General features: G+C 42.1%; 3 protein-coding genes and 5 long non-coding RNA genes across 15 annotated transcripts; 1 reads left to right on the top strand and 7 right to left on the bottom strand.

Moving 5' to 3' along the window:
* Positions 1–6,054: 6,054 nt before the first annotated feature.
* Positions 6,055–9,576, bottom strand: LOC147376513 (uncharacterized). The gene is made up of 2 exons (XR_015161674.1): positions 8,181–9,576; positions 6,055–7,443 (listed from the first exon to the last, which is right to left on the bottom strand). It is a non-coding gene; the product is annotated as an uncharacterized LOC147376513 (long non-coding RNA).
* An 8,448-nt stretch (positions 9,577–18,024) lies between these two features.
* Positions 18,025–19,544, bottom strand: LOC147376512 (uncharacterized). The gene is made up of 2 exons (XR_015161673.1): positions 19,408–19,544; positions 18,025–18,679 (listed from the first exon to the last, which is right to left on the bottom strand). It is a non-coding gene; the product is annotated as an uncharacterized LOC147376512 (long non-coding RNA).
* Positions 19,545–27,834: 8,290 nt separating this feature from the next.
* LOC147376511 (uncharacterized) lies at positions 27,835–29,535 on the bottom strand. 2 transcript variants are annotated; one of them, XR_015161671.1, is made up of 2 exons: positions 29,386–29,535; positions 27,835–28,461 (listed from the first exon to the last, which is right to left on the bottom strand). It is a non-coding gene; the product is annotated as an uncharacterized LOC147376511 (long non-coding RNA). The 2 variants fall into 2 exon arrangements; XR_015161672.1 differs by having other exon boundaries at positions 29,311–29,433.
* Positions 29,536–39,304: 9,769 nt separating this feature from the next.
* LOC147376510 (uncharacterized) lies at positions 39,305–41,132 on the bottom strand. 3 transcript variants are annotated; one of them, XM_086394518.1, is made up of 3 exons: positions 40,981–41,027; positions 40,651–40,690; positions 39,305–39,963 (listed from the first exon to the last, which is right to left on the bottom strand). In XM_086394518.1, the coding sequence occupies exon 3, from the start codon at positions 39,942–39,944 to the stop codon at positions 39,624–39,626; it is 321 nt and encodes a 106-aa protein (XP_086250644.1). In that variant the 5' UTR covers positions 39,945–39,963; positions 40,651–40,690; positions 40,981–41,027; the 3' UTR covers positions 39,305–39,623. The 3 variants fall into 3 exon arrangements, with proteins under 3 accessions (XP_086250644.1, XP_086250645.1, XP_086250642.1); XM_086394519.1 differs by having other exon boundaries at positions 40,597–40,690; positions 40,981–41,001; XM_086394516.1 differs by lacking the exon at positions 40,651–40,690 and having other exon boundaries at positions 40,981–41,132.
* Positions 41,133–59,942: 18,810 nt separating this feature from the next.
* LOC147376509 (uncharacterized) lies at positions 59,943–61,741 on the bottom strand. Of its 3 annotated transcripts, none has more exons than XM_086394515.1 (2): positions 61,695–61,741; positions 59,943–60,688 (listed from the first exon to the last, which is right to left on the bottom strand). In XM_086394515.1, the coding sequence occupies exon 2, from the start codon at positions 60,635–60,637 to the stop codon at positions 60,248–60,250; it is 390 nt and encodes a 129-aa protein (XP_086250641.1). In that variant the 5' UTR covers positions 60,638–60,688; positions 61,695–61,741; the 3' UTR covers positions 59,943–60,247. The 3 variants fall into 3 exon arrangements, with proteins under 3 accessions (XP_086250641.1, XP_086250639.1, XP_086250640.1); XM_086394513.1 differs by having other exon boundaries at positions 59,943–60,655; XM_086394514.1 differs by having other exon boundaries at positions 59,943–60,650.
* A 2,528-nt stretch (positions 61,742–64,269) lies between these two features.
* Positions 64,270–87,915, top strand: LOC147376508 (uncharacterized). Its single transcript, XR_015161670.1, has 3 exons — positions 64,270–64,383; positions 77,605–77,703; positions 87,380–87,915. It is a non-coding gene; the product is annotated as an uncharacterized LOC147376508 (long non-coding RNA).
* On the bottom strand, positions 77,027–109,780 carry SPRR4 (small proline rich protein 4). Of its 3 annotated transcripts, none has more exons than XM_086394512.1 (2): positions 109,721–109,780; positions 77,027–77,709 (listed from the first exon to the last, which is right to left on the bottom strand). In XM_086394512.1, the coding sequence occupies exon 2, from the start codon at positions 77,687–77,689 to the stop codon at positions 77,462–77,464; it is 228 nt and encodes a 75-aa protein (XP_086250638.1). In that variant the 5' UTR covers positions 77,690–77,709; positions 109,721–109,780; the 3' UTR covers positions 77,027–77,461. The 3 variants fall into 3 exon arrangements, with proteins under 3 accessions (XP_086250638.1, XP_086250636.1, XP_086250637.1); XM_086394510.1 differs by lacking the exon at positions 109,721–109,780 and adding an exon at positions 85,866–86,248; XM_086394511.1 differs by lacking the exon at positions 109,721–109,780 and adding an exon at positions 79,264–80,569.
* Positions 109,781–111,043: 1,263 nt separating this feature from the next.
* On the bottom strand, positions 111,044–113,302 carry LOC147376506 (uncharacterized). Its single transcript, XR_015161669.1, has 2 exons — positions 113,165–113,302; positions 111,044–111,884 (listed from the first exon to the last, which is right to left on the bottom strand). It is a non-coding gene; the product is annotated as an uncharacterized LOC147376506 (long non-coding RNA).
* Positions 113,303–144,179: the final 30,877 nt, after the last annotated feature.

Here is a 144,179-nt window from a genome sequence, read left to right as displayed (position 1 = left end):
ATCTATGACAAAAGAGGCAAGAGTATACAATGGAGAAAACACAGTCTCATCAATGACTGTTGTTGTAAAATTGGACAGTTATATGTAAAAGAATGAAATTAGAACACTCCCTAACACCATACACAAAAATAAACTAAAAATGGATCCAGTTTAGATCAGTCACTCAGTTGTGTCTGACTCTTTGCGACGCCCTAAACCACAGCACTCCAGGCCTCACTGTCCATTACCAAAACCAGAGTCCATCCAAACCCATGTCCATTGAGTCAGTGATGCCATCTAACCATCTTCTCTGTCAACCCCTTCTCCTCCTCCCTCAAACTTTCCCAGCATTAGGGTCTTTTCAAATGAGTCAGCACTTCACATCAGGTGGCCAAAATATTGGAGTTTCAGCTACAGCACCAGTCCTTCCAATGAACACCAGGACTGATCTCCTTTAGGAAGGACTGGTTGGATCTCCTTGCAATCCAAGGGACTCTCAAGAGTCTTCTCCAGCACCACAGTTTAAAAGCATCAATTCTTCAGCACTCAGCTTTCTTTATAGTCCAACTCTCACATCCATACATGACCACTGGAAAAACCATAGCCTTGGCTAGATGGACCTTTGTTGACAAAGTAATGTCTCTGCTTTTTAATAAGCTGTCTAGGTTGGTCATAACTTTCCTTCCAGGAAGTAAGTGTCTTTTAACTTCATGGCTGCAATCACCATCTGCAGTGATTTTGGAGCCCAGAAAAATAAAGTCAGCCACTGTTTCCACTGTTTCCTGATCCATTTGCCATGGACTGATGGGACCGGATGCCATGATCTTTGTTTTCTGAATGTTGAGCTTTAAGCCAACTTTTTCACTATCCTCTTTCACTTTCATCAAGAGGCTCTTTAGTTCTTTTTCACTTTCTGCCATAAGGGTGGTGTCATCTGCATATCTGAGATTATTGATATTTCTCCCAGCAATCTTGATTCCAGCTTGTGCTTCCTCCAGCCAGCATTTCTCATGATGTACTCTGCATGGAAGTTAAATAAGCAGGGTGACAATATGCAGCCTTAACGTACTCCTTTTCCTATTTGGAACCAGTCTGTTGTTCCATGTCCAGTTGTAACTGTTGCTTCCTGACCTGCATATAGATTTCTCAAGAGGCAGGTCAGGTGGTCTGGTATTCCCATCTCTTTCAGAATTTTCCACAGTTGATTGTGATCCACACAGTCAAAGGCTTTGGCATAGTTAGTAAAGCAGAAATGGATGTTTTTCTGGAACTCTCTTGCTTTTTTGATGATCCAGCAGATATTGGCAGTTTGATCTCTGGTTCTTCTGCTTTTTCTAAACCCAGCTTGAACATCTGGAAGTTCACAGTTCCTGTATTGCTGAAGCCTGGCTTGGAGAATTTTGAGCATCACTTTACTAGCGTGTGAGATGAGTGCAATTGTGCGGTAATTTGAGCATTTTTTGGCATTGCCTTTCTTTGGGATTGGAATAAAATCTCACCTTTTCCAGTCCTGTGGCCACTGCTGAGTTTTCCAAAATTTGTGGCATATTGAGAGCAGCACTTTCACAGCATCATCTTTCAGGATTTGAAATAGCTCAACTGGAATTCCATAACCTCCACTAGCTTTGTTCGTAGTGATGCTTCCTAAGGCCCGCTTGACTTCACATTCCAGGATGTCTGGCTCTAGGTGAGTGAGCACACCATTGTTATTATCAGGGTAGTGAAGATCTTTTTTGTACATGGAATAAATGGAATTAATTCCATTTTGTAAATGGATTAAAAGCCTACATATAAGACCAGACACTATAAAACTCTTAGAGGAAAATACAGGAAGAACACACTTTGGCATAAAGTACAGCAAGATCTCTTTTGAACCACCTCCTAGAGTAACAAAAATAAAAACAAAAATAAACAAATGAGAATTCATTAAACTTAAAAGTTTTTGCACTACAAAGGAAACCACAACAAGAGAATCTTCAGATTGCAAGAAAATATTTTTAAATAAAGCAACTGACAAGAGAATAATCTCCAAAATATATGCAAACAGCTCATATAGGTTGATATAAAAAAAAAAAAAACAAGCAACCCAATCAAAAAAATGGGTAGAAAACATAAATAGACATTTCTCCAAAGACATATAGATGGCCAAGAGGAACATGGATACATGCTCAACATTACTAATTATTAGCGAAAAGAAGATTAAAACTACAACGAGGTATTATCTCACACTGGTAAGGATGGTCATCATCAAAAAGAGCTACAAACAATAAATGCTGGATGGGTGTGGAGAAAAAGGAATCCGCATGCACTGTTGTGGTTTCCCTGATGGCTTAGATGGTAAAAAGCCTGCCTACAGTGCACAAAACCCAGGTGTGATCCCTGTCTAGGGAAGATCGTCTGGAGAAGGGAATGGCAACCCACCTCAGCTGGTAGGAATGTTAACTGATGCAGCCAATATGGAGAATGGTATGGAGGTTCCTTAGAAAACTAAACATAGAGTTACTATATGACCCAGAAAGCACACTACTGGGCATATTCCCTGAGAAATCAATAATGGTCATTGCTTCACTATTTACAATAGCCAGGACCTGGATACAGCCTAAATGTTCATCAGTGAGTGAATGGATAAAGAAGACATGGTACATATAAACAATGGAATACTCAGTTCAGTTTAGTCACTGTCGTCACTGACTCTTTGTGACCCCATTGACTGCATGCAGCATGCCACTCTTCCCTGTCCATCAACTCCTGGAGCTTGTTCAAATTCATGTCCATAGAGTCAGTGACGCCATCCAACCATCTCATTCTCTGTTATCACCTTCTCCTCCTGCCTTTGTCTTTCCCAGCATCGACTCCATGGACTGCAGCACACCAGGCTTCCCTGTCCATCAACTCCCAGAGCTTGCTCAAACTCAAACTCATTCCATTGAGTCAGTGATGCCATCCAACCATCTCATCCTCTGTTGTCGCTTTCTCTTCTTGCCTTCAATCTTTCCCAGCATCAGGGTCTTTTCCAATGAGTCAGTTCTACGCATCAGGTGGCCAAAATACTGGAGTTTTAGCTTCAGCATCAGTGCTTCCAAGGAATATTCAGGATTGATTTCCTTTAGGATAGACTGGTTTGATCTCCTTATAGTCCAAGGGACTCTTAAGTTTCTTCTCCAACACCACAGTTCAAAAGTATCAATTCTTTGGTGCTCAGCTTACTTTATCAGCCAACTCTCACATCCATACATAACTGCTGGAAAAACCATATCCTTGACTAGATGGACCTTTGTAGGCAAAATAATGTCTCTGCTTTTTAATATGCTGTTTAGGTTGGTCATAGCTTTTCTTCCAAGGAGCAAGCGTCTTTCAATTTCATGGCTGCAGTCACCAACTGCAGTGATTTTAGAGCTCCCCCCCCCCCCCCAAATAAAGTCTCTTACTGTTTCCCTTGTTTCCCCATCCATTTACCATGAAATGATGGGACTTGATGCCATGATCTTCGTTTTCTGAAAGTTGAGTTTTAAGCCAGATTTTTCACTCTCCTCTCTCACTTTCTTCAAGAGGCTCTTTTGTTCCTTTTCATTTTCTGCCATGAGGATGGTGTCATCTGCATATCTGAGGTCATTGATATTTCTCACGGCAATTTTGATTCCAGCTTATGCTTCATCCAGCCTGGCATTTCGCATGATGTATTCTGCATAGAAGTTAAATAAGCAATATACAGCCTTGACATACTCCTTTCCCAATTTGGAACCAGTCTGTTTTTCCATGTCAGGTTCTAACTGTTGCTTTTTGACCTACATACAGATATTACTCACCTATAAAAATGATTGAAATTAAGTCATTTGTAGAGACATGGATGGATCTAGAGTCTATCATAGAGAGTGAAGTCAGAAAGAGAGAAACTGATGTCATATATTAGTGCATATATGTGGAATCTAGAGAAGTGGAACAGATGAACTTACTTGCAGCACAGAAATAGAGATGCAGACATAGAGAAAGGACATGTGGATACAGAGTGGGCTGGTAAGAGGGGGTGGGATGATTTCGGAGATTAAGATTGACATACATACACTACCTTGTGTGAAATAGCTAGTGGGAACCTGCCAGCTAACCCAGGAGCTCAGCTCACTGCTCTGTTGTGACCAGTACAGGTGAAATGAGGTGGAGGGTGAGGAGAGGAAAATCCAAGAGTGAGGGGAAATAGGTATATATATAACTGATTCACTTCATTTTATAGAAGATACTAATACAGTGTTGTAAAACAACCCAATAAAAAATAAAATAAAATAAATGGATAATCAACAAAGACCTACTGTATAGAACATGGAATTCTGCTCAATAATCATATAACATCCTAAATAGGAAAAGAATTTGAATAAGAATCGATACATGTACATGTAGAACTGAATGACTTTGCTGTACGCCTTAGAATAACACATTGTTAACCAACGATACTCCAATACACAACAAAAGTTAAATTAAAGAATAGGTTGGTTAAGAACATATCCTTTTTCATAGCTTACTTGACTAGTAAGCTAAACATTAGAAAAAAGTTGCCTAGATACAGTGACTTTGTAAATCTAAAAAAACATTGTAAACCTCAATGTTCTTCAAGTTCAGTTCAGTTCAGTTAGTCACTCAGTCGTGTCCGACTCTCTGCGACCCCATGAATCACAGCACGCCAGGCCTCCCTGTCCATCACCAACTCCCGGAGTTCACTCAGACTCACGTCCATCGAGTCAGTGATGACATCCAGCCATCTCATCCTCTGTCATCCCCTTCTCCTCCTGCCCCCAATTCCTCCCAGCATCAGAGTCTTTTCCAATAAGTCAGCTCTTCGCATGAGGTGGCCAAAATACTGGACTTTCAGCTTTAGCATCATTCCTTCCAAAGAACACCCAGGGCTGATCTCCTTCAGAATGGACTGGTTGGATCTCCTTGCAGTCCAAGAGACTCTCAAGAGTCTTCTCCAACACCACAGTTCAAAAGCATCAATTCTTGGTGTCAAAACAGAGAAGTAATTTCAGACATGAAAAAACATTTAAGGCTCTGAGGTTAATGAGTTGTTGGAGTAAGAAGACCAAGTAGTACACATGGAGAGGTGGCAAAACTTTACGTGGTAAGGATCCTTTAAATTTCCATCCTTCTGCACTACCCATGTTTTCAGAGCTGCTATAATTTCATGCAGAATATGCCACTACATTCCAAAAGTCCTTGATCTGCAGTATCACATTAAACACAAGGTTACATTAGAAGAGAAAAAGAACAACGAGAAAGTGAAGGGGCAATGGAGCCTAAGAATCTTGGTTGCTGTGCTAGTTATGTCCGTGTCACTTCCCTGCTGCAGCAAGCATGGTGGTGAGGCGATGATGGTGATGGTGGTGATGATGGAGACAATGATGATGTGCTGTCTTCCCAGTGCCATTTCTGTGCCCCAACATGTGCAAATTAAAGTACACACAATCATGTAATTTTTATGCCTCAGATATTTTGCAGTTAACACTGTTTTCCCCATTTCAGTAAAGGGACTTTATTCTGAGGAGTTAAATAATTGTTTACTCAAATTAGTCAAGCAATAATTAACATGATTCTAAGTTATATAGAAATAATCTTTTTTAAAAAGAGCTTTCTTTCTGTTTTAAACAGTGTACTTATTAATTTATTTTGGCAATGCTGGGTCTTCACTGCTACATGGGCTTTTCTCCAGCTACCATGAGTCAGGGCTTCTATCTGGTTGTGGTGTGCAGACTTCACGCTGAACTGACTTCTCTTGTGGAGCACAGGCTCTAGGGCACTTGGACTTCAGTAGTTGCAGCATGTGGGCTCCGTAGTTGGGGTTTCTGGGCTCTAGAGCACAGGCTCAATAGTTGTGTCACATGGGCTTAGTTGCTCCACGGAATGTGGGATCTTCCCATACCAGGGAATGAACCCATGTCTCTTGCATTGGCAGGCTGATTCGTTACCACTGACGCATTAGGGAAGATCAGAAGGGATCTCTGATATTACTCAAAATTCAGACAACGTTGATTGTGGGAGCTGTAACTTTAAGATCAACGTAGGATAACAATAAACCCAAACACAATATGCTATTGCTATGTGCTTTTAATGGGGAAAAATTTTTTTTTTACCATCACAAAAGAGAATTGTAGTTTATTCAGAAAGTGGAGATCAAGTAACAATTGTCTAGTTGGTAGAAACCCCTGCTCAGGTGACAGACAGTCACAGAAGACAGAGAGAATCTTCTGATGGTGCCCGGGAGGAGAGCTGCTGCTCTTTCCTCTGAAGCACTGTGTTTTCTCAGCTGTCTTCCCAGAGGCAAGTGGTGTAGCAGCCTCAGGAAGGAAACCTCTGGCTGTCAGGAGTCCCCACAGGCATATTGCTGGCTGAAAGATGCAGAAGCTTCTTCTGTATTCATGACTTGCTTTGAAGAGAAGATGAAGGTGGAGCTGTGGAGCCGAATGAGTCAACTGCAAATATGGTGGTGAGAAAAGGGGTGGTGGTGATGGTGGTGATGATGGAGACAATGATGACCTGCTGTCTTCCAAGTGCTATGTATGAGTCTGGCATGTGCCACCTGAATTATACACATTCATTGAATATTGATTCCTCAGAAGTTTGAAATGAAAATACAATTTTCCCTACATTTTACTAAAAGGACTGAAAACCTGAAGAGGCAAATATTTTGTTCCTCAAATCATCAAGTGATAATTAAGGAAATAACATGGAATTGAAATTATGTAAAAGTATTCTTTGGTAAGACTCAAAATTTAGCAATGCTGGTTGTGCAAGCTTGAACCTTGGCATCAAAGGATAGAAACAAAACTTGATGATGGTATAGTATTACTAAAAACAATTTTGAAAGAAAGGAAACATTTTTGACATCACACAAAGGAACTGTAGTTTATTTGAGAAGAGGAGGATAAGCAACAGTTGACCAGCTGGTAGAAACCCCTGCCCAGGTGACAGACAGACCCAAGGGAGGGAGAGAATCCTCCCATGGTGCCCGGGAGAAAAGCTGCTGCTCTTCCATCTGAAGCTCTGGGATGTTTTCTCAGCTGTCTTCCCAGAGGAGAGCAGAACAGCAGCCTCAGGAAGGAAACCTCTGGCAGTCAGGAATCACCACAGGCATACTGCCGGCTGAAGGGTGGAGAAGCTTCTTCTGTATCCTTTATAGGCTTTAAAGAGAAGATGAAGGTGGAGCTGTGGAGCTAGGTGAGTCAGCTGTCCTCATCCTTTCCTGATCCGGATGAAAGCTGATGCTGTTACTTGCACTTGGGTGGGCACTTCTCTTGGCATTGTTGGGGAGGTGGCACAGGAGGGCATTTCTGCTGGCACTTTGGAGGTGGGCAAGGCTCAGGACACTTTGGAGGTGGGCAAGGCTCAGGGCACTTGGGAGGGCACACTACTGGAGGTGGCTGGCAGGGCTGCTTGCACTGCTGCTGCTGATAAGACATCTTTCTGGAGTCTTAGAATCTGAAAGAAATTATATACAGTGTTCACAAGAAGGGACTGCTACAGGGAGAAAAGCCTGAGCTCGTGTAATAATATCAGATCGAATGTCTCCAGTCTCTAAGAATGTGGTTTGATCTCTTGAATCCCTTTCAATGAACTTCTGGCCTCTCTCTCCCTCTTCAACAAATTGTATTATTGGTTCAGAGAAAATTTCTTTTAACATACAACTTTTCAAAAAAAATTTTTTCAGAAAACCAATCAATGTTGTCCTACTCTTTATTTTTCTGAAAACAGCATCTTCCATAAGGCCATCATAAGTTCCAAAATCCTGGGTAAGCTCACAAGTGATTCTCGTCATCATTATCTCTCATGAGGTCCCAGAAGTATTTTGTACATTTGTACATTTGTATAGAGCAAATGGCCACCAGAAAGGATACAAGGGCCCCACACCTTCAAAGATAAATGCCTCTGAAATAACAGCAGAAGGACAGAAGAAAGAAACAGAAAGAGGAAAAGTGCTCCGTTCTTTACCTCTTCTTGTCACAGATTTTGTTTTAATCTCTTCCTTAAAGGAATTCAAACTCTGTACCAGAAACTTAATAAATACTGTATATCACTGTGTTCAAATTCCAAGCTCCCATCCATTAAGGAGCACTAAGTCATGACAATAACTTTGGACACACCAAATTTGCTATAGCCAGAATTAATTCATAAGTAGAGAGCCCAAGAATAAAGCTGAACTGAAGACTCAGACTCACCAGGTTCTCCAAAAGCTATCCGGACTTGAGTAGCAGGAGGATGGCAGTGATGCAGCAGAGGGCCTTTTTATAGGGACTTGCTGCCCCACCCAGGAGGGAGCAGAGCTGCCAAAACAGGCCCGGTTCAGTCATTTCCCAACCAAAATGCAAATCCATCCATAAGTGGCTTGACAGGGACTCCAGAAAGAGGAAATGTCCTGCTCCAGGATCTCCTCACTGGATTATCTCCCCATGACTCACAGCATCCCTGTCTTATGCTCTCATTTCAAGCATTTATGGCAGTGGGAGGATTTGTGAGAGTTCTTTAACTTGGAGTCAAAGGCTTCCTTTCTTGATTGGAGAAGACTCCTCTTTGATGCCTTTCACCTTCAATGAATTATCAAAGTGCCTGCCTTGTTCCACTTGAACTGGTTGCCATTTTGTTGTACATCCTGGGTTGAAAAGAGCCTGGCTATCTAGTGACACCTTTCTCTTTACCTCAGGTCCTTCTTATAATGCTTTCCCCTTTGATCCATGACCTCCTAATCTGTCTCCTTTCTTTTTCTAAAATGGACCGAGGGCAGGTTGCAGATCATCTCTCCAGCCTTCCCATCATAATACTTAGATATGTTCAGTAAAGTGGTGACCTCTAGGAGCCTCCTTTCACTGCTTTTCTCCCTCAGATAAAAGACATCAAGCTGATTCTTGCAGCCTTTAGAAATCTGTTTCACCTTGGGTCACAGGGAATTCACTAAGAGTTTAGCATCATCTACTGTAATTCAGGTGTTGAGCAGCTCAGACTCTAGACCAACAACAGAAAGCAAGCTTTTTGCACATAACTACCCACATAACCCACCACCTACTCCTACATGATTTCTCCCAACTGTTCTCTTTGTACTACTTCACTCTGTTAAATAAAAGCTCAGAGCATTGTTCAAATTTTCTGATGTCTTTCCCCTTTGAAATATTGAAAGGCCCAATCTGGTAAGTAATGCCATAAAGCAACTATTTTTTTATTGAAAGTTGAAATCACTATGAGCAATTCAGTCATTGAAGTTAATTGCCATTCATATAAAATTCTCAATCAATAATAAGAATTTCACTGTAATATAAACCAATTTTTAGGATTACCCTACTGGTTACATGGAATATATGTTAAATAAACCTCTTTCCTGGTCACTTTCTTCACATAATTTGTCAGTGTGCTGGAAGGAAGCATGGATGATTTAGGAGTCATCTTGACTGGCACAGGGTGCCCAGATAATTGGTCAAATTCCATGTATTTCTCTAAGGATGTTTTTGAATGTGATGGGCTTCCCTGGTGGCTCACTGGTGAAGTCAGCCTAACAAGCAGGAGATGCCAGTTGTATCACTGGATCAGGAAAATCCCCTGGATAAGGAAATGGCAACCCACTCAAGTATTCTTGCCTGGAGAATCCCACAGAGAGAGGGCTACATTCTGTGGCGTCACAAAGAGTCGCACACAACTTAGCGACAGACTTTCACCTTTCACTATATAAATCAGTGGTCTGGGTAAAGGAGGTTTCCCTCTATAAGGTGGGTAGTCCTTCATGCACTGAAGGCCTGAACAGAGCAAAAGTCTAAGCCTTTCTTGGGTAACAGATAATCCTCTTGCCTGATGGCCTTCCACGGGTTTTCAGTTTCACAGATTTTGAATTTTCCAGCCTTTATAATCTCTCTTTCTCTCTTTTTCCTGTTTCTCTCTGTGTCTGTCACTCTCTCATATAAAAAATATATAACATGTATTATATTATAATTTGAAAATTTCATCTGCCATTTCATGTACATCATTTCCTATGTTCAATCAAATTAAAAATTCAAGACGTTTGTGTAAAGCGATTAAAGTAAAAATATAAATATTACATGACACATGTGAACTGTAAATATGACAAATAGAATGAATTTTTAGAGAATAACTGAAGTTCAAGAGAGAATGCCCTAGCATGTTCCCCAGCCCTGGCATAATATTTCATTATGCCTTTTAGAGATTTAGCTCTCAATAATTCATCTACAGTTCCTCTGTTCAGCTGGAGCTGAACTATCCTCTTTTCTGTAATGTCCTCTTGGGCACTGAAGATTTTCATAATAGGCTGTGGCTGGTGAGGAATCATGTCTGGTTTAGGAGAAAAGTTACAACGCTGGCTTTATATTACTGTAGAATGTGGGAACACAGTTAATGGAATCTGGATGTCCCATTTCACCAGACCCCTACAATCCCCTAGAATGCTGTATCGTGCTGAAGATTACTTTACTAGGAAATAAATCATTTTTATTCCAATAGTAAATATCAGGTTTAAATTTCATAAAAAAAAATGAATGTAAGATTCCATTTAAGACTCACACCGCCACATACAAGTGATTGAGAGTAGGTTTGGGAAGGGAGGAGGATCAGAAAACTAAAAGTCTGAAAAGTTAAATACATGCTTAGAGTTTATCTGATGAGTTTGTTTTCTTCTACTCTATCCCAGCATGTTTTAGATCTTTAAAAGAGAGTAGTTTTGAAAGTTTTTAATGTTTATTCTCTGTCTTCTCCTTCAATCCTTCAGAACTCTCATCCTGCCATATTACTCTTCACTTCCTAATGTATCAATATATCTCCTAACTGTCCAATTTAGTACACTGATGTGTTGGCAATGCATTTAGTAATAGTCTTTGCATATCTTTCTTATTTCTTCCTGCAATCAGTGTGAATAATTGACCTACTAACTTGTCTTGACCAAATAATCAGGAAACTTTTCAAGAATGCAGTTAACCCTGTGTACGAGACGGCAAAAGAGACACTGATGTATAGAACAGTCTTATGGACTCTGTGGGAGAGGGAGAGGGTGGGAAGATTTGGGAGAATGGCATTGAAACATGTAAAACATCATGTATGAAACAAGTTGCCAGTCCAGGTTCAATGCACGATACTGGATGCTTGGGGCTAGTGCACTGGGACGACCCAAAGGGATGGTATGGGGAGGGAGGAGGGAGGAGGGTTCAGGATGGGGAACACATGTATACCTGTGGCGGATTCATTTTAATATTTGACAAAACTAATACAATTTTGTAAAGTTTAAAAATAAAATAAAATTGTAGTTGGAAAAAAAAATAAAATGCATTACCTTCAAAAAATAAAAAAAAAAAAAAAAAAAAAGAAGAGAAGAATGAAGAGGAAGAGAAAGAGGAAATGCCTGAAAGTTTTGAAACAGTCACCAGGTATGCATGTTCCAGAAGTCAGGACATAAAATTTTCCTCTAGCTCAGCAGCATCTCCACTGACTACTGTATATTTTTTAAATATTATAATAAAGAGAAGTCAAGTTGGTAGAATAAGAGGTTGTGAAATTTGTCCTTCCTCATATGTATGTATATATATATATATATATATAAAGTATACATCTAGAAATGGAATAATTCTCAACAGAATACTTGGTGAACAATAGTGGAGGACTTTGGACACCTAAAAGGACAAGAAAAATCCACTGATAATCATGCAAAATGAAAAATATAAAACAGAAATGAGGAATCAAAACAGGGACTAGCAACCCTGACATGAAGCTGAAGATGGAGGGGAAAAGCCCATCACAGTGGGGAAATCAGCTGGGACAGAAATGGGCCTTCAGGGGATCAAAGCAGAGGACGGTCTGTGAAAGGCAAAACTAAGAACTGCATGCATGGTCTGTGCCACAGCCCTGCTCACCCTAGCCTGAATCATGTGTTTCCTGTTGCAGAGGGATTGGGTGCTGGAACATGGGGTTTGGAGTGAAGACTCAGGGAGGGAACAGTTGTTCTGAAAAGACAGCCTGAAGGGACAGGAATAAGGAGCTCTACAGCTGGGAAAGTTTGCAGATAAAGCCTGGGACACCATAGAAGCTAGGTGTCTTTGTTGAGTGGTGTGAAGGGGTAGGGCAGCCATCATAACCCCTTTCCCACCTGCCAACTTCTTTGGCCTTCAGAGGCACTGGGAGTGGCTCCCATTGAGTCATCTTGCCCATCTCTCAAGCCAAGGCCTCTTCTACATAAGTAGACTCAGTGGTCCTGAGGATTGCCCATCTTAAAACCACATTTGGAATTAGCTCTGAGAGCCTTTGCGCTGCCAGGGGCAGAATGCTAAAGTGTGGGATTAAGAGTGGATCCTGGGAGAGGATCACTGTTGGCTTCACAGATACAACAGAGAGGACAGGAATGAGAGGCTCTGAGGCTGGGAATGCCAACTGGAGGAAGTGTGTTCTGCCTAGGAAATGAGGCACCATTGTTAAGTCGCATGCAAAGGGTAGGGGCACTACAGCCCCCACAGTACATACCAGCCCCTGCCTCTCTGGGCACTGGGAGGGCATCCCTCCAGGGCAAGTGTGCCCCCATCTGTTGCAACTGCCTGCTGGTCTACATCACCACAGGCAATTTGTGCACACTCCCATTGTGGCCGCTGGTCTGAGTAAGTGTGTGCCACTCAGACACTATTTTCACTCTCTCTCATCTGGGTGGGGAACAGATGTCTGAGGGTGGCACACACACACACACACACACACAGATCAGATCAGATCAGATGAGTTGCTCAGTCGTGTCCGACTCTTTGCGACCTCATGAATCACAGCACGCCAGGCCTCTCTGTCCATCACCAACTCCCAGAGTTCACTCAGACTCACGTCCATCGAGTCAGTGATGCCATCCAGCCATCTCATCCTCTGTCGTCCCCTTCTCCTCTTGCCCCCAATCCCTCCCAGCATCAGAGTCTTTTCCAATGAGTCAACTCTTCGCATGAGGTGGCCAAAGTACTGGAGTTTCAGCTTTAGCATCATTCCTTCCAAAGAACACCCAGGGCTGATCTCCTTCAGAATGAACTGGTTGGATCTCCTTGCAGTCCAAGGGACTCTCAAGAGTCTTCTCCAACACCAAGTTCAAAAGCATCAATTCTTTGGCACTCAGCCTTCTTCACAGTCCAACTCTCACATCCATACATGACCACAGGAAAAACCATAGCCTTGACTAGACGGACCTTTGTTGGCAAAGTAATGTCTTTGCTTTTGAATATGCTACCTAGGTTGGTCATAACTTTCCTTCCAAGGAATAAGCGTCGTTCAATTTCATGGCTGTAGTCACTATCTGCAGTAAAGTCTAACACTGTTTCCACTGTTTCCCCATCTATTTCCCATGAAGTGGTGGGACCAGATGCCATGATCTTCATTTTCTGAATGTTGAGCTTTAAGCCAACTTTTTCACTCTCCACTTTCACCTTCATCAAGAGGCTTTTGAGTTCCTCTTCACTTTCTGCCATAAGGGTGGTGTCATCTGCATATCTGAGGTTATTGATATTTCTCCCGGCAATCTTGATTCCAGCTTGCGTTTCTTCCAGTCCAGCATTTCTCCTTATGTACTCTGCATAGAAGTTAAATAAACAGGGTAACAATATACAGCCTTGACGAACTCCTTTTCCTGTTTGGAACTAGTCTGTTGTTCCATGTCCAGTTCTAACTGTTGCTTCCTGACCTGCATACAAATTTCTCAAGAGGCAGGTCAGGTGGTCTGGTATTCCCATCTCTTTCAGAATTTTCCACAGTTTATTGTGATCCACACAGTCAAAGGCTTTGGCATAGCCAAGAAAGCAGAAATAGATGTTTTTCTGGAACTCTATCTTGCTTTTTCTATGATCCAGCGGATGTTTGCAATTTGATCTCTGGTTCCTCTGCCTTTTCTAAAACCAGCTTGAACATCAGGAAGTTCACGGTTCACATATTGCTGAAGCCTGGCTTGGAGAATTTTGAGCATTACTTTACTAGCGTGTGAGATGAGTGCAATTGTGTGGTAGTTTGAGCATTCTTTGGCATTGCCTTTCTTTGGGAGTGGAATGAAAACTGACCTTTTCCAGTCCTGTGGCCACTGCTGAGTTTTCCAAATGTGCTGGCATATTGAGTGCAGCACTTTCACAGCATCATCTTTCAGGATTTGGAATAGCTCAACTGGAATTCCATCACCTCCACTAGCTTTGTTCGTAGTGATGCTTTCTAAGGCCCACTTGACTTCACATTCCAGGATGTCTGGCTCTAGGTGAGTGATCACCCCATCATGATTATCTGGGTCGTGAAGATCTTTTTTGTACAGTTCTTCTGTGTATTCTTGCCATCTCTTCTTAATATCTTCTGCTTCTGTTTGGTCCATACCATTTCTGTCTTTTATTGAGCTCATCTTTGCATGAAATGTTCCTTTGTTATCTCTGATTTTCTTGAAGAGATCCCTAGTCTTTCCTATTCTGTTATTTTCCTCTATTTCTTTGCATTGATCGCTTAAGAAGGCTTTCTTATCTCTTCTTGCTATTCTTTGGAACTCTGAATTCAGATGTTTATATCTTTCCTTTTCTCTTTTGCTTTTCGCTTCTCTTCTTTTCACAGCTATTTGTAAGGCCTCCCCAGACAGCCATTTTGCTTTTTTGCATTTCTTTTCTATTGGAATGGTCTTGATCCCTGTCTCCTGTACAATGTCACGAACCTCAGTCCATAGTTCATCATGCACTCTATCTATCAGATCTAAGCCCTTAAATCTATTTCTCACTTCCACTGTATAATCATAAGGGATTTGATTTAGGTCATACCTGAATGGTCTAGTGGTTTTCCCTACTTTCTTCAATTTAAGTCTGAATTTGGCAATAAGGAGTTCATGGTCTGAGCCACAGTCAGCTCCCTGTCTTGTTTTTGCTGACTGTATATAGCTTCTCCATCTTTGGCTGCAAAGAATATAATCAATCTGATTTCTGTGTTGACCATCTGGTGATGTCCATGTATACAGCCTTCTCTTGTGTTGTTGGAAGAGGGTGTTTTTTATGACCAGTGCATTTTCTTGGAAAACTCTATTAGATTTTTAAGAATTGATACATGTATATGTAGAACTGAATGACTTTGCTGTATGCCTGAGATTAACACGTTGTTAACCAACAATACTCCAATATACAAAAAAAGTTAAAATAAAGAATAGTTTGGTTAAGAATATATCCTTTTGCACAGCTTACTTGACTAGTAAGCTAAACATTAGAAAAAAGTTGCCTAGCTATAGTGACTTTGTAAATCTAAATAAACATTTTAAACCTCAATGTTCTTCAAGGTTGGTGTCAAAACAGAGAAGTAATTTCAGACGTGAAAAAACATTTAAGGCTCTGAGGTTAATGAGTTGTTGGAGTAAGAAGACCAAGTAGTACACATGGAGAGGTGGCAAAACTTTACGTGGTAAGGATCCTTTAAATTTCCATCCTTCTGCACTACCCATGTTTTCAGAGCTGCTATAATTTCATGCAGAATATGCCACTACATTCCAAAAGTCCTTGATCTGCAGTATCACATTAAACACAAGGTTACATTAGAAGAGAAAAAGAACAACGAGAAAGTGAAGGGGCAATGGAGCCTAAGAATCTTCTTGGTTGCTGTGCTAGTTATGTCCGTGTCACTTCCCTGCTGCAGCAAGCATGGTGGTGAGGCGATGATGGTGATGGTGGTGATGATGGAGACAATGATGATGTGCTGTCTTCCCAGTGCCATTCTGTGCCCCAACATGTGCAAATTAAAGTACACACAATCATGTAATTTTTATGCCTCAGATATTTTGCAGTTAACACTGTTTTCCCCATTTCAGTAAAGGGACTTTATTCTGAGGAGTTAAATAATTGTTTACTCAAATTAGTCAAGCAATAATTAACATGATTCTAAGTTATATAGAAATAATCTTTTTTAAAAAGAGCCTTCTTTCTGTTTTAAACAGTGTATTTATTAATTTAATTTGGCAATGCTGGGTCTTCATTGCTACATGGGCTTTTCTCCAGCTACCATGAGGCAGGGCTTCTATCTGGTTGTGGTGTGTGGACTTCAAGCTGAACTGACTTCTCTTGTGGCGCACAGGCTCTAGGGTGCTTCCACTTCAGCAGTTGCAGCATGTGGGCTCCATAGTTGGGGTTTCTGGGCTCTAGAGCACAGGCTCAATAGTTGTGTCACATGGGCTTAGTTGCTCCACGGAACGTGGGATCTTCCTGGATCAGGGATCGAACCCATGTCTCCTGCATTGGCAGGCTGATTCTTTACCACTGACCCATCACGGAAGATCAGAAAGAATCTCTGATATTACTCAAAATTCAGACAGCATCGATTGTGGGAGCTGTAACTTTAGGATCAAAGAAGGATAACAATAAACCAAAACACAATATGCTATGGCTGTAAGTGCTTTTAATAGGGAAAAAAAAATTTTTTTTTACCATCACAAAAGAGAATTGTAGTTTATTCAGAAAGTGGAGAACAAGTAACGATTGTCTAGTTGGTAGAAACCCCTGCTCAGGTGACAGACAGTCACAGAAGATGGAGAGAATCTTCTGATGGTGCCCGGGAGGAGAGCTGCTGCTCTTCCCTCTGAAGCACTGTGTTTTCTCAGCTGTCTTCCCAGAGGCAAGTGGTGTAGCAGCCTCAGGAAGGAAACCTCTGGCTGTCAGGAGTCCCCACAGGCATATTGCTGGCTGAAAGATGCAGAAGCTTCTTCTGTATTCATGACTTGCTTTGAAGAGAAGATGAAGGTGGAGCTGTGGAGCCAAATGAGTCAACTGCAAATATGGTGATGAGAACAGGGGTGGTGGTGATGGTGTTGATGATGGAGACAATGATGACCTGCTGTCTTCCAAGTGCTATGTATGAGTCTGGCATGTGCCACCTGAATTATACAGATTCATTGAATATTGATTCCTCAGAAGTTTGAAATGAAAATACAATTTTCCCTACATTTTACTAAAGGGACTGAAAACCAGGAGAGGCAAATATTTCATTCCTGAAGCCACCAAGTGATAATTAAGGAAATAACATGGAATTAAAATTATGTAGAAGTATTCCCTGCTTATTTAACTTATATGCAGAGTACATCATGAGAAACGCTGGACTGGAAGAAACACAAGCTGGAATCAAGATTGCTGGGAGAAATATCAATAACCTCAGATATGCAGATGACACCACCCTTATGGCAGAAAGTGAAGAGGAACTAAAAAGCCTCTTGATGAAAGTGAAAGTGGAGAATGAAAAAGTTGGCTTAAAGCTCAACATTCAGAAAACGAAGATCATGGCATCTGGTCCCATCACTTCATGGGAAATAGATGGGGAAACAATGGAAACAGTGTCAGACTTTATTTTTCTGGGCTACAAAATCACTGCAGATGGTGACTACGGCCATGAAATTAAAAGACGCTTACTCCTTGGAAGGAAAGTTATGACCAACCTAGATAGCATATTAAAAAGTGGAGACATTACTTTGTCAACAAAGGCCTGTCTAGTCAAGGCTATGGTTTTTCCTATGGTCATGTATGGATATGAGAGTTGGACTGTGAAGAAGGCTGAGCACCGAAGAATTGATGCTTTTAAACTATGGTGTTGGAGAAGACTCTTGAGAGTCCCTTGGACTGCAAGGAGATCCAACCAGTCCATTCTGAAGGAGATCAGCCCTGGGATTTCTTTAGAGGGAATGATGCTAAAGCTGAAACTCCAGTACTTTGGCCACCTCATGTGAAGAGTTGACTCTTTGGAAAAGACTCTGATGCTGGGAGGGATTGGGGGCAGGAGGAGAAGGGGACAACAGAGACTGAGATGGTGGGATGGCATCACCGACTCGATGGATGTGAGTCTGAGTGAACTCCGGGAGTTGGTGATGGACAGGGAGGCCTGGAGTGCTGTGATTCATGAGGTCGCAAAGAGTCGGACACAACTGAGCGACTGAACTGAACTGATTCTTTTATAAGACTCAAAATTTAGACAGCGCTGCTCGTGAGAGCTTGAACCTTGGCATCAAAGGATAGAAACAAAACTTGAAGATGGTATAGTATTATTAAAAACAATTTTGAAAGAAAGGAAACATTTTTGACATCACACAAAGGAACTGTAGTTTATTTGAGATGAGGAGGATAAGCAACAGTTGACCAGCTGGTAGAAATCCCTGCCCAGGTGATAGACAGACCCAAGAGAGGGAGAGAATCCTCTGATGGTGCCTGGAAGAAAAGTTGCTGCTGTTCCATGTGAAGCTCTGGGATGCTTTCTCAGCTGTCCTTCCAGAGGACAGCAGAACAGCAGCTTCAGGAAGGAAACCTCTGGCTGTCAGGAATCACCATAGGCATACTGCTGGCTCAAGGGCGGAGAAGCTTCTTCTGTATCCACGGTAGGCTTTAAAGAGAAGATGAAGGTGGAGCTGTGGAGCTAGGTGAGTCAGTTGTCCTCATCCTCTCCTGATCCAGATAAAGGCTGATGCTGTTACTTGTACTTGGGTGGGCACTTCTGCTGGCATTGTTGGGGAGGTGGCACAGGAGGGCATTTCTGCTGGCACTTTGGAGGTGGGCAAGGCTCAGGGCACTTTGGAGGTGGACAAGGCTCAGGACACTTTGGAGGTGGGCAAGGCTCAGGACACTTTGGAGGTGGGCAGGGCTCAGGGCACTTGGGAGGGCACACTACTGGAGGTGGCTGGCAGGGCTGCTTGCACTGCTGCTGCTGATAAGACATCTTTCTGGAGTATTAGAATCTGAAAGAAATTACACGACAGTGTTCACAAGGAACTGCTACAAGGAGAAAATCTGAGCTTATGTAATACCATCAGATAGAATCTCTCTAGTCTCTAACGTGCTTAATGTCTTCTACTCTTTTTAACAAATTTCTGACTTCTCCCTCATTAAGAGAGTTTTTAATTAGTCAGAAGAAAACCTTCTCTCATACAATTATTACAAAATTTGTTTTTTGTTTGAAAGAACCAAGCAATATTTTTAATTGTTACTTTGATTTTATGAAAATAGCATCTTTAAGAAAACCCATCATAAGTTCTGAAATTCTGTGTAAGCTCACAAGCAACTTCCATCATCATTATCTCTCATGAAGTCCAAACTGGATGACTTGTGTACAGAGCAAAGGTTCACCAAGAAGGATACAAGGGTTCTCCACCTTCTAAGATAAATGCTTCTCTACCAGAGCAGAGGGATACCCAAAAATACAGAAAACGGAAAAGTACTTTTGTCCTTACCTCTTCATGTCAAAAACTTCATATTTATTTTATTTTTCAATAAGATAATTCAAACATTGTACCAGAAACTTAATAAATACAATATATCATTGGGCTTAAATTTCAAGTTCCTATCAACCATCAACAGAGTAGCATTAAACACAATTATAACTTTGGACACAGCATATTTGCTCTCTGCAGCATAAATTCAACATTGGGAGCCCCAGAACAAAGTAGAACCGAAGGATCAGACTCACCAGTTCTCCAAAATCAATCGGAACTTGAGTAGCAGGAGGATGGTGGTGGTGCAGCAGAGGGTCTTTTTATAGGGCTTGCTGCCCCTCCCAGGGGAGGTGGAGCTGCCAAAACTGGCCTGGTTCAGTCATTTCCCAAGCAAAATGCAAATCCATCCATAAGTGGCTTGACAGGGACTCTGAAAAGAGGAAACATCCTGCTCCAGGATGGAACATAATCTCCTACTGGATTATGTTCTCATGACTCAGAGTCTCTGCCTTAGCTCTCAGGGATTTTCAGCAGTGGGAGGATTTGGCAGGTTCTCCAACTTGTACTCAAAGGCTCCCCTTCTTGTTTGAGGAAGATGGCTCTTTTCTATCTTTCGCCTTCTTTGAGTTATAAAACTTCCTATGTTGTTCCACTTGAACTGGTTGCCATTTTGCAGTACATACTGAGTTGAAAAGGGCCTGGCTACCTGGCGACAGCCTTCTTTTTACCGCAGGTTCTTCTTATAATGGTTTCCTCCTTGATCCATGGCCTGCTAATCTAAGTCTCCTTTCTTCTTGTCCTGTTTGGACTTCATGAGAGATAATGATGATGGGGATTGCTTGTGAGCTTACACAGAATTTCAGAACTTATATGGGTTTTCTTAAAGATGCTATTTTCGTAAAATCAAAGTAACAACTCAAAAGATTGCTTGGTTCTTTCAAACAAAAAACAAATTTTGGAATAATTGTAGTGCCTCGAAGACCTGAATAGAACAAGACTCACCCTCTCCTGGTAAGAGATAATTCCCCTGCCTGTTGGCCTTCAGCAGGGTTTTGGCTTGGTAGAGTTTGAATTTTCCAGCTCAGTAGCCTTCCCGTCATGATACTTAGTGTTCAGTGAAGTGGTGACCTCTAGAATCTTCCTTTCACTGCCATGATCCATAAAAAGCAGGACATCAAGCAAATTCCTCTGACCTTTATAAATCTGTTTTACCTTGGATCACAGGGAATTCAATACGAGTGTAACATCACCTATAGTAATTCAGATGTTCCAGCAGCTTAGACCCTAGACCTACAACTGAAAGCAAAGCTTTTTGCTCATAACTGCCCAACTTGACATACCACCTGCTCCTACATAATTTCTCCCAAGTGGCCCCTCTTTATTTCTTCCACTTTTGAATAAGGTTTAGAGAAGTGTTCAAAATTTCTAGCTTCTTGCCCCTATGAAATGATTGGAAAACCTAGTCTAGAAAGCAATGCCATTCAAACATCTAATTATATATGAAAGTTGAAATCACTTTATTAATAATTCATTCAGTATAGCTAATTGCCATTCATTCATAACATCTTAATCATTAATAATAATTTTATTATACTTTCAATTCATTTAAAAATCCATCTTAAAATGTTAAAAGATTTTCCATAACAGTCACAGTGGAATATAAGTCAAATGATCCTATTTCTTTCTCTGCTTTCTTCATTAAATTTGTCAGTGTGCTGGAAGGTTTGATAGTTCATTTATGAGTGAATTTGACTGGCACAGGGTGCCCAGATACTTGGTTAAACACTATCCTGTGTGTTTCTCTAAGGCTGTTTGTGGATGAGCTAAGAGGAGCCTGGCAGGCTATAGTCCACAGTGTCACAGAGTTGGACACAACTGGAGTGACTTAGCAGGCACATGCGATGTTTAAATAAGTGGCCTGAATAAAAGAGGTTGCCTTCTATAAGGTGGGTAGTTCTCAACAGTGCATTGAAGACCTGAATAGAACAAGACTCACCCTCTCCTGGTAAGAGATAATTCACCTGCCTGTTGACCTTCAGCAGGGTTTTTGGCTCGGTAGAGTTTGAATTTTCCAGCTTTAGTTATTTCTCTCTTTTTCTCTGTCTCTCTGTGTGTCTCTCACTCTTTTTTTATAAAATATGTATACAATATATGCACTGTAATATACAATTTCATGTACATGATTTTCTGGGGCCGATTAAATTAGAAATTCAAAAAGTTAGTATAAATTGAAGTTAAACTATTAATATTATGTGATACATGTGATCTGTAATTTTGGCAAATATAATGAGCCTTTAGGGAATAACTAACTTTCAGTGAACAATACCCTAGTATGTTTTCCAACCCTGACCAAAGATTTTGTTTCTGCCTTTCACAGATTTATCCCTCAATGATGCTTCCACAGTTCCCTGTTCTTTCCCGGAGCTGAACAGTCCTCTTTTCTGTGCTGTTCCCTTGGGCACTCAGGCTTTTTACGGTGAGCCTTGGCTTTTGAGGGTTCCTGTCTAGTTTAGAAATAAGTTATAATGCTGGGTTTATGTTACTGTAGAATGTAGAAACACATTTTTAATGAACTCAGGATGTCCCCTGTATTCCTCACTCTTACGCTTCCTTAGACTGCTATGAAGTGCTTAAAATTCTTTATCAGGAAATAAATATTTGTATTCCAATTAAACTTCAGGTTTAAATTGTGTGAAACAATAATAAATGTAAGATACTGTGTAAGACTCACACCATCACATATAAATGATTGAAAGCAGGTTTGTGAGGGGAGAGAGAATCAGAGCACTAAAGATCTGAAATCTAGGGTAATTATGAACTTAGGGCTGATCTGATACTTTGCTTTCTTCTACTCTTTCCCAAGATGTTTTGGGCTTCTAAGAGACAATAATTTTAAAATTATGTTAATGTTTATTTTCTGTCTTCTCCTTCAATTGTCCAGACACCTCAGCTTGCTGTATTACACTTTGCTCCCCAATGTATACCTCTTAACTCTCCAACATTGATATGCTGACATGTTGTCAATACATTTACTGAATAGTCCTTTAATATCTTTTCAAATTCTTCCTGTGGTCAGGAGGGCTGACTAATTGTTGCCATTTAAACATCTAAAGTAATATTGGTAGATCTCCCTTCCTTGTCTTGGCCAAATCATCAGGATGCTTTTCAAGAATGTGGTTAATAGGAGAATGAGGAAGAAGAGGAAGTGGAGATACGTGAAACCTGTGACAGAGTCACCAGCTATGCTCCAGCAAATAAAGGATTACTGAATCAACCCATCATCACATCCGTTAAACAGGTTAGGTTCCCTGAACTGTCACTGTTCCTGTCAATAAGGAACAGCTTTTGACCAAGATTACCACTGAGCATGATCATCCAGGAACAGAGCCATCACTATAGCACCTTCAGGATTAGTGTCTACAAGCAGTGTCATCACCAAATGGTTCATGTAAACTATTGAAGTTGCTACTGTGTACTAAGTACCTGAGTGCAGTCAGAATACACGTTTTATACTCAATAATGGGGACCCAGAAAGTTAAGAGGAACTAAAAAGCCTCTTGATGAAAGTGAAAGTGGAGAGTGAAAAAGTTGGTTTAAAGCTCAACATTCAGAAAACTAAGAACATGGCATCTGGTCCCATCACTTCATGGCAAATAGATGGGGAAACAGTGGAAACAGTGTCAGACTTTATTTTGGGGGGCTCCAAAATCACTGCAGATGGTGACTGCAGCCATGAAATTAAAAGATGCTTACTCCTTGGAAGGAAAGTTATGACCAACCTAGATAGCATATTCAAAAGCAGAGACATTACTTTGCCAACAAAAGTCTGTCTAGTCAAGGCTATAGTTTTTCCAGTGGTCATGTATGGATGTGAGAGTTGGACTGTGAAGAAGGCTGAGCACCAAAGAATTGATGCTTTTAAACTATGGTGTTGGAGAAGACTCTTGAGAGTCCCTTGGACTGCAAGGGGATCCAACCAGTCCATTCTGAAGGAGATCAGCCCTGGATTTCTTTGGAAGGAATCATGCTAAAGCTGAAACTCCGGTACTTTGGCCACCTCATGCGAAGAGTTGACTCACTGGAAAAGACTCTGATGCTGGGAGGGATTGGGGAAGGAGGAGAAGGGGACGACAGAGGATGAGATGGCTGAATGACATCACTGACTCGATGGATGTGAGTCTGAGTGAACTCTGGGAGTTGGTGATGGACAGGGAGGCCTGGTGTGCTTGGATTCATGGGGTCGCAAAGAGTCGGACATGACTGAGCGACTGAACTGAACTGAACTGAACTGATATAGTAAGATGAGACAGTAGTAGCCACACTTTGATGTCATTTCCCCTGAGTATGCCATAAGGACTTTCATAGCCTCTCTCATCTCAGGGTGGGGCCAATCCTCAGGGTAATTTGATCCACCGTGATAAGCCTACTGCTTTAATCCCATCAAAAAAGCATGCTCTTATCTATTCTGTTTATTGGTTTACCATTTATAGCAAAAAAAAAAGGTGATAATAGTACCCTACATTTCATCAGGCAACCTACTGCTACATTTTGTCCATTATAACTCAAGATTTTTCCTCCATTCAGTCTTCAAGGTTTATAGTTACAAATTGATTCACCACATGAATACTGTGGATTCATATGCCACATTATTATGTAGCTCTGTAGGGAGTGTTTCCTAGATTCCATCTGTTAGCTAGTTAGAATAGGAAAAAGGAGTCCAGAATGGCAGTGCCTAAAAATAAAGAAGGGAAAAGCCAGTGAAAATAGAACAAAGGAAGGCCTGTGGACCAGAGTGAGAACCTCAGGTAAAACAGACAGCCCTCCTGGCTAGCCCAATTTACATAGGGGAGGAGAAAAACCATATAAATAGAGGAGCCAAAGTTGAGCCTGGGGGCTGTCTTCTCTTCACGTCATTTGGGTTAGCCAGCCCTCAACCTGGAGGATATATTTTCCTTTGCTTGCCAAATAAAACTGAGCTGTAAGTACTTATTTAACATATATGCAGAGTGCATCATGAGAAACACTGGGCTGGAGGAAGCACAAGCTGGAATCAAGATTGACAGGAGAAATATCAATAACCTCAGATATGCAGATGACACCACCCTTATGGCAGAAAGTGAAGAAGAACTAAAGAGCCTCTTGATGAAAGTGAAAGAGGAGAGTGAAAAAGCTGGCTTAAAACTCAACATTCAGAAAAATGAAGATCATGGCATCTGGTCCCATTGCTTCATGGCAAATAGATGGGGAAACAATGGAAACAGTGACAGACTTTATTTTCTTGGTCTCCAAAATCACTGCAGATGGTGAGTGCAGCCATGAAATTAAAAGATGCTTGCTCCTTGGAAGAAAAGCTATGACCAACCTAGACAGCATATTAAAAAGCAGAGACATTATTTTACCGACAAAGGTCCATCTAGTCAAAGCTATGGTTTTCCAATAGTCATGTATGGATGTGAGAGTTGGACCATAAGGAAAGCTGAGCACTGAAGAATTGATGCTTTTAAATTGTGGTACTAGAGAAGACTCTTAAGAGTCCTTTGGACTGTAAGGAGATCATACCAGTCAATCCCACAGGAAGTCAGTCTTGAATATTCATTGGAAGGACTGATGCTGAAGCTGAAGTTCCAATATTTTGGCCACCTGATGCAAAGAAGTGACTCATTGGAAAAAACCCCTGATGCTGGGAAAGATTGAAGGCAGGAAAAGGGGGCAACAGAGGATGAGCTGGTTGGATGGCATCACTGACTCGATGGACATGAGTTTGAGCAAGTTCTGGGAGTTGGTGATGGACAGGGAAGCCTGGTGTGCTGCAGTCCATGGGGTCACAAAGAATCAGACATGACTGAGCAACTAAACTTACTGAACTGAACAATCCAAATGAAGTGCCCCTAATATTTGGAACTTACTTACAAAGCTTCTGGCCTATGAAAATTGAAATCCAATTGGCCAGTGTTCAAATAGCATGGTCTAAGTTTGAATTTTATGAAAAAACTGTGAGATGACTTAGCAAACAAGGTGGCATGCCAAGATCAGCACACTTCCAAAGGTCTTCAAAGCACCAGAAGCAGGAAACACAAAGGAGACAGTCTGAGATTGCCTTGCAGCCTCTCTAATGTATTGAATATGTAACAAGAATATAGGTCAGAATAAACCACAGCAAGATCTTTTTGTCGTCCAACTCTTAGAATAAAGAAAATAAGAAACAAAAATAAATTGAATCTAATAAAACTTAAAAGTTTTTGCACAGCGAAGGGAAAAATCTCAATAGAGAACTACCTTATGACCCAGCAATCCCACTCCTGGGCATGTACCCAGAGAAAACCATAATTCAAAAAGATACATACAACACAGTCTTCATTGCAGCACTATTTACAAAAGCCAGGACACAGGAACAACCTAAATGTCCATCAACAGAGGAGTGAATAGAGAAATTGGTGTACAAAAATGCAGTGGAATATTACTAAGTCATTAAAAAGAATGAAATAACACCATTTGAAGCATGGATGGACATAGAACCTGTAACACTGTGTGAAGGAAGTCAGACAGAGAAAGAGAAATATTGTATGATATCACTGTATGTGTTGAATCTAAAAAGAAATTATACAAATGAACTTATGAACAAAACAGAAACAGACTCACAGATTTAGATAATGAACTTTTGGTTACCAGGTGGGTTGGGTAGGGCACAGGTAAAATTAGGGGTTTGAGACTGACATGTACAAACTGCTATATTTAAAATAGAGAACCCCTAAGGGCCCACTGAATAGGGTAGGTCTGCTCAATATTATGTAACAACCTTAATGGGAAAAGAATTTGATAAAGGATACATATATATGTATAACTGATTCACTCTGCTGTCCACCTGAAACTACAATATTGCTAATCAACTGTACTCCAATATAAAATAAAATGTTAAAAAAAATAAGATCTATGCTTAAAGAACATATCTGCTTTCACAATGACTTCACTAGTAAGTTAAGCACTTGGCAAACAAACTGCATAGGAACAGAGACTTTGTAAATTTAAACAAATATTATTAACCTTAATGTTCTTCAAAGGTGGGGTCAAAACAATCTGGAAAGTAAATCCAGAAGTGAAAAAAATAAAAACCCTGGGATTGATGTGTTGTTGGAGAAAGAAGAGCAGGGGCTATACATGGAGAGGAGGCAACACTTTGCCTGGTAAGGACTCTTTAGTTTCCCTTTCTTCTGTACTACCCATGTTTTAATAACTACTATATTTTTTAAAATAAAGTTATTCTCTTTTTAAAAAATTCTATTTATTTATTCACTTATTTTTTGGCTGTACTGGGTCCTCATTAGAACAAGCAGGCTTTCTCTGGTTCCAGCCAACAGGGGTCACTCTCTTTTGGGGTGCACAGGCTTCTCATTCCAGCTTTCTTGTTCAGGAGCACAGGCTCTAGAGTAGAGTGGGCAGGTTTCGTAGCTGTGGCACACTGTCAGGAAGTATTTAACAGGAGGCTTCCTGTGTGCTGTTTTGGATCTGTCCAGAATCCTCTGTTCCTTATTAATTCCTGAATACAGGAATTAAGAGGAGAGGCAAGCCTCTCCAGGGGCTGAGGGATCAAGGCATTTCCTTCGTTAGTTTTTCAATACGGAGATAAGCACCCTCTTCCTTCTTGTGGACCATACGGTAAAAGTGATTGTTTACAACTCTCTCTCTCTTTAATATGGATCGCCTATGTTTTGTAAGTCTGGCATTTTAATCTTTATCTTTGCTGAGAATAACTACAGCATATATGCCCACACCATGTTGATTAAAACATCTTTGCTCCATCAGAGCTTGGGTCCCCATGTCTTTCTTTCTTTCTTTCTCTCTATCTCTCTATTTCTGGCTGATTTCCTAGAACGCGAAAGCTGGCTCAGTAACCCAAGAAATATTAGCCTGTCTCATTCTTTCACTTTCTCATTGTCGACTCCGGACCACCAGGTTCCGGTCCATGAAAGGACCTCAACAGCACACAAGCTTAGTTGTCCCCCAGCACGTGGAATCTTCCCAGAGCAGGGAATGAATTCGTGTTCCCTGCATTGGCACAGGTGATTCTTAACCATTGGACCACCAGGAAGTCCAAGAACTGCTATACTTATGTGGAACATCCCACTAATTTCCAAAAAACACTTCATCAGCAATATCACATTAAACCCAAGGTCAAATTAGAAGAATAATGGGATAACAGAATGGGAAAGAGTAATGAAACCTAAGAATCTCCTTGCTTGCTATACTAGTTATGTCTGAGCCACTTTCCTGTGGAGCAAACGTGGTGGTGGTGGTGGTGGTGGTGCTTGTGGTGATGAGGGAGACAATGGTGAACTGCCTCACCCAAAAAAGTGGCATTTTTGTGACTGGCTTGTGCCAACTAAACTAAACAATTCATTTAATTTTATGCCTCAGACAAGTTTGCAATGTAAATAAGATTTTCCCTACATTTTAGCAAAGGGACTGTAAACCTAAGAAGTTAAAAGATTTGATTATAAAATCAATCAAGTAATAACTAAGAAAATAATATGTATTGAAATTATATAGAAATGATTGTTAACAGCATGGCAAGATTCAGATAACACTGATTGTGAGAGCCTAAAACTTGGCATCAAAGAAGGGTGTAAACAAACCAAGATGATGATATGATACTGTTAAAAGCAGGCTTTAAAAGAAAGAAAACATTTTTATGCCACACAAAGAAATTGTAGTTTACTCAGGAAGTGGAGGATAAGTAACAATTGCCCAGCTGATAGAAACCCGTCCCCAGGTGACAGACACAGAATACAGGGAGACAGTCCCATGATGGTGCCCAGGAGGAGAGCTGTTGCTCTTCCCTCTGAAGTGCTGTGATGCTTTCTCAGTTGTCCTCCCAGAGGAAAGTGGCGCAGCAGCCTCAGGAAGGCAATATCTCTGGCTGTGAGGAGTCATCACAGGCATATTGCCAGCTGAAGGGTGGAGAAGCTTCTTCTGTATCCATGATAGGCTTTAAAGAGAAGATGAAGGTGGAGCTGTGGAGCTAGGTGAGTCAACTGTCCTCATCCTTTCCTGATCCAGATAAAAGCTGATGCTTCTACTTGCTTTTGGGTGGGCACTTCTGCTGGCATTGTTGGGAAGGTGGCACAGGAGGGCATTTCTGCTGGCACTTTGGAGGTGGGCAAGGCTCAGGGCACTTTGGAGGTGGGCAGGGCTCAGGGCACTTTGGAGGTGGGCAAGGCTCAGGGCACTTGGGAGGGCACACTACTGGAGGTGGCTGGCAGGGCTGCTTGCACTGCTGCTGCTGATAAGACATCTTTCTGGAATCTTAGAATCTGAAAGAAATTACATAACAGGGTTCACAACAAGGAACTCCTACAGAGGGACATGGCAAAAATTGTGTAATACCATCAGACAGAACCTCTCCAATCTCCAATGCCCTTTAAACTCTTCAACTTCTTTTAACAAATTTCTGGCTACTCCCTCCTTAGAAAATTGCTTCATTAGCCCAGAGAAAGTCTTCACTTTATCATACAATGTTTTAAAAAAATAGTTTTGTTTAAAACACACGTGATGTTTTGTTTTGTTTTATTTTGTTTTCAGGAAAACAGCATCACAAGTTCTAAAATCCTGGGCAAGCTCACAAGCAATTCTTATCTTTATTATCTCTCATGAGGTCCCAACAGGATAACTTATGTACAGCACAAAGGGTCATCAGGAGGGACACAGGACCTCATACCTTTTAAGATAAATGCTTCTGAAATTACAGCAGAAGGACACCAGGAAGATGCAAAAACAGAAAAAATACTTTTTTGTTTCCCTTTTCATGTCAAAGATTTCCTATTAATTTATAGTTCAATAGGGTAATTCAAAGTATGTACCAGAAACTTAATAAATACAGTATACCACTGTGCCCAAATTCCCATCCAATGAAAGTGAAATTCGCTCAGTAGTGTCTGACTTTTTGTGACCCCATGAACTGTAGCCTGCCAGGTTCCTCTGTCTATGGAATTCTCCAGGCAAGAATGCTGGAGTGCTGTTCCCTTCTCCAGGGGATCTTCCTGACCCAGGGATGGAACCCAGGTCTCTCACATCGCAGGCAGATTCTTTGCCATCCGAGCCACCAGGGAAAGCCTCCCATCCAATAAGTACCATTAAACACTTGATCATAACTTTGGACCCACCGAATTTGCTGCCTCCAGCATAAATTCAATATTCTGGAGCCCAAGAACAAACTTGAACTGAAGAATCAGACTCACCAGTTTCTCCAAAGTCTATCAAGACTTGAGTAGCAGGAGGATGGCACTGGTACAACAGAGGGCCTTTTTATCTGGGCTTGCTGCCCCACCAAGGGGAGGTGGAGCTGCCAAAACTGGTCCAGTCATTTCCCAACCAAAATGCAAATCCATCCATAACTGGCTTGACAGGGACTCTGAAAAGAGGAAATGTCCTGCTCCAGGATCTCCTCACTGGATTAGGTTCTCATGACTCAAAAAGGCCCTGCCTTAGTTCTCAGTTTCAGGGGTTTATGATAGAGGGAAGATTTGGAGAGTTCTCTAATTTGTACTCAAAAGCTCCCTTTCTTGATTGGGGAATATGACCCTTTTCTATCTTTCACTGTCCATGAATTATAAAATTTCCTGTCTTGTTCCAGTTGAACTGGTCACCATTTTGCTGTACATACTAGGTTGCAAAGCACCTGGCTACCTGGTGACACTTTTCTCTTTACCTCCAGCCCTTCTTATAATGCTTTCTCCCCTGATCAACAGCCTGCTAATCTAAGTCTCCTTTCTTCTTCTAAAATGGACGGAGGGCAGGTTGCAGATCATCTCACTAGCCATCCCATCATAACACTTAGATCTGCTCAGTAAAATGGTGACCTCTAGGATCATCCTTTCACTGTTTTTCTCCTTGGAATAAAGGACATCAAGCAGGTTCCAGTGACCTTAATAATTCTGTTTCAACTCTGTCCACAGGGAATTCACTAGGAGCTTAGTATCACCTACCATAATTCAGATGTTCTGGCACTTCGGACCCTAGGCCTGTAACCGAAAGTAAGCTATTTGCTCATAATTCCCAACATGATATACTATCTTCTTCTACAGAATGTCTCCCAACTGACATTTTAAATTCTTCCACTTTTGAAGAAAGCTCAGAAAACAGTTCAAATTTTCTGGCTTCCTACCCCTTTGAAATTATTGGGAAACTTAATCTAATAAGCAATGTGATTCAAACAAGTAATTTTATATGAAAGTTAAAATACTTTATTAATAGTTTAGTCATTAACACAAGCTGCCATTCATACACGACTCCTCAATTATTAATACTAATTTTACCTACTTTTAACCCACTTTTTAGATTTTCCATATTGGTCAAAGTGGAATATATGTCAAATAAACTTATAAATATTTCCTGCTCTACTTTCTTCACACAGTTTGTCAGTATGCTGGACACTACATTTGGTGGTTAATATGGGCTGACTTGACTGGCACAGGGTGCCCAGATATTTGATCAAACGTTATTCTGGGTATTTCTCTAAAGATGTTTTGCATGAGATTAATACTTAAATCAGTGGTTGAGTAAAGGAGGTTGCCCTCTATAAAGTGGGTAGTCTTCATTTCATCCATTGAAAGCCTGAATAGAAAAGGCTGTCGTCCTCCAGGTAAGAACAAATACCTCTGCCTGATGGCCTTCCACTAGGGTTTTGGTTCTGCAGATTTTGAATTTGCCAACCTTCATAATCTCTCTCTCTCTTTCTCATTTTTATCTCTGTGTTTCTTACTATATTGTAGTATATAATTTGAACATTTTACCTGCCTGTTTATGTGTATGATTGCCTACATCCAATTAAAACTTCAAAAAGTTAGTATAAAGTGAATTTAAAGCAAAAGATATTGATAATACATAACACATGTGATGTGTAATTATGACAAATATAATGAGCATTTAGAAGATAACTAAAGTTCTGGAAACAATGACCTAGTACATTTTCCAACCTTGGCAAAAGATTTCATTTCTGCCTTTTCAGAGATTTTTGTTATTTAGTCACTAAGTTGTGTCCAACTCTTTGTGGCCCCATGGACTATAGTCCTCCAGGTTCCTCTGTCCATGGGATTTCCCAGGCAAGAACACTGGAGTGGATTGCCATTTCCTTCAGACATTTAGCTTTCAACAATTCTATAGTTTCTCTGTTCTTTCCTTTTTATGTATTGTCCCATTAGACACGGAAGTTTTTCATTATAACCCATGGCTGGTTAGGCACCCTGTCTGTTCTAGGAATAAAGTTACAATGCTGGCTTTCTGTTGCTATGAAAGTGTGAAAGTGTTAGTCGTCCAGTCACGTATGACTCTTTTGCAACCCCATGGACTGTAGCCCACAGAGCTTTTCTGTCCATTGAATTCTCCAGACAAGGAGACTGGAGTGGGTAGCCATTCCCTCCATACATAGTTCTTCAGGCACTCTGTCCATCAGATCTAATCCCTTGAATCTTTTTGTCACTTCCACTGTATAATCATAAGGGATTTGATTTAGGTCAGGTTTGTAACATTGTACAGGAGGCAGTAACCAAGACCATTCCCAAGAAAAAGTAATGCAGAAATGCAGAATGGTTGTCTGAGGAGGGCTTACAAATAGCTGAGAAGAGGGAAGTGAAAGGCAAAGAAAAAAAGGAAAGACATATCCATTTGAATGCAGAGTTCCAAGGGATAGCAAGGAGAGATAAGAAAGCCTTTCTCAGTGATCAATGCAAAGAAATAGAGGAAAACAATAGAATGGGAAAGACTAGAGATCTCTTCAAGAAAATTAGAGATACCAAGGGAACATTTCATGCAAAGATGAGCACAATAAAGGACAGAAATGGTACGGACCTAATAGAAGCAGAAGATATTAAGAAGAGGTGGCAGGAACACACAGAAGAGCTATACAAAAAAAAATCTTCATGACCCAGATAACCACAATGGTGTGATCACTCACTTAGAGCCAGACAACATGGAATGTGAAGTGAAGTAGGCCTTAGGAAGCATCACTACAAACACAGCTAGTGGAGATGATGGAATTCCAGTTGAGCTATTTTTTCAAATCCTGAAAGATGATGCTGTGAAAGTGCTCCACTCACTATGCCAGCAAATTTGAAAAACTCATAGGACTGGAAAATGTCAGCTTTCATTCCAATCCCAAAGAAAGACAATGCCAGAGAATGTTCAAACTACCATACAATTGCACTCATCTCACATGCTAGCAACATAATTCTCAAAATTCTCCAAGCCAGGCTTCAACAGTACATGAACCATGAAATTCCAGATGTTCAAGCTGGATTTAGAAAAGGCAGAGGAACCAAAGATCAAATTGCCAATATCCGTTGGATCATCAAAAAAGCAAAAGAGTTCCAAAAAAAAATCTACTTCTGCTTTATTGAATACACCAAAGACTTTGACTGTGTGAATCACAACAAAATGTGGAAAATTCTTCAAGAGATGGGAATACCAGACCACCTTATCTGACTCCTGAGAAATCTGTATGCAGGTCAAGAAGCAACAGTTAGAACTGGACATGGAACAACAGACTGGTTCCAAACAGGAAAAGGAGTACGTCAAGGTTGTATATTGTCACCCTGCTTATTTAACTTATATGCAGAGTATATCATATGAAATGCCTGGCTGGATGAAGCACAAGCTGGAATCAAAATTGCTGGGAGAAATATCAATGACCTCAGGTACACAGATGACATCACCCTTACGGCAGAAAGCAAAGAAGAGATAAAGAGCCTCTTGATGAAGGTGAAAGAGAAGAGTGAAGATGTTGGCTTAAAACTCAACATTCAAAAAATGAAGATCATGGCATCTGGTCCATCACTTCATGGAAAATAGATGGGGAAACAATGGAAACAGTAATAAACTTTATTTTTGGTGGCTCCAAAATCACTGCAGATGGTGACTGCAGCCATGAAATTAAAAGATGCTTGCTCCTTGGAAGAAAAGCTATGACCAACCTAGAGAGCATATTAAAGTGCAGAAACATTACTTTGTCAACAAAGGTCCATCTAGTCAAAGCTATGGTCTTTCCAGTAGTCATGTATGGATGTGAGAGTTGGACTATAAAGAAAGCTGAGCGCTGAAGAATTGAATCTTTTGACCTGTGGTGTTGGAGAAGACTCTTTCGAGTCCACTGACTCACTGTAAAAGACCCTGGTGCTGGGAAAGATTGAAGGGAGAAGGGGACAACAGAGGATGAGATGGCTGGATGGAAGCACCGACTCAATGGACATGAGTTTGAGCAAGCTCCGTGAGCTTGTGATGGACAGGGAAGCCTGGCTTGCTTCAGTCCATGTGGTCACAAATAGTCAGACACAACTGAATGACTGAACCGAGTCATTTCCTTCTCCAGGGGGCCTTCCTGACCCAGGGATTAAACTGGATTTTTCAGACAGTTTCTTCACCATTTGAGCCACCACGGAAGTCCATGTTACTGTATAATGTGGAAACACATTTCTAATGAAATCAGGATAATCCATCTCTTGTCACCCCATCATTTCCTTAGACTACTGTCATGTACTTAAAATTCTTTCATCAGGAAATAAATCTTTTTATTCCATAATGAAATATCAGATTTAAATTTCACGAAACCAGAAATAAATGTAAGATACTATTTAAGACTCACATTGTCACATATAAGTGGTTGAGAGTAGGTGTGGGAGGGAAGAAAGGATGAGCGAACCAAAGTTCTGAAATCCAGTTGGCATAGAAGTCTAGGTGGCATAGAAACTTAGGACTGATCTGATATATTTGCCTTCTTCTACTCTTTCCAAACATGTTTTAGGTCTCTAAAGACAGTTATTTAAAAAAAAATTATTTTAATGTTTATTCTCTATCTTTTCCTTCAACCTTACAGACCCCTTTTACACTTTTTCCAGACCCATATTACACTTTGCTCCCCAATGTACACCTCTTAACTATCCAACTTGGTGCATTGACATGTTGTCTATGCATTAATGAATAGAACTTTCCTATCTTTTTTAAGTGCTGACTGCTGCTGCTGCTAAGTCACTTCAGTCATGTCCGACTCTGTGCGACCCCATGGACTGCAGCCTACCAGGCTCCTCCATCCATGGGATTTTCCAGGCAAGAGTACTGGAGTGGGGTGCCATTGCCTTCTCCATAAGTGTTGACTAATTGTTGCCAATTAAATGTTTAACGTGATGTTCCTAGATATTCTTTCCTTGTCTTGATCAGGAATTTTTCAAGGATGTGGTTTGGTAAATGGAAAAGGAGGAAGAATAGGAGAATGAGGAGGAAGAGGAAGTGGAGATACTTGAAATCTGTGACAGAGTCACCAGCTATGCTCCAGCAAATAAAGTATCACTGAATCAACCCATCATCACATCAGTTAGACAGTTCCCTGAACTGTCATTCCTCCTGTCAGTAGGGAAGAGATTTTGATCATGATTACCACTGGCCAGGACCACCCAGGGAGACAGTCATCACTATAGCACCTTCAGGATTGGTGTCTATAAGCAGTATCATCACCAGATGGTTCGTGTAAACTATTACAGTTGCCACTATATATATATTATCTGAATGCAGTTAGAATACATGTTTTGTACTCAATATATGGGGACCCATCTAGTAGGATTAGACAGTAGTAGTCACACCTACCTGTGATTTCATCTGAGTATGCCTAAGTATGCCCACCAGGACTTCCCTGGTGGCTCAGACGGTAAAGCGTCTTGCTTACAATGCAGGAGACCTGGGTTCGATCCCTGGGTCAGGAAGATCCTCTGGAGAAGGAAATGGCAACCCACTCCAGTACTCTTGCCTGTAAAATCCCATGGACAGAGGAGCATGGTGGGCTACAATCCACAGGGTCGCAAAGAGTCGGACACGACTGAGCGACTTCACTTTCACTTTCATGCCCTAAGGACTTCCATAGGCTCTCTCATCTCAGTGCTCCAATCCTCAGGGTAATTTGATTCACCACAATATGCCTACTTATTTAATCTCATCAAAACCCCATCTTTAAAAAAACTCTGTTTCTTAGTTTTCCATCCATGACAAAAAAGGGTGATAATTGTATGACTGTATTTTTTTCAGCCAACCAACTGCTGCATTTTGTCATTTAAAACTCCTTTCTTCCATTCAATCATCAGGGTTTATAGTTACATAGTGACCTGCCTGCAGGGAGTCATACGCTACATTGTTAGGTTGCCCTGTAGGGAGTATTTCCCAGAAATTCCATCCCAAATAATATTTTTAGAGTATATGTATCCTGGAAGATGAGTTAAAATTTACTATCCTTTTATTACAGTTCTGCTCAGTCATTAACCATTGGTACAGTTCCTCATCATATTGTAGAATCAGAAGGTCTTCCAGATGATGCCACTCAGATTTTAAAAATTCTGTTTAACCTTATAAGATTCCGAAAGCAGGAGTGGTCTCAGTCAACATACAGCTTCACCTTCTTTGGTATCTGATTGTTGTTGCTGTTTAGTCAGCAAGTCGTGTCTGATTTTGCAACCCCATGGACTGTAGCATGTCAGTCTCCTCTGTCCTCCACTATCTCCCAGAGTTTGATCAAACTCATGTCCATTGAGTTGGTAATGCTATCTAACCGTCTCATCCTCTGCTACCCCATTCTCTTTTTGCCTTCAATCTTTCCTAGCATCAGGATCTTTTCCAATGAGTCAGTTCTTCAAGTGGCAAAAGTTCAGCTTCAGCAACAGTCCTTCCAATGTATAGTCAGGGTTTATTTCCTTAGGATTGACTGGTTTAATCTCCTTGCAGTTCAAGGGACTCTCAAGAGTCTTCTCTAGTACCACAATTCAAAAGCATCAATTATTTGGTGCTCAGCCTTTCTTATGGTCCAACTCTGACATCATATATGACTCTGGAAAAACCATAGCTTTGACTACCTGGAGAATCTAGTGTAATTGGGCTAAGAAACAATGTTATTTTTTGCTTTGAGCTGCATTAAAGGAACCCAGGTAATGTTGAGTTTCCCTCTATGCACAATCCATTTATTCATTCTTTTGTCCTCAGCTACTGTATCTTCTTCTCTCCATTTGTCGCTGATTTGAACCTAAACTTTTCCAACTTTGGAATGAGCATTAGGTCTAGCCACTCTGCTGGTCCAGACTTCAAAGAGAAATACCAGTCTAGCAATACCTTCCCCTCTGTCCATTCTCATTTATACAGAGGACTAGTGCAAACATTACACAATGCAGCTGCATTCACTCTAAAGCCAAATTTTGCCAAATGGGTAAAGGCACAATTCATCTAAGACATTGGACCAAATGTTTCTTCTGGGATAAATAGAATCTGTGGGCAATCAGGCCTGAAGCATGCTGCTGCTTCCAGAAAATGTTACAGACCCCTGTATACTCCAAATTGGGCCTTGGATATCATTATAAACGAAGTGTCCCTAATTCTCTGAACTCATTCATAAAGCTTCAGACCTAATGGAAAGTGAAATCCAAATGGCCATTGTTCAAGTAGCATGGGCCGCAGTGGAATTTTATGAATAGTTAGTGAGATGACTCAGCAAACAAAGTAGCACGCCAAAATCATCACCCTTCCAAAACTTTTGGAGGCATCAGGAGAAGGAAACACAAAAAAGACAGTTCAAGATCACCTTGTAACCTCTGGAATGTATATGTATCAAGAATATGTGACAGAATAAATCACGGCAAGGTCTTTTTCATCTCGCATCTTAGAGTAATAAAATAAAAACAAAAATAAACATATGGGATATACTTAAAAGCCTTTGCTCAGCAAAGGAAACCATAAACAAAATGAAAAGACAACTCTCAGAATGGGAGGAAATATTTGCAAATGAGGCAACCAACATGGCATTAATTTCCAAAACATACAAACAGCTCATAGAACTCAGTATCAAAATAGTAAACAGCCTAATCAAAAATTGGGTGGAAGATCTGAATAGATATTTCTCAAAAAAAAAAAAAAAAAAGACATACAAATGGCCAAAGAGCACATGAAAAGATGCTCAATATCACTAATACTTAAAGAAATACAGATCAAAGCTACAATGACACAAAGCTACAAAATCTATCATCTCACACTGGTCAAATCAGCCATCATAAGAAAATCTACGAACAATAAATACTGGACAGGGTGTAGAGAGAAGGGAACCCTCTTGCACTGTTTGTGGGAAAGTAAATTGGTACAGCCACTATGGAGAATAGTATAGAGGTTCCTTAAAAAAAAACTAGAAATGGAAACACGATATGACTCAGCAGTCCCATTCCTTGTGCATATACTTGGAAAAAACTGTAAATTGAAAAGATGCATGCATGCCAAAGTTCATTGCAGCACCATTTACTATAGCCAAGGCATAGAAGCAATATAAATGTCCATCAACAGAGGAATGGATAAAGATGTGGTACATAAATGCATTGGAATATTACTCAGCATAAAAAGAATGAAATAATGTCATTTGCAACAACATGAATGGACCTAGAGATTTTCAAACTGAGTGAAGGAAGTCTGACAAAAAAAAAAAAAAAAAAGGACAAATATCATATGATACTGTTTATATGTGGAATCTGAAAAAAGGGTACAAATGAACTTGTTTACAAAACAGAAGTAAAAAACAAACTTATGGTTACCTGGGAGTAAGGAGCGGGGAGAATTAAATTGGGAGATTGGAATAAACATATACACATTACTTTAAAAATATATATATTTTTAAGTGGAGGATAATTGCTTTACTATGTTATATTGGTTTCTGCTGAATCAGTCATAAGTATACACGTATCCCCTCCCTCTTGAGCCTCCCTGCCACCACCCACCCTCCGTCCTATCCCTCTAGGCTGTCACAGAGCACCAGGCTGAGCACCCTGTGTTGTACACCAGCTCCCCCTTGGTTACCTATCTTACACACTGTAATGTACAGATGTCAGTGCTACCCGCTCAGTTAGTCCCACCCTCTCCTTTCCCTGTTGTGTCCCTAAGTCCGTTCTATATATGAAATAGATAACTGAAAAGGACCTACTGTATAGCACAAGGAAATCTACTCAGTCCTCTCCGTAATGGTCTATATGGGAAAAGAATCTAGAAAAAGAGTGTACACACACACACACACACACACACACATCAGTTATATGATTCACTTTGCTGTATACCTGAAAAAAACACAAGATTGCAAATCAACTATACTCCAATAAAAATTTAAAAACAGAATATGAGTCAGAAAGCCTTTACAGAGTGTATCAAAATAGAAGAATCACTTCAAGAAACTAGAACCCCTCTGATCATTACTGTTATTTATAGTTAGAAGGGGGCAGACAAAGAAGGACTTGAGTAGAAGGGTTAATCACACGAGGCCCATGTGTCAGATCATATGAGCATGTAGCTGCTTATAATCAAATGCCTCCTTGTGTGGGTAAAGTAAAAACTAGTGAAGAAAACCAGAATATCAGGTTCAAGAATGTAGGAATGATGTTTTTGAAAATTTTTTATTTTTACTTTACAGAACAATTACTTTAGAATGTTGTAATGGTTTTTGCCATACACCAACATGAATCCACATTAGGTATACATATGTCCCCTCCCTCCTGAACCCTTCTCTCACTACCCCACCCCCACCAACCCCACCCCTCTAGGTTGTCAGAGAGCACTGGCTTTGAGTTCCCTGCATCATGCATTGAACTCCCACTGGCTATCTATTTTACATATGATAATGCATATGTTTCAATGCTATTCTTTCACACCATCCCACCCTCTCCTTCCCCCACTGTGAAAGACAAATATCATATATTAACACATATGTATGGAATCTAGAATAGTACTGATGATCCTACTTGAAAGACAGCAAAGGAGACACATTTAGGAGTGATGTTTTTTGGAATAAACTGGAGTCTTGGAGGGAGTGCACATGGGCTTGGAGGTGGCTTGGAACAAGCAGAACTCAGTCCACTGCCAGAGAAGAAATCTGCTCCAGGTATGGCTGCCTGAATGACAGGCTCTGATTTCTATTACACTGTAGCTATTGCCATCCCAAGGATGCCCCCTAAATGTAATCACACACACACACACACCTATAGAAGCCCAGGGTACCAGAATTAGACAGATGTTATCTATACCAACTCCTCTCTAACTGCAAGTCCTATTCATTATGGGACAGCAAAGAATGGGGCACAGTCAGCCAATGACACCAACATCCAGGAGTGTGCTTAAAGGTGTTTTAATAGAGGTAGAAAGGGAAAGAGGTATTTCTTCAAATCCAGCTTCTCCCCTCCGATGAACCCCAAGCAACTGAGAACCAGTAAAGCTGCTAAGGCCTTCTGCAGAACGCAGAGCTCAGAGGACCGTTCAGAGTAAGGAAAACCTCATAGCACATATTTTTAGGATGCAAACAAGAGAGGCTGTGACTCAGGGAGAGAAAATACTCATTGCAAGATCTACACAATGAAGACAGAGAAACAAAAGGGAGAAAGGTGTTCAAGATCCGGAGGTTGGTTCCTCAAGGGCATAGCAGTGGACCACGTTACTCCTGGTTGACCTTCTGCTGGTTTGGACCTGGAATGACCACTGAGGGGTATGCCTCAGGCACCTTGGTATTTCCAGGCTGAGGGACGTTGGTGTAGACTGGCTCCGGATCTCTGATGGGACATGGCTCCGGAAGTGTGGAATAGCCTTGCTCGGGAATCTTGATGTCCGGTTGTGGAACCTTTGGAAGGCATGGCTCCTCAATTATGGGAACAAATGGTTCCTGAGGTGGAGGTGGAGGCTGGCAGGGCTGTTTCACCTGCTGCTGCTCAGGCCCAGGGGGTGGGGTGAAAGGCTGTTTCTGCTGATATGAACTCATGCTTTAAAGAAGGCTGGACCTAGAGACAGAAAAGCAGACTTAGTAGTTTAGTAAAACAAGGAGGAAGCCAAGTCTAATGACAAATATCTTAATTTCATGCCCCTTAAGAAACAAAAGCTTCTCTTCTCTTTATTTTTGTTTCCTTGAATTTGAGAATCAAAGGAAACTGAGGATTCCTGTACACTTTCAAGAGGAAAAGTTTAAAGGTGGTTTATTTTGATCCCATGGGAGTGGAGCCTTTCTCTTTGCTTCCTTTCTTCCTGTTCTTTTCCGAAAACCTACATTAGCCACATAACATAACTTCAGGTTCCTGTGATTGATTGAAGCCCTCAGTTTACAATCAATTGAAAAAGTGGTAAAGTTCAAAATCTGGTGTCTACCCTCTCGTATCCCTCACATAGAGTGCCTCAGTTCTCATAGGAAAATCCGTAAGCCCACACAATTCTGTCTATGAGCTTCTGTTCACATTGTCTTCTTGGTGTTTGTTTCTGGAAGTCTTTCCATTCTGTTGTTGCTTGTCCATACACGCTCACCCCTCATGGCTCTCCTCCCGGATCCCGTCATCTTTCTCATTCTGACTCAGCACAATACCTGCCTCATCCTCTCTATTCTATGTGCAGTATTTTTTTTGTAAATTACTCCTATGTATTACATTCTCTGATGGATCATAGGTTCAAGGAGTAAAGAAAAGTGTTATCTTTTGTACATCCAAAGTGCCAATGCAGTGCCTCTCGATTTTGCAGAGTCTAAAAATTAATAAAAGAGAATATTAAAATGTCACTAAAATTGCCCTGAACATGAGCTGCAGTCTATATCCTCCTGCCAACTGAACAGATGGTCAACAGAAACTATTCCCCTTTTCTGACCCCAAATTCCACAGCTGTAATCTAAGTGAGAAGTCAGAAAGATCTATAGTCACCTTAAACATAAATTACTTTGCATTTAAAATAAATATATCACATCATGGCAAAGAGATTTTAATCAAAATACAATATCATTGGGCAAATATTAAGAAAATCCATGTGAAGAGTCTCACCTGATGTGAAGAAACGTTTGAGTTGTCTGGTCTCCTGGGTCTGGTGAGAAATCTCTGGCCAGCTGGCATTTTATATAGAATATGAGCCTTGCCTTAAGGAAGTGGGATTTGGGGGTGCTAAACTGTCTTCATTCCAGCTTTAGTGGTGAAAATCTCTGGCTTAACATTTTGTGGGGCACTCATTGTTTGACGGTGATGTCACTTTGTTTGACGGGTCTGTTCTCACTGTCTACCATTTGTAGTGTGGTTGCTATGGGAAACAGGGTTCTTGGGTGGTGATAAGTTAAATCAGAGTGAAACTCCAGGCTCCTGGGACCAGAAATAACCATACCTGTTTAACAGGACCCTAATATTTAGTTCAGATTAATTTTGTTGAACATTTTAATTTCCTGAGTGAATGTGGAGATGAACAATAGGCATTACTGTGTCTCCTGGGAGGCCATGGGAATGGTAGTAATAAGTGAAGCATCTGATATTCCATCTCTTAGTAAATCCAAACCTGGGAAAGGAAAGGAAAAGTTAAAATGTCTGCTTTGGAAATGCTTCCCTCTAAAGGGCCTTAAGATGCCACTTTGACCATGTTGTGCATGTCACTGGGGATGGACAGTTAAGACTGGATCTGTCCAGCATGTTGGAAAAGCCCTAAGACTCTACTTCTCATGGGATCTGTGTTTTTGTGGGCAACAAAGAATAAGAAAGTCTGATTCTTTGAGTTCATGAACCAGCCACATCCTCTGATCAGGATAAGGTGAAACAGAGGTCACTAACCCAGGGTTGACCTCAATGCACAATCTCTTACTAGGTGTGGCCCTTAGGAAATTCAAACATTCTTAAAATTCAGGTATGTGGATGGCTCCTCCCTTCCCACTGCTTTACCTCTCTTATCTCACATTAACCTGAGTCCAAGGCACAGCACCACTGCTGCTGCTAAGTCGCTTCAGTCAGGTCCGACTCTGTGCGACCCCATAGACGGCGGCCCACCAGGCTCCACCGTCCCTGGGATTCTCCAGGCAAGAACACTGGAGTGGGTTGCCATTTCCTTCTCCAGTGCATGAAAATGAAAAGTGAAAGTGAAGTCGCTAAGTCGTGTCTGACTCTTAGCGACCCCATGGACTGCAGCCTTCCAGGCTCCTCCACCCCTGGGATTTTCCAGGCAAGAGTACTGGAGTGGGGTGCCATTGCCTTCTCCGAAAGAAGTTGAGCAAGTTAAAGTTGAAGCCACCACTGGGATCTCCTTTATTTAGTTCTCCAAAGCTCTAATTACACTTTAGCCTCATCCATTGTCTGGAAGATGCTCAGTCAATGTGCAATTATTGTTTTCCTTGATAGATGCATATGTTCATAGAAGAGAGGGAGGAAGGAAAGATTGAAGGAAAGAGGGAGAGAAGAAGGGAGTGAAAGAAGAAAGGGAGAAATGAAGGAAGAAGGAAGGAAGGGGAGAGAGAGAGAAAGAGAAGAAAGCATTATTTTAGAAAGATATACATGAAGTGCTTGCGTGCATGCTAAATTGCTTCACCTGTGTCTGACTCTTTGAGACCCTATGGACTGTAGCATGCCAGGCTCCGCTGTCCATGGGGATTCTCTTGGCAAGAATATTGGAATGGGTTGCCATTCCCTCCTCCAGGGGATCTTCCTGACCCAGAGATCGAAACTGCATCTCTTGCATCTCTTGCATTGGCAGGCAGGTTCTTTACCACTAGTACTGCCTGGGAATCCCATGAACTGCTTGAACAACCATAATAAGGTGACTTCTTAGAAATGATTCACTATCTTATGACAGGCTTAGCAGTATGAGTTGAAAAGGTGCGGGTTCGTCATGCTCTTGCCCTGCTTCCTTCCCCACCCGTGTCCTTCCCTCTCAGCTACTGTCTGACCAGCATGACCCTCTAAGGTGGTGCCAGTGTCACTGTCACATCTAAGCTCTAGTGTCTGGTGTCACTTCAGGTCTCCTCTCAGGATTGTCCATGTCCCTCCCTTTCCTAAAACCACCTCTCAGAGCCCTTGACATAGGAATCTTTGCCCAGATCTTGCTGCTCTCCCTGGGATTCTTATTTCCAGAGAAACTGCTTTCTGCTCCTCTGCATGAATCTGGGTCTTCCTCATGTCCTAAACTGATTATTGACTTTGGTTCTAGAAGAAATTCCTTTTTCATTTCCTGACTCCCTTCCCTGGTGGACTCTCTTTTGCTCTGTCCTAATCCATGCCTTTTCACCTTAACAAAAGCCTCTCTGGCATCAGCCACCAGCCCTTCTAATTTGCCCACACTATTGTTTCTGTTTGGACAAGCATGTTCACTGGCTTGGTGTTGACGCGCTTTCTATCCTTCAGAGAAGTTTGGTTTCTTCACCAGTGCTATATACATTAAGGAAACTGACCCCTATAGAGTCACATTGTTAAGGGAAACACACAGTAATTGGCCAAAGACAACCCAGAAATTAATCCCATCACCATAAGACCCAAGACTTTGAGCCACGTGGCAGAGCAATCCTCCTGGGTTTCCTTACCCTCCTTCTTTCCCCCTGGGTGCCCCCCTCCCAGTAACATCTCTTGCTTTGTCTCCCCAATATCATCTCTGGTGTTTCTCCTCACAAGAGCCCACTTTCAGGCCCTGGAAGGGGTCCCCTTTCTTGCAACAGCATTGCTTCTGATGGTGATGCACTTAAATGTGCATTACTTTTTTTAAACACCATCCTTGTAGAGAAGGGGGACAAAAAGAAGCAAATGTAGAAAAAACTTATTGAAAATGTGTTCATTTCTCATTTTCCCAGTACCCCTCGACTCCTCCACCTCCAGAGGTACCTTGATCTTTTCCACTGGACCACTTTCCAGGGGCAGAAGGCTGCAACCCCTTCCATATCAATGGCCTGTGTCTTGCTTGGGACCTTTATATGCGTGGTTTGGGGCACTTTAAACACTCTCCAAATCTTCTGGTCTTGCCTTTTCCCAGCCACGATTGTATGAAATTCCCACACGTTCCCTCGGGTGATGTCTTTCCTTTCTTGATCCTAGGTTCCAGAAGGCCACAACATGAAATGTCTGTGGGCATTTTTAATGCATTTGTAGAAATGCAGGCTGGAATAGTTAATGCTTCACAGCCACGCCTTACCACTGGAAAGCATGAGTTGATAGACAACGCTTCCCCCTTTCATTCCCAGAGAAAACCCTTCTGAAACACATTTTTTGTCATATTTAATATGCATAACTAAATATGAGTTTGGACATGTGCAAGCACCTGTAACATCATCTCTACAGAAAGGAACATATCCAACACTTCCAATGTGTTCCCTACTCACCATTTTGAAGTGTGTTCCCCACTCACAGTATTTTGTGGTGAGAAATTTATGTATTCTCTTAAATTTTAAGTACACTATTATAAGTAGAGTTATTATGTTGGAGAACTGATCTCTAGACTTTAATCATATAGCATAACTGAAACTTGATATCCATTGAATAACAATGCTCCATTTGCCCTAGTACTTCGCTCATAGAAAACACCATTATACTCTCTGCTTCTGAGTCTATTTTAAATGCCTTCTATAAATGGAAACATACAGTATTGTCTTCATGTAACTGGCTTATTTCACTTAGCGTAATGTTCTCCAGGTTCATCCATGTTGTTGAGAATGGCAAGATTACTTTCATTTTAAAGGGCAACTATTCTCCCATTTTGTTTAGGTCCGTATTTTCTCTATTAATCTGCTAATGGACAATTGTATTGTTTCCATATCTTGGCTACTATAAATAGTGCTAACAAGAACATGGGTGTGTAGCTACCTCCTGGAGATGATGATCTAAATTCTTTTGGATCAGTTCAGTTCAGTCACTCAGTTGTGTCCGACTCTTTGCAGTCCCATGGAATGAAGCATGCCAGGCTTCCCTGTCCTTCACTAACTCCCAGAGCTTGCTCAAACTCATGTCCATAGAGTTGGTGATGCCATCCAACCAACTCATCTTCTCTTATCCTCTTCTCTTCCTGCCTTCAATCTTTCCCAGCATCAGGGTCTTTACCAATGAGTCAGTTCTTCGCATTAGGTGGCCAATGTACTGGAGCTTCAGCTTCAGCATCAGTCCTTCCAATGAATAGTCAGGACTGATTTCCTTTAGGATGGACTGGTTTGATCTCCTTGAAGTCCATAGGACTCTCAAGAGTCTCCTCCAACAGCACAGTTCCAAAACATCAACTCTTTGGTGCTCAGCTTTCCTTATCATCCAAATTTCACACAATACATGACAATTGGAAAAAGCATAGCCTTCACTAGATGGACCTTAGTTGGCAAAGTAATGTCTCTGCTTTTTAATAGGCTGTCTAGGTTGGCCATAGCTTTTCTTCCAAGGAGCAATTGTCTTTTAATTTCATGGCTGCAGTTACCATCTGCAGTGATTTTGATGCCCAAGAGAAAAAAGCCTATCACTATTTCCATTGTTTCCCCATCTATTTGCCATGAAATGGTGGGATCAGATGCCATGCTTTTAGTTTTATGAATGTTGAGTATTATGCCAACTTTTTCACTCTCCTCTTTCACTTTCATCAAGAGGCTCTTTAGTTCCTCTTTGCTTTCTATAATAAGGGTGGTGTCATCTGTGTATCTGAGGTTATTGATATTTCTCCCTGCAATCTTGATTCCAGCGTGTGCTTCATCTAGCCTGGCATTTCACATGATGTACTCTGCATATAAGTTAAATAAGCAGGGTGACAATATACAACCTTGATGTACTCCTTTTCCAATATGGAGCTAGTCTGTTGTTCCATGTCCAGTTCTAAAAGTTGCTTCTTGACCTGCATACAGATTTCTCAGGAGGCAGGTGAGGTGGTCTGGTACTCCCATCTCTTTAAGAATTTTCCACAGTTTGTTGTGATTCACACAGTCAAAGGCTTTGGTGTAGTCAGTAAAGCAGAAGTAGATGTTTTTTATTTTTGGAACTCTCTTGCTTTCTTGACGATCCAGTGGATGTTGGCAATTTGATCTCTGGTTCCTTTGCCCTTTATAAATCCAGCTTGAACATCTGGGAGTTCATGGCTCATATACTGTTGAAGCCTGGCTTGGAGAATTTTGAATATTACTTTGCTAGTGTGTGAGATGAATGCAAATGTGTAGTAGTTTGAACATTCTTTGGAATTGCCTTTCTTTGGGATTGGAACAAAAACTGATCTTTTCCAGTCCTGTGGCCACTGCTGAATTTTCCAAATTTCCTGGCATATTGAGTGCAGCACTTTCACAGCATCATGTTTTAGGATTTGAAGTAGCTCAACTGGAATTCTATAACCTCCACTAGCTTTGTTAGTAGTGATGCTTCCTAAGGCTTACTTGATTTCACAATCCAGGATATCTGGCTCTAGGTGAGTGATCACACCATCGTGGTTATCTGGATCATGAAGATCTTTTTTGTGTAGTTCTTCTGTGTATTCTTGCCACCTCTTCTTAATATCTTCTGCTTCTGTTAGGTCCATACCATTTCTCTCCTTTATTGTGTCCATCTTTGCATGAAATGTTCCCTTGGTATCTCTAATTTTCTTGAAAAGATCTCTAGTCTTTCCCATTCTATTGTTTTCCTCTATTTCTTTGCATTGATCACTGAGGAAGGATTTCTTATCTCTATTTGCTATTCCTTGGAACTCTACATTCAGATTGGTGTATCTCTCCTTTTTTCCTTTGCCTTTCACTTCTCTTTTCTCAGCTATTTGTAAGGGCTCTTCAGACAACCATTTTGCCTCTTTGCATTTCTTTTCTTGGGGATGGTCTTGATCATGCCTCCTGTACAATGTCATGAACCTCTGTCCAGTTCTTCAGGTCCTCTGTCTCTCAGATCTAATCCCTGGAATCTATCTGTCACTTCCACTATAATCTAATCCCTGTAATCTATCTGTCAATTCCCTTATAATCATAAGGGATTTGATTTAGGGCATACCTGAATGGTCTAGAGGTTTTCCCTGCTTTCTTCAAGTCTGAATTTGATAGTAACGAGTTCATGATCTGAGTAACAGTCAGCTCCTGGTCTTTTTTTTTTGCTGACTGTATAGAGCTTTTCCATCTTTAGCTGCAAAGAATATAATCCATTTGATTTCAGTATTGACCATCTGGTTATGTCCATGTGTAGACTCTTCTCTTGTGTTTTTGGAAGAGGGTGTTTGCTATGACCAGCACATTCTCTTGGCAAAACTCTGTTAGCCTTGCCCTGCTTCACTTTGTACTCCAAGGCCAAATTTGCCTATTACTCCATGTATCTCTTGACTTCCAACTTTTGCATTCCAGTCCCTTATAATGAAGAAGACATTTTTTTTGAGGGTTATTTCTAGAAGGTCTTATAGGTTTTCATAGAACCATTCAACTTCAGTTTCTTTAGCATTAGTGGTTGGGGCATAGACTTGGATTACTGTGATATTGAATGGTTTGCCTTGGAAATGAACAGCAATCATTCTGTCATTCTTGAGATTGCACCCAAGTACTGCATTTCAGACTCTTTTGTTGACTATGAGGGTTACTCCATTTCTTCTAAGTGATTCTTGCCCACAATAGTAGATATAATGGTCATCTGAGTTAAATTCACCCATTCTAGTCCATTTTAGTTCACTGATTCCTAAAATGTTGATGTTCACTCTTGCCATCTGCTGTTTGACCACTTTCAATTTACCTTAATCCATGGACCTAACATTCCAGGTTCATATGCAATATTGTTCTTTACAGCATCAGACTTTACTTCCATCACCAGTCACGTCCACAACTGGGTGTTGTTTTTGCTTGGCTCCATCTCTTCATTTTTTCTGGAGTTATTTTTCCACTCTTCTCCAGTAGTATATTAGGCACCTACTGATCTGAGGAGTTCATCTTTCAGTATCATATCTTTTTGCCTTTTTATACTGTTCATGGGGTTCTCAAGGCAAGAGTACTAAAGTGGTTTGCCATTCCCTTCTGCAGTGGACCACGTTTTGTCAGAACTCTCCACATGACCCTTCCTTCTTGGGTGACCCTACACAGCATGGCACATAGTTTCACTGAGTTAGACAAGGCTGTGATCCATGTGATCAGTTTGATTAGTTTTCTGTGATTGTGGTTTTCATTCTGTCTGCCCTCATGGAAGAGGCTTATGGAAGCTTCCTGATGGGAGAAACTGACTGTGGGGGAAACTGGGTCCTGTTCTGATGGGTGGGGCCATGTACTAATGGCCCCTGTAATCTTTAATCCAATTTTTAACAAGATGGCAGAGTAGAAGGTCATGTGCTCATCTTCTCCTGCAAGAACTCTAAAAGAACTCCAAAAGTAAAACTCGCTGCTGAACAACCACTGACACGAGAATGTTGGCTCCCCCCCAAAAAAGAAACCCCACATCCAAGAGCAAAGGAGAAGCCCCAACATGATGGTAGGAGAGGCAATATTGCGTTTAGAATCATACCCCATACCTGCTAGAGATGTTTGGAGGGTTCAAACAAAACCTTATGTGCACCAGGAGACCCTACAGAGACTGAGTCAGACCTGCCTTTGAGTGTTTGAGTGTCTCTTGCAGAGGTATGCCTCCACAGTGGCCTGCCACAGGGGCAGGGGCTCTGGGTGCAGCAGACCTAGGTGTGGCATAAGCCCTTTTGGAGGAGGGTACCATTAACCACACACAGCTGCCAGAACTTACACATGACTGGGGAAACAGACTCACGGAGGGCACAAACAAAACCTTGTGTGCACCAGGACCCATGAGAAAGGAGCAGTAACCCTACAAGATATTGACCCAGACTTGCCTGTGAGTGTCCAGGAGTATCCAGCAGAGGTGTGGGTTGGTGGTGGCCTGCTGCAGGGTCAGGGGCACTGAGTGCAGCATTGTGTGCATGGGGCCTTTTGAAGGAGGTTGCATTATCTTCATTACCTCCACCGTAGTTTGCTCTCAGGTCAAACAACAGGGAGGGAACATAGCCCTGCCCATCAACAGAAAATTTGATTAAATTCTTTGGATATATTCCCACAAATGTGAAGCCAGATCATATGGTAGCTCTATTTTTGTTTTTCTGAGGTATGTCTATACTTTTTCTGCGGCTGTTTATTTTACATTCCCACCAATGATGTATAAGGATTCTAATTTCTCCTTAACCTCAACACTTATCCTTTATTCTTTCAATAATATCTATTTGGAATCACAGAATTGCCAGAAATGATCTTGAGGAAACAAACAAACAAACAAAAAAAAAAAAAAACAAGGCTGGAGGCAACACACTTTCCAATTTCAAAATATATTACAAAGCAGCAATAATTAAAACAGTATTGTACTTCTATAAAGACTTATAGACCAATGGAATAGAATAGAAAGCCTAGAAATAAATTCACATGTATACAGCCAACCAATCTTTGACAAGGGTGCTAAAGACACATAATATGGAAAGAATAGCCTCTTCAACAAATGGTAATGGGAAAAAGGGCTATCTACATGCCAAAATAATAAATAAATAAAAATTTGGACTTTGGACTCGTACTTCCCACTACTTACAAGAAAACATAGGGGAATACACTGGTATTGACAATGATTTCATGGATTTGAAGCCAAAAGCACAGGCAACAAAAGCAGATAGTCATGAGAAACTACACCAAATTTAAAAACTTCTATACAGTGAAGGATCAACAGAGTGAAAAGGCAGCCTACAGAATGGAAACCATATATCTCATAATGGATTAATTTCCAAAATATATAAGGAACTCTTACAATTCAGTAGAAAAACAAATAACCTAATTTAAAAAATAAGCAAAGGATTTGAACAGACATGTCTCTGACAGAGACATACAAATGGTCAACAGATATGTAAAAGATGCTTAACATAATTAACTATCAGATAAATGCAAATCAAAAAAATTATCAGGGAAATGCCCTTGATGGCTGTCTACTTTGTTACATATTCTTTGTAACAAATTTGTGTTTTCTTTGGCCTAGTTTCACTCTTCCTTAATCCCTTCTTCCTCCTCTGTAGGACTACATTCTCAAATAAGAAATTACTTGCACATAAGACTTTATTGTAGATTCTGTTCTGTGGGGATTCAGGCTGGGACATATCACGAGATGCAAAAAGAGAGAGAAGACTGCCCCATGATGGAAATCATTGCCTAGGTCAGAGAAATCATGTGATGGATCAGTGTAGGAAACTTGAAATTGACCTAAAGCACCATTTTAGAGGCCCCAGTGGCACCCAACTCCAGTACTCTTGCCTGGAAAATCCCATGGATGGAGGAGCCTGGAAGGCTGCAGTCCATGGGGTTGCTGAGGGTCAGACACGACTGAGCGACTTCACTTTCACTTTTCACTTTCATGCATTGGAGAAGGAAATGGCAACCCACTCCAGTGTTCTTGCCTGGAGAATCCCAGGGATGGGGGAGCCTGGTGGGCTGCCGTCTATGGGGTCGCACAGAGTCGGACACGACTGAAGTGACTTAGCAGCAGCAGCAGCAGAACTGGTTCTGAAACTAGGCTGTTCAATACAGTAGCTACTAGTTATACCTGGCTATTTAAATCTAAATGTAAGCCTTTGGGACCCAGAATATGGAAAAGAAGCATGGTAAGACAGACACGTACTCATGGTTGAGCGATTAGAACTCTGGTGCATTCCCTACACTGGCATATTTATGACTGCTTCTCTACACACAGATTCTGTTCCTGATTCATTTTTGTGAATAACCCTCTGACTGGCCCCGTAGAGGCAGTGCAACCTAATATCCCAATACGAGAGGGAGAAAGAACACTGGCAGCCTCAGGTTCAGGGGCTGCACAGGGAATTCTAGGCATGAAGGCTGTCGCAGTGAGTCAGGTGTTGGCTCTGGCACTCCAGGAACATACTTTGGTGTTCTAAGATCCTATGTTTGTTACCATCAGCATCCTGCTACTGTTTCTAGCTAACTTGGTCACCACCACCTAGCAGGATTCCACTTAGCAAATTATTGCCCCATAAAGATGATAATACATCCTTTATGAGATGATATGTCTACAGGATTTCACATTTCAGAGCTTAATAGATCCTGAATAGCAGGCAATGACTTAGTGGATTATATCAATCATTTGAATGTTTCTCTTACTGCTTACTCTGTAAGATTTGTAAATCAGATATGGATGAAATAACTTTATAACTTATTTACTAACACAGCTTGGTGCCACTGCCTTGATTCTTGCTAAAGTACCAGGAATTGTACTCTTTGCCTTCATTTATATCTGAAAGAGATGGGAATACCAGACCACCTGATCTGCCTCTTGAGAAATTTGTATGCAGGTCAGGAAGCAACAGTTAGAACTGGACATGGAACAACAGACTGGTTCCAAATAGGAAAAGGAGTACGTCAAGGCTGTGTATTGTCACCCTGTTTATTTAACTTATATGCAGAGTACATCATGAGAAATGTTGGTCTGGAAGAAGCACAAGCTGGAATCAAGATTGCCAGGAGAAATATCAATAACCTCAGATATGCAGATGACAGCACCCTTATGGCAGAAAGTGAAGAGGAACTAAAAAGCCTCTTGATGAAAGTGAAAGTGGAGAGTGAAAAAGTTGGCTTAAAAGCTCAACATTCAGAAAACAAAGATCATGGGATCCGGTCCCATCACTTCATGGGAAATAGATGGGGAAACAGTGGAAACAGTGTCAGACTTTATTTTTCTGGGCTACAAAATCACTGCAGATGGTGACTGCAGCCATGAAATTAAAAGACGCTTACTCCTTGGAAGGAAAGTTATGACCAACCTAGATAGCATATTCAAAAGCAGAGACATTACTTTGTCAACAAAGTTTCATCTAGTCAAGGTTATGGTTTTTCCTGTGGTCATGTATGGATGTGAGAGTTGGACTGTGAAGAAGGCTTAGCGCTGAAGAATTGATGCCTTTGAACTGTGGTGTTGGAGAAGACTCTTGAGAGTGCCTTGGACTACAAGGAGATCCAACCAGTCCATTCTGAAGGAGATCAGCCCTGGAATTTCTTTGGAAGGAATGATGCTAAAGCTGAAACTCCAGTACTTTGGCCACCTCATGTGAAGAGCTGACTCATTGGAAAAGACTCTGATGATGGGAGGGACTGGGGGCAAGAGGAGAAGGGGACAACAGAGGATGAGATGGCTGGATGGCATCACTGACTCGATGGACATGGGTCTGAGTGAATTCCGGGAGTTGGTGATGGTCAGGGAGGCCTGGCGTGCTGCGATTCATGGGGGTCACAAAGAGTCAGACACGACTGAGCGACTAATCTGATCTGATCTGATCTGATATTGAATCATTTATGTAATAATAGCTCAGTAAAAAGTCTTATTATTTTGCAATGTCTTGACTCCCTGATAAAATCTCAGGGACCTCCCCCCCTCGCCCTGACAAGGGACCTGCAGATCATACTTTGAGAATTTCTGGTCTAACATCCTATCCATAACATGACTAGATTTGCAAAAATAAGGCAACTCCTTTCTCGGCCCAGTCACATTGGTCCCTGAGGCAAGGGAACTTACAAAGCCATGAGATGGGGAATATTTAAAACCTCACAATTAAATAAATTAATTTTAAAAAACCCCAAAACCTCACAAATTTACCATCTCAATAAAAGTAGCCTCTCAGGGCTGTCATATGCTGAAGAAGGGTCAGATTGAAGGAGGGCTAAACAGCTTCTGAAGGATTTGAGAAATAAGATCAAACTATTAAAAGAAAAAAAGCTCGGCCTACTGTCCATTTGTATGCTCAATTCTCACAGAAATTGGAAAATTAGTTATTTATGTGTAAAGTTTTGTTTTTTTTTTTTAAAGCAGAAATCTGTTATCTACGGAGGGGTCAACAAAAACAAATATCTTTAAATAGGGAAGGCAGCTTCAAAAAAGTTTTGGGTCTCAGAACCAAGAGCATCAGAGGTGAGGGATTCCTTACTCTTTGTGAAAATTACTCACTCTTATCTTCTGACTTGCCTTCTCTGAAAAGGAGCAATCATTGCATTCTTCACCTATCATCCACTTGGAGAGAGCAGTGCCGGTTCCAGTTAAGAATGTCCTTTAAATACATCTCCACTCTTCAGTATATGCTTTATTTGGAAATTCCATGTGACAAAATGGGTAATATACATGTCATTTCTCCTGCCTTTCAAAAATGATAATTATCTAAAGAAAAAGCCTTTGGGCCACTGAATTTTGATCTGAACTAGCTGTTCTTCATGAAGCATAAGTTTTATTTCTACTTGAAAGAATAATTGATAGCCAAACTGTGGTTAGTTAGATGGGTTTCAGCAGACATTTCTTCAACAATGAATTAAATGAGCCTGTCATTTTAAGGAAAACAGCTCAGACCCTAAGGTACTGCTCCCAATAGTTCCCTTCCTGGTATTTATACTTCATGTAATCCCCTCCCCTTGAATGTGGACCTGTGATGTTACCTGCTTCTGACCTAGGGATTACAGAAAAGGATATGGTGTTATCATTCCTGTGATTTTGTTATGTGTATGACTGACTGGCAGACTAGAGCTAGACACTCCCCTTCCAGGCTTGATGAAGCAAGAACCTGTGTGCCCGTGTTGGAGAAATTCACTAGGCATGGAATATTGGAGCCCTAGGAATTGCAGGTGCATTCTAAGAACTGAGAGAGGATTCCACTGGACAGCCAGCAAAAAGCTGGAATCACAGGAAATGAATGTTGTCAACAAGCTGAATGAGCTTGGAAGTTAGCTACAGCCTGGTGGACATCTGGATCACAGTCTATGAGACCCTGAGCAGAGGACCCAGCTAAACTGTGCCTTAGTCTCCTAATCCCTGGTAGCTATGAGACAACAAATATGCATTATTTTCAGATTCTAGGTTTGTTGCCATTTGTTAAACAACAATAGTATTTATTGCCAATGATTAAATGTGAACTTTTAGCAAAATCATAATTTTGAAACACTTATGCTCTCTTGGTTACTTGATTGCACTATGAGCTTTACAGCTTCCAACACTTCATGCCTTTTCTCATAATATAGTGGGGATATTAATGAATGTGATTCCTATAATATATAATGAAATATGCTAACATTTATAAGATCTGCATAAATCAATGAACCAATATTTTCAATATGACCAATTTTTGATGCTAGAAAATCATGTATAAATGATAGGTAAAAGTGTAAGATAGACCAATCATTTTTTAAAAAATGTTTGAAAAGCCTTTATATTGAAGTTTTATATCAATTCCACATTTAATACCTCCTTAATAATTTGTAATTGATTTTTATTTTTTTTCATTTTTGAAGATTTGTTTAGTGATTAGATTTTCACATCAGTTTCTGCATTCACTCTGTTCTATACGTATTTTTTAACTTTTAATTTTGCAGTTTTTGTAGATTCACAAGAAGGTGCAAGGAAATACACATCTTTGCTCCCGTCTCCCCTGTGTTAACATCACACATAATTGTAGCACAATATCAAAATCAATATTGGTACAATACATTGAGCTTATTAAGATTTCACCAGTCATGTATGCATTCATTTGTGTGTGTTGTGTGTGTGTGTAGTTCTGTGCAATTTAGTCACAGGCATGGTTTTGGGGTCCACATCTCTAGCCCTAGAGGGGACACGGCTGAGAACACATAGTACAATCACAGATGGTAGCAAAAAAGGATGCACTATGTCTACTTTTATTCAAACTTAGGAAAGTTCGAGGAAACAAGTGAAGGTGTTAGTAGAGACAAGAGAATGCATGCTCATATAATGAGTTGGTAAGATTCTCTATCTTATCTGTGAAGATATACTTTGATCATCTAAACCTATAATTATAATAAATGGTTTTTTATTTCTTCTCTTTTTTAAAATTTTTTCCTTTCAGTAATTTTCCCTGTCTTGCAAAGATTCTCCATTCTTACATCATCATTCAAAGAAAATCCTTTTGTGCAACAGCAAATGTTGGTTGAAAGCAATAAGTAACCCCAGGATTCAACTTCTAAATTGTGTTAAGAAATTGTCATTATTATGTACAGTGAAACCAAAGTGGTTTAGAAAATAAAGCAGATACTGTTCCAAAAGATCAAACCTATGTCATATGTTTTCTTGGAAAAAAAGACATGAATATCAAGAATTCTAACTCAGTTCAGTTCAGTTCAGTCGCTCAGTCGTGTCCGACTCTTTGCGACCCCGTGAATTGCAGCATGTCAGGCCTCCCTGTCCATCACCAACTCCCAGAGTTCACTCAGACTCATGTCCATCGAGTCAGTGATGCTATCCAGCCATCTCATGCTCTGTCATCCTCTTCTCCTCCTGCCCCCAATCCCTCCCAGCATCAGAGTCTTTTCCAATGAGTCAATTCTTTGCATGAGATGGCCAAAGTACTGGAGTTTCAGCTTTAGCATCATTCCTTCCAGAGAATACCCAGGGCTGATCTCCTTCAGAATGGACTGGTTGGATCTCCTTGCAGTCCAAGGGACTCTCAAGAGTCTTCTCTAAAACCACAGTTCAAAAGCATCAATTCTTCGGCCCTCAGCTTTCTTCACAGTCCAACTCTCACATCCATACATGACCACTGGAAAAACCATAGCCTTGACTAGACGGACCTTTGTTGGCAAAGTAATGTCTCTGCTTTTCAATATGCTATCTAGGTTAGCCATAACTTTTCTTCCAAGGAGTAAGCGTCTTTTAATTTCATGGCTGCAGTCACCATCTGCAGTGATTTTGGAGCTCAGAAAAATAAAGTCTGACACTGTTTCCACTGTTTCCCCATCTATTTCCCATGAAGTGATGGGACCAGATGCCGTGATCTTCATTTTCTGAACGTTGAGTTTTAAGACGACTTTTATCCTCTAATATGGATTGAGATTAAAATTTTAAAAGAGTGGCAATTATGACGCATAGTTATTTATAAGATCAAGTGGTCCTAGTCACGGGCTTCCCAGGCAACATTAGTGGTAAATAACCCGCCCGCCAATGCGGGAGATGCAAGAGATGCAGTTTTGATCTCTGGGTCAGGAAGATCCCCTGGAGGAGAGCATGGCAACCCACTCCTGTATTCTTTCCTGGAAAATCCCATGGGTAGAAGAGCCTGGCAGGCTATAGTCCATAGGGTCACAAACAGCTGGACATGACTGAAGCGACTTAGCAACCACGCAGTCCCAGTAATAGAGAAGTGGAGCAGCAGGACGTTATCTCCCAACTAATACACAAGCCCCCTGAAAGTCCTAGAACAATTGGGCAGCCATGCTGCTAAAACGGGCACTCTGTATCACCTGGCAGCTTGAATGACAGTGGCAACTCAGTGTTAAAAGAGTGGGGTTCAGAATGTTCCTCTCTCCATAGTGGCTGTATCAATTTACATTCTCACCAACATGGCAAGAGGGTTCCCTTTTCTCCACATCCTTTCCAGCATTTATTATTTGTAGTTTTTTGATGATGACTATTCTGAAGAATATGAGGTGATATTTCATTGTAGTTTTATTTGCTTTTCTTTAAAAATGAGAGATGTTGAGCATCTTTTCATGTGTTTATTGGCCATCTGTATGTCTTTGGAGAGATATCTGTTTAGGTCTTCTGCTCATTTTCTGATTGTTTTTCTGATATTGAATTGAATGAATTTATTGTATACTTTGAAGGTTAATTCTTTGTCAGTATGGAGATTCCTTTAAAAAAAAAGACTTAGGAATGAAACTCCCATATGACCCAGCAGTCTCACTACAGGGTGTATATCCTAAGAAAACCATAATTGAAAAAGACACATTTACTCCAATGTTCATTGCAGCACTATTTACAATAGCCAGGACATGGAAGCAACCTAGATGTCCACTGAGAGACTAATGGGTAAAGAAATTTTGTTATGTATATAAATGGAATATTACTCAGCCATAAAAGGAACAAATCTGAGTCACTTGAACTGAGGTGGATGAACCTAGATCCTGTTATACAAAGTGAAGTAAGTCAGAAAGAGAAAAACAAATATTGTATATTAACACATATGTATGTCATCTAGAAAAATGGTACTGATCAACCTATTTGCATGACAGGAATATAGATGCAGATGTAGAGAATAAACTTTTGGACACAGCCGGGGAAGGAGAGGGTGGGAAGAATTGAGAAAGTAGCCTTGAAACATACATTACCATATGAAAACTAGATAGCCAATGGGAAGTTGTTGTATAATACAGGGAGCTCAAGCTGGTGCTCTGTGACATTCTAGAGGGGTAGAATGGGGAGGGGGTAAGTTTCAAGAGGGTGGGACATATGTATACTTAAGGCTGATTCATGTTATACAGAGAAACCAGCACAACATTGTAAAGCAATTATCCTCAAATTGAAAATAAAAACAAAAAAGAGCATTGTCAAATCCACAGCATTGTCTGGGAGGTATAGCCCACTCGTCATTTCAGCAGACATCACATAGACTCCCATCATTTGGCAGGTAGTTGGTGTGGGGGTGGCTGAGATTGGGGGCGAGAATGTTGGACATACAACAGAAAAGAGACAGAAGGCAGAGATAGAGGAACAGGATGACCAATGTTGAAGAGAATTGAGTGCACTATGTGGGGAGATGCTGGAAGCCACTGGAAAAGTGGTTGGAGAGTGTTTCTTCCAAGTCAGAGAAAGGAGGAAACAGCCTGTTGTCCTGTGGGAACTCCCTTAGAAAACAGTCTTCATCCAAACCAAATTGTCTTCTTTTTCCTTCAGGACACATGGAGACTCATGGTGCTCCTAGGACAGGAAGGTGAGGAAACCAAGACACATCTATGAAGAGAGCCAAACATCCATTTCTTTATCTGCACTGATGAGCTCTGCAACCAAGCTGTGAACCTGCAGTCCACCAACCTGTGCATAGTTTGCGTTTCAAATCTCTCACCTACAAGCAGGACCCTGCCCTCTAGTGTTGGCTGGGTGACCTGACATTCTACTTCCTGGAGAGGAAAGGGGCTGAAAGAAGAGGAGTAGTGAGCTGCCATCTATGGGGTCGCACAGAGTCAGACACGACTGAAGCGGCTTAGCAGCAGCAGCAACTGAGATGGAGAGAACTCCACCTCGGCCTGATAACCTCATTTAATCCTTGATGATAGTAAGTTCAAAGTCAGTGGGCAAGACTGCAGTCCTTGGTAGTGAGTGGGGTGGACAGAGTGGAGGGCTTTCCCAGAAAGATTTAGTATTGCAAAGGGGGTTTGTGTGGGATCACACATGCACACAAGACGTGACTGTACCGCCTTTCCTCTCTTTGGGGGCTGTGGTTCTGGAAACTGCTGCAGGGTTTTAGGAAGGTTCTGAAAAATCTTGCCTCTAGCTCATCAATATCTTGGACTGCTTTGCTTTTTTGAAACATGCTAAAGAAGTGTTGTAAATAAATGTAATTTCAATGTATGGTGTAGAAAATGTTTAAACATTTTTTTGTCAATTGACTTCTTCCTTTTATATGTTTATGGAAGTGTAGTTGACAAAGAATATATTGCTTTCAGGTGTACAACATAGTGATTCAACTTTTCAGTTCAGTTCGGTTCAGTCATGTCTGACTCTTTGTGACCCCATGGACTGCAGCATGCCAGGCCTCCCTGTCCGTCACCAACTCCCACAGTTTACTTGAACTCATGTCCATTGGGTCAGTGATACAATCCAACTATATCATCCTCTGTTGTCCCCTTCTCTTTGGCCTTCAATCTTTCCCAGCATCAGGGTCTTTTCAAATGAGTCAGTTCTTCTCATCAGGTGGCCAAAGATTCACCTTTTATATATACATTAATTGATCACCACAATAAGTCTAGTAATCATCTGTCACAATTAAGTATTGCAATATTATTGACAGTATTTGCTGTTCATTATATCCCTGTGACATTTACTTTATAACTGGAACTTTTTGCCTGTTAATTCCCTTCATTTATTTGGCCCATTACTTCAAAGTGAAAGTCGCTCAGACATGTCTGACTCTTTGCGACCCCATGGACTATATAGTCCATAGAATTCTCCAGGCCAGAATACTGAAGTGGGTAGCCGTTGCCTTCTCCAGGGGATCTTCCCACCCCAGGGATCGAACCCAGGTCTCCCTTGTTGCAGGTGGATTCTTTACCAGCTGAGGCACAAGGGAAGCCCATTACCTCAAACCCTGCCCTTTGGTGACCTCCTGTTAGTTCTCTGTATCTTTGAATCTGTTTCTGTTTTTTGGTATTTGTTTTTTAAAGACTCCACATATAAGTGAAATCATACAGTATTTGTCTTTCTCTATGTGACTTATCTCACTTAGCATAATACCCTCTGTGCCCATACCTGTTGCTGCAAATGGCAAGATTCCCTTCTTTATTATGGCTTATTAATATTCCATTGTGTGTGTATATATCACATCATCTCTATCCACTCATTGATCAATGGACACCTAGGTTGCCTTTTGTATCTTAATTATCTGCTCTCCCTCTACTTTATCTTAATTTTGGCCTCGTATGTATTAACCTCTTTTCCTTCTTAAACGTGCCTAAACTTTTCTTTTCCATTTTTATTTGCTGCATTTGCTCTTATGTTCTACTCTGAGAAGTACCCTGTGTATGTGTATATGTGTGTGTGTTTTGTAATTTGGGGGATCTGTGTGTGTGTCTGTGTATGAGTGTATGGGTACATATGTGTGGATGAAGATGTGTGTGTGTTTGCATCTGTGAATGTGTTTAAGAGCTTGGCAGGGAGAATGAGTGAAGAATAGATAATCACGATGGAACAGGAATAAAGAAATAAGAAAAGAACAAAGGCAGTGTGGGTAGAGTCAGAGATGGCATGAAGCAGACACCATCTACACTTAGATATGAATAATTTACTCTTTCAAGAAGAAAGTCCTACTCTAGCTACCCAAAGTAACAGACTCTGGTGGTCTTGCCTGCTCTCCCAATGCCAGCCTAGCAATGCTTGTGAGTATAGTCACACACACACACACACAGACACACACACACGTGTTCCCAATGTCTAGATCCTTTCTGACTGCAGCTCTCACAAACAGCCCTTACTGTGGGCAGTTTCTGCTTCACGTGAAAGAACCATGAAGGAAGCTATCAGCCAGTGACACATACAGTCCGCTATCGAGTTAAACATATTTAATGGGGGCAGAGCAGGGAAGATTCACTCGATTCCCCCAACCCCAACATCCTCTTCAGATGAGCCCTGAGCAGCAGGAAGACTAGCTCAGCCAGTGAGCTTTTCAACCTGATTCAGAAGCTCAGGAACCCTCCAGACTGAATGTGAGGGAAACTTTTTACAGGGTACAAAGAAGCAGGGGTTATAATTCAGGGTGACAGCACACTCATTGCAAGTGGGACAACAGAAGCAAATGGAGGAGATTCAGCAGCTGGTGCTCAGTTCCTCAAAGGCGTGGATGTGGACCACATTACTTCTGCTTGGTCTTCTGCTGAGCTGGCCCTGGGATGACTGGTGAAGGACATGGCTCTGGAACCTTGGGGTGGCAGGGCTCTGGAACCTTGGGATGGCAGGGCTCCGGAACCTTGGGGTGGCACGGCTCTGGAACCTTGGGGTGGCAGGGCTCTGGAACCTTGGGGTGGCAGGGCTCTGGAACCTTGGGGTGGCAGGGCTCTGGAACCTTGGGGTGGCATGGCTCTGGAACCTTAGGGTGGCAGGGCTCTGGCACCTTGGTGTGGCATGGCTCCTTGGTTTGGGGGATGCATGTTTCCTGGGGAGGAGGCTGGCAGGGCTGTTTCACCTGATGCTGCTGAAGTTGTGGAGGTGGGATGCAGGGCTGCTTCTGCTGGTGGGAACTCATGCTTCAAAGGAGGCTGAACTTAGAGACAGAAAAGCTGACTCAATGATTTGACTAAACAGAGAAGAAATCAGGTTAAATGCCAAACAGTTTCACTTCAGGGCCCTTTAGAGGAGACAGTCTCTGTTCCTTCTAGCTAAATTTGATAGTTAAAACATGCTTTGATAATTTCTGAGGTTTTGCAAGAGGAGGAGCTTAAAGGCAACTCATTTCTGTGCCATATCAGGGGGATTCATTCCTCGGCTCCATTTCTTCCCCAGACACGTCACGTCCCTTATTGACAAAACCCAAAACCACATATTAAGTCATTTAGAAAGCGATGTAGAAAGAGCTGCACTGCACACACCTCTAGTATCACACAGAACACCTTGTGATTTATTGGATGAGTCTAGAATCTAAGCTCCTCCTACTTTACTCTGGCCTTTGTGTACACAGGCCTCTCTGAAATGCTTCCCTTCCCATCTCTGTGTGTCCAAATACTCCTCCATCATAGCTCACATCATGTGTCATCACCAGCAGCTCTTCTTGAGCTCCCCCAAACTGCCACTGCCTTTCCCTGACCCCTCTCTGATACCAGTCACTATCTACTTTAGATTTCAGCTACATGTGTGTACATGCATTATCTTCCCTGCTAGGTTGTAAGTTTGTGAGGAAGTTCTGTGACCATTTGATCCCCTCCACAATGCCTAGCACTGTGCCTTAAGTATAATAAATATTCAGTAGAGGTCCCTCTTATGAATTAAAATTTGTATAATAAGTTATCAGAAACAGGGAATAATGGTGTTGCTGAGTGTGTCCTGAGTTCTAGTGGTAACACAACCACTAATTTACCTTGAGAACTTACGAAGATTGTCCTCCTTTTTGACCCCCAGTTCCATAGCTGTCCACTGAAGGGGCTACCTTCACCAGCTCTAATGTCCTTTCAAACCCAAACCACGTTTCATTTAAAATAAAGATACCCCAGTATTCTCTCTTCAGCCCTCTTACACGTGTTTGCCTCTGTCCATTTTCCAACAACGATAAAATAAAAATTTCAAATAGATTCTAATCAGAGACTCACCTGGTCCACAGAGAAGAACAGGTTGTCTGGTTGCTCCAGTCGGTTGTGAAGTCAACGGGCCAGCTGGCATTTTATACAATGAATGAGCCCTGCCTCAAGGAAATACAATCATCGGGGGCCCCCTCTGTTTTCCTTCCTTACCTGTCAAGCACGATTCACCTGATTCCCCTCAATTATCAGTTGGCTCAGCTTTTGTGATGAAAACCACCCACTTGATATTCTTTGGCACTGGCTGTATGACAGTGATGTCACCTGGGCCTAATTCCAATTGCCCCTCCCCCGCAGACCCAGAATAGGGCTTATCTGGGGGAGGGGTGACCCACAGGCTTCCTGGAGCGTTTAATGAACTAATTCTGAAGAAAGGATTGAGTCCTTTTGCGGTAGTGCCACTTTCCTGCTGCCTTTTTCCTTGGGATGGTTGTTCCTCATGTGCTGTGGGATAGAGCACATTTGAGTAGATGAACAAGTGGGAAAGGAAGGGGATCAGATAAGCTGAAGTGGGCACGCGCTGTCTGCCTTATAATGCTAGATGCTAGAGAGCATGGAATTGACTGGTTATAGAGTCCTTGTCTGAAATGTCCTACACCCTTATGTTCATCCCTTCTCCTAACTCCATTAAACTACACACATTTGGAATTACTTAATTATCACCCCCCCCACCACCAACAACCTCACCCCTCTCTGACTGGTTGCTAATCTGGGTAAACCTGCTTTGCTTTCACCAACCACACCTTCACCCCTCTCCTATTTCAGAGATTTTCAAGAGCTAATTCCTTTTCTGGGATAAACTTTTCTCTTCCCTCCACCCAGCCTTCAGGACATGGCCCTGCCCTCTTTCCTAACACAACTCTATACCACCCCCACCTGAAAACCTGGAAGTCTTTTCTAACCACCTTTACCCACAACCCATTCATGGAGTCCTCCAGGATGAACACTTCCCCACCTCTTGCCCACTTCCTACTCCAGACCCAGCATCTTGAGAATCTTGCTGGCTTCAATGGTTTCCTTCCTCTCTGGCTCTGTATCTTTGGGCGAGTGGAGGGTGGGGGGTGCTTTCTGTGCATCAAAAATGTGTCTGCTCAAAACAACAGTTGTTGTTGTTCAGTCTCTCAGCCGTATCCGACTCTTTGCGACCCCATGGACTGCAGCACACCAGACTTCCCTATCCTTCACCATCTCCCGGAGCTTGCTCCAACTCATGTCCAATCAGCTGCTTATGCCATTTAACCATTTCATCCTTTGTCATCCCCTTCTCCTCCTGCCTTCAATCTTTCCCAGCATCAGGTCTTTTCTAATGAGTCAGCTCTTTGCGTCAGGAGGCCAAAGTATTGGGGCTTTAGCTTCAGCATCAGTCCTTCCAATGAATATTCAGGACTGATTTCCTTTAGGATAGACTGGTTGGATCTCTTTGCAATCCAAAGGACCCTCAAGAGTCTTCTCCAACATCACAGTTCAAAAGCATCAATTCAACAGTGTTCCCATAGTAATTTCTGTATCCTCATTCATTCAACAAACGTTGAACAAGTTCTTAATATACACCTGTTATGTCTCATTCTAGGAGCTTTCCCAGTATGAAAACCCCTTCCCCTCAGAGTAAGAATTCCCTAGGGTGAGGGACACAGCCTAGTTCAGAGCCACTAGTTTAATGGAACTCTGAGATCTTCACTAGATCCATGCTTCTCAAGTGATAACAGTTTGAGGCTGTGGACGTGAAATAACTCACCCAAGACCAAACAAGAGACCCCATGAGAAAAGGAATTCCACACAGAAATCCTGTGTTCATCTTCATACTAGTCCATCCTTGCTCCTAATGCCTACAGAGCAAATTAAGCTCAGGCAGGAAAATGACTAAAGGTGGAAAGGGGGAACTCAGCCTTCCTGGCTTGGATCTGGGCCCACTCAGAGTCCTGGGAAAGCATCATGTGAGTGGCAGTGTGAGGTCAGGAAGAGCTTTGCCTTTTGGGTGAGCCCTTAATATTTGCTAAGATAAATCCTCTTAAGTAGGAAAAAAGCTACTGAATGTTTAAAGTGGCTCTGGGGATAAACAGAAGGTATTTCCAGCACTTCTAAAAATAGAAGGGGCATGAGTTAGCATAGGGCAAAGTAAGGGGCTCATCTAGTTTATCATCGTTCAGTGGACTGGGTCTGAGAGAGGGAGAGAAAGGCTGAAATGCTAAAATGTCTGTTTTGAAGCAGAGTTGTTTTCACGTTGGAGGAAGTCCCAGGGGCAAAGTGACAGAGCTTAGGTGCCCTTAACAGTAATAGCATTGAGGATAGCAAGAAGATACTTCTGAGCATCTGCCCAGGGATAGCTTCCCTCCATGATGTTCGGATCCTGGAGAGTCTCCTCACCATGGGCTTCTCTTTCTGGGGGCATAAGAGCAGGGATTCCCTGAAGGTCCTTACACTGGAAATTTCCTCTGATGTACGCAACATGAAACTGAAGTCACTGCTTCAGAGCTGCCCTCAAAACACAAGATGTTACTAGGTGTGGCCTTGGGAGAATCCTAGTCACCCTTAAACCCAGCTGTATAGATAGCTCCTCCTTCCTCTACCCCCAAACACATACCTAAATGTTTACAGAGCACATGCTGGCTCCACAGGTGGTCACCTCTTATGACCCCGAGTCCTAGATGGGCCTCCCACCGTGAGCCCATCACGCTTGGTCCACATCCATCCATGGTGCCTGGTAAGTAGTAGCTGCTCAGTGACTTGGCAATTATAGAATGACTGACTGACTCAGTGAATGGGTGAATGAATGAATGGCATAATCTGATTTCTGAGAAGTCTCTCTTCTTTTGAAATGAGTTGAAAGGGAGAGTAAGGGTTCAGCAAAGCTTAGGGACGGGCAGCTTCCGCTGCCTTCTCCACCCAGTGTTCATGGTCAGCTGGTTTAATGATCTATCTCCCTCTGGGCTGCTACCAGCACCATGATGACAGCTGAGCTCCTAGCCTCTCACCTCACTTTAACACCCCTCTGGGCTTGGGCCAGGTCCCTCTCTTTACCCAAACTCCTTCTCACAGACTCCTGACATAGGGGGCTTGGGGCAGAATCTGTTGCTACATTTGGTAAGATTCTCAGGCCTGAGGAACCTGCTTCCTGCCCTCTGTCCTGTGGTATCAGCCAGCTTGTCTCAGGCTCTGGAGGATCTGAACCCACGTCTGGGTCTTGGCTCTGGATGTCAAAGAATTTCCCTGTCACCCAGTACCCCACCTTGGCTGGGTTCTCCTGCCTGTCTTGACTTGTGCTTCCTGTACTCCACCCCACACTGCTCTGGATCCCGACTCTGTAACTTTCCCTTGACCCCTGACATCATTTTCCCCATTTGTTCGTCTGAAGCTCACTAGTGGTTGGCATTAAGTCAGTTCTCCCTTTCAAAGAAGGTCTGCTTTTTACCATCAGGGTGGCGTTAGCCAGTGAACCTAGCCCCATACACTTCCCACACAAAGAAAGGGCAAACTGGGTGGTTTCTGATGGTGAATGCATCTCTCAGAAAGGGTCAACTCCTTGACCTTTCACAGGAGGCTGCTGCTCCTCTCTAGTCAAAACCCAGCTCCCCTCTGGGCCAGCTGGGGAATCTTTCCTCTACTAGCTCCCTCCGAGTGTGGAGCTAGTTCCTCAATCGTGCACAGAGCAAGGAGGGGGACCCCCACACTTGTGAACACAGTGATCACACTCTTCCTTTGCTGACTGAGGACACTCCCTCCTCCTTTACTTCCCCAAGGCCCAGAGCACATAGGGACTGACTTGCCAGATTCGAAAGCCCATCATTTTAGCATAGGAACCCATATTTAAAATATGGTAACATCTAGAAACAAGTGAGAGTTTTACTGCCACCTCCCCCTGAGCACTGTGGGGAGCTCAGGAGACCAGAATGTTGATCCCCACCGTACACTTCAGGCTCGGATGTTTAAAGGAAAACAAAGTCTATAACACATGGTGCCCCCATCTATAAAAGAAGAGGAGGAGAGGAAACACCAGACCTAGGTGTTTAGAAGCCTCCTGGATGCTTCAGCGCAGGAGGCAAGAGAAGCAGTGGTTGCCGGCATGAATGCTGAGCTGGAGAGAGCATGGAAGTCCTAATGCTGGAGAGCTTCTACCCAGCCCAGTCCCCAGGGAGCAAGAGAGAGAGGTGGAATATGGAAGGGGTGCAGTCCAGGCAGCACAGCTTCTTTCGTTTTTGGGATACAGCTGATTTACAGTGGTGTGCTAGTTTCAGTGTGTTAGTCACTCAGTTCTGTCCCACTCATTGTGACCCCATGGACTGCAGCCCGCCAAGACTGTTAGTTTCAGGTATATGGCAAAGTGAATCAGTAATACATATATCCACTTTTTTTTTCCAGATTCTTTTCCCATGTAGATCATTACTGACTTCTGAGTAGAGCTCTCTGTGCTATCCAGTAGATCATTATTAGGTAACTATTTTATATGCAGTAGTGTGTATATGTCAATCTCAGTCTCCCAATTTACCCCTCCCCATCTGGCGTGCTGCGATTCATGGTGTCGCAAAGAGTCGGACACGACTGAGCGACTGAACTGAACTGAACTGAACTGAACTGATCTCCTTTCCCCCTCTGGTAACAAAAGTTTGTTTTCTGTATCTGTGACTCTGTTTGTGTGTTTATAGATAAGTTCATTTGTAACATTTTTAAAAGATTTCTCATATAAATGATACGATATTTGTCTTTTTGTTTCTTACTTGCTTCCTTCATGACAACCTCTAGGTCCATCCATGTTGCTGCAAATGGCATCATTTTGTTCTTTTTTATGACTGAGTGATATTTCATTGCCTATATCTATCTATATACATTGTGTATATCTATATCTATAGCTATATATACCACATATTCTTTATTCACTTCTCTGTTGATGAACGTCTAGGTTGCTTTCATGTCTTGGCTATTATGAATAGTGCTTCGTGGCTTCTTTAGTGGAAGAATCAGATAGAAACCTGTCTTCCTAAGAACAGAGTTCTGTACCCTCCCTCTTTTCTTTCCCCTGAAAGGATGGATAAAAATTTAAATCTGGCTTCTTTTACTCGAGGTAGGAAGAAAGAAAGGGCCAAGGCTTAGTGTCCGGCCCAGTTGTTATGCTCTTGTTAGTCAGATGACCTTGAGCAAGTTACCGAACCTTTCTACACTTCAACATCCTATTTTTTTATAATAGGAACTTTAATTGTATTTCACAAGATTTCTGTAAAGATTAAATGAAATGATGCTTCAAACACTATTAGGATGAATGAATGTTGTACATAGTCATTCTTGGTAATTTGTCTGTTTCCTTTCACTTCAAATCTCATGAATCTTCTTTCTCTTGTCTGTGTGTTTTTCCTTTTCTTCTCTCAGTGTGTGTGTGTGTGAAAGAGAGAGAAGGGACCCAAGGACAGGGTGCCCTTCTAGAGTGGGACCACATGCTAGGGCTTTATGGTTGCTTTATCTCCTCTCATTTTTTCTATGACACTTTCAGATGCAGATGTTTATCAGATTATATACAAGTTATTGGATAGTGGCAATGACCACACAGCCCACACTTTATTCAAGTTGGAGTGCAGGGGGTGGCTAAAGTTGGTGATCATGCAATGATGTGGACATGCCCTAGGTAAGGAAATGGAGGCAGAAAAATGTAAAGGAACTCTCCCAAGAGATCATAAAAGTAGGATGTGCCAGGACACAGTCCCTTAACAACTTTGCCATATTGCTTCTCAATACTTGTGGGATATTCTATATGCTGGAGAGCTACTCTTAGAAGGAGGAGAGGGTGGATAGGACAAGGAATAGGACAAGGAGAAGAAGAGGGAGTGGAGGGAAGAGGGGGAATCCTGGTTGGGTCCTGACATTCTCACACAGCTGAACAAGTATTTCCCTATCTGTTGTCTTTTCTAGACAGAGTTTCTCTATCTTGAAATAGAAGTAGGATAGGATATAGATGATCAAAGGCATACACAGAGAGAAAAAGAGGCTACTGAGTTTTGAAATGGAATCAGGAATGGTTCAGATTTATATCATAGATAAATGCTCCCCCACTGATCACTCATTGCCCCTTGGGCTGTTGAAGGGGCAGACTGATAACCACATGACTAAAAGCATCTTTGGACAGAGAATCCAAAACCCTGTTGGAGGTGACTGCTGTTTGCAATTGTTGGTTCCCTCTTGTTTGTTCAGCTGTGCTGGCTTCATCACTGATCCACCTCTACAGAAAACACCTCCAGAGTGCAGAATGGCTTCTAGATGTCACAGATTTGAGGGGTCTTCCATGGTGGTCCAGCGGCTAAGACTCTCCTCTCCCAATGCTCAGGCCCAGTTTCAATTCCTGGTCAGGGAACTAGATCCCAATGCTGCAACTAAAGATCTCATGCACCACGACTCAGACCTGGCACAACCAAATAAATAAATATTTTTTAAAAAACAACAATAAATTTAAAAATATAGATCACAGATTTGAAAACATAAAGTCTTGTGTTCAAGTTCTAGCTCTGCTCCTTACTAGCTCTGTGTGTGTGTGTGTGTGAGAGAGAGACAGAGAGAGAAAGAGAGAGATTGGAAAAGTTTCTTAATAATAATAGCTCCTATTTGATTAGGGCTTCCCTGGTGGCTCAGTGGTGAAAAATTTGCTTGCCAATGCAGGAGACCCATGAGACCCTGGGTTCAATTCCTGAGTTGGGAAGATCCCTTGGAGAAGACATGGCATCTACACAGTGTTAAACTTTGTTCTAGGCACTTGACACTAATCCCTACAATATCACTGCTAGGAGTAGGTCATGAAAGCCATTCTACTGATGCTGAAGCACAGAGAATGTCCCCTGCCCAAGTTTACATGGTAAATAGGTGGAAGGGCCAAGAAGCAAATTTAGTGATGTGACTTTGAGACCTTAATCAATCTCAACTTATCTTACCAATAAGTTAGGAACAATAAGATTTGCTTCCAGAGCTACGGTTCAGTGAGATTATATATGTAAAGTGACTATTGTAGTGAGCATAGCATAGCAGATAGATTCTAGATATCAAGTATATTTCTTCTCCTGAAAGTCTGAAGTACATCTGTTGTTAGAAACTCATCTCTAGTGACTCAGAACATTCCATAATTTTCTTCATTTGTGAAGTAGTCAACCACTTATTTAACACATAGTTGCTGAATGACAACCACATGTCAAGCATGGAGTCCCAGCCTATATGAAGTCTGGCAGAGAAATGGGCAGCCTTCTGTGAGCTTCTGGGACTCAGTATCCATCAGTGAGGAATATTCCCCTAACTGACCTTAGCATAAGAGTCACTTGGGGTGCTTGTTAAAATACAGCAACAACCTATTCATCTTCATGTAATACGAGTAGCCAGAGGACACCTGGGGATCTGTATTTCTAAAGTGCTCATCAGGTGGCTTTTGTGATCAGATAAGTTAGGAAACACTAGATTCTAAACCCAATGGTTTTTCTACCTTGATTGAAAGGGACATTATCTGGTATCTTTAAAAATATCCCTGTGGACTCCACTTGAGATTTATTTAATCAGTTGATTAAAAAAAAAAAAAAAGTCCTCAGAGACAAGCAGGTTTGAAAATCATTGCTCCAACAGAATATCTCAACTCTTAGGACTTTAATGCAGACAAGGATCCCCAGTCCCATAACTCCTTCAGGTGGAAGGAGGTACAGGGTGGTGCTAATTTACTGGGGCACTTGTTCATGTTGATGCAACTAGATGCCTGTGGATGTGAGTGTTTGGCCTAAGGATATTGGGAACCTTGGAAAGCAATTAAGTCCCATTGAAAGAAGGCTAAGTACTTCCACATACCCTTGAACCCCCTCCTTCCCTCCAGGGAATCATCAAAACACAGGCTCAAGCTGGTTTGCCTGGGCTGGTTTTGGACTCGGTGGCCTGGAGCCAAGAGATGGTTCTGTGTCACCTACCTGTATACCATCATGCTCATGATAGTGAGAATTTTTGGTGGTGTAAGGGAAGCAAGATTTTACCTCTACCCATTTTAGGATTTTGCCTAGGACTCCTTTAAAAAACAAACAAACAAAAAAAGATCAACAGGAGAAAATCAGTTTATTAATGTGCGCAGTGTACTTCACTCTAAAACAAAAAGTAACTCAGAGCTGTGGCCTAGGACTGTGGCTTGTATAGCATCTTCAACAAAGACCAATACATCTATAGAGAAATGACAGGACAAAGGAAAGCAATTTTAGGCTTCCAAGGGCAGCAGACTGTGGGAAGATAAATAAATAGGTGAGAACTAAAGGAGGAAGATTGGTTTGCAGATTCCTCTCCTGCCATCTCTGGTCTGATGAGATTCTATCTCTAGTACTAGAATTTATATTCTGTGTTTAGGCCAAAAGGGGAGGGGCAGGGGGTGGATTTTTCTGTGTTTGCTGTTTCTTAATTGCCTTCAGCTTGAAATAATTTTTTATGTCAAAGAGGCATATCTGGGATGACATATTCTTATTCCCTTCAGTGGATTAGAGGTTTATGCCTCCCACCTCCAGGAAGCTTCTGGCAGGGCCAAATTATGAACTCTGGAGTCCCAAAGTACTGAAAATTATAGCTTTCCACCTCCCTCCTTCCTCTGTCAATTCAAAATAAATCTTTATTTTTCAAAACCTAAAATGCACAATTGTAGCTTTTAAAAAATATTTTCTGGTTTACTTTCATCTGAAATTGTTCATAAATCTGACATTCTTTCTTTTTTTTTTAAGTCTTTATTGAATTTGTTACAATATTGCTTCTGCTTTATGTTTTGGGTTTTTGTTTTTTTTTTTTTTTTGGCCATGAGACATGTGGGATCTTAGTTTACTGACCAGGGTTTGAACCTGCACCCCCTGCGTTGGAAGGTGAAGTCCTAACCACTGGACTGCCAGGGAAGCCCCCTGACCTCCTTTCATTTGTTTATTCTCTCATTTTCTGGGCTTTGCCCATGCCCAGAACATGTGGACTTTACATATTAGATCAGCAGATGCAGTCTTATGGGAATAGGGAGGGTGGGGTAAGGAATAGCACTTACAAAAGTACAAAGCGTCCCTCACTCCAATTGTCCATGGGGTTTTCCAGGCAAGAATACGCCATTTCCTTCTCTAGGGGCTCTTCCTGACTCAGGGATTGAACTCACATCTCCTGTGTCTCCTGCGTTGCAGGCAGATTCTTTACTTGCTGAGCCATTGAGGAAGCCCTACCCCAATGCATGGATCCACCTAATTGTTGGGCAGAAAAAAAACATCCAATGCAAACTTCTCATTTTATGGACAAAGGACCCAGGTTAAGGGACTTACTGAAAATCATAGGTCTATTTAGTAGCAGAGCTAGAACGAGGACCCCTGTCCCTTCTTTCCTGGACCCGAGTGCTCTCCATGCTGGGAAAGAGACAATTTACAATAGCGTAGATTCCTGAGCCAGAAAAGAGACTTCCATATGGCCGCTTTCTAGGTAGAGGGGTATCCTTATGCTAATGTTTCGGAGCTACCTTCCCCAGTTGTAAAAGGTGGTTGTAAGACCAACGATTTATTGAGCATATACAATATCCAGTCAATTTATAGATATTATCACCACAAAAATTCTGCAAATAAGTGTTATTAAACCATTACAATTTTTCACATATGAGAAAACTAAGTCTCAGGATCTAAGTGACTGGATGCAGGTGGACAGCTAGGAAACAAGAGATCCTGAGATTCAATACTGTTCAGTCTGACTATAGAACCCATGCCCCTTTCTCCAAAGGAACTGTCAGAACATCTCCAGTGCAGACACCCACGCCTGGGCACTTGGCCTCTAAGGGGCTCTTGGCCAGAAGAGGCAGTGGCAGAGAATAGGAACCGACCAGGTTTGTGTTCACCCAGTTGGGCAAGTGGGTCAGGTAGGGCATTGTTTTGCTCTGGGGTAGAGAGAATTTTCCTGGCAAGTCAAGGAAGAGGGATAGCAAGAGAAAATGGCAATGAGCCTTCCCTCCATTTCTGTAGTATTTAGAGTTCTAAGAACACTTTCCTTTCTGCAGAATAACAGAAATATTGTTTTAATCTTATTGATTTATTTTGAATGGGGTTGGAAGACATGATGGGAGAGGAAATTAGTGAAGTACACACAAGGAACATTGGGGGGAAAAAGCATCATTTTTCAAGTAAATTAAAGTTGGAAAAATAACCTTTAAAAATTGGAAGCAGGATATTATATTGGAAACTGTGTGTGTGCTGTCACTTCAGTCGTGTCCAACAATTTGTGACTCCATGGACTGTAGCCTGCCAGGCTCCTTTGTCCATGGGATTCTCCAGGCAAGAGTACTGGAGTGGGTTCCCATTTCCTCTTCCAGGAGATCTTCCTGACCCAGGGATCAAACCTGCATCTCCTGCATTGCAGGCAGATTCTTTACCACAGAGCCACGAGGGACGACCCATACGGGAAACTGCATGCAGTTCAGTGAAATTTCACAAAGTGGCTGCATCCGTTTATCTAGGACCCGGATAAAGACATAGAATTTGACCAGTTTCCCCTACTACAGCCTTCCAGCCTTCCTCTCACCTTCTTGTCATTCTGACTCTGTAAATAGAATCATTCACTATGTGCTTTTAATGTCTGCATTCTTTCCCTCAAGACTGTGTTTATGAGATTTGCCCACGCTATGTAGGATAATGTGTCCAATGTCATTGTTTTGTAGCATCTCATTGTATGATTAAATGGGTGTTTAGAATATTTTTGGCTTGGACTTATTACAAATTCTGCTGCTATGAGCATCTTCATACATGTGCTTTAGTGTCACGTGTACACATTTCTGTTGTGTATACCCTAAAGAATGGACTTGCTGGGATGAGATGTGTATGATCAATGTTAGAAAGTACTGTGCAATAGTTTTTCAAAGTGGCTGTCCCGTGTAGGCTCCCATCAACAGTGTATGGGAGTTCCGATTTATCCATTTCTTATGAGAACCTAGTATTGTCTGGGTTTTTAGTTTTAGCTAATATGTTGGATTGTGTAGTGGTACCATGCTTTCATTATAATTTGCATATCCCTGAAGATATCAGGGATAGTGTTCAGCATCTTTTTATACAGTTATTGCTCATTCTCTTTCATGACCTGTTCAAATCTTTGCCCATTTTTTTAGTAGGCTACCTAAAAAAATAGTAGTTTTTATTGATCTAGGAGTCCTTTATGTATTCTGAATACAATGTTTATTTTATATCTTATATTTATATAAGTGAACATAATTATATTTATATCTATATTGCATACAAACACCCATACACATATGCATGCATACACATGAATATACATATGTGTGTATATACCTGTGTGTATACAATTTTCCAAATCTGTGTCTTTGTGTGTATTTTGGTGAACTGAAGTTCTTAATTTTAATGTAAGCAAATTAAGTTTTTAAAGGATGACACTTTTGTGCTGTTTAGTAAATTTTTGCTTACACCAAGCTCTTATATGTTTTCTTCCAAAATCATATATTTTAAATTTTCAAATTCAGATCTACAGTTTATCAAGGATTACTTTTGTAAATGTGTAAGGTGGGGGTTAATGTTAGTATCTGAATGTTATGGACATATGAATATCCATTTAACACATCACCATTTATTAAAAAATACTCTTCTAATTTTTGTAATGCTATCTACTTTTTGGTAATGAGTCAGATGATTGTTTGTATGAATCTGTTAGGCGGTAATAGAGTCTTCCAGCACATGACATGGCATGTATCTTCATTTTTTAGTTCTTTTGTTTCAATAATGTTTTATGTTTTTAGTATAGAGGTCTAATATATCTTTCAATGAATTATTTATTATATAAATTATTATTTATTTTAAATTTATTTAAGGCAATTGAAGCCTTTTGTTTCTTTGCTACTCCCCAGCTTTATTGAGATACAAATGATATATAATATTGTATAAGTTTAAGGTATATAATATGATTTGATACACACACATATATTATGAGATATTTGTCTCTATTTTCATTGAAGTTAAAAACAAACAAAATGAAAAGTGCACAGATTTTCAGTATAGCTCAATGAGTTTTGCGTATGCACCCACATAACCATCACCCACAGGAGGGAGAACACTTCTGGAAGCCAGGAAAGCTCCACTATGTCCCCTCCAGGCAGTAGTCTCTCCAAGGATGACCACTATTCTATTTTCTATCACAATAGATTGGTTTGCCCTGGCCTTACAGTTTTAAACTTCCAATCTGGTGTATTCCCCAAAACCCTTCTCCTTGGCAGTTTGCACACCCCAATCACTGTCTTATAAAACTACTGAAAACTCTACTCTTCTTTTCAGAAACTTTCTGCTGAGGTTTTTAGTATATTGACCTGTACATTCCCCAATTCACTAAATTTTCACAATATGGAAAATTGAAGCTTGAAGCCTCTCAAAGCATCTACCGCCTCTTTTGGTTTCTCTGTCTCCCCGCGAGTCTTCCATAGTAGAAAGGCCAGGTTTACATTCTTCTACTCATGCCCAGAATTCACAAATGATACAGGGTTATAAAGTACAGCTCACCTCTTAAGTTCTCTTCTCTCTGGAGTTTTTGGGACCCCAGCAAACTTCAGATATTTATAAATTTCTTTTAGCTTATATTAGACTGCTGGTGGGCCATTTCACTCAGAATCAGAAGTTCTAGCTTTATTTGGAAAAGCCAGTCATTGTGCAATTGGGAAATATTAAGAATAGTAAGATCCTAGACTTGAAGATTTCATAATATGATAGGGGAAAGAAACATGTAGAAGTGAACTACAATGCAAAAAACAATTATATGCATGATTCATAAAATAATTACAATAATTATATTACTTAATAGTAGAAATCTAAGTGTCATAAGAGCTTGTGGGAGGTTTCAGTTCTTTCTAGATGTTGAGTGAGGTTCCATGGAAAAATCTGAACCAGACCTGTAAGACCAAAGGATCTCCTACAGGGCAAAGTGAAGAACTGGTACTCTAGGCAGAAGGAGTAGTGTAAACCAAAAAACAGAGGCATCGTAGCTGAATGATGCATTTGGGAAAAAGTAATTACCTCATGCTGCAGCATTGTGGTATATTCTGAGTCTTGTAGGGGGGTTTTGGAGTAGTCCAGTAATTTTAATATTTCACAGTATATAGGAATTATGGGAGAGCTTTTACATTTTCTCTTTGGTCCCTGGTATTGAGCCAAATGATGCATAATGTCCCTTTGTGTTCTGATGTTATGTTACTTTATGTGAAGGGGATCATAGAAAAAGCAAGAGAATTTCAGAAAAAATCTACTTCTGCTGCATTGACTATGTTAAAGTCTTTGGCTGCGGATCACAACAAACTATGGAAAACTCCTCAAGAGATGGGAATACCAGACCACCTTACCTGCCTTCCTGAAAAATCTGTATGCCAGTCAAGGACCAACAGTTAGAAATGGACATGGAACAATGGACTGGTTCAAAATGGGAAAGGAGTACATCAAGGCTGTATATTGTCACCCTGATTATTTAACTTCTGTGCAGAGTACATCAAGTGAAATGCTGGGCTGGATGAAGCACAAGCTGGAATCAAGATTGCTGGGAGAAATATCAATAACCTCAGATACACACAACCCTTATGGCAGAAAGCAAAAAGAAACTGAAGAGCCTCTTGATGAAAGTGAAAGAAGAGAGTGGAAAAGCTGGCTTAAAACTCAACATTCAAAAAAAGAAGATCATGGCATCTGGTCCCATCACTTCATGGCAAATAGGTGGGGAAACAACAAAAACAGTGAGAGATTTTATTTTCTTGGGCTCCAAAATCACTGCAGATGGTGACTTCAGCTACGAAATTAACAGACACCTGCTCCTTGGAAGAAAAGCTATGACCAACCTAGACAGTATATTAAAAAGCAGAGATGTTACTTTGCTGACAAAGGCCCATCTAGTCAAATCTATGGTTTTTCCAGTAGTTATGCATGGATGTGAGAGTTGGATGATAAAGAAAGCTGAGTATCAAAGAATTGATGCTTTTGAACTGTGGTGTTGGAGAAGACTCTTGAGAATCCCTTGGACAGCAAGGAGATCAAACCAGTCAATCCTAAAGGATATCAGTCCTGAATATTCATTGCAAGGACTGAGGCTGAAGTTGAAGCTCCAATCATTTGGCCACCTGATGTGAAGAACTGACTCATTGGAAAAGACCCTGATGCTGGGAAAGATTGAAGGTAGAAGAAGGGATGACAGAGGTTGAGAGGGTTGGATGGCATCACTGATAGATGGACATGAGTTTGAGCAAGCTCTGGGAGTTGGTGAAGGACAGTGAAGCCTGGTATGCTACAGTCCATGGGGTTGCAAAGAGTCAGACATGACTGAGTGACTGAACTGAACTGGTGTGAAGGGAAGCTGGGAATGAACAAATTACCTTTCTTCCACCACATATATGAATGAGATTTTCATATTTAAGACATTGTTACTTTGTGAATCTCTGCTTGGTGGCATTAAATTAAAAACTTGTTTCCTTATGGAGGAGATGGGTCCTTCATATTCACAGAGGGCTAAGACTTCGTCCTTGGCCACTGGTGTCCAAGGCATGGATGTCTCTCCCTCTTACTGAGCTAATGACTGGGGATTCAGGCTACCGCAGAACTCATTGTTTCAGTCACTCCTCTTAATGGAAGTCTAAGGAAGTCTGTCATCTCTGGAACCCAAAAATCTGAGTGAAAGGACTTGCCAGAGTTAGGAATTCAGCTGTAAAATCAAGACTTCTTTCACAGCTGCATAAAATTGGACTAACTGACAAAAATCAATTGTAAAACTGCACGGACTCTGTACTTGGCTATCCCTGGGACAGCTTTTCCCTACATGAAAAAATAGACTGAAACTCAGGATAGACTCTCAGGAGAGCTCTGGAAAAGCAGCATGGCAGAGAGGAAAATATTTTCACACTAGAATCTGCTAGATATTCAGTGGGTGAGTAAATAATCAAGTAAATGAATGAGTGTGGGTTAATGTATAAATGATGGACAGTAAATAAATACATGAAAAATTCATTCACACATGTTCATAGAAGTGGCTGGTAATGCTCATGTCATTTATGTATGTTCTTTCTGCTTTTTCAGAATAACTTCCAATAGGCAAAAAACATTCATCTTGTAGGCTGGGGATTTCCAGACTTTTCCACTCTGTCCGTTCTTAGAGTCAATTGGCTTGCAAGAGTTTCTCAGACTCCTGTCAACCAGTCCTGGAATTTCTCTCCCCGTCCTTTACCAGAGATGTGTCAGCATCTGACATCCCTCATCATTAGTTACTAGAGAGCCGCTATGCCCATGTCCCCTAAGGATGTATTGATAAGAACCTGTGTATTCACATACTCACTTCCCCCAATATTGCCTCCACATCACAGACTGGGGCCAGGACACAGGCAATGATATGAAGCGCAGATTTATTAGAGGAAGAAATAGGAGGGAAGCTCAGGGATGGGGAATGGGGAAAGGGAATGAGACAGAAGCTATGCATCAGCCTCTGGTGTCCCCATGAGGCCAGATATATTTCTTGCTTTAGAACATGGATGGGGCCATAGCTGTGGCCAAAATGGAAGCTGGAGAGGCTGGGAACTCACTCATGTTCATCTAGGAGAGAATCAGAGTGGGGAACAGAAGAATACTGGGAGCAAGGGGATGTGTGAGACAAGGGGTTCTGTGGGAAGAAATCCGGACAATGCTTCCTTGGACCCTGAGCAGGAGGATGTGGGAGAGGAGGGCAAATCCTGGAGCTGAGGATCAGAGGAGAAACAGGAGGAAGAGAAGTCTGCATCTGGTAGCCGGGATGGCAGGCAGGCATATCTCAGTCCATCCTTACTTCTATTTACTCTTGGGGGCTTGCTGGGTTGTGGGACACTTCTGCTGGGCTGGGATGGCTGTGCCCTTGGGTGGACATTGCTTCTTGGCCTGCGGAGCACATGGATCCTTGGTTTTAGGTGCACACGTCTCTTGACATTTGACAGGGGGCGGCTGACAGGGCTGCTTCACCTGCTGCTGTTGGATCTGCTGGGGCAGGCACTGCTGCTGCTGCTGCTGCTGGGAAGACATGGCTGCAGGAACAGGTGAGCCTGGAAGAAACCCAGATGGGGACATTATGAGAGCAGCTCCCTCCATCTCTTCTCCCTCTGACTTCTAAAGAGTGTTTTCTCCTCTAGCAAAGGATACGTAATTAATAGCTTCAAGTTGACTAGTGAGTTGATTCACACACACTCATTGCAATCGCTCTCTTTCTTTCTCCTTTGTCTCTGATACTCTGATTTCTAATTGCCCTCCGTCTTCCCATGGATGCCTGACCCAATTGAATATATGGTGTATTTCTTAGTCTTAACAGGAAATAAGACAGGGTGTTGAGCTGAGGATGAAAAGATGGTCCAGATATTTCACTAGATCAAGGCATGAGATCTTGGCCAATGGGTTGGCAATGCCAACCGTCTACTTTCAGAAGTGGTGATGGGTGTGGGTGAAGGTGGAAAGGCATGAGGAAAAGATCAGGAGCAGATCCTGTCTTAGAGGGAAGACAGAATGTCGTGGTGTGTGAGTGATGGGGCTGGAGTACACCTGTTGTGGGAGCTCAGTTCTAATCCTGGCTCTACGCCTAATTTACCATGGTATGTAAACACAAGTCATTTAATGCAGTTGGAGGATAGTGGTTCTGGCCCTCCACGGAGAACTGGGGAATTGAAGGTCAAATAGATCGCTGGAGGTAAGGGCCTTTAGGAGGATATTTTACCAAGAGACACCCTGGTCCAAAAAACCTGCCTGCCAATGCAGGAGACATAAGAGACGCGGGTACAATCCCTGGGTTGGGAAGATCCCCTGGAGGAGGGCATGGTAGCCCACTCCAGTATTCTTGCCTGGAGAATCCCATGGACAGAAGAGCCTGGCAGTCCATAGGGTTGCAAAGAGTCGGACGTGACTAAAGCGACTTAGCATGCAAGAATGCACGCACCCTGGTCCAGAGGAAAGAGCAATGGTCAAGAAGGCACAGGCGGAAGTTCCAGATCCAACCTTGCCACTCGCTGGCCAGGCTCATCCCTGGGAAATCTGCCTTCTCTGGACCTCCATGCCTCCGTTTGGGGGCTATTGATCTGGAAGGGCTCTGAGGCCTTCCCAACTCTGACACGTGTCTCTGGTTCTCTTGGTAGGCATGTCCCTCATCTTTTAAGCTCATGACTATATATAAGAAGTATAGTTTCCAGATGGCAATCATGATAAAGAGGTGTGGTGGCTACAGAGTATAAAATACAATATTTAATAGACCAGCTTCTATAAACCTAAAAGGAAGGTTTGAGAGAGGTTGCTGGTAGGACTGAAAAGGCAGGAGAAAGCTTTGGAGGAGGCCACAAAATGCTGTAGCTCTAAATATCTCCCCTCAATGACAAAATTCCTCTTACTAGGGAATCAAACTGAGAACTAGGAAATTACTTGGACCTAGCATTGGTGTGGGAGATTGAATTTCTTAAGTAATAATTAGTGTGACATTTTCTTAATTGTCACAAGGCTTATGTTACTTCTCTGGTTACCCAAGAACAGGAGAGGAGCTTGGCCTAGCGGCTTAAGACAGTTCAAGGAGTAGAAAAGGGCCCAGCAGATCAAAGGAGGACAAATCCCTCACTACTTACCAGAGGCACGAGCCAGACTCTAGGAGATTCGGCTGAGCACAGGTTCACATCAGCTACTCCTGGGAACCTTTAAAGGCCCCCAGCCTGCCCCAGGCACCTGGTGTGGCCTTCATTACCATCTTCCAAAGGATTCCTAACCCACTTCTCCCACCTGCACTTCCTCCAGAGACTTGCTTTACGGGCCTGTTTTAATGAAAACCACCCACTAGATACTCCAGCATTCTGTTTCCTGGCTACCTGAGCTGACTTCATCCACTAAGGTGTCTACTCAAACTCAAGGACTCAAGTCTTTGAAAAATAGGACTTATGTGAAGCTCTGCGTGTAGACTGAGAGTTATGAGAAACAGGAAGGAAGGAAGCGGCAAAGAGGGAAGGAATATGGGCTGGGGGCACTTCCAACAAAAATAGGAATGTAGGGCTTTCCTGGCAGTCCAGTGGTTAGGACTCCGGGTTTCCACTGTAAGGGGGGTGGGTTTGATTCCTGGTGGGGGAAGTTCTTCATGCCATGAGATACAGCCCCTCAAAAAAGGAGCGTAACCTTTTCTGCTATTGCTGCCATTTTTTGAGCATTGACTGGTGCCCAGCCCTGAGATCACCCTTCATGCCCATTGTTTTATTTTGCCTTTATAATCCCTTTATAATCCCTGTAAGATGATGCCATTGTTGCTCTTTTGCATGTGAGAAAAGCAAGGCTGGCAAAGATCACATAGGAAGTAAAGTACAGAGATTGAATTTGAACTCCGCTCTAGTGGATTCAGAGAATCCAGACCCTTAAGCATTATAAAGGGACGCCTGACATGGTGCTTAAGGTTTGCCCAATCCAGAAGGGCCTGCTTACATGGTATTCTCTGAGGCTTCCTTTTGATCACATGTAGAGCAGGTGCTGCTGTCCCCCACCTACCCACCAGGAATCAGGCTGCTTTGGGTATTAGAGGTGGTGAAAGAGTGGGGAAAAAAATTGGCTTCTGGGTAGAGTTTCCAGATAAAATATAGGGCCATTAGCTACATTTGAATTTCAGATAAGCAGAATTTTTCAATATTGATGTGCCCCAAATATTGCAGGAAACATACTACAGAATTTGTTGTCTATCTGAAATTTAAATGTAATGGGGAAGACTGTATTTTTATTTGCTAAATCTGGCAACTTTGCTCAAAAACTAATTCAGATGGGAGAAAGGTGTCCTGGTCCCCACCCCCACCCCCCTACTTGGCCTCCTGGGATAGGAAAACCTTCCTAGGAGGGGGTGGGTCCGGTTTTAGACCACTGCCCCAAACCTCAGGATCCTGCTGACTAGAGGCCATTGATGAAGTAATTTCTGTCAGTATTAGAACAAAGCGTACCTCTTGCCCTATTCAAGCATCGTGGCAATTCTGCCAGTTGTGCAAATCTGATTTTATAGTTTGAAAATGTAGATCCAAGGAAGTTCACTGACTTGCTCAACAAGAAAAGCTAATAGGCATGGAGCTGGGCGGAGGCCCTGGCCCAAGGCTCAATTCCACTCCATCACAGAGGCTGGTGTCCCTGCCATAGGCAAGTGACTGTCATTGGGTGGAGGCCATGACTAATAATTTTTCTGAGCTTCCTGTCATCTATAAACTGAACATTGGTCATTTTGAGGGGTCAGCCTCACTTAATAGGTAATCCTTTCCATATTTCCCATGCAAGCAGGGTTTCCTTCTCCACCTCTTCTCTTGCCTAACTTTAAGAATGTAGTACCCTGAGTTCCAGATGCCAGGTTCTACCTTCCATCTTCAGGATGAACACCTTCTCCACCTATACCCCCCTCTACCCTGCCCCCACTCTACGAGTTCACTTCAGTTCACTTCAGTCACTCAGTAAGGTCTGACTCCTTGCAACCCTATGGACTGCAACATGCCAAATTTCCCTGTCCACACCAATTCCCAGAGCTTGCTCAAATTCATCTCCATCAATCAATGATGCCATCCAACCATCTCAAACTCTGTTGTCCCCTTCTCTCTGGCCTTTCAATCTTTCCCAGCATCAGGGGCTTTTCCAATGAGTCAGTTCTTCACATCACATAGCGAAAGTATTGAAATTTCAGCTTCAGCATCAGTCCTTCCAACAAATACTCAGGACTGATGTCCTTTAGGATTGACTGATTTGATTTCCTTGCCTTCCAAGACTCTCAAGAGTCTTCTCCAACACCACAGTTCAAAAGCATCAATTCTTTGGTGCTCAGTTTTCTTCATAGTCCAACTCTCACATCCATGCCTGACTACTGGAAAAACCATAGCTTTGACTAGATGGGTCTTTGTCAGCAAAGTAATATCTCTGCTTTTTAATGTGCTGTCTAGGTTCGTCATAGCTTTTTGTCCAAGGAGCAAGTGTTTTTTAAATTTCATGGCTGCAGCCACCATCTGCAGTGATTTTGGAGCCCAAGAAAATAAAGTCTCTTACTGTTTCCGTTGTTTCCCCATCTATTTGCCATGAAGTGATGGGACTGGATGCCATGATCTTCATTTTTTGAATGTTGAGTTTTAAGTCAGCTTTTCCACTCTCCTCTTTATCTTTTGTCAAGAGGCTTTTTAGTTCCTCTTCACTTTTTGCCATAAGGGTGGTGTCATCTGCATATCTGAAGTTACTGATATTTCTCCTGGCAATCTTGATTCTCGCCTGTGGTTCATCCAGCCCGGCATTTTGCATGATGTACTCTACATATAAGTTAAATAAGCATGGTGACAATATACAGCCTTCATGTACTCCTTTCCCAATTTGGAACCAGTCTGTTGTTCCATGTCCAGTTTTGACTGTTGCTTCTTGACCTGCATACAGATTTCTCAGGAGGCAGGTAAGGTGGTCTGGTATTCCCATCTCTTTAGGGATCTTCCACAGTTGTGACCTACACAGTCAAAGGCTTTGGCATAATCAATAAAGCAGAAGGAGATGTTTTTCTGGAATTCTCTTGCTTTTTTTTGATGATCCAATGGATGTTGGCAATTTGATCTCTGGTTCCACTGCCTTACATCTGGAAATTCACAGTTCATGTACTGTTGAAGCCTGGCATGGAGAATGTTGAGCATTACTTTGCTAGTGCAGAGATAAGAGCAATTGTGTGGTAGTTTGAACCTTCTTTGGCATTGCCTTTTTAGGGATTGGAACGAAAACTGACATTTTCCAGTCCTGTGGCCACTGCTGAGTTTTCCAAATGTGCTGGCATATTTATTGAAGCACTTTCACAGCATCATCTTTCAGGATTTGAAATAGCTCCACTGGAATTCCATCACCTCCACTAGCTTTGTTCATAGTGATGCTTCTTCCTAAGGCCCACTTGACTTCACATTCCATGCTGTCTGGCTCTAGGTGAGTTATCACACCATCGTAGTTATCTGGGTCATGAAAACCTTTTTTGTATAGTTCTTCTGTGTATTCCTGTCACCTCTTCTTAAGATCTTCTGCTTCTGTTAGGTCCATATCATTTCTGTCCTTTATCGAGCCCATCTTTGCATGAAATGTTCCTTTGGTATCTCTAATTTTCTTGAAGAGATCTCTAGTCTTTCCCATTCTATTGTTTTCCTCTGTTTCTGTGCACTGATCACTAAGGAAGGCTTTCTTATCTCTCCTTGCTATTCTTTGGAACTCTACATTCAGACGGGTATATCTTTCCTCTTCTCCTTTGCCTTTTGATTGTCTTCTTTTCTCAGCTATTTTAAGGCCTCCTCAGACAACCATTTTGCCTTTTTGTATTTCTTTTTCTTGGGGATGGTCTTGATCACTGCCTCCTGTACAATGTCATGAACCTCCATCCCTAGTTCTTCAGGCACTCTGTCTATCAGATCTAATCTCTTGAATCTATTTCTCACTTCTACTGTATAATCGTAAGAGATTTGATTTAGGTCATGTCTGAATGGTCTAGTGGTTTTCCCTACTTTCTTCAATATAAGTAATAAGGCAATTTGGCAATAAGGAGTTCATGATCTGAGCCACAGTCAGCTCCTGGTCTTGTTTTTGCTGATTGTATAGAGTTCTCCATCTTCAGCTGCAAAGAATATAATCAGTCTGGTTTTGGTATTGACCATCTGGTGATGTTCTTGTGTAGAATCTTCTCTTGTGTTGTTGGAAGAGGGTGTTTGCTATGACCAGTGTGTTGTCTTGGCAAAACTCTGTTAGCATTGCCCTGCTTCATTTTGTACTCCAAGGTCAAATTTGCCTTGTTCAAGTAGCCCAAGAACTTCTTGTTCTATTAGTTCATCATGATGCAAATTCTCCAGAAGGGAAGCATGTGGCAGGACGGATTGGTGTAGACACATATCAAGGTGTTCTCCCACATCTGGCACCTAGAAGGCATCAATCTATGTGTGCTTCTTAGGAAGGGGTGGGTTTTCCATTCTTCATGTCCCTGTCACCCACACATCCTCTCCGGGAAAAATGTTACTTCCTATTTTCCTCAGTCTGCTCATTGACCTCTTACTTTGTCTATCAACAACTCCTGCTTACTTTGGAGAACTCTATCTAATAATAGACTCTGGCTTATAACACAATTATCATCTCAGAGGATGATACTCTGGGGATGGACTTTATAGAGAACATGGCTGGACTTGAGGTGGCTGTGTGCTCCGGGGTCATAAATCTCCAAGAGTCACTCAAGCTCATACACATCTCACATGTTAAACTTTTCAAAACTTTGGCATTCAACTTCCATCTTGGCCTCATTATCCCTACTTCACAGAAGGATAAATTGAGATTTGTAATGAGGACATGCTTGACCCAAGGTCACACAGAGTTTATATCAAAGCCAGGGTTGGATCACAGGTCTCCTGACTTCACAGTAATTTACAGTCAGCTGAAGTGCCTGTGTCCCTGGGCTGATATCTAGTGCATGCTATGTTAATGACAGAATTAGGAAGCTGATTCTGGTGGTCTCCATCATTTGAACCAGATCCGTATGTATCCTCTTTCCTCCCTGGTTGACAGATGCTCTCTTTCCCATCAAGCCTGTCCACCCTTCTTCCTCTAAAACAGGAATCCCCAACCGTTGGGATCTAATGCCTATTGATCTGAGATGGAGCTGATGTAACAACAGTAGAAACAAAGTACACAAAAAATGTGCTTGAATCATCCCCAAACCACCTCCCCTGCCCCAGTCTGTGTGAAAATTGTCTTCCACAAAACTGGTCTCTGGTACCAAAATGGCTGGAGACCACTGCTCTAAGAAGCCCTAACTGATCCCTCTCCCCTGCACTGCCAGGCACAGGCACATATTTTTGGTCATTAAACCTTATAAAGCACCTCTATATACAGTTTTCACAAGACTCTATGAAGAAAGCTAATTGTATTTCTAATTTTATAGATGAAAAAATTATGGCTCTGATGGTGGCTAGATCTGGAACCCAGAAAGGGTGGCCTACCTAAGTCTCTTAGATCAGCAATGACTCATTTCCAGGCACCCCACATGGCTGGGAGAATGAATGTTTTTTCAAAGGAGGAGTGGAGACTTCCTGGCACCCCCTCAAATCACCTCATGTAAACACCTCCTCCAGATGAGGTGGGTCCTGAGAAGCTATGTGGAATGATGACTCTGTGGCACCCGCTCCCACCCACACTGCTCCAGCATGGCCATGATCAATCGATCATGAGTCCTACATCTTCTTTGTCATCTTCAAAGCACCATGTTGCGCTGAAATCAGGAAGCCAGGCTTTGCATCTTGCCTCTCTAGGGAGCAGACACGAGAGCAGGTGTGCACCCGTGACTCCATTAGAAAGGGGAGGGCAGAGGTAGGACTCATTTCTGAAGGTGAGTCAAAGCTTGAGAAACCCCAGCCCCACCCCGTAGACAAACAATGCGGTGACCGGGCAGCAGAGGCCTGACACTGGGAGGGGATCTTGTCAGAGACCATGCTAATCATCTAACTCTATCTAGACACATCTTCACGAGGGCACTTTTGCCTCTGGGTTTGGGGGGAAAAGAAGAGTTGCTGATGTTTCCATCTGGAGACACGTGAAACATACTTGTCATGTTACTTCCAGGAACTAAACAAAGAAAACCAAAAAGGGGAATTCTGAGTTACCATAGAGAGGACAGTGGAGGTTTGGAGCTGCCATCATTCCTGTATTTTTGCTGTTTATTCAGTAAAATGCAAACCTAAAACTGAGCAAATTGCATCTTATTTTAAAAATCATAATCATTGATATTTGCATTAGCTTAATTTCTGCGTGATACTTAAACAGTAGTCATGGCTTAGAACATTTTAGTTTCGGGTTTACCTCCACTAATTACTTAATAATCTATCAACAAACACTTTAGAAGAGGCCACTTAAAGAGACCTTGTGACCTTTTTTTTAATGTGGGAAATCCATTTGCAACATGAATCATTTCATCCTCTAATTTATCTGTTTGCAAATGAGATGCTCAGATCCTAATATTAGATATTTTGTATCAGAGTATTCAAAGAAGGCCCATGGAGAGAGGAGAGTAAGAGGATGAGTTTCCAAAAATGTGTGATTAGTTTATCTCTTTCCTCCATCCCTTATCCGTATATGATATTTCTAGAAGACCCTCCATGGTCCTGGGAGTTATATAAAGGGGAAACAAAGTCCTGGACATGGTGAGAGATTAGTTCCAATGGAATACCTGTGGACTCACCTATGGAAGTTGAGGCTGGCTGTGGAAGCAGAGGGGATGAGTGGGCAAAGCATCCATCTGAGAAGAGAGCCGAGATCAGCCTCTTGGAAGTCGAGTGGTGCTGAAATACCACTTGGGTGTAGCACAGTATCCTTAGAGACGTAGGGAAGGAGCCAGGGCACTTAAGAAATAATTCTACTGATACTTGCCCCTCACTGCATTTGAGATACTGAGCACATTCCTTAACTTGTCTGGGCCTCAACATTTTTGTTCTCCAATATGAGCTGATTGGCTAAAAATTCCTCTGTGCTGTGCTGTGGTCAGTGGTATCTGACTCTGCCACCCCATAGACTATAGCCTGCCAGGTTCCTCTGCCCATGGGATTTTCCAGGCAAGAATACTGGAGCAGGGCACCATTTCCTCCTCTAAGGGATCTTCCCAACCCACGGATCAAAATCGTGTCTCCTGCATTGACAGCTAGATTCTTCAACACTAGAGCCACCTAGAAAGCCCCAAAGCCCCACCTCTAAAGTCCCATTAAGGGCTAAGATTCTATAAACATTCATTAGGTCTGGGAAGGCAAACCTCTTCTCATCCCTTTGAAATCAATAGTGAATTGAGAGGACTGAGGTTGAGTTTCAGCTTGATCTGAAAGCATGAACATATTGACTAGAGATGTCTGCCGTGAGAGGCAGAAGTGGCCACGTGTGCAGGCAGTCGCATCCCTGGCTTAGCCTAAAGCAGGGAGTGGTATACAGTACTAGGATGTATGAGTGAGCATAACTGAAGCACTTGAAGAGGGAGAGAAGATATGCTGCTAAGCTGCTAAGTCACTTCAGTCGTGTCCGATTCTGTGCAACCCCATAGACAGCAGCCCACCAGGCTCCCCCGTCCCTGGGATTCTCCAGGCAAGAACACAGGAGTGGGTTTCCATTTCCTTCTCCAATGCATGAAAGCGAAAAGTGAAAGTGAAGTCAGTCAGTCGTGTCCGACTCTTAGCCACCCCAGGGACTACAGCCTACCAGACTCCTCCATCCATGGGATTTTCCAGGCAAGAGTACTGGAGTGGGGTGCCATTATCAACTAGAATCCCATCTGAGCTCCCACCTTTCCTTAACACAGCTGTTAAGAGGACTGCTGTTTCCAAAACTTGTCTCAAACCCTTTGAACTGTGATGACTCTCTACTGTCAAACATCCCAGCAAAATTCAAGGTAATCTCTAAGAACCATTCAAAATGTTGCTAAAATTGAGCAGGACCTTGCTGGCCCCTCACAGGTACAGAAGCTCTTCCGTACCTTTCTGTACAGAAAAAAACTTTAGTCTGCTAGAGGCCTCTCCTGAGTCACAAATGACTGGCTCAAGAATTAATGATTGAAAGGATGTAGACATGCAGTGAAAAAAATAGCAGTTGGGGCAGGAGAACTGGTTACAATTTACACAGTAAATCAGTCATATAGCAGTCATAGGGTGTTTATTTCCTCCCTGAAGTACATAGATAACAGTGTCTGAGACACATTCCTGACTTGTTTTGCAGGTACAGTAACTGCTACTAGATAGAAAAACTAACTACGTGATGACCAGACTGTAGTCATGACATCAGCTGCTCTACCTTGAGCTGTACTGAATCTGTGATTTTCACCATTCAAGGAACTGGCCTCAAGAATTGACACTGGAGTTGAAGATTAACTGTTCTTAAAACAACCAAGATGACACCAACCAGCCTGTTTTCAACATGATTATGGGAGTCAGTTGTATTGTTCTGCACGTAGCCCTCAGCAGCACATCCTTGAAGCTTTTCTTTATTTTTATTTAATTAATTACTATTTTTTGTCCCAATAATTTATTGGTGTATTAACTCTTGAAGAAGAAGCCAGGTTTGTCTTTCAAGTATTTCCATTATTTCTTTTATTAACATATTTTGCGAAGACTGCTTCAAACTCTTTGGGTCATCAACCAAAATTTCAAAATCTTTTGGAAGGGTCCAGTACGATTTATTTCCTTAAAAATATACTCTATCTGTTGACAGCACTGTCTTCAAAATATCAAAATAAAGCAATGTAAAATACAAACATTTCACATCAGTTCAGTTCAGTTTAGTCATTCAGTTGTGTCTGATTCTTTTCGACCCCATGGACTGCAGAACGCCAGGCCTCCCTATCCATCACCAACTCCCAGAGTTTACTCAAACTTATGTCCATTGAGTCGGTTATGCCATCCAACCATCTCATCCTCTGTCATCCCTTTCTCCTCCCACCTTCAATCTTTCTCAGCATCAGGGTCTTTTCAAATGAGTCAGCTCTTCATATCAGGTGGCCAAAGTATTGGAGTTTTAGCTTCAACATCAGTCCTTCCAATGAATATTCAGGACTGATTTCATTTAGAATTGATTGGTTGGATCTTGCATCCAAGGGACTCTCAAGAGTCTTCTCCAACCACAGTTCAAAAGCATCAGTTCTTCAGCACTCAGCTTTCTTTATAGCACAACTCTACTCTATAGCCCACATCCGTACATGACCACTGGAAAAACCATAACCTTGACTAGACAGACCTTTGTTGGCAAAGTAATGTCTCTGCTTTTTAATATGCTCTCTTTCACATAGAAGTGCTATTATAAACAGTTAATCATCTTCCTATGGATAACAAAAATAACTGATGGAGAATCTGAATGTCTGGACATTGCAACCCTCTATTGCTCCTAATGCTAATATTGAGCTAATTCCATTCCATGAAAGCTATTTAAATGACTGCTTCTTAAATCCTGCTCACTCATTTCCTCTGCAGTCACTAGAAATTTGGCTTCTCTTCCTACCAGTCTGCCAGTCCACAGAGAAAATATAGGAGCATTCCTTTGAAAGCTTTTGCCCTCTGGCCAGCAATTGAGAGATCCTTTTTAGGATGCTATTCCACCATCTTCCCAGGTTGTTGGCTTTCTGAAGAAAGCATCTTTCTTTTCCACCAATCCCTGTCTCTTGAACATTGACTTTTGAGTGACAAATGGCCAACTTGAGTTTGGTTTCCACCCCAGTTGGTAACATTACGTTCTCCATGACCTCTGTACTTATTCTCTCCCTGAAGAAGTGTTTTCCTCTTTTGCTCAACCCCCCACAATTTTTTATTTATAACTATTTGGAGCACTTTTTATCTAATGTTTTTACTTGGTATACATATAAATTATAAAATATATGTTATTTATCTCAGCATTAATATAAATTCCTTGATAGGATGAGGAATAATTTCTCCCTCATCATATATTCATGTATTTGTCATCTACCCCCATACTAGCCAAACACATATTATATCCACTTCAGAAATAGAAACAAATAAATGCACAAAAGAAAAGATGAATGATATTTAAATGAATGAATTGAAGTGAATGGTAAACACAAGGTTAGACACTTTGGCTAAACAGTCAGAACCAGTGAAGTGCCAAGGTATGTTTTGGACTAAACCATCTTTCCAATTTCAGAGATACTTGCCCTCTCTAAATAGCTCTCCTTGTTTATCCTAACCACATGGTGAGCATGCTCAGTCAAGTCTGACTCTTTATGACTCTTTAGACTGTAGCCCTCCATGTTCCTCTGTCCAAGGTATTCTCCTGGCAAGAATACTGGAATGGGTTGCCATTTCCCACTCCAGGGGATCCTCTCAACCTAAGGATCAAATCTGCATTTCTTACATCCCCTGCATTGAAAGATGGTTTCTTTACCACTTTGCCACCTGGGAAGCCCGTTTCAACCACACACATTGTCTTTCTATTCCTTCAAACTTGAAGATTGATGCTGAAATCATCCATTACCTGTAAGAGGCCCAGGTGCCTGGATGTGTGTGTGTGTGTGCGTGCGTGCGTGCACATGCATGGTAAATGGGGTGCTTCTTTATACCCAAACAGTGAGCTTCCTAAGGGGAGGAGAGATGTTCAGGAAATACCTTACACCTGGTGAAAATTAGTACTTGGGTAGACTAGCTAGTTGTTGAGTGGGTGGCCCAGTTACTAAAGGATGCTGTTGAATGAGTGAGTGAGTGAGTGAGCTAAAAGATGGAGGGAGTGAGTAAGCAAATGTATAAACAAGAAATGAGCCGACAAACTAGCTGACTGACTGGCTAGTTCACTGAACAGCTGACTGGCTGACTGTTGAGTGGTTGACAAACTGATTTACTGACTGGCTGCCTGGCTGGCCAGCAAGCTGATGGCTAATTTTCCAAAGCAGATCTTCGTATAGCAAAGGAAGTTTTCTTGGGAACATGGGACAAATGGCACAAAAGAGGATCCTTGGTATGGGACCCCCTGAGGAGTGTATGCTATGAACTGGAAAACCATTTCCTGGTTTTCTTTCTTTTTCTTAGGAGTTCTCTGTGGTTTTCATTCCCTGTCAACTGAGGTCAGTGGATGTGACTTCAAGGGAACACCAGCCAGAGGCAGGCATGGTCAGATAGTGGCTCTCTTCCTGTAAGAAGGTATTTGGGACCAGAGGACACTTGTTCACTGGGGAGCCTGATTGTTCCCTGGGTCTTAGGCTCTGGGAGTGGGGTTCTGGGGCTCAGATCATCTTTCACTTTGGGGAAAGGGCCTCTGTGATGGTGGCCAAGATAGGGAACCAAATCAAACAGACAAGTTAGTGGACGCACAAGCTGGGCCAGTTGGTCCAGTTGATACCCTGCTCTCTGACCACAGAGACCTTCCTTGGGAAAGTGATATACAGGCAGCAAGCGAGGGCTGCCAGACTCGGCTTCAGACAGTGCCTGGTGATGACTGAAGCCCCTAGGGTGGAGCAGGGCTCATAGTGCTATGCGGTGACTGACCCTGCATCTACTCAGCTGACTGACAGGCAATTACAGTATCCTGCCACAGCCATCGCTCCTGACCTGGATGAGAAGGAAGGCGCAGGACAATAACCTGGATACAGGTAGCTTGTTTCCATAGTAACTAAGCCCCTCCATGCCCAAACCCTTCAATGATTCCCCAGAGGCCTCAGGAAAAAGTCCCTGGTTGCTGACAGAGGTGAAAAGGCCCTTTTCTACTCTTGTCCCTTGCTGAGAGGCTTCTAGTCTCCTCTCTCCCCAGTCATCCCACCTGCCTTTTTCTCTATGCACAAATACTCTACTGCTTCAACCATAAGCCATGATAACTATTTTTTAAATTTAATTTTAATTTTTAATTCAATTTTTGTTTTGTACTGGAGTGTAGTTGATTGACAATGTTGTATTAGTTTTCAGGCACACAGCTGAGTGATTCAGTTATACATATGCATATTGCTGTGGTTTAGTCACCCTGTGGTATCTAATTCTTTGTGACCCCATGGACTGCAGCTGACAAGCTCCTCTGTCCATGGATTTTCCAGGCAAGAATATTGAAGCGAGTTACCATCCATTCTTTTTCAGATTCTTTTCCCATAGAGGTTATTACAGAACATAATGGCTATTTACAGTTGTTTTTTTTTAAAGAATAGTCTCTCTTGATGAATAGATAAGGGGTTTGTGGTACATATACATATACCTACTTGCAGGGCAGCAAAGGAGACACAGACATTTTGGACAGAGTTGGGGAAGGAGAGAGTGGGATGATTTGAGATAATAGCCTTGAAATATATGCATTGCCATATGTAAAATGGATAACCAGTGGAAATTCTATGTATGATGCAGGAAACCCAAAGCCAGTGCTCTGTGACAACCTAGAGGCATGGAATGAGGAGGGAGCAGGAATGGGGTTCAAGAGGGAGGGGACATATGTATACCAAGTGCCAACTCATGCTGATGTATGGCAAAAATCATCACAATATTGTAAAGTAATTATCCTCCAATTTATAAATAAAATTACATATGTGATTTATATATTTTACAAATATATAATAAAAATATATAAACATAAATTAAATATATATAAGAAAATATAAATATATATGAAGAAAAACAACTTGGTAGCTCAGATGGTAAAGAATCCGCCTGCAACGCAGGAGATGAAGGTTCATTCCCTGGGTTGGGAAGATCCCCTGGAGAAGGAAATGGCAACCCACTCCAGCATTCTTGCCTTGAGAATCCCATAGACAGAGGAGCCTGGCGGGCTACAATTGCCATGGGGTTGCAAAGAATTGGGCATGACTTAATGACTAACACTTTATATATAAAGAGTATTCTATCTTTTTCACTCTCCTTTTCCCAGCAAGCCACTCCCTCTGCCTGGAGTGCCTGTCCTTAACTTGTGCCTAACTGATCTCAGAACTTCAGCGACTAATTTACTTCTTCCCTGAATACCCCTCCACCAATCTGTGTTACCCAAGCAGCATTTGGTATCTGTGTTTGTTCTGGAAACTCTTGTCCTGGTGCTGATTCTTTTTCGGAACAGTCTCCTCTGCTCCATCTCTTTGTAAACTGCGAGCTCCTGGAAGGCAGAAACAACACTACCTACTCCTCTGACTCCTATAGAATGCCTTGTCCATAATAGATATACAACAAATATACATTCATACAAACCAGATATGTAGTCCGTCTGGAGCATACGTGACTCCAGCCTCTCCTGGTGTGTGGCTGTGAGAGTCTCTTAGCTCCTCTGCCTGACACAGGCAAACCCAAATTCCTCCCCATGATTGGGTCTCTCCCTGCCTGGTATTCATGCTTCTACATGTGGCCTATGTCAAGCATGACTTCTTCGAGCTTCATGTTCAGCCTGTGGCTTTTATTCCTTGTTGGATATTGAGCCTGTGAAGAGCAGGTACCTATCTTTCTCAGACTCAGTTCCTCCTCCTATCCAAGGCCTTGGCAGACTTTTGCATGCAAGAGAACTTAATAAAGACTGGCTAGGTTTTCTAGGATGATACTCAAGTTCAAAAGACAGTAATGAGATCAATAATTCCAAAGGGCAGATATCCAAGAACCTCTGCATGGGTGAGGTTGACTGCACTATGCTCCTAAGTGTTTTGCTGCCAATGCCCCTCTGCCCCAGGGGGTATCCTTGCCCGCCTTATTCATGATGGCAGCCCCAGCCATGCGACTTGTGCTGCCTACAAGACCATAAACCTTAAGAGCCATGTTCATTATGCCCTCTTTCCTCTCTGCCATGAAGACTGACCTTGTTCCTGATTGAAGCTGCACTGTAAGCCTGCATCCTTAAGTCAACTTAATGTGTAGCAGGACTGCAGTTGACCATTGGTAGACATGTAAGGTGAGCAAGCAATAAACCTTTGTTGTGTTAAGGCACTGAATGTGGGGCTCATTTGTTACTGCAGCATAACTTAGCCTATCCTGACTGATACACAGGGACATAATGAACTTCTCTCAAGGAGAATGTACTCCTAGTTCAGCTTGACTCTGCCCAAAGGGAAAATACGTTTTTAAGTCCAGTGCATGCTGAGTAACAGTCAGACAGTGACTCAGGTATGTGTGTATGTGCCGTGTGTGGGGTGTGTGTAGATATGTGTGACAAGTGTGAATAAATGACTGTATGCAGAGGTGGGGTGCAGGAGAAGGGAGGGGAGGGGGAATGGAGGAGCAAGCCTGGGCTTATACAGCACAGGGAGAGGACCATCTGCTTGTGGGCAACTGACATTTGCCTACAAATGACTTTCTGTCTGTGGTTGAGAAGCTAAATAAAACTGTTTCCTCACAGGATTTTGTGCCAAACCACATCTTACATCTTACACTGAGCTGAACTGAGGACAGAGTGCCACCTGCTGGAGTTGCCAAGTCAGTGCAACCACTTCAAATTTCATCCGAGTTTCTCCTTCAGTCATGTCCAACTCTGCAACACAATGGACTGCAGCATTCCAGGCTGCCCTGTCCATTACCAGTTCCCGGGGCTTGCTCAAACTCATGTCCATCTTCAGTGATACCATCCAAACATCTCATCCTCTCTTGTCCCCTTCCCCTGCTTTCAGTCTTTCCCTGCATCAGGGTCTTTTTCAATGAGTCAGAAAACTAACCAAACTGATCACATGGATCACAGACTTGTCTAACTCAATGAAACTATGACTCATGCCATGTAGGACCACCCAACATGGACAGGTCATGGTGAAGAGTTCTGACAAAATGTGGTCCACTGGAGAAGGGAATGGCAAATGACTTCAGCATTCTTGCCTTGAGAACCCCAAGAATAGTATTAAAAAGGCAAAAATATATGACACTGAAAGATGAACTCCCCAAGTCCGTAGGCGACCAACATGCTACTGGAGAAGAGTGGAGAAATAGCTCCAGAAAGAATGAAAAGATGGAGCTAAAACGAAAACAACACCCAGTTGTGGATGTGACTGGTGATGGAAGTAAAATCCAATGCTGTAAAGAACAATATTGCATAGGAACCATGATTTGGAAGTGGTCAAACAGGAGATGGCAAGAGTGAACACTGACATTTTAGGGATCAGTGAACTACAATGGATAGGAATGGGCGAATTTAATTCAGATGACCATTATATCTACTACTGTAGGCAAGAATCCCTTAGAAGAAATGGAGTAGCCCTCATAGTCAACAGGAGTCTGAAATGCAGTACTTGAGTGCAACCTCAAAAATGACAGAATGATCTCTGTTCTTTTCCGAGGCAAACCATTCAGTATCACGGTAATCCAAGTGTGTGCCCCAACCACTAAAGCTGAAGAAGTTGAAGAATGGTTCTATGATGACTTACAAGACTTTCTGGAAATAACACCAAAAAAAAGATGACCTTTTCATCATAGAGGACTAGAATGCAAAAGTAAGAAGTCAAGAAACACCTGTAGTAACAGGCAAGTTTGGATTTAGAGTACAAAATGAAGCAGGGCAATGCTAACAGAGTTTTGAAAAGAGAACACACTGGTCATAGCAAATATCCTCTTCAAACAACACAAGAGAAGACTCTACACATGGACATCACCAGATGGTTAATACCGAAATCAGATTGATTATATTCTTTGCAGCCAAAGATGGAAAAGTTCTATACAATCAGCAAAAACAAGACCAGGAGCTGACTGTGGCTCAGATCATGAACTCCTTATTGCCAAATTCAGACTTAAATTGAAGAAAGTAGGGAAAACCACTAGACCATTCAGACATGACCTAAATCAAATCCTTTATGATTATACAGTGGAAGTGACAAATAGATTCAAGGGATTATCTGATAGAGTGTCTGAAGAACTAGGGACGGAGGTTCATGACATTGTACAGGAGGCAGTGATCAAGACCATCCCCAAGAAAAATGCAAAAAGGCAAAATGGTTGTCTGAGGAGGTCTTAAAATAGCTGAGAAAAGAAGACAAGCAAAAGGCAAAGGAGAAAAGGAAAGATATACCCATCTGAGTGCAGAGTTCCAAAGAACAGCAAGGTGAGATAAGAAAGCCTTCCTCAGTGCTTCCTCAGTACAAAGAAATAGAGGAAAACAATAGAATGGGAAAGACTAGAGATCTCTTCAAGAAAACTAGAAATACTAAGGGAACATTTCATGCAAAGATGGACACAATAAAGAACAGAAACTGTATGGACCTAACAGAAGCAGAAGATATTAAGAAGAGGTGGCAAGAAAACACAGAAGAACTATACAAAAAAGATCTTCATGACCCAGATAATCACGATGGTGTGATCACTCACCTAGAGCCAGACATCCTGGAATGTGAAGTCAACAGGGCCTTAGGAAGCATCACTACAAACAAAGTGGAGATGATGGAATTCCAAAACCTAAAAGATGATGCTATGAAGGTGCTTCAGTAAATATGCCAGGAAATTTGGAAAACTCAGCAGTGACCACAGGACTGGAAAAGGTCAGTTTTCATTCCAGTCTCAAGAAGGGCAATGCCAAATAATGGTCAAACTACTACACAATTGCACTCATCTCACACACTAGTAATGTAATTCTCAAAATCCTCCAAGCTAGGCTTTAACAGTACATGGACAGAGAACTTCCAGATGTTCAAGTTGGATTTAGAGGAACCAGAGATCAAATTGCCAACATCCTTTGGATCATTGAAAGCAAGAGAGTTCTTAAAAAACATCTACTTCTGCTTCATTGACTACACCAAAGCTTTTGACTGTGTGGATCACAACAAGCTGTGGAAAATTCTTCAAGAGATGGGAATACCAGACTACCTTACCTGCCTCCTGAAAAATCTGTATGCAGGAGCAACAGTTAGAATCAGACATAGAGCAATGGACTGGTTCCAAACTGGGAAAGGAGAACATTAAGGCTGTTTATTGTCACCTGCTTATTTAACTTCTATGCAGAGATATCATGTGAAATGCTGGGCTGGATGAAGCACAAGCTGGAATCAAGCAGAGGACACCACCCTTATGGCAAAAAGCAAAGAGGAACTAAAGAGCCTCTTGATGAAGGTGAAAAAGGAGAATGAATTCTATTTTGTCCCATTGATCTATATTTCTGTCTTTGTGCCAGTACCATACTGTCTTGATGACTGTGGCTTTGTAGTAGAGCCTGAAGTCAGGTAGGTTGATTCCTCCAGTTCCATTCTTCTTTATCAAGATTGCTTTGGCTATTCAAGGTTTTTTGTATTTCCATACAAATTGTGAAATTATTTGTTCTAGCTCTGTGAAGAATACCTTTGGTAGCTTGATAGGGATTGCATTGAATCTATAAATTGCTTTGGGTAGTATACTCATTTTCACTATATTGATTCTTCCAATCCATGAACAAGGTATATTTCTCCATCTATTAGTGTCCTCTTTGATTTCTTTCACCAGTGTTTTATAGTTTTCTGTATATAGGTCTTTAGTTTCTTTAGGTAGATGTATTCCTAAGTATTTTATTCTTTCTGTTGCAATGGTGAATGGAATTGTTTCCTTAATTTCTCTTTCTGTTTTCTCATTATTAGTGTATAGGAATGCCAGGGATTTCTGTGTGTTGATTTTGTATCCTGCAACTTTACTATATTCATTGATTAGTTCTAGTAATTTTCTGGTGGAATCTTTAGGGTTTTCTATGTAGAGGATCATGTCATCTGCAAATAGTGAGAGTTTTACTTCTTCTTTTCCAATTTGGATTCCTTTTATTTCTTTTTCTGCTCTGATTGCTGTGGCCAGAACTTCCAAAACTATGTTGAATAGTAATGGTGAAAGTGGGCACCCTTGTCTTGTTCCTGACTTTAGAGGAAATGCTTTCAATTTTTCACCATTGAGGATAATGTTTGCTGTGGGTTTGTCATATATACAGCTTTTATTATGTTGAGGTATGTTCCTTCTATTCCCGCTTTCTGGAGAGTTTTTATCATAAATGGATGTTGAATTTTGTCAAAGGCTTTCTCTGCATCTATTGAGATAATCATATGGGATAAATCCACACACATATGGACACCTTATCTTTGACAAAAGAGGCAAGAATATACAATGGATTAAAGATAATCTCTTTAACAAGTGGTGCTGGGAAAACTGGTCAACCACTTGTAAAAGAATGAAACTAGAACACTTTCCAACACCATACACAAAAATAAACTCAAAATGGATTAAAGATCTCAACGTAAGACCAGAAACTATAAAACTCCTAGAGGAGAACATAGGCAAAACACTCTCCAACATACATCACAGCAGGATCCACTATGACCCACCTCCCAGAATATTGGAAATAAAAGCAAAAATAAACAAATGGGACCTAATTAAACTTAAAAGCTTCTGCACAACAAAGGAAACTATTAGCAAGGTGAAAAGGCAGCCTTCAGAATGGGAGAAAATAATAGCAAATGAAGCAACTGACAAACAACTAATCTCAAAAATATACAAGCAACTCCTACAGCTCAACTCCAGAAAAATAAATGACCCAATCAAAAAATAGGCCAAAGAACTAAATAGACATTTCTCCAAAGAAGACATACAGATGGCTAACAAACACATGAAAAGATGCTCAACATCACTCATTATCAGAGAAATGCAAATCAAAACCACTATAAGGTACCATTTCATGCCAGGCAGAATGGCTGCGATCCAAAAGTCTACAAGCAATAAATGCTGGAGAGGGTGTGGAGAAAAGGGAACCCTCTTACACTGTTGGTGGGAATGCAAACTAGTACAGCCACTATGGAGAACAGTGTGGAGATTCCTTTAAAAACTGGAAATAGAACTGCCTTATGATCCAGCAATCGCACTGCTGGGCATACACACTGAGGAAACCAGAAGGGAAAGAGACACGTGTACCCCAATGTTCATTGCAGCACTGTTTATAATAGCCAGGACATGGAAGCAACCTAGATGTCCATCAGCAGATGAATGGATAAGAAAGCTGTGGTACATATACACAATGGAGTATTACTCAGCCATTAAAAAGAATACATTTGAATCAGTTCTAATGAGGTGGATGAAACTGAAGCCTATTATACAGAGTGAAGTAAGCCAGAAAGAAAAACACCAATACAGTATACTAATGCATATATATGGAATTTGGAAAGATGGAAACAATAACCCTGTGTACGAGACAGCAAAAGAGACACTGATGTATAGAACAGTCTTATGGACTCTGTTGCAGAGGGAGAGGGTGGGAAGATTTGGGAGAATGGCATTGAAACATGTATAATATCATGTATGAAACGAGTCGCCAGTCCAGGTTCGATGCACGATACTGGATGCTTGGGGCTGGTGCACTGGGACGACCCAGAGGGAGGGTATGGGGAGGGAGGAGGGAGGAGGGTTCAGGATGGGGACCACATGTATACCTGTGGCAGATTCATTTCAATATTTGGCAAAACTAATACAATATTGTAAAGTTTAAAAATAAAATAAAATAAAAAAAACAGGGTTGGGGTTGATGGGAAGAATATGATGTAAGACCAAGTTTTTATTATATGTCCTCTTATACTGTTTTTTTTCACCCTGACATTTGAATATTTAAAAAACTAAAATAAAAATGCTACTTAATCAGTAGGATTTAAAACAATAAAGTCAAACTGGTTACATTTAACATGGTTTGACAAAGTGCCTTCTAATCTGACTTTATCTGACTGATTTTGCCATTAAAGAGGCAAAATAATCACATTCATCAACTGTAGCTGTAGCTCAAAGTTATGTCTTTATTGTATATAGTGTAGTCTAATGAATATTTGCTGGTATTTAGGGGCTACTTTTTATTGCATTTCACCTAAAATATGTCATTAAAAAAGAAATGCCTATTTGCAGGGCAGGAATAGAGATTCAGATGTAGAGAATGGACTTGTGCACATGGAGGGGAAAGAGAGGGTGGGACAAATTGAGAGAGTAGCATTGACATATATACCATACCATGTGTAAAATAGATGTACTTCCATATATACTACTTGGAAGCTGCTGTATAATACAGGGAGCTCAGCTTGGTGCTCAGGGATGACCTACAAGGGTGGGATGGGGAGGGGATGGAGGCTTGAGAGGGAGGGAATGTATGTATACATATAACCGATTCACATTGTTGTATAGAGACTAACACAATGTTGTAAAGCAATTATATGCCAATTAAAAAAAAAAACAACTCAGCATACAAAAATGAAGATCATGGCATCTGATCCCATCACTTCATGGCAAATAGATGGGAAAACAATGGAAACAGTGAGAGACTTTATTTTGGGGGGCTCCAAAATCACTGCAGATGGTGACTGCAGCCATGAAATTAAAAGACGCTTGCTCTTTGGAAGAAAAGGTATGACCAACCTCGACAGCATATTAAAAAGCAGAGGCATTACTTTCCTAATGAAGGTCTGTCTAGTCAAAACTATCATTTTCCAGTAGTCATGTATGGATGTGAGTTGAACCATAAAGGTAGCTGAGCACTGAAGAATTGATGCTTTTTAACTGTGGTGTTGAGAAGACTCTTGAAAGTCCCTTGGCCTGCAAGGAGATCAAACCAATCAATCCTAAAGGAAATCAGTCCTGAATATTCATTGGAAAGACTGAAGCTGAAGCTTAAGCCCCAATCCCTTGGCCACCTGATGTGAAGAACTGACTCATTGGAAAAGATGGTGATGCTGGGAAAGATTGAAGGCAGGAAGAGAAGGGGACAACAGAGGATGAGATGGTTGGATGGCATCACTGACTCAATTGACATGAGTTTGAGCAAGCTCTGGGAGTTGGTGATGGACAGGGAGTTCTGGCATGCTGTCAATTATGGGGTTGCAAAAAGTCAGACGCAACTGAGACACTGAACTGACTGTCTCCTCCTTCAACGGGCAGGTTCAGACCCAGAGTGGAGCCTCAGATGCTGAGGTGACCCTGGTGATCCCTTCACTTTACAGGCAAAGAAATGAGGACTTGGGCCAGTATGTTTCCCTCTGAAGGCCTCTCAAGTTGGGTCACACTACCCTCAGGGGAAGGGCTGACTTCTTCTCCATTATAGCTAGTGCAATTCCAAGGTTCCCTTGGCAGTGGGGTTCGAAGTAGACAGGCTGTTTGGGGTAGGTGCATGGGGTGGGGAAGAGGTGAGTACTCTGTGGTTCAGGAGAGCCAACCTGGATGGAGAATAAGGGAAGACTCTTGCAAGGGCTTCCATTAACTGAACAGTGATGACCTAAAATGCAAGGCTCTCTACATTTTTGCCCACAGTCCTTGCCAGAAAAACACTACCTCCTTTTAGCAGACAAGGAAACTGAAACCCAGAGAAGCTAAGTGATTTGTCCAGAGTCATGTAGCTGGGAAATGTTTGTGTCAGAATTCAAGACCATGTCAGTTTGGTTCTAAGACTGAAATCTGTATTGCATCAAGCCATATCAACCCCAAACTATAGGCTCTCCATGCCTCTTGACTGTATTCTTCCTGCACAGGGCATGCAGATAGGCAGGGTTTGGGATATTCAGGCCACATGGTATGACTCTTTCAAGGAGTCTGTAGACTACAGAATGATGGCTTAATGACCAGGCACTTGGTGAGTGCAGGGAGCAAGGCTTGACTGTAGATGGCCCCAGTCACATGTGAAACCACTGCCTCAGAGACCCATGCAAGTCCTTATGCGTTATGGAGGTACTATCAGTGCCAAGCCCTGTGTTTAGAGAACAAACAGGCAGTGAATGGGACAGGAAGAAAAGTGGCTGGATGATTATAACAGTGTGTGTTACTGGCCTGGCGTGTTACTCTGCAGGGCAGTTAAGGGCAACACTCTCAAGGGAAGCCATTCAGTTCAGTTCAGTTCAGTTCAGTCGCTCAGTCGTGTCCAACTCTTTGCGACCCCATGAACCGCAACACGCCAGGTCTCCCTGTCCATCACCAACTCCCAGAGCCTGCTCAAACTCATGTCCATTGAGTTGGTAATGCCATCCAACCATCATATCCTCTTTCATCCCCTTCTGCTCCTGCCTTCAATCTTTCCTAGCATCAGGGTCTTTTCCAATGAGTGAGTTTTTCGCATCAGGTGGCCAAACTATTGGTTCTAAGGAGTGTCAAAATGAGCATCTTTAGAACCAAGATTCTGATTTTACAACTCTCTCCACAGGGGGCTCAGTCCTAATATAAGACATGGTAGGTGACCAGTAGGAAACTTTATTAAGATTATGAAAGCTGGTGGTACTTTCCTGGTTGTTCACATAGAGAATAGCATACATGCATGCATGTACACAGCACACACACACTTTGTCTTCAGGAAGCCAGGGCACAAAGCCCCCATCCTGACCTAGTTTGCTGCAGAAAATAGAATAAGGACATTCAGTGAAGATTTAAATGGAATGTGACTGACTGTAATCAATCAACCTTAAAAAACCACAAGCTAATCTTTATCCTTTCCCAACACAGAAGTTCTAGTTCTGTGCACAGGTATCTTGCCATTCAATCCTTTTCCTCAAGGCTATTATGATCAAGAAAGAGGCCTCCTGGCCATTTCCACAAAGGCCAGAATGGAATGCCTCAGCATTCCATCAGTCACCTGCAGTTCTCTTTACCAAGTTCAATTCAGTCCAGTCACTCAGTTGTGTCCAACTTTTTGTGACCCCATGGACTGCAGCACGCCAGGTCTCCCTGTTCTTCACCAACTCCCAAAGCTTGCTCAAACTCATGTCCATCAAGTCGGTGATGCAATCCAATCACCTAATCCTCTGTCATCCCCTTCTTCTGCCCTCAATGTTTCCCAGCATCAGGGTCTTTTCCAGTGAATCAGTTCTTCATATCAGATAGCCAAAATATTGGAGTTTCAGCTTCAGCATCAGTCCTTCCAATGAATATTTAGGATTGATTTCCTTTAGGATTGACTGATTTAATCTCTTTGCAGTCCAAGGAACTCCCAAGAATCTTCTCCAACACCACAGTTCAAAAGCATCAATTCTTCAGCACTCAGCTTTCTTTAGAGTCCAGCTCTCACATCCATACATGACTACCGGAAAAACCATAGCTTTGATTAGATGGACCTTTCTTGGCAAAGTAATGTCTCTGCTTTTTAATATGCTGTCGAGGTTGGTCATAGCTTTTCTTTCAAGGAGCAAGTGTCTTTTAATTTCATGGCTGTAGTCACCATCTGCAGTGACTTTAAAACCCCCCAAAATAAAGTCTCTCACTGTTTCCATTGTTCCTCCATCTATTTGCCCTGAAGTGATGCGATCAGTTGCCATGATCTTCGTTTTCTGAATGTTGAGTTTTAAGCCAGCTTTTTCACTCTCCTCTTTCACTTTCATCATGAGGCTCTTTAGGGACAGAGGAGCCTGGTGGGCTACAATCCATAGGGTCGCAGAGTCAGACAAGACTGAAGTTACTGAGCATGCATGCACAAGAGTGTTAAAATCTTGGTTTAGTGCCTTGCTTAGAGTAGTAAAACACATTTTCAAAATATAAATATATCCATACATTTGTGTGTGCATGCTAAGTCACTTCAGTCATGAACGACTCTTTGCGACGCTACAGTCTGTAGCCTGCCAGACTCCTCTGTCCATGGGATTCTCCAGGCAAGAATACTGGAGTGGGTTGCCATGCCTTCCTCCAGGGGATCTTCATGACCCAGGGATCAAACCTGCACCTCCTGTGACTCCTGCATTGCAGGCAGGTTCTTTATTGCTGAGCCACTGGGGAAGCCCCCAAATATATGCCTATGTTTGTTTTAACTATCTAATTTTTAGTTTAAATATTTAATATAATTAAATATAAAATTTAAATTTTAAGGTTAATCATATATTAAATTATATTATGTTTATAGCTTAATATAAAATATTTATAGCAGGAAATTATAATATTTCTATATATATAGTATAATACATATCTATACTATATTTATAACTGGTTTCAGACCATGTGTGTGTGTCTTGGTTCCCTGGAGGGAGGCAAGTTTGTCCTGTCGACTATAAAAAAGGCACAACTTGGGAGTTGTGAGTTAAGTTTTATTTGGGGCAAAATGAAGACTGCAGCCCAGGAGATAGTACCTCAGATAGCTCTGAGAAATTGCTCCAAAAATGCAGTGGAGGAAAGTCAACATATAAGATTTTGGTGAAGAGGCAGTTCAATACAATTAAGCATTCGTTTTACAAAAGGTTTTCTGCCAGTCACGAGGAGCTGATGTCATCAGGAAGGGATTTAGTGCTTTTCTAAATATGAGGAGATGCAAGAATGGAATCCTGAAATCAGTTCCTGAAAATACTCAACTATCTAAAGACTTGTCCGGCCAGATTCCCTGGAGCACAGAGTACCTCACTCCACCCTGAACTCTCTCAGTGGGTGTTGAAGGGCAACAGCAGCAGCAGCACAAGGTTCAATCTTTGCAGAGGCAGAGGGCAAATGCCTTTGTTGTCCAGTCACTGGCAATACTCTTGGCAAGTGCCAGTTTGTAGTTGACAGTCCTAAGGCTGAGGGACTTGAAAGTATAGTTGTGGATTCCAGCTAAGCTCTGAGCCTCTGGGAGGAATCCTTACAGAATGCTCTAGGGCCTGGGTGGACCCATCTTGTCATTCCATTGTTACCTCTTTCCAGGGTTTTCCGTGACTCTGAGTTGTTAGGAGAAATAAAGATTAGAGTGAATCACCATATACCGAGTCAGAGCCAGAAGGAAGCTGAGAAAAACTCCTGCAAACCCAGCATGGTCATGGGCAGGTAAGGAAGCCCAGGTGAGGCCTGGGGAAAGGAACTGACTTGCTCAGGATCAAATAGGTGGCCCACTGCAGAACCTAGGCAGCAACTTGGGTCTCATGACTCCTGTCCAACACTCTTTATGTGGAGCTATATTTAGTGCCTCCTAAAACCCAAGGAAGGTGAACCTCTTTGTTCCATTAGCCCCTGGGGACAGAGGAGACTCAAGCCCAGGGGTTGCTTGGAGACCTGAGGACACAGAATGGTTTCCTTTTTATGTTGCTAAAGAGTAAGTTGGAAGCAGCCTTGTCTGATACCTGACAGCTGGCATAAAAATTCCAGAAGACAGAGGACTGAATACCAGGAGCCCGAAGTCAGAGTCAACAATGGTGACTATTCTCTGCCCTGGACCACCCCAGACAACTGCAGTGCTTACACACACACGTACACACACACACACTCTGAGATGGAAAGTACACAGTGACCCAGGACATCTCAGCAGATCTGGGCACAGGCCAAGCCCATGTGTCTTCTGTGCCAGGTATCTGTGATTCCCCAGGAATACCAGCCCAGGCCCAAGCACAGACATGCAGGGGAAGGCAGAGCCTACCAAATTGGATCAAACCCAGGACTCCTTGCAAAGAATTCCTGGTGGCTGGAGCTGAAGTCTACCTGGTGAAATCCATTACCAGCTGGGTATCCCCTGGGGAATGGCAGGGTTGTGCCCAGCAGCTGGGTGGCTGAGAGATGGCCTCAGTTTCCCAGGGGGATTGTGGGGGAGGGAGGAGGGAAGAGGGAAGGGCAAGCTCCACTGCCTGGCAGAACCTCTGCTAGAGTTTCTAACTCAGCCTTGGAGTTTGAGTCATTCTCGTTTTATAGCTCAGACACTTTTATGGCTAAGGTTACTCAATAAAAGTGTAGGGAAGAGAGGATTTAAACTCAGCTCTGCCAGGCTCCAGGATGGGTGTTTGTTTTTTTACTTGTCCCATACTACCTTCTAAGTAATTTCTTTATTTGGAATATGTAACTATATTCTTCCCAGAGGAAGGCACACCTCTTTCCAAGCCCTCAGCATCATACCCTTCATCCTGAGGTCTTTGTGCTATGGAAATTGACTCAAGACTGATGGGCAGACATCCTGTTGGGATGTTGCAGAAATCTGGAGAACGGTCTGGACTTTGTGCTTTGGGGCCATGCACATAAGCAAGAATAAAATGTGAGCATGCCTGTTGGTGCATTCAGGTGTCTGTGAGTGTGAGTTGGTATGTGAACATGTATTTCAGGGTGATTGACAGCATGCGATTTTGTGTCAGGGTGTGGTGAGTCCTTGTCTCACAGGAGGGCTCATGAATGAATACATGTGGGAAGATGAACTCAAGTGTGCAAGAGTGAGTGTGCACAGGGCTGACATTCAACAGGTATGCACAGGTGTTGATGAATCCAGAGTTAAAATGTTAAAACTACTTCTGTGACAAGTGGCAAATAGCCTTTGCACCAGGCCCCCTGCCCACCAGAGCCCCTGCCCTGACTGACTGCCAGTCAGCTCAGTCCTACAGCATCAGGAAGCTGCTGACCAATGACTGTCACATCTGGGGCCTCTGGGACACTGGTGGATCTCAGTGCTCAATATCAGTCTTCAAATCTGCAGAATTCACTTTGAATAATAACCGTGTGTATGTGTGTGTGTGTGTGTGATTCGTGGGCTTCCCAAGTGGTGCTAGTGGTAAAGAAACTGTCTTCCAATGAAGGAGATGCAAGAGATATGGGTTCGATCCCTGGGTCAGGAAGATCCTCTGGAGGAAGACACAGAAACCCACTCAAGTATTCTTGCCTGGAGAATCTCATGGACAGAGGAATGTAACAGGCTACAGACCACAGGGTTGCAAAGAGTTGGACACGACTGAAGTGACTTAGCACACATGCACAAATGTGTGTCATTTCTGTGAGTGTATGAACATGCATGAGCAGGTACCCCTGTACAAACATGTATGAGTGTGTGAACATGCTGGCTTTGCCTTCCCAACAAATGGCTGGGTTGTAAGTTCTGGAAAGATGGAATCCAGACTTTATGCTTCTTCCAGCAACTAATAGGGTCAGAGCACTTGCTTTGTTGCAAAGAATTCAGACCAGAGAGCCAGAGCATCACAAGTTTGAATTTCAGCTCTACCACCTACAAGCTCTTGCTGCTGTGAGCAGTAAGGAGCTTCTCTGCACCTCACCCCTATCTCTAATGGGAAAAGCAACACCTACTTCAATAGGGTGGTATCAGTGTGTGGGAGTGCTTGGCACACACCATGGCCCTGCCCTGCTCATGCTCCCTCAGCATATCAGCCTCAGTTCTTGCCTCCAGGGAGCAGGGCCTGCCTCCAAAAGGCATGGCTGGCTGTATAAACTGACAGAGAAAAATTACTGTGGGCTAGAGCTGCCCAGGACTACCTCAAGAGCAGAATTCATCATGGGCATGTGTTAAAAAAGGAAAGATTCTGAAAGAAAAGGCAACCACCAAATGGGGTGATTATGTCCTGGAGTAAATTGTTTCCACCCATGAACACCCCTCAGACTCTTTGTTCTACACAACTGGTCCTTGTCCTTGACTCTAAGATGTATCCTGACCCTCACACCTTTGTCTCACTACAGGAGTGGAGCCTGTGTCCCCATGTTGGTGGAAATAAGTGGAGGGTCTTTCTGCTCTCTCAGAAAGTGGAGAATAATAGTAAAAGCAACAGTAACATTCATCCAACACTTGCTATGGGTTATTGTTTAGTCGCTAAGTCATGTCCAACTCTTTGTGACCCCATGGATTGTAGCCCACCAAGTTCCTCTGTTCATGCAATTTCTCAGGCAAGAATACTGGGGTGGGTTGCCACTTTCTTCTCCATACCTCTGCTTTTAAATCACACACAGGAGAGCTAGTGGTGAATGCTGATGTGGAACCAAAAAGGGAATGGATTGAGCAAAGTCTAGGTCCTAATATTTCTCATAGGCAAGACATCTCCAACTCTAGATTTTTTGTCACAAATTTTTTATCACAAATCTCATAGTCTATTTACCGAATACCAGTCAGATGGAAAGGAAAAGCACAATTTACATAAAATGATACTTTTGGACATCCCTGCCATACATAAAATTTATACTAAGTGTTTAATACAATGGAAAATATAAAAACCTCATAGTATGGGTTACATTCTACTTATTATTTATTTACACTGTTTTATTTAACACCTTTTTCTAAGTGAACAATACAAAGAAATAGAGGAAAACAATAGAATGGGAAGGACTAGATATCTCTTCAAGAAAATTAGAGATACCAAGGGAATATTTCATGCAAAGATGGGCACAATAAAGAACAGAAACCATATGGACCTAACAGAAGCAGAAAATATTAAGAGGTGGCAAGAATACACAGAAGAACTATACAAAAAAGATCTTCATGACCCAGATAGCCACGATGGTGTGATCACTCATCTAAAGTCAGACACGTTGGAGTGAGAAGCCATGTGAGCCTTAGGAAGCATCACTAGGAATAAAGCTAGTGGTGATAATGGAATTTCAGATGAGCTATTCCAAATCCTAAAAGATGATGCTGTTAAAATGTTGCACTCAATATGCCAGAAAATTTGGAAAACTCAGCAGTGGCCACAGGACTGGAAAAGGTCAGTTTTCATTCCAATCCCAAAGAAAGGCAATGCCAAAGAATGTTCAAACTACCACACAGTTGCACTCATTTTACATGTTAGCAAAGTAAAGCTCAAAATTCTCCAAGCTAGGCTTCAACAGTATATGAACTGAGAACTTTCAGATGTTCAAGCTGGATTTAGAAAAAACAGAGGAACCAGAGATTAAATTGCCAACATCCACCAGATCATAGAAGAAAAAAGAGAATTCCAGAAAAACATCTACTTCTGCTTCATTGACTACATTAAAGCCTTTGACTGTGTGGATCACAACAAAATGTGGAAAATTCTTAAAGAAATGAGAATACCAGACCACCTTACCTACCTACTGCAAAATCTATATGCAGGTCAAGAAGCAACTTGACCTATATGCAGGTCAAGTTAGAATTAGACATGGAACAACAGACTGGTTCCAAATCAAGAAAGGAGTACATCAAGACTGTATATTGTCACCCTGCTTATTTAACTTATATGCAGAGTACATTATGCAAAATACTGGAGTGGATGAAGCACAAGTTGGAATCAAGATTGCCGGGAGAAATATCAATAACCTCAGATATACAGATGACACCACCCTTATGGCAAGAAGTGAAGAGGGACTATTAAAGAAAGTGAAAGAGTGAAAAAGCTGGCTTAAAACTCAACATTCAGAAAACAAAGATCATGGCATCTGGTTCCATCACTTCATGGCAAATAGATGGGGAAACAATGGAAACAGTGAGAGACTTTATTTTCTTGGGCTCCACAATCACTACAGATGGTGACTGCAGCCATGAAGTCAAAGACATTTACTCCTTGGAAGAAAAGCTAAGACCAACTTAGCGTATTAGAAAGCAGAGACATTACTTTGCCAACAAGGTCCATATAGTTAAAATGATGGTTTTTTCCAGTAGTCATGTATTGATGTGAGAGCTGGACCATAAAGAGTGCTGAACACCAAAGAATTGATTCTTTTGAACTGTAATGTTGGAGAAGACTCTTGAGAGTCCCTTGGACTGCAAGGAGATCAAACCAGTCAATCCTAAAGGAAATCAATCCTGAATATTCATTGGAAGGACTAATGCTGAGGTGAAGCTCCAATGCTTTGGCTAACTGATGTGAAGAGTTGACTCCTTAGAAAAAACTCTGATGCTGTAAAGATTGAAGGCAGGAAGAGAAGAGGATGACAGAGGACAAGATGGTTGGATGGTATCATCGACTCAATGGACATGAGTTTGAGCAATCTCTGGGAGATGATGAAGGACAAGAATCCTGGCATACTCCAGTCCATGGGGTCGCAAAGGGTGGGACCCAACTGAGGGACAGAACAACAACAGCAAAAATTTCACACCACTCCCCTTCAACCCCAGGTGGCAGGTATTCTCTCCACTATTCAGATGAGAAAAATGAGACCTGGAGTAGCGTAAGGGTGGATCTGGGATCCAAAACCAGTATGCTGGAGACAACAGAAAATCTGCAAAGTGGTCCGTACATAAGCACATGTGTACACATGCTAATTATGATCATTAGTGGAGCCCAAAGAGGCAAAATCAAACCTTCTGTTAAGCTGCTGAGTGAGGGGGCATGAGGAAAGAGAAGTAAAAACCCAAAGGAGAGGTTTGGGGGAAGGTCAGGTATGAGAGTCATGAGAGTAGATATATGGAGGCTCTGCTAAATAACATATCTCACTATGGGGAAATGTTTAAAACTGCTCATCATTTATTTTCAGGGGGTTCTGTTAAGGTTTATACAGCTTTTCAATGCTTTTTGTGGGTCATACTTGAATTCTGTTGAATGCAGCACTCTGGGGGAATGTTTACACTGGAGCCACTCTCCAGCTTTCTGAGGTGTTCAGTTGGTGTGGTCCACCATGGACCAGGGCTGAGACCCGGGAGGGCTGGCCTCCTGGATATACCTGGACTCTCACCATTGGCTCATGCTGTACCTGATTCTGGAACGTGCTCCTCCCTGCCTACCCAAATCCCATTCTGAAGCCCCCTTGTACAGGTGTTCCTCATGGAACAAACATTTTCTGGGAGCCCTGTGGTGGGTGCCATGATGACAGAGATGGCCAAGTTCTCCTTTCTTCCTGCATCAGCCCTGGGTATTCTCCATTTCGTCTGAATTCCAAAGACATAAATGATGTATCTACAGTTTCCAAGTTATCCATTAGTAAGAATCCATCTCATCTAATTGTTCTTTGTTATCTTGAGGATCTCAGCTTGTTCTTCTTACAGGGATTATCAAACCAAGAAATTTTAAGCCTAGTTGTGTGCTTCTGTGTTTTCACAGCCCCTATCACATTCTATACAAATAGGATGGGAGGTGCTTACCTAGGAGCCACTGATGGACCGTTGGATGGGATAGATGGCTTAGTGATGGATGGATGGAACATAGCTGAAATGCATGAAAAGGAACAATAGAGAAAGAAGAGACAAGTCAACCAGGGAAGCAAAGCTAAAGCTTCAGTATTCAGCTAATTCTGAATTCTACAGAATCTGTAATATATGTTTGGGATAATTCAGACTTTTAGTTTATGTTATTTTCCTTTCTGGCTCCTTTTGGATACTTCTGTTAGTTCTCAGTGACTCCCTTGTCATGAAAAGGGAGGTAGGCATGAGAATAGAGATTCAAATACCCCTATTTGTGGACTATTTTGTGAAAGGAGGATTTGATGGAAAGGTATGGAGATAGTGAAAGCAATAGAAACAAGAAGTTTGGATTACCTGGGGGTCTGAATTATCAGATTATCTGCATACCCCAATAATTTAGGAAATTGCAAGTCAGAGGGCAGTGAGAGAAAAATAGCCCAGAAGAATCCCTGCAGGGGAAACAATGGGGACTACAATTTTAATAAATATTGGGAGTAGATATCCTAATTATACATTTGGCTAACTTGAAGAAACTTTGATCTTTTCTTTTACTTATGGGAGAACTTTTTAAAATACATTTTAAGAATAATATTTCTTTATTTTTGGCTGTGCTGCATCTTCACTGCTGTGCAGGCTTTTCTCTAGTTGTGACATATGGAGGCTACTCTCTAATCATGGTGTGCAGACCTCTCATTGCAGTGGCTTCTCTTGTTGCTGAGGCTGGGCTCTAGGGTGCACAGGCTTCAGTAGTTGCTGCACATGGGCTCAGTAGTTGCAGCTCCAGGGCTCCAGAGCACAGGCTCAATAGTTGTGGCACATGGGCTCAGTTGCTGTACAACTGAATCAGGGATTGACTCTGTCTCCTGCGTTAGCAGGTGGATTCTTTACCACTGAGCCTCCAGGCCCACCAGCCCTTGGAATGTGTTCTTTGAAATACAACTTACTTGCTTCAATCCTCTTCTCTATTATGTAGTTCCTGGCTGAGCATTCCCTTACTCTTTCTGCACCTTACAAGGATAAGGATTTTTTTTTTTTTTTTTTTTTGCACATGGGCGTCATATCCCCATTTCTAAGGGGTGCTCTCATTGTCCGTGGATGGGGGATGTGTTCGCATGGTGCAGAAGTGTCCATCTCTTCTCCTCACCTTGGCAGGACCACAGTAAATGTTCCTCAGCTCAGAAGTGCATTTCCCCATGCCTTCTCCTCCACCTGCATCCACATACCTAGCCCTCCTAGGGCTCTGGGTTAGCAAACAGAACGCAAATAATCGAACCGAGACATTAATGCCAGAAGAATTGTTTAATTGTTTGGAAAACAGGAGCAGCAAATGAAGAGTGAAAGAAAAGGGTGTCTGGGCATGCTGCCCAAGTTTCCAAGAAGCCGACAGGGTGATGTAGATACATGTCAGCAAAGGTGGTTAGTCGGTTTAGAGCCAGATCCTCATCTGAGATGAAAATTGCAGCTGCTAATTAATAAGAGGTTGAGATCCAGGAAGCTGCCATCCTGTTGTTGCCACCTTTTCCTGAAGAGTGGTTGCCTCCAGGAACCGGGGATGAGTGGGGCTGACAGATGACTGAGAGAGGGGAGTGGGGTCCATGCTCTCTCTTCTCCTGGTGGATTAGCCCTTGGCCTCATGCCTGGGCAGACTTCTTATTGGACTTCTGGCACTGCTGAAGGGGTGAGTGCTTCTGTTGGCACTTGGGGGCATAGGACTCCTTGCACTTGGGTGGAGGCTGGCAAGGCTCCTTGGTCTGCTGAGGCAGGGCTCAGCACTGCTTTGGTGGGGGGCAGCACTGCTTTGGTGGGGGGCAGCACTGCTTTGGTGGGGGACAGCACTGCTTTGGTGGGGGGCAGCACTGCTGGGGCGGGGGGCAGCACTTCTGGGGTGGGGGGCAGCACTTCTGGGGCGGGGGGCAGCACTGCTGGGGTGGGGGGCAGCACTTCTGGGGCGGGGGGCAGCACTGCTTTGGTGGGGGGCAGCACTGCTGGGGTGGGGGGCAGTACTGCTGGGGTGGGGGGCAGCACTGCTGGGGCGGGGGGCAGCACTGCTTCACTGGGGGGCAGCACAGCTGTGGGGGAGCACACTGCTTCTGCTTCTGCTGAGACATACTGGGCCGGATGTGCACTGGAAGCAGAAAGACACAGAAGTGAGGAAGGCTGGAGCCTTAGAGAGACTCTTCCTCGGAGAACCTCCTGCCCTGTTCACACCCACCCCACTTTGACCTTGCCCTGGTGGCTTCACTGATTTAAGGTGTGTGTATGCATGTGTGCATGTCCATATAAATTGTCGCTACAGTTTGTAAGCCATTTCAAGTTTTTTTTTGTTTTTGTTTTTTGTTTTTTTTTGTTTTTTGAGACAAACATGGGAGGAAAGAAGGAGAGATGGAGGGGAGGAAAAGGTGAGAAGAGAAAGGGAGCTAGGTAGAAGAAAACAAAGATGTAAAAAGGGAGAGAAAGAGGAGAGAGAAATAGAGAGTAAGAAAGAAAGGCAGTGAGAAGGAGAACAAAAAGCAATACACTGCCACAGCAAAAATTGTGGAATATGGAACCGGATTTCCTGGGAGCTGAGTCTTGGCTAAACCATAAACCACCTGTGTGAGTTTGAGTTACTTAACTTCTTTGTCCTTTTCTTAAGGTCATTGGAAGCACTAAATGAATATATAAGAATCCATACAGACAAACACACATACATACACACATAAATATGTATATACACACACAAGAACCAGCACATGATGAGTACTGTTGTAAGGATTTCGACTTATTAAATCAATTTCTAACAATTTTAAAAGGCTAACAAGCAGCATCTTAACCACTCTCTAAGAGAATTTGTAGAAAATGGGAATCTAGCTCAACGCTTAATTATAGTTGAGGAAAGCAAAACTCAGAGAAGGAGGTAATTGTTCCATAAGCACTCTGCACAGGGGGCTGGAAGCAGCTGTCCCCAACTCTCAGGGCAGGGTGTGGCCACTGCACCACATGGTCTTGTCCCTGCTGCTCTGAGCTCTCAGGGGCCTCGTACCCCTGATCCCTAAGGTGTTCTCCTTCTTCCCTACATTTACCATTCATTTAAGGGCAGCTTTGCCCCTGAGCTGGTTTCCTCCCTTTCATTTTACCCAGCCCTGCTCAGCACCTGGCCACACACAAACTCACCACACATGCCTCCAGTAGCCTCAGACATGGGCCTCTCGGCAGACCCTCCTCTCCCATCTCAACCCAACTTCTAGTACCATTCAGCTGTTGACTTGCAGCCCAAGATAGGTTGGTCTCAAATGATACGTAGAAGAGAGATGCCCAAATGAGACCTCTCTGACCAACTACCCAAATCTCTGGCCTCAGTTCCCGGCAGAGTTGGCACTGTGTGGAGCCAGGCTTCCAAGAGAAACGCTCCTTTGTCACACTTACCTTAGTTCACTAGCCGCTGGAGTATGGGGATGCTGAAGGATGCTGTGGGATGCTCTGAGCCTGTCCACCTTTTATACGTCTCGAATCCCTGTCTGAGGCCATGAGGTGGCCTAGGATTGGGGCATCCTAATTAGGCCCTAGTCACAATAGAATGTACCTTCCTCAAATTCCAGGTTTTAGTCACCTCCTAGGCTGGCAACTTCCTTCTTGGTTTGGCGGGACTTGGGGATGACGGTACCTTCACTCCGGCCCTGGCCCCACCTCCCCATCACTTTACAAGGCCTGGCTGCCTCAGATTTCCAAACCCACTCGTGACTTTTGACTTAGAACCTTGGCATCTGGGATGGCACCAATCATTTAGGACAGTGCTGGGTGTGAGGGGGTGTGAGGGCAGTGTTCCGAGATGTTCCGGTTGATGGGGTGAGGGGTGGGCCAGGCAGGGTACACAGAAGCACATTAGGGAAATGACAACTGAGGGGTGAGTGGCTCTCTGGGAAACTCATTAAACTCATTATAGCTCTGAACTTGACTTAACCTAGGCTCAGAACTACATTCAGCCTGAACTGGTGAGAAAACAGGGCAAGTGGCTTTGGCTTTTCACCTTTGGTAATACAAGGGAAAAAATGGGGGCTGCAGCCCTCTGTCTTGCCTACCACTGAGAAAACCATTAGGCTTCATTAAGAGAAACTGGGTGGTAACAATAGACAGTACCTATCTCTTTATCTTTTTACATATGTATAAGATACCCAGACTCCAGGGTTCTCAGGAAAATGATTAGATAGGTAGAGAAGGTGGGGGAGCTGAGAAGCATTGATTTGGAAAGAGCTGCTGGAGGAGTCACCTGGGCTGGCTCCTGAATTCTAAGCTCCTAGGGCTTTAGTCTTGATTCTTCTTTCCCATTCCAGTCAGAGATTGCAGCATGAAGAGGGATGACACAGGGCACAAACATGGATAATTCTCATATCTGACAATTGATGGAACATATCTTTAAAAAATCCCCCAGACTGGAGCTCTGAGCTTCACCAGAGCCCAAGCTTCACCTTGGGCTCTTAATATCTTTGAGCCTCACTTTCCTTATCTCCTAAAGAGGCTAACACCATTCTCTTTTTGTTTGCTTTTTTTCATGGAAATGTATTTTACTTTAAATATAGAGGTGTGTACATGTCAATCTCAAACACCCAATATGTCCCTTCCCCCACCCCACCCTTTCCCTCTGGTAGCCATAAGTTCATTTTCTAAGTCTGTGACTGTTTCTGTTTAGTAAATACATTGGGGTGCATTGTATCCTTTTGAACTATGTTTTATTTTTTTTTTTCTGGACATATATGCCCAAGAGTGAGACTGCTGTATCCTAATGGTAGTTCTATTTTTAGTTTTTTAATGAACCCCCGTACTGTTCTCCATAGTGTCTGTACCAACTTACATTCCCACCAGCAGTGTAGGAGGGTTATGTTTTCTCCACACCCTCTCCAGCATTTACTGTTGGCAGATATTTTGATGATGGCCATTCTGACTGGTATGAGGTTAATATCTCATTGTAGTTTTTATTTGCATTTTTCTAATAGTTAGAGATGTTACACATGTTTTCATGAGTCTCTTGTCCATCTGTATTCCTTCTTTGGAGAAATATCTATTTAGGTGTTCTGCCCATTTTTTGATCATGCTGTTTGTTTTGATATTGAGCTCAATGAGCTGTTTATTTTGGTTATTAATCCCTTGTTGGTCACATCATTTGCAAATATTTTATCCAATTTTGTGGGTTGTCTTTTGGTTTTGTTTATGGTTTCCTTTTCTGTGCAAAAGATTTTGAGTTTAGTTAGGCCTCATTTATTTATTTTTGTTTTTATTTCCATTCTTTTTGAGGTAGATAAAAAAAGATCTTACTGTGATCTCTGTCAGAGAGTGTCTGCCTATATTTTCCTCTAAGAGTTTTACAGTATTCAGTCTTACATTTAAGTCTTTAATCCATTTTAAGTTGATTTTTGAGTATGGTGTTAAAGAATATTCTACTTTCATTTTTTTCACATGTATCTGTCCCATTTTCCCAGCACCATGTATTGAAGGAACTATCTTTCCTCTATTTTATAGTCTTGCCTTCTTTGTCATAGATTAATTGGCCATAGGTTTGTGGGTTTATTTCTGGGTTTTCTATCCTGTTCCACTGATCTATATTTCTGTTTTTGTGTCAGTACCATGCTGTTTTAATGACTGTAGCTTTGTAGTATTGTCTGAAGTCTGGAAGCCTGAATGTCAGTAGCAGTACAAGTTATCATGGGCAACGTAAGTAAAGTATGTGCATAGTGTTTGGTGCAAAATAAGTGTTCAACAAATGTTGAATGTTTCATCGAGTAGGGCTATGAAGACTAGGTCAAAATATACTCTCAGAAGTAAGGAGTAGGTTGTTACAACATTTGAAGGCAAGGAGTGGTGCTTGCTACCCATGTCATAAGCCCTTAACTGAAAGGAATGAAAATAGGCAAGCTAGTCCTGAGGATGGTACATTTAGCCACAGTTCTGCTGAAAGTCTTAGAATACCCCTAAGTCTTGGGAAGTCACATTGCAACACTACAAGGAAATCTAACACATGCTTGAAAATCAATGGTTTCTTACCCTGGGACTCACTGAGAGGGCAGGCTGTGTGTGGGTGAAGCACTGAGGGAGGTACTCAGAAGAATCCAGGTCTTCCTAGGAGAAGAATCCCTTCTGCCTGGTGTCATTCTGATGAAAGCAACCCCAGATAGCCTAAGAGAGGAATTTCAGCTCAGGTACCAAGGAGCAGAGAGGAAAGGTCATGTCGGGTAGCTGCCCTGGGATAACCATTAATTCATCAAGAAGCAGGATGCTCACACCATGTACTGGGTGCTACCCCTGTGTTGGAAACGGTAGTGAACAAGGAAAGCCAGACCCTTGCTGGTCGCTACACTGCATCACATTCTGTTCTCCCCCTTCTCCTTCCAAATCTTTAGTATTTTTCAACTGTTTGATTTGGGTTAGCTGAAGAACTCAAATTCAGATGTTACCATGACAATGACTGCATAACTAGAGAAACTGTGAACATCATCTAATCCTTGAGTTTGGAGTGTTATATCCTGTCAATATTTTCCTCTATTGGGCCTCCACTACCCAGATCAGATTTTTTGTGCTGGAGTCAGCTATCTCAAGAACGCATTACATAGTATTGCTTCTACCACCAGAGAGCAGAAGGAATGGATAATCCAGAAGAGACAGATAAAACTAAATGCTTATCCTGAGCGTTTGGAATGGTATTGTTCACTGACTTTCACTAGCATCATTCTTTCTTTCTCCAAGCCTGTGTCTCTCATGCACACAGGCTTACACACCACACACACACACACACACTCACATATACACACGTGGGTGTCTCCTATACTCTAGCACTGAGTATTTGTGGGGCATAAAACCAGTTCTCAGGAAAGGTGATGGGACAGGAGGTGGCATTTTCAACCAATTTCCAAAACACATGTACATACTCACTACTTACTGTTGGTCATGTCTAGCAGGCATATGACCCTGCTTCCTTTGCATGGCTCCCATACCCTAAGGCTCCAGATGGCTCTTGAGCACATTTTCCCCCTTCAAGTATCCCTTGGTATTCATCTTATCCTCATTTTACTTGCATGAACATGAACATGCTGGTGAGGTAGTAGGGATGAGAGGTGGTAGGTAGGGGACTTTAGTTCCAGGATGTCTTTGTTTTGCAAATAGACACTTGCTCACTTGATTGCTTGATTTCTAGTTCTAGGTGCCTAGTAGCACATCCTCCCTGAGAAAGACCAGGACCTAGTTGCATAGAAGGCCAAGGGGCTGAGTTCTCTAGCGATCTAGTCAGTCATCAAATATACAAGAAGCAGACACCATACCCAGGCTGGGGAACTGAGTGACATCCAAGCCCAGCCCTCAAGTAGCAGATGACCTCCATGGGGAGACAAATCCACCCCAATGCGACAGAAGCACTGGATCTGGGAGGCAGACATCATGAGTCAGGAGGGATGATCTGGAACAAAGGAGGCTCAGGACTCAGAGGAGTGGTCACCCCTCTGGGCTGGGTCAGTGTTGGCATGAAGCATCAGGGCGGACAGGAAAAGCTCCTTGACAGTGAACTCCTTCAGGGCAGAAACACTGACTTCATCTTTGTATCCTGGTACCTAGCAAAGGTTCCAGCTCAGATTCAGACCTAACTACATTTTTGTGAAATGAATGAGGACATTCTAGGCAAGGGAATATGGACTGAGAAACCATGTGGAAGTTGGGAAGATGCTATGTGTGTTTAGGGGACAAAGAGGCCAACTTGGCTAGAGTAGATTGTCAGTGCTAGTGAGCCGTGGGCAGTGAAGTGGGGGCCAGACATCAAGGAAGGTGGAATAGTCAGGAGAGCTGAAGAGCTGAGGCCAAGAGAGCTGAAATTACAGAGTAGAAGGTGCAATAAGGAGACCTAAGCTTTGATTCTAAATACTGCAGAGGTACTCCCTTATCAAATGCTGTAACATTAAAAAAATTCTATTGATTAGCTTAGAGAGGCAGACAGTCATTGGCCTGTATTTAGAAGGCATGAGTATATTTCTGGCTCTGACAATAATTAACTGTGTGCTTTTGGACAACTGGCTTCCCCTCTCTGGGGCTCAGATTTTTTACTCTGTAGAACATGATAATCCCTAAGGCCCTTTCCAGGTGTAAGAAGTGTGGTTTTCCCATAGCAGATGGGAGCCAAAAGAGGGACATAGCTAAAAGTGGTTTTTGAGTTAAAAAATTCACAGGACAGGAGGACTAAGAGGATGGAGGGAGATAGAAGGAGAAGTCAAGGCGACCCTTCTGCTTCTAAGTGACAAAAATGGGCAGTGCACAAATTAGGACTGGGGCGAGGGAGAAGGAAGACAAGATGCCTGTTCATACACGTTGTGTCTGGTACAGCAGGATCCTGTATTAACTATGCTGTGTGTGTGCTATATAGAAACAGTACATATGCCCTGTTGTCTGTGCACTGGAGGTAAGTGAGTCTACACTGATGGGCAGCAGTAGAGGAGGGAGTGACGAAGGGATATGACCACGGAGACTTCACCTGCTGGGAGCCAGGTTTGTGCTGAGCACTTAAGCACAGAAAGCAAAGCAAGGAAGCTCTAGGTCCCAGAGCTCCCATGCTCCTTTCTGGTGGCAGGGCTTGCTCAGGGAACAAGAAAGCACTCTGGACTAGCAGGTGCCAGGACTGGAAAGAGCCCAGGAATCAGACAAAACACTCCCAATGCCTGGTTCAAAGACTGTGCCAACACATGATATCACTCTCAACAAGTCACCGAGAAATGATAACTGTTACTATATTTTGCAGAGGTTGGTATAAGGTTGTTGACTCTTATTTCTTTGGAAGGTCTTCTTTTTTGTTTGCTTTTTGAGACTATACTCTTTCCAGAGTTATTAATTTTAAAATTACCTTTATGTATTGAAGTGGTCAGAGAAGGTGATGGCACCCGACTCCAGTACTCTTGCCTGGAAAATCCCATGGATGGAGGGGCCTGGTGGGCTGCAGTCCATGGGGTCACTAGGAGTCGGACACGGCTGAGCGACTTCAGTTGATTTTTTCACTTTCATGCATTGGAGAAGGAAATGGCAACCCACTCCAGTGTTCATGCCTGGAGAATCCCAGGGATGGGGGAGCCTGGAGGGCTGCCGTCTATGGGATCGCACAGAGTCGGACACGACTGAAGTGACTTAGCAGCAGTAGCAGCAGCATTGAAGTGGTGGCAACCATAAGAGGCCTTTACTTTTACTTAGAAAAATAAAATGCTTGCCCTCCTTACTCAATGCATTTTTAAAAAATGTAATTTTAGTTTTTAGTGAAATCCAAAAGCCTGGGCACCATTGATGTGGGTCCATCCAGTCTATTTTTTCCTGACTTTCTTTTCTTCCCTTTTAATTTATTGAAGTATAGTTGATTTACAATATCATAATTAGTTTCAGGTATATGGCACTATGATTCATACACACACACACACACACACATATATATATATGTATGTTTGTAAATATACATACTTTTTTCAGATTCCTTCCCCTTACAGGTTCTTTGAAACATTGATTACAGTTCTCCTGTACAAGTACGTCCTTGTTGGTTATCTATTTCATAAGGGTGTGTATGTGTTAATCCCTTCTCCCCAGTTTCCCTGTCAGAAATCATAAGTTTAGTTTTCTATGCCTGTGAATCTATTTTTGTTTTTCTTTTTGTTTTTTTGTTTTTTCTAATTTTATTTTATTTTTAAACTTTACATAATTGTATTAGTTTTGCCAAATATCAAAATGAATCCACCACAGGTATACATGTGTTCCCCATCCTGAACCCTCCTCCCTCCTCCCTCCCCATACCATCCCTCTGGGTCGTCCCAGGGCACTAGCCCCAAGCATCCAGTATCGTGCATCAAACCTGGACTGGCAACTCGTTTCTTACATGATATTTTACATGTTTCAATGCCATTCTCCCAAATCTTCCCACCCTCTCCCTCTCCCACAGAGTCCATAAGACTGTTCTATACATCAGTGTCTCTTTTGCTGTCTCGTACACCGGGTTATTGTTACCATCTTTCTAAATTCCATATATATGAGTTAGTATACTGTATTTATGTTTTTCCTTCTGGCTTACTTCACTCTGTATAATAGGCTCCAGTTTCATCCACCTCATTAGAACTGATTCAAATGTATTTTTGTTTTTTAAACAAGTTGATTTGTATCTTTGAAAATATATATTTCACATATAAGGGATATAGTATGATGTTTGTCTTTATCTGGCTTACTTACTCAGTATGATAATCTCTAGGTCCATCCACATCTCTACAAATGACCCAGTTTCATTCCTTTTTATGTCTGAGTAATATACCATTGTATTTATGTAACATATCCTCTTTATCCACTCATCTGTCAGTGGACATTTAGGTTGCTTCCAGGTCTTGGCTATTGTACATAGTGCTGCAATGAACACTGGGGTTCATGCATCTTTTCGAGGTATGGTTTTCCTCAGGTATATGCACAGGAGTGGGATTGCGGGATCATATGGTAACTGTATTTTTAGTTTTTTAGGGAACCCCCATACTGTTCTCTGTAGTGGCTGTACCAATTTACATCCCCACCAACAGTGTAAGAGGGTTCCCTTTTCTCTACACCCTCTCCAGCATTTATCATTTACAGATTTTTTGATGATGGCCATCTGAACTGTGTGAGGTGATACCTCATTGAAGTTCTGGTTTGCATTTCTCTAATAACTAGCAATGTTGAGCATTTTTTCAGGTACCAACTGGCCAGCTGTATGTCGCCTTTAGAGAAATGTCTATGTACATCTTTCGCCCATTTTTTGATTGAGATTTTTTTTTGATATTGAGTTTTATGTATTATTTGTATATTTTGGAAATTAATCCTTTGTTGGTCACATCATTTGCAAATATTTTCTCCCATTCTGTAGGTTGTCTTTTCATTTTGTTTATGGTTTCCTTTGCTGTGCAAAAGCTTTTGAATAGGTCCCATTTGTTTATTTTTGTTTTTATTTCCATTACTCTAGGAGATAGATCTAAAAGATCTTGCTTTGATTTATGTCAGAGAGTGTTCTGCTTATGTTTTCTTCTAGAAGCTTTTCAGTATCTGACATTATACCATTGAGTTTTATCACTAACAAACATAGAAAAGGTGAAATAGAAAAGGGAAGTGACTTGTGTGAGGTCACAATTTATCAAATGCCAGGGAAAGGAGTTGAACTCAAGGTACCTGATCAAAAACCAAACCAAACAAAAAGTAACCCATCGTACAAAGAAAACAGGACTTTGGCTGATGTCAAAAATCTTAGGAAATTCTCCCTCCTTCCTGAATGGCCCTCCCCACTATCCCCTAAAAGCCAGGCCTTTTCAGTGGTGTCAGGACCAGGCTTGTGCAACACCCACACCCCAAGAGTCTTCTTCCAGGCTCTCTCGGTCACAGTGCGAGGCTCTGGCTTGCGCCTCTTGGCCTGCCCCTCTCCTTGGGAGACAGGCTATAGCCTGCACTGTCACGTCATTAAGATAGAAACTATTCTCTTGCCTTTAACCAGCCTTTCAGATCAAAAGGATTAAACTCTTCAAGTCACATTTCCCCCTCCTGACTCATAGGAAGCCCCCAGTTGTAAGAAGTGAGTAAGTTACCTCCAAGCCCCCCATAGCTGGCTCCTCAGCCACCTTGCTTCTCCATGCCCAGAATCAATGGTTTCACTGTCATGATATAGGGATGTCCTGGGATACTTTACTGCCCCAGGGATCTAAGGCTTAATCTCATTCTCCAATGGCCCCACGATATGGAATGAGGTCCCTAAATACTGGAGTTTCCACAGGGATCTGCCTGCAGGCTCCTCTTCTCCCTTGGTGATCTCACTCACTCCTGTGCTTCTAATAACCACCTTTCTACTAATGCTACTAATGACTTGTAAATCTGTATTTCCAACCAAGGCATCTACCTTATGCTTCCAGTCCATGGGACATCCTGTTGCTTCCTTAGTATCTCAAAGTGCCCAGAAAAGAACTTGTCATCCTTCCCCATTTGCATGCACAGCACACCAGCTACCATGCACCCAGGAGTACCACCTTTAACTATATCCCACCACTGACCATTCCCTGGATGGGACTGGTCTACCTCCTGGATGTGTAATGATCTGCATCTATCCCCACAGAAAGCGTTTGTGATTTGAAAAGGGCCCTCTCCCTGGTCTGGCCTTCATCAGCTCTTGTCTTGACTGCCAAAGTGATTGCTTAACCCATTTCCCTATCTGTGTTTGTCTAGATGCAAACCATTTTCTACACAGAAGCCAAAATAATAATTTTAAAAGGGAAGTATGGAAAAGAATTTCTTGTTTTAAGGAAATATACACTAAGGTGTTTAGGGGCAAAGGGGCATCACATCTGCAAGTTACTCTCAAAATGTTCAGGAAAGAGAAAATAAAATGTAAATAAATAAATCAATATTATATGCATATTCATGCATGTACATATATATATGTATGTATGTATAGATATATATATCGAAGGCAGAAGGAGAAGGGAGCATCAGAGGATGAGACGATTGGGTGGCATCAATGACACAATGGACATGAGTTTGAGCAAACTCTGGGAGATAGCAAAGGACAGGGAAGCCTGCTGTGCTGTAGTCCTTGGGGTCACAAAGAGTCTGATACAACTTAGCAACTGAACAGCTATATATATACACATACATATATATATGCCTCAGCCTTCTATTTATGAATACATAGACATAGATATACATATATGCATATCTATGTATCTCTCTATACATGTCTTATTTTCTTTTTCTGAAATATTTGTGTATCTCTATATGTAAATAGAAAGAGAGAGAAACATTTAAAATCTGGGTGAATCTGCATGAAGGATATCCAGAAATTCTACGTACTGTTCTTCACACTTTTCCATAAGTCTGAAACTACGTTAAACAAATTTTATGTTTTTTATTTCTTTATTTTTTGGCCAGGCCACATGGCTTGTGTTATCTTAGTTCCCTGAGCAGGGATTGAACTCGTGTCCCCTGCAATGGAAGGGTGGAGCCCTAACCACTGGACCACGAGCAAATTCCCTAAATAAACATATTTTAAACAAAACTTAGCCTACATCATTCTCCTACAGAAAATCCCTCAAGCGGCCCACATCCCCCTACCTACAGCCTAAAGCCTAAGTTCTCTGTCTCTAGCTTTATCTCACCATCCCTGGCTCATGCTTCTGCCCCATCTACGAGGACCTGCTTGCAGCTCCTGGCAGACAACCTGCTATTTCTCATTGCAAAGTCTTTGCTCACACAGTCATCCTGACGGGAATCCCTGACACTCACCTGGCACAGGGTAAGTGGTTAAGTCAGAGGAACGCCTCACGCTCTGAGCACGGAGGATGGAGCAAGGCGAGCTTTCTGCCTTCCCGTAACCTTTCCCTCCAGATGGTTGTGGTTGTCCCCTCTTTCCCTGCAATACAGGCATACAGGTTTGTGAGGAACAGCCTATGGTTCTAAGTGAGCTCAAGACAGATAAAAGGAACCTGAGAAATGTATTTGGTGAGATCACAGTCTCCCAGTGCGACCCCTGGACCTTTGGTCTTATGTTTTGTCACTTGGGAAAAGGACGGCTGTCATTTAGTCTGGCCCTGCTCCATTCCTGCTCCATTTCCAAGCCTCCAGGAAGTCCCCTCCAAAGTGCACCAGAGGAGTTTAAGCTGGAGGCCAGGGGGAGGTGTGTGTTCACCTTGTGTGTGCACCCGTGTGGGGGAAGGGCGCAGAGGCAGACAAGGTCCTCTTTCCCCTTCCTAGAAGCACCCCTCCCTTCACCCCAGCTTCAGGGCTGCCAGCCAGATAGTACATCTCATCTGTACCAGCATGAATGAGACACCCTCCCCATGCTGAGCTCCCATGACTGGGTAGAAGGACATCGGCTGGCCTGAAAATTCTGGATCCATAGGATGCTGCATCTGCTCGTACCTTCTCTGATCTGAGAGGCAGCAATTGAGCTGGAGGCCTCTATTTCCTCCGTAGCATTTGGAGAACCACAGGTCCTCTTGGTAGGTTTAGATTTGATGCAGACTTAGGGAAAGATATGATAAGTGGCTTTACACCACCTTGTCTCTCCAAGTGGAGAGCTCTTACTGATCTTTCTACGTTGTCCAGAATTAAGGAAACGGGCAAGTGAGAAAAACTAAAACGAAACTGAAGAAAACAAGAAGCTTAAATTGATCTTTGTATTAAAGAACTGAGCCTTAAAAGACGGTGGAAGGGAAATGAGGAATACACCACGTTGAGTGCCTGGTGTTGGTATAGTTTCTATGCAATTTTAGAAAGGAAGGAGAGTGTTTTTTTTTTTTTTTTAAAGAGGACATGTTCTGCCAATGATATATGCATCTATCTTGATAGCTGTCTATATCTAGACAGGGTAGTAAGACATATAATTTTAAGAAATTTTGTTCTGAGTGTTATTGGAAACTTTCTTTGGTACTCTTCTAGTGATCTAAAAGTAAAATTTAGTTGTTTTCTGAGTTACCTTTTTGGATGTGATAGCTCTCTTATACCAGGTCATAAAACTCCAATTATATGCAGATTTCAAAAAGATTACATTTCAAATGCAATGTGGAGTGTTCTAAAGTTGACCTAACATATTTTAGCTACAGATACAAGGAAATATATAAACACATTACTACTTAACTATGGAAAATGCATCCTTACAATATTAAAATGTAGGCTGGCTCCTTGGTTCTTAACAAACCTAAAGAGAAATGCATTAAGTAATCAGTTTAAAATACAACACTATTTTAGGTGGCAAAAAATCAGTCAAAGGGGCTGGGACCTGGTCTCTCAACACTTCTGGGGCTGAGACAAGGCAATGCCACAGATCATGGAAGAGGAGATCCTGAGTGAGGTCCCAGGAGCCTCAGGTCCCAACAGCCCAGCTTCTCTTCTCTTGCCAATTTCTTTCTGCTCTCGGCAGTGAGGTGGGGCCTGCACAAATGAAGTCAGTGGAGGACCCCCTCCCTGCCTCCTCCTCATTTTCCATGCACACCCTTCAATTGGGATGATACTTGCAAGTGGGTGTGTGGAACCCAGACAATCAGGTCTCATGTTTGCTTCTAGGTAGAGAGATCAGAATTTGTGTTTGAAGTTCTGAGTCATACCAAGGTTCCATGAGGGTGGGTCTCTCTATATTTTGTGTTACACACACACACACATACATACCCTCCACTGGTCACCCCTACTATGCAGGGTGCTCTCTCTGTGTGCAGAGTCCTTTGCTGGGCATTGAAGGAATAAGATGCAAATAAGATGCATTCCCCAGGTGTTTGCTGAGCATCTATCATGTAGCTAAGCGCAGGGCTGGATACCAACAAGAATGGAACAGTGTTTTCAGGCTGCTTAGAGTTTACTTAGAGAAAAAAAAGTGAAAAAAGAGGAGCTTGGTTTTTATAATAATATAGAATCCTAGGTTTCTACTGAGAATCAAGCTGTGGACAGAGGAGTAAGACTCTGAGGAGATGGGAAGGCCCCAAGGATTAGGTCTAGAGAGAGGAGTAGAACTGTGGCGAGTTAGGATGAATGGATGAGGGTAGTCAGGGCTGCATCTGTGCATCTCCCATCACCACTGTGGGCTCAGAGGGAAGAGCAGCAGGTTTATAGTGTAGGGCTGACCTAGGGCTGAAGGCCTCACGGGGGCCAACAAGAACGCATTATTAGTGACAGAAACATTGGGGTGGGGTAGTTCAGACTGTGGTCCACGCGGGAGAAGGAGGTAAGTGGTGGAAATTTTAGAGGTTACAACAGGGATGTGATTGATGATTCTCAGAGACAGTAGAGCCCAGAGTTAGAGTGGCAAAGAATGCATGGAAGTACTGTCAGCATGGAAGTCAAAACTAACCTGAGCAGCAAGCTACTCTTGGAAATGAAGCTTATACAAGCCCAGAAGTTGAGAATCAACCATATATCCATATTAAATGAGTAGCTTCTACTATTTTAAGCTTCCCGTAGAGTATTAAAAAAATATATTTGAAGCAAAAAATTCAACTGGTATCTTCTTCATGAAGCCTTTTTCATCCCCAAGACACATGTTTTGTCTAAAGAAACAGCTCTCTCTTACTTCTATAGCATTTCCTACATCTACTAGGAAATGTAGAACGTTCTTCTTGGTTCTTGAGATATTTGCACATATGATTTGTTAACCCCAGTGTCCAACCCTGGAAGGCAGAGCCACAGATGCCTTCCCCAAATACCAGTACATACTGATTCCAGCAACTGTTCCAGGAACTGAAATCATGTGTGTCATGGAGCAGACCCAGGACTGATGGACATTTTGCTTTGGGGAAGATTAAGTAGCAGTCTTCAGGGACAAAGTTTTCCAAGGTTGCCTACTAGCAAGCTCAAAGGCATGTGGAGCACATGCATATAATAATACAATAAATATTATATTATATAATACACAATATAATAACACAATACACATATAATACACATATAATATATAACATATATATTATATAATATGTATTATATTAGATACACATATAATATAATGCACATATAATAACACAATAAATATTGTTGAATGACTAGTCCAAACAGAAGTTTATGGGAGGCTAAGCTGAGGGAGATATGTATGCTACAGCGTCTTTATCCTCTAGCACAAAGAGATGTGCTGTGCATATGTGCCTGCACATGCACACGTTTGCACGTGCACACACACACCTAACCCCCACGTGCACAGTTTCAGACTTAGGTGTGTGGAGATCTTTCACATTTACAGATATGTCTGTTTGTCTTTGAGGATGGTAGAATGGTATCTTCATGATGCAAGTCCCAGATTTGCCTCTCGACTCCTCCTTTTGTTGTGAGGCTGTCTGGAATTTATCCCCATAGACCATGGGCCACTGTCAGGGTGTGGTCTTGGATGCACAACGGTGAGTAGCTGTCACCTCAAGAGCAGCATAGAAACAGAGAACTCACCAGGCACAGCCCAAAATATATTCACCCCACAGTTGGTGAGCACCCCCTGTGTTCTAGGCACTGAGGATTCAGAGATAAGTCAGACATTGCTTCCACTCTGTAAGTCCTCAGACCCTAGAGGAGGCAGCAGACCACACACATGCCGTCAGCACTATATGGTGAGCGTCTTGGTGGAGTTATTTGGAAGCCGTTGTAGCAGAGATAGAGGAGGACATGAACCGTGCAGAGGAGCAGCTGGAGGCTTCCGAGAGGAGGCAGGCCATGCTCTGCACTGCCTCCTCAAAGCACTCCTGGCAGGGTGCGGTCAAGGACACCCTCCTTTTTCTCTTAGACGTTTCCTGGTTTGGGAGATAATGTTACCCATCCCTCTAGCTCAGAGAAACCTTCTTTGTTCATCCCTTTCCCCCTAGTTCTACCCAACTTTCTATCAGATCACTCCATCATACTGCTGCTATTCTAATGAAAGTCCAAAAGAGCTTGAGGATTGGGCATCTGGAGAGAGGGTCCAGAAGTTGGCCTGAGGCACCAACCAATCTCTAGGTCCATGGGCTATAGGTTAGGGTCCTACTCTCACTACACCTCAAGGTCTTTGTGAGGCCTAATCCAGTGGAAAGGGATGGGAATCACCAAGAACACCCCATATGCGGATAACTCAGTCTATACAGATCCAGTGTGTGCCTAGCAACAGACACTCATGCACTGGCCATCTTCTAGCCAGAGAGCTCACAGAGCAGAGCCACACCCACATGGGGTTTTCTCACTTGTAGTTTACATCCTCCTAGGAAATGAGAGGCGATTACTCTTGGGTTGACCCAGAAACTGGGTTGGGTTTTTCTGTAAGATATTACGGAAAAACCAGAATGAACCTTTTGGCCAGCCCAATACATCTACACCTAAGAAATAAATAATGTGATTTCCGGGGAGTTATGGGCCCTATGAAGAGATTATGACCTGGTGATGTTTAATTAGGGTAGCAGGGAAGCCCTCTCTGAGGTAGAGACATCGGAGCTGGGCCTGGAGGGTGGCAAGAGGGTCATAGAAAAGTCTGTGGACGGAAGTGAAGCAAGAGCGAGTGCAAAGGCCTGAGACGGGGATGGTCTTGCTGCGTTCCGTGAGCATCCCATGGCTAGAGCCTGGTAGACCAGGAGCAGGTGCATTCAGGGAGTCAGGCGGGGACTGAGTTCCATCAGGTGTGGGGACTGTGAAAGGATCTGAGCTGGTAGTGACTTGACCTAAGTTCTGCTTGAGAAGGGTCATTTTGGCCATTCTTACAAGGCAGGCTGAGCCAAGGCACAAGTCATGGCTCCTGTCTTCTTTCTTATCTTGGATCCTTATCAGAACCCAGAGAGCATATTTCTATTCTAGATGTTTATTTTAAATTTAGCCAGGAAGAAACCAACCCTTGGTAAGGTAGCAGTGATACAAGTGCCAAGTGCAAGACCCTTTGCATTGTATTGTATGCTGTGTCTTTTCTGGGAAAGCATCCAATTTTAAAAAGCGTGTTCTTTGTCCATGTGAATATAGCTGACCCTGGTGGACCACACACTCCCATTAGAGGTCCAGAGGGGAGGATCCCCATACTGAGTGGAATTTGCAGAAGGAATGTGCTCCTACCCTTCTTCTCCCAGCCAGAACTACCATGTCAGACTAACCCTACCATACTTGTTAACTTAGCCTTTACCTGGTCCTTCCACTTCTGCCCCTCAGAGTACCTGGCTGCTCTGGGGCATCCCTGCTGATGAGGAAGAGTCACTCAGGGTTGGTATGTTCTGTTTTTCCACATGGGTTGGAAACAACACCTCTTATTTCATTTTCAGCTGCCTCATGCCTATGGCAGGGAACTTAAGAACACAATGGGAGGAACACAGAACACAGCATCAAGGCTGGCTGACATTTCCATTTTATTTCCCTCTGCTTCCCATGCTTCAGCCAACCTGAAGCATTCATTCCATTCACACCCACAGTGTTTTCCCAGGCTACACCTTTACTCAGGTGGTTCCTGCTGAGACCCTGCTCCATCCCCTTTAGGGATCTCTTCCTTGGCGCTCATTCTTCAAAGCCCAGATCATATGTCATCTCCTTCAGGAAGTCCCTGTCAGTTCACTAACCCTCATGAGATTCCCCATCAGTGAGTCTCCAAAGCTTTAGCATGGGCTCTCGAGTCAGACATACTTGAGTTTGAGTCTCAGTGACTAGCTGAGTGACCTTGGATGCATGACTTGTCTGTCCTCTCTGAACCTCAGTCTTCTTGACTGTGAGGTAAGGGGTATAATCACACCTGCGTCATGGTGCTGTTGTGCTGGAAAAATGAGATCATGCATGTAAAGCCTTCGACTCTCTGACTGATATACGACCAGTGCTAAATAAATGGAGGTGTCTATTGTTACTAGAGTTATCTGAGCATTTGTTTTTTGTCCCTGCTTACTCTTAAGGGCACAAACAGTCCTATTCAACACCATTTCTTTGGAGATGTCTTCCATGGATACCCAAGCTTTGCTTTTTGGACCTTGGGTGGAGCCCGTCTCTTCCAGTCTTGCACTTCTGTATCATGACACTAGAGGGCGGTAAGAGACCACGGACACTTTAAGACAGGCCGGTCGTCTTGGACGCCCTTCCTCTTGGTTAGCCTGTACCAGCAATGGGGCACCTATTGCAGTTTCTTCTCGCTTGCACTATACTCTCGTTCCTTTGTGCTAGGAAAAGTCCAAAAGCACATGCTGCTGCTGCTGCTGCTGCTAAGTCGCTTCAGTCGTGTCCGACCCTTTGTGACCCCAGAGCCTGCAGCCCACCAGGCTCCCCTGTCCCTGGGATTTTCCAGGTAAGAACACTGGAGTGGGTTGCCATTTCCTTCTCCAATGCATGAAAGTGAAAAGTGAAAGTGAAGTCGCTCAGTCGTGTCCAACTCTTAGCGACCCCATGGACTGCGGCCTACCAGGCTCCTCCATCCATGGGATTTTCCAGACAAGAGTTCTGGAGTGGGGGTGCCATCTCCTTCTCCCAAAAGCACATGAGCCAAGAGCTAATCATTGTAGTCCTTTTGGGAAGGCCTCCTCACTCCCCAAGTTTGCTTTAGTTGATTGGTTAATCAACATCAGTCAGGATATTCTGGTACTTATATCTCCTTTACTATGCTTCATGTTTTAAGGATGAAATGGCTTCAAGAACGCAAAATGCTTTGAACGTGACCTGGCACATAAGAAAGAAATTAAGCCTATTTTAAAGGGCCAATTAGGGAAGTGGAAAAAAGGCAACAAGGAACACAGAGGAGCTTTTGAAACCCCAAATGTGCAATGTTTCATTTGCTAAGCTGACAGTGTGCCAGACCCAGTGCCAAGGACTCCCCAGACATTATTTCATTATCAGACCAATACTGAAAGGTTAGTATCCCTGTGTGCATTTTCACCATTGTCATAGACTGAACGTTAGTCTCCACCCCCCGCCCCCGCCATATTCTTATGTTGAGATCCTAACCCCCAATATGATGGCATTAGGAGGTGGGAGGTCTTTGGAAGGTGACTAGGTTTATCAGGGTAGGATTTTTGCCCTTATGAAAGAGATCTCCCTTCTCCCTTTCTCCATGTGAGGGCGCAGCGTGAAGACGGCAGTCTCTGAACCAGGAAGTGGGCTTTTACCCGACACCAAATTTGCCAGCATCTTAACCTTGGGCTTCCCACCCTCCAGAACTGTGAGAAATAAATGTTTAAACCCCCTAGTCTATAATATTTTTGTTGTAGCAGTCTGAATAGATTTAGACACCATGAAAAGAGAGATCGGAGACCTTACATAACTCACCTATGATAACACAGAATGTAAGTAGTGCAGCTGGCTTCAGTCCTAGCTGTGTCTGACTATAGCACGCATCTTTTAACCTCCACAGTGATGCCTCACCTGGTCAGGTTGTTTCATTTGTTTGTTTAATAATTATTATTACCTACTGCTGCTGCTAAGTCGCTTCAGTCGTGTCCGACTTTTTTGCAGCCCCATGGATCGTAGCCTGCCAGGCTCCTCTATCCATGGGATTCTCTAGGCAAGAATACTGGAGTGGGTTGCCAGTACCTCCTCCAGGGAATCTTCCCTATGCAGGGATCGAACCCCCATCTCTCACCTCTCCTGCATTGGCAGGAAGGTTCTTTACCACTAGCGCCACCTGGGAAACCCATTATTATCTAGTATATTGGTCCAAATATTTATCTCTGAGAGGTAAGAGCCAAGGTTGACTTTCTTGTGTGATATTGTGGCATTAAAATAACTTCACCAGGGAATGATATTCTGGAGGAAATTAGAAAATGCTTAAAACTAAGCAACATAAACACTGTATACAAAAACTCATTGGATATATAATGAAAGCAACAAAATGAAAAAGGATTCAAGATTTAAAAAATTTTATAGTAACATAAAAGCCTGGAAATTAATGATCTAAAAGTCTATCATGAGAAATTAGAATTTTAAAAATTAGGAATTACCAAAAAAAAAAGGTGAATGTAAGAATGTACTAAATATAAAATTGGAAATTAATGAAACAAAAAACAAAGATACAACCAAGAGGTATCAACAGAGGCAAATGGATTCTTTGAGAAGGTGAAAAAAAAATAGTTAAGATTGTTACTTTTTACCAGGGTGAAAAAGAGAAAAATTAATATTAGGAATTTTAAAAGGCAGATCATGACTATAGTCAGAGCAGAAACTACAAAGAAAAACAAATTTATAGCAAATTTAAATGAAAAAGAGAAATTACTAGGGAAATAATTGCTTTCAAACTTTATTTTTTATATATATTTTTATTATTAAGGAGAGACTATACAAAGCGATGATGGCAGTGGGGGGGTGGGGGCGGAGAGGAGCAGTTGCAGTAGAGAGACTGCTCTGCCCATAAGTCTCTAGGTGTCTCCTGTCAGATTTTCTAGATGTTTACAGTCTGATGTCTTCTATGTGCCATCTCCCGCTTTCCTGACCCCACACCTTTATGCCTAGGGGTGTGCAGCTGTCACAACCCCACACATTCAGGGGTAGTATGACAGCACTTCACTTCAGCTGCACCAGGGCTTTCTTCCTCCGTCCCAGGGTGTACACTCCCAGGAGCCTGCCCTGGCATGTGGGTGTAAGTGCTGTGTGGAAGCCAGAGGGAGTCAGCATCCCCTAGGACAACTGTTCATGAGTAGAAGGCGGGACTCCGTGGAGAGACAACCTCCTTTCCTATCTCAGATGGGCAATTCTGATCCACATTCTATACAGTCCTTATAAGCTCCTAAGTGGGATTCAGCCCAGGTGCCCACAGTAATGCCCAGCTCAACAAAACATGCTTGGATTGACTTTCTTTCCTGTCTTGTTTTACTCTTTCTAGTGCCCTTGACTTCTGCTCTTTGGGGTCACTTATCAAAAACACTACTGGTCTCATATTATGCTTCTTTGGGGGAACCAAGTGAAGACATCTCTACAAAATATTTTAAAAGTTCTGCTCTGCTCTTTACATTTCAAGTTAAAATCTAATCTTTTTTACCTCTATGTTTAGTTACAAAGGACACATTTCTATATGGTATATATTAGCATTTATCGATGCATTATTTTTACTATTTTATGGGAAAATTTAAACATATGCAAAAGTGGACAGAGTAGTGAAAAGAATGCCATGTATATCACCCAGCTTTAATAATTATCAAATTATGGTCAATTTTGTTTCTTCATTCACATGTCTACTCACTGGCCCCTTCAGTACTTCTTTAAGCAAATTCCAGGCTCATGTCACTTTATCTATGAAAGTGAAAGTTGCTCAGTCGTGTCTGACTCTTTGGGACCCAATCGACTGCATAGTCCACGGAATTCTCCAGGTCAGAGTAATGGAGTGGTAGCCGTTCCCTTCTCCAGAGGATCTTCCCAACCCAGGGATCAAACCCAGGTCTCCCGCATTGTGGACGAATTCTTTACCAGCTGAGCTACAAGGGAACCCCAAGAATACTAGAGTGAGTAGCCTATCCCTTCTCCAGCAGATTTTCCTGACCCAGGAATTGAACTGGTGTCTCCTGCATTGCAGGCGGATTCTTTACCACTAAACTATTGGGGAATTGTGGCTCAGCTGGTAAAGAATCCACTTGCAATGCAGGAGACCTGTGTTCAATCCCTGGGCTGGGAAGACTCCTTGGAGAAGGAAATGGCTACCCATTCCAGTATTCTGGCCTGGAGAATTCCATGGACTGTATAGTCCATGGGTTGCAAAGAGTCAGACATGACTAAGTGAGGGATTCCCTGGTGGCTCAGATGGTAAAGAATCCACCTGCAATGTAGGAGACTTGGATTCAATCCCTGGGTTGGGAAGATTCCCTGGAGAAGGGAAAGGCTACCCACTCCAGTATTCTGGCCTGGAGAATTCTATGGACAGAGGAGCCTGGTAGGCTTACAGTCCATGGGGTAGCAAAAAGTCTGGCACAACTGAGTGACTTTATCTCTAGATATCTCTAAATTAAGGACTGTTCACTTTCCCTCAGCAGTTATAGAATTAAATAAATCTTATAACACCTTAAAATACCCCAAAATATTTTTATTATGCAGTGTCCACTCAGTGTTCACATTTCCAATTATCTCCAAAAAGTCATTATTTTTCTAACAATGTATTTGAATTGAGATCAAAATAAGGTAGGTACATTGTTATTGGTTAATCTATCTCAAGTTTATTTTTGTGTATAGACTCCCTGTCCATTTTTTTGTCTCATTGGAATTTTTTAACTGAAGAAAGTGTGTTATCTGTCATACAGGGTGCTTCTTGTCTGGATTTTGCTGACTGCATCCTCATGGAGTCATTCAACACCACCTGGGTTTCGGTATAGTACTGCTTTCATTTATCCACATGGTAGTGCTTCATGAGACAGCTGCCCTTGGGTAAGTTGGCAGAAAGCCTGAAGCACCTGGCATTGTCTATCTTCCCAGAGTGGCTCTCAGCCAGCGAGTTAAAAGTGCAGGAGCACAGCAGCCCAGCCTTCTTGCCTCCTGCCAGCACAGCTCTGAGTCTTTTTCTACTCTCTGGAGTTCTCCTAGAGAAAGGGGGGGGTTAATGCTACCCACTCATCTTTGCCTGAAAACACATCTACATGGCTTCTCCTCACAGTCCTGCTTCTCCTACTCCCTTACTAGTTTTGTCTGGAAGCACAGCCTTAGTAAATTCTTTGCAAACAAATCCTCATCTCAGGGAGTGAGATGATATCAATTGTGGTTCCCGAAGGCTGATTCTGGTGGTGGAATTTGGAGTTGACTTGCTTGCTGTCTAGAAGGAAACAAGCTCCCTTCACTGATTGCACTATCTTTCATGGTGAATCGGGGCAAGATCTAATGGAAGGTGATGCCCTGGCTTGTGCTACATCTTTGATTTTTTGAGATAAATAGAGGAAATGGTAAGCTTGAGGATGGTGAACTCAATTGTTGCTGGTTGATATTGATGCTTTAAGGAGGAAAAAAAAGCTCAGGTCATCCACTTATTACTTTCAGATGTGATGTGAAAGTCAGACGGTGTACATAATAGTGTTTGAAAAGACCCTCATCTCCTGCAGATAGTGCTAAATGCCAGACTTAAGACCTAATAGTAACCTCAGCATGTGTGCGTGCTAAGTTGCTTTAGCCGTGTCCAACTCTTTATGACCCTATGGACTGTAGCTCACCAGGCTCCTCCATGGGAATTCTCCAGGCAAGGGTACTGGAGTGGGTTGCCAATTCCTACTCAGAGGATCTTCCCAATCCTGGAATTGAACCCATGTCTCTTATGTCTCTTATGCATAGGCAGATGGGTTCTTTATCACTAGCACCACCTGTGAAGCCTGATAGTAACCTCTGTAGAAAGCCAAATTTGCAGCTTTCATGCTTTTTATACCAAAGGAAGATCCTAATAGGGAAAGAATGAAACCTCAAAACTTGGGATGGAAATATATTCATGGCTGTTTTAGAGAACACTGAACTCCAGAATCCCCTGAATTTTCTCAGCCTGCAGAAGCGGGTTACTCTACTTGGATAGACGGCATCAGTCCCCACATTCTCACTGGCTGAAGATATGAAGAGGCTTCATCTGAAGCAGATGCTTTGTAAGGCATTATCATTTAACTGAAGGTCACCCTCACCTCCTCTCCTGGCCATTGGTTCAAGTCCAATTGGTTCAAAGCCAACTGAGTTAGTGCTGATCCTGCTAAGGGAGGGAAGAATTATTCACTGATGGAATATTCACTGCAGGGAATCTGCACCAGGACACAGAAGTGCTAACCAGATGTCATGATTGTCTATGTAGAAAATCTCAGAGAATCAACAATAAATCTTCCCAAACTAACAGCAATTATAGCAAGGTCAATAGGACACAAGGCTACAAAAGCCAATTGTTTTCCTATATCCCAGCAATGAACATATGGAATTTGATATTAAAATCATAACACCACTTACAAAAAATACTTTGGTAAAAATATAACAAAATTTGTTCAAGACCTTTATGTGAAAACCACAATAGTCAGCAGAACGAGAACAAAGATCTAAATAAAACACTCAATATTGTTAAGATGTGAATTTTTCCCAAATTTATCTACAGATTCAATATAATCCAAAACAAAATCCCAGCAAGCTGTTTTGTGAATATCAACAGACTGATTCTAAAGTTTATGTGAGAAGGTGAAAGACTCACAATAGCCAACCAAAGACTAAAGAAAAAGAACAAAGTTAGAAGACTGATGTTACCTAATTTTAAGGCTTAATATAAAGCACAGTAATCAAAACAGCATGATATTGGTGAAAGAATAGATCTGTAGTTTAATGCAACTGAATAGTGAATCAAAAAAAGATCTACACAAACAGAGTCAACTGATTTTGACAAAGGGGCAAAGGCATTTCAGTGGAGAAAGCCTTTTCAAAAAGTCATGTTGGAGCAATTGGATATTTATATACCAACAAAAAAAAAAGAAGAATGATTTGAGACCCAAACTTTATACCTTTCATAAAAAATTAACTTAAAATTGATCATGGACCTAAATGTAAAAAATCTATAAATTTTTTCTAGGGTAACCTAGGAGAAACATCTATTTCTGCTTTATTGACTATGCCAACGCCTTTGACTGTGTGGATCACAATAAACTGTGGAAAATTCTGAAAGAGATGGGATTACCAGACCACCTGACCTGCCTCTTGAGAAACTTCTATGCAGGTCAGGAAGCAACAGTTAGAACCAGACATGGAACAACAGACTGGTTCTAAGTAGGAAAAGGAGTACGTCAAGACTGTATATTGTCACCCTGCTTATTTAACTTCTATGCAGAGTACATCATGAGAAACACTGGGCTGGAAAAAGCACAAGCTAGAATCAAGATTGCTGGGAGAAATATCAATAACCTCAGATATGCAGATGACACCACCCTTATGCCAGAAAGTGAAGAGGAACTCAAAAGCCTCTTGATGAAAGTGAAAGAGGAGAGTGCAAAAGTTGGCTTAAAGCTCAACATTCAGAAAACAAAGATCATGGCATCTGGTCCCATCACTTCATGGGAAATAGATGGGGAAACAGTGGAAACAGTGTCAGACTTTATTTTTTGGGGCTCCAAAATCACTGCAGATGGTGATTGCAGCCATGAAATTAAAAGACTCTTACTCCTTGGAAGGAAAGTTATGACCAACCTAGATAGCATATTGAAAAGCAGAGACATTACTTTGCCAACAAAGGTCCATCTAGTCAAGGCTATGGTTTTTCCAGTGGTCATGTATGGATGTGAGAGTTGGACTGTGAAGAAAGCTGAGCACCGAAGAATTGATGCTTTTGAACTGTGGTGTTGGAGAAGACTCTTGAGAGTCCCTTGGACTGCAAGGAGATCCAACCAGTCCATTCTAAAGATCGGACCTGGGATTTCTTTGGAAGGAATGATGCTAAAGCTGAAACTCCAGTACTTTGGCCACCTCATGTGAAGAGTTGACTTGTTGGAAAAGACTCTGATGCTGGGAGGGATTGGGGGCAGGATGAGAAGGGGACGACAGAGGATGAGATGGCTGGATGGGATCACCTACTCGATGGATGTGAGTTTGAGTGAACTCTGGGAGTTAGTGATGGACAGGGAGGCCAGGCGTGCTGCAATTCATGGGGTTGCAAAGAGTCAGACGCGACTGAGCGACTGGACTGAACTGAACCTAGGAGAAAATCTAAGTGACCTTGGGATAGTTCAGTTCAGTTCAGTTCAGCCGTTCAGTTGTGTCCAACTATTTGAGACCTCATGAATCGCAGCATGCCAGGCCTCCCTGTCCATCACCAACTCCCAGAGTTCACTCAGACTCACATCCATTGAGTAGGTGATCCCATCCAGCCATCTCATCCTCTGTCGTCCCCTTCTCCTCCTGCCCCCAATCCCTCCCAGCATCAGAGTCTTTTCCAATGAGTCAACTCTTCGCATGAGGTGGCCAAAGTATTAGAGTTTCAGCTTCAACATTAGTCCTTCCAAAGAACATCCAGGACTGATGTCCTTTAGAATGGACTGGTTGGATCTCCTTGCAGTCCAAGGGACTCTCAAGAGTCTTCTCCAACACCACAGTTCAAACCATCAATTATTCTGCGCTCAGCTTTCTTTATAGTCCAACTCTCACATCTATACATGACCACTGGAAAAACCATAGCCTTGACTAGACGGACTTTTGTTGGCAAAGTAAGGTCTCTGCTTTTTAATATGCTGTCTAGGTTGGGCATAACTTTCCTTCCAAGGAGTAAGCATCTTTTAATTTCATGGCTGCAATCACCATCTGCAGTGATTTTGGAGCCCCAAAAAATAAAGTCTGACACTGTTTCCACTGTTTCCCCATCTATTTCCCATGAAGTGATGGGACCAGATGCCATGATCTTTGTTTTCTGAATGTTGAGCTTTAAGCCAACTTTTTCACTCTCCACTTTCACTTTCATCAAGAGGCTTTTGAGTTCCTCTTCACTTTCTGGCATAAGGGTGGTGTCATCTGCATATATGAGATTATTGATATTTCTCCCGGCAATCTTGATTCCAGCTTGTGCTTCTTCCAGCCCAGTGTTTCTCATGATGTACTCTGCATAGAAGTTAAATAAGCAGGGTGACAATATATAACCTTGATGTACTCCTTTTCCTATTTGGAACCAGTCTGTTGTTCTGTGTCCAGTTCTAACTGTTGCTTGAGATAGTTGATGAGTTTAAATTTTTAAAATTTTTATTTGTTTAATTAAAAATATGTGCATTTTAAGGAAATTAACATTTTTAGAATCACAAAAGGTGTCCATTACCACGTCATTAGTCAAAACAGCTCTCAGCTATGCCACTCTAGGCCCTGTTTTCACCAGTGCCTACCTCTATAATTAATTCTCTTCAGAGCTGTGATTTTTGAAAAACTTTTTGTTTTATATTAGAGTATAGTTGATTAGCAATGTTGCGATAGTTTCAGATGTAAGCAAAGTGATTCGGCTACAGGTATACATGGGTGTGTGTGTATGCATAGGTACGTATACATAGACATCCACTCTATGTATAGGTGTACATACATACATATACATGCATCTATTCTTTTTCAAATTCTTTTCCCATTTAGTTTGTTATATAACATTGAGCAGAGTTCCCTTTGCTATACAGTACGATCTTATTGGTTATCTGTTTTAAATATAGGAATGTGTGCAAGTAAGTCCCAAACTCCCTAACTATTGCTTCCCTTCATCCGTTCCACCTGGTAACCGGAAGTTCATTCCCTAAATCTGTGAGTCTGTTTCAGTTTTATGAATTAGTTCATTTGTATTATTTTTTTTAAATTCTTCATATGAGCAATATCATACAATATCTTTCTCGGTCTGACTTACTTCATTCAGTAAAACAGTCTCTAGCTCCATACATGTTGCTGCAATTGGCATTATTTCATTCTTTTTAATGGCTGAGTAATATTCCATTACATATATGTGCCTCATCTTTATCCATTTTTTGTCAGTGGACATTTAGCTCGCTTCCATGTCTTGGCTATTGTAAACAGTGCTGCAATAAACATCAGGGTGCATGTATCCTTTCAGACCATGTTTTTCCCAGGATATATGCCCAGGAGTGGGATTGCAGGATCATATGATAGCTTTCCATAAGAGAACTGCTCACCAAAGAAGACAGATGACAAACAAGTATAATAAAAATATACTCAACATCATTTTTCATCAGGGAATTACAAATTAAAACAATGAGATACCTCTATACATCTATGGCAACCCACTCCAGTACTCTTGCCTGGAAAATCCCATGGACAGAGGAGCCTGGTAGGCTGCAGTCCATGGGGTCACTAAGAGTAGGACACGACTGAATGACTTCACTTTCACTTTTCACTTTCATGCATTGGAGAAGGAAATGGCAACCCACTCCAGTGTTCTTGCCTGGAAAATCCCAGGGATGGCGGAGCCTGGTGGGTTGCCATCTATGGGGTCGCACAGAGTCGGACACGACTGAAGTGACTTGGCAGCAGCAGCAGACATCTATAGCTCAGTTGGTAAAGAATCTGCCTGCAATTCAGGAAACCCTGGTTCAATTTCTGAGTCAGGAAGATCTGCTGGAGAAAGGATAGGCTACCCATTCCAGGATTCTTGGGCTTCCCTTGTGGTTCCTCTGATAAAGAATCCACCTGCAATCAGGTGGATCAGACCTAGGTTTGATCCCTGGGTTGGGAAGATCCCCTGGAGAAGGGAACAGCTATCCACTCCAGTACTCTGGCCTGGAGAATTCCATGGACTGTATAGTCCATGGGATGGCAAAGAGTTGGACACAACTGAGTGACCTTCACTTTCACACATCTATTAGAATGGCTAAAATACAAAAAGTCAACATTAAACGTTGGTGAGGATGCCAGGCAACAGAAACTCTCATTCATTGCTGGTGGCAATACAAAATAATACAAACACTTTGGAAGAGAGGATACCTGTTTCTGAAAAGCCTAAATATAATCTTACCATATGACCCAGCAACTATAGGGGTTTACCTTATTTAAAAATCTAAGGCCACAAAAAGCCTGCACATAAAGATTTATAGAAGTTTTATTCCACAATCACCAAAAAATGAAAGCTAAGATATCTTTTGATAGATGAATGGATAAGCAAACTGTGATATTTCCATACAATAGGATATTAGCGACAAAAAGAAATAAGCTATCAAATCACAGAAAGACAGGGATGGAACTTAAATGCCCATTTCTTTCTTTTTTTAAATTTTAAATTAATATATTTATTTTAATTAGAGGCTAATTACTTTACAGTATCGTAGTGATTTTTGCCAAACATCGACATGAATCAGCCATGGGCACACATGTGTTCCCCATCCAGAACCCCCCTTCCACCTCCCTCCCCATCCCATCCCCCAGGGTTATCCCAGTGTACCAGCCCAGAGCACCCTGTCTCATACATCAAACCTGGACCAGCGATCTGCTTCACATATGATAATATACATGTTTCAACACTACCCTCTCAAATCATCCCACCCTTGCCTTCTCCCACAGAGTCCAAAATACTGTTCTATACATCTGTGTCTCTTTTGCTGTCTCACATATAGGGTCATCATTACCATCTTTCTAAATTCCATATATATGTGTTAGTATACTGTATTGGTGTTTTTCTTTCTAACTTACTTCACTCTGTATAATAGGCTCCAGTTTTATCCACCTCATTAGAACTGATTCAAATGCATTCTTTTTAATGGCTGAGTAATATTCCATCGTGTATATATACCGCAGCTTTCTTATCCGTTTGTCTGCTGATGGGCATCTAGGTTGCTTCCATGTCCTGGCTATTATAAACAGTGCTGCAATGAACATTGAGGTACACGTGTCTCTTTCAATTCTGGTTTCCTTGGTGTGTATGCCCAGCAGTGGGATATGCTGGGTCATAAGGCAGTTCTATTTCCAGCTTTTTAAGGAATCTCCACACTGTTCTCCATAGTGGCTGTACTAGTTTACATTCCCACCAACAGTGTAAAAGGGTTCCCTTATCTCCACATCCTCTGCAGCATTTTAAAATGCCTATTTCTAAGTCAAAGAAGCTAGTCTGAAAAGGCTATATGCTGTACAATTTTAATTATATGACATTCTATAAAGGCAAAACTATAGAAATAGAATAAAGATTAGGGTTCAAGGAGAGCACCGAAGGGTTGGATAGATGAAGCATAAATGATTCTGTTTTAGGGCAATGAAACTACTCTGTATGATAATATATATATATATATATATATATACATATAATTTTGCATTTGTTAAAACGATAGATTTTTACAGCACAAAGAGTGAAACAATGCATGCAAAATTAAAAAAAAAATAGAAAGTTGGGGAATCCTAGAAAGGAATATAGACTGTTACGATATTATCTGTGTTACAAATGTATGCAACTGCCTCATTGGAGGATGTGAGAGAAAAAGAGACTGACTTAAATAACTTTGGAAGTGAGAGAAACATGTAAGACTAAAGGCATAAGAACTGCTCATCAGCATTGCGGTATGGTTGAGACGGGAATGGCAACCCACTCCAGTATTCTTGCCTAGGGGAAGTCCCATGGACAGAGAAGCCTGGCAGGCTACTGTCCAAGGGGTTGCAAAGAGTCAGACACGACTGGGCAACTAACACTTTCACTTTCATGCTGTGTTCAGTCATGTCTGACTCTTTGTGACCCCACGGACTCTAGCCCACCACATTCCTCTGTTCAGGAATTTTCCAGGCAAGAATACTGGAGTGCATGGCCAGTTCCTACTCCAGGGAATCTTCCTGACCCAGGGATCGAATGTGCATCTCCTTTGTTGGCAGGTGGATTCTTTACCACTGTGTCACTTCTGATTCTGCTATAAATGTACACTAGAAATGAACAATTAAGATAATGGATGGTGGATGGTACGTGTGACATTTTTCACTGTTGGGAGTCAGAATTTACATATGAGAAAAAGGCTAGAATGATTCATGGGGTTAAGGATTATAGTTGGAGATGTTGGTATGAACTATGTTTCAGTTCAGTCGCTCAGTCATGTCCAACTCTTTGAGACCCAATGAATCGCAGCACACCAGGCCTTCCTGTCCATCACCAACTCCCAGAGTTCACTTAAACTCACGTCCATTGAGTCGGTGATGCCATCCAGCCATCTCATCCTCTGTCGTCCCCTTTTCCTCCTGCCTCCAATCCCTCCCAGCATCAGACTCTTTTCCAATGAGTCAACTCTTCGCATGAGGTGGCCAAAGTACTGGAGTTTCAGCTTTAGCATCATTCCTTCCAAAGAACACCCAGGACCGATCTCCTTTAGAATGGACTGGTTGGATCTCCTTGCAGTCCAAGGGACTCTCAAGAGTCTTCTCCAATACCACAGTTCAAAAGTATCAATTCTTTGGCCCTCAGCTTTCTTCACAGTCCAACTCTCACATCCACACATGACTACTGGAAAAACCATAGCCTTGACTAGACGGACCTTTGTTGGCAAAGTAATGTCTCTGCTTTTCAATATGCTATCTAGGTTGGTCATAACTTTTCTTTCAAGGAGTAAGCGTCTTTTTTAATGTTTAGCTTAATATAAACACAGGTGGTTACATATAGAAATGCATACTCATGCACACATATACATACATGTTAGTACACATACATATATTTCCTTTGTGAATTGAGTGGACCCAAAAGAAACAATGAACTAGTAAAAGTGAGCATGACAGATCTTGGTTTTTAATGGTATTCTCCAGTATAATCAACCAGGACTCCTCAAAAAATTTGTTAACTCTAGGATTGGGGCAGGAATATACATGATAAGCCTGATGTACCTTGTAGTACCAGAAAGGATGGAATGCTCAAAAAATCAAAATAACAAAGGAAAAACAAAAACTAAAATCTCCACTTTGATGTTTAACCAAGGACACAGGAATCAATTGCAAGATCTCCTAATGGCCAAAGCTGGAACCATTTAAGCAACAAAATAAAATACTGTTCAGGTCCTTTGCCCAAAATAAAGAAAGTACTATCTGGATCTTTTGCCCATTTTAAAACCAGATTATTTTTTGTTTGTTTTGTTTTATTTATTTATTTTTTATTTGTAAGAGTTCCTTGTATATTTTGGATGTGAACAAACTCCTTTTGGTGACAGACCATACTATTATAGCCAAGACCATTGCCAAGGAACTTATTCTCTAGATAAGTTGGTTTTAGGTCTTGCTTTTAAGTCTTTAATCCAGTTGAGTTGATTTTGTGTATCATTCTGAGAGTCTGATTTTATTTTTTTTGCATTGGAGATCCAGCTTTCTCAACACCATTTATTTCCATCTTGTATTCTTGGCATCTTTGTCAAAAATTAATTGACCACATAAGCATGGATTTATTTCTAGTTTCTCTAATCTGTTTCTTTGATCCATGTGTCTTTTTTTATGTCAATATCATCCTGTTTCCCACAGGTATATGAAAAAGTTCCCAACATCACTTATCAACAGGGAAATGCAAATCAAACCACAATGGGATATCCTCTCACACCTGTTAGAATTGCTATTATAAAAATGTCAAAAACTAACAAGTGTTGGCAAGAATGTGAAGAAAAGAGAATCCTTGTACACTGTTGGTAAGAATGTAATTGCTATAGTTATTATGGAAAACAGTATGAAGTTTCTGCAAAAACTTAAAAATAAAACTCCCATATGATTCAGCAATACTACTTCTGGGTCTATACACAAAGGAAATGAAATCAGTATCTTGATGAGATATCCCATGTTCATTTCAGCATTATTAATGATAACCAAGGTATGGAAACAACTTAAATGGCAATGGATGAATGGGTAAAGAAAATGTGATATATGATGTTATGTTATAATGTATATATATATATAATTTGGACTTCCCTGGTGGCTCAGTGGTAAAGAAGCCACCCGCCAATGCAGGAGATGTGGGTTTAATCCCTGTGTTTGGAAGATCCCCTGGAGAAGGAAATGACGACCCCTTCCAGTATTCTTATCTAGAAAATCCCATGGAGTAGCCTGGAGGGCTACAGGCCATGGGGTCACAAAAGAGTTGGACATGGCTTAGAGACGAAACAACAACAGCAGATTTAATCTCAGAAAAGGAGGAAATGCTGATATTTGTGACCCCAAAGAAGCTGAATTTATAGTAGCATAGAGCAGAATAGTGGTTATAAGAAGCAAGGGTGTAGGGGGAAAAGGGAGATTCTAAAAAATGAAAGAAAGGAGAATGGTGGTTGCTAAGGGCTGCAGGGAGAAGGTCATGGGGAATTATTGTTTGATAGGTACAGAGTTTCAGTCTTGCAAGAGGGATGGTGGTGACGGTTGCACAACAGCATGAATGTACTTAATACCTTTGAACTGCACATGATTAATATAGGAAATTTGATGTCATGGGTATTTTACCACAATAGAAAAGAAAATAAAGTACTACTGGAGTATAACCCAAAGTATAAAACAAAATATTAATGAGTACATGCTGACATAAATAAATGATTAAACGCATCTACCCATATACACATCCAAACGTATACACACCCATATATACATAAGGAGAGAAAATAGATATGTTTCCTATATGGATAACTCA

The sequence above is a fragment of the Bos grunniens genome, chromosome 3, assembly GCF_055505025.1.
Source record: "Bos grunniens cultivar Pamir isolate PY7600 chromosome 3, Bosgru_T2T1.0, whole genome shotgun sequence".
NCBI lineage: Eukaryota > Metazoa > Chordata > Mammalia > Artiodactyla > Bovidae > Bos > Bos grunniens.
Note: the sequence above shows the minus strand (reverse complement) of the source record. Positions and strands in the feature narration are given on the sequence as shown.

What these genes read in the sequence shown, in the direction of transcription:
- LOC147376510 (XM_086394516.1), bottom strand. Translation starts at nt 39,944, where the DNA reads ATGAGTTCATATCAGCAGAAACAGCCTTTCACCCCACCCCCTGGGCCT.
- LOC147376509 (XM_086394515.1), bottom strand. Translation starts at nt 60,637, where the DNA reads ATGAGTTCCCACCAGCAGAAGCAGCCCTGCATCCCACCTCCACAACTT.
- SPRR4 (XM_086394510.1), bottom strand. Translation starts at nt 86,109, where the DNA reads ATGTTGAGGCCCAGACAAGTTAAGGAATGTGCTCAGTATCTCAAATGC. An exon ending in GCCAGCCTCAACTTCCATAG is followed by an intron (nt 77,710 to 85,865) that starts GTGAGTCCACAG and finishes GGTTTCTTCCAG; the next exon opens with GCTCACCTGTTCCTGCAGCC.